This window comes from Boleophthalmus pectinirostris, unplaced genomic scaffold (assembly GCF_026225935.1).
Source record: "Boleophthalmus pectinirostris isolate CB_2022bp ecotype Guang Dong unplaced genomic scaffold, ASM2622593v1 HiC_scaffold_21, whole genome shotgun sequence".
In the NCBI taxonomy this organism is placed as follows: Eukaryota; Metazoa; Chordata; class Actinopteri; order Gobiiformes; family Gobiidae; genus Boleophthalmus; species Boleophthalmus pectinirostris.
The window spans coordinates 481,910-620,500 of NW_026571175.1; the positions used below are offsets into that span (position 1 = coordinate 481,910).

General features: G+C 41.6%; 2 protein-coding genes and 1 long non-coding RNA gene across 4 annotated transcripts; 2 read left to right on the plus strand and 1 right to left on the minus strand.

Moving 5' to 3' along the window:
* The first annotated feature begins 23,354 nt into the window (after positions 1-23,354).
* Positions 23,355-23,956, plus strand: LOC129410157 (uncharacterized). The gene is made up of 3 exons (XR_008632746.1): positions 23,355-23,469; positions 23,698-23,780; positions 23,924-23,956. It is a non-coding gene; the product is annotated as an uncharacterized LOC129410157 (long non-coding RNA).
* Positions 23,957-25,827: 1,871 nt separating this feature from the next.
* vps50 (VPS50 EARP/GARPII complex subunit) lies at positions 25,828-116,798 on the minus strand. Of its 2 annotated transcripts, none has more exons than XM_020920700.2 (28): positions 116,667-116,798; positions 114,310-114,378; positions 113,262-113,384; positions 106,847-106,918; positions 104,789-104,842; positions 103,789-103,859; positions 103,524-103,641; positions 102,144-102,179; positions 99,954-100,036; positions 98,447-98,489; positions 97,451-97,549; positions 91,263-91,403; positions 84,580-84,706; positions 82,737-82,822; positions 82,187-82,281; positions 81,655-81,753; positions 78,593-78,683; positions 75,545-75,727; positions 73,351-73,469; positions 68,010-68,116; positions 66,073-66,194; positions 62,980-63,060; positions 53,798-53,943; positions 52,626-52,722; positions 52,372-52,530; positions 27,980-28,101; positions 27,584-27,773; positions 25,828-27,227 (listed from the first exon to the last, which is right to left on the minus strand). In XM_020920700.2, the coding sequence occupies exons 1-28, from the start codon at positions 116,697-116,699 to the stop codon at positions 27,108-27,110; spliced, it is 2,886 nt and encodes a 961-aa protein (XP_020776359.1). In that variant the 5' UTR covers positions 116,700-116,798; the 3' UTR covers positions 25,828-27,107. The 2 variants fall into 2 exon arrangements, with proteins under 2 accessions (XP_020776359.1, XP_055012987.1); XM_055157012.1 differs by having other exon boundaries at positions 106,847-106,933; positions 113,259-113,384.
* A 16,812-nt stretch (positions 116,799-133,610) lies between these two features.
* LOC110156509 (uncharacterized) lies at positions 133,611-137,234 on the plus strand. Its single transcript, XM_055157563.1, has 6 exons — positions 133,611-133,841; positions 134,464-134,600; positions 134,726-134,790; positions 135,358-135,522; positions 136,974-137,075; positions 137,176-137,234. The coding sequence occupies exons 1-6, from the start codon at positions 133,704-133,706 to the stop codon at positions 137,232-137,234; spliced, it is 666 nt and encodes a 221-aa protein (XP_055013538.1). The 5' UTR covers positions 133,611-133,703.
* The last annotated feature ends 1,357 nt before the right edge of the window (positions 137,235-138,591 follow it).

Sequence of the window (138,591 nt, forward strand, 5' to 3'; positions counted from 1 at the left end):
ACTTATCTTAGCCGCAATGATGCCTGACATGAGCTTCCATGTTGTGGAGAGACAGGTTATTGGCCGATAGTTGGATGGGACTGCACCCTTTGAAGGATCCTTTAGGATCAGGATCATACGCCCTTGGGTTAACCATTCAGGGTGAGTCCCATCCCTTAGCAGCTGGTTCATTTGTGCTGCCAGGCGCTCGTGGAGGGCAGTGAGCTTCTTTTAGCCAGTACGCATGGATCATGTCAGGGCCCGGTGCGGTCCAGTTTTTCATACCTGAGACTCTTCCCTGGATGTCTGCCACTGTGATGGTGACTGGATTCTGTTCAGGGAGGTTGCTGTGGTCTTCTCTCAGATCCACCAGCCACTGTGCATCGGTGTTATGTGATGCCTCCCTTTCCCATATGCCTTTCCAGTACCTCTCAGTCTCCAGCCTTGGTGGGTCTGCTCTGCTGTTATTACCCTGCCACTGAGCGTACACTTTCGCCGGTTGTGTTGCGAACAGCCGGTTTATTCGTCTGGCCTCGTTATCTCGTGTGTACCTCCTTAGGCGGCTGGCCAAGGCTTGGAGCCTTTGTTTGGCAGTTTCGAGTGCTTCAGGTATGGGCAACTGGTTGTACCTCTTGGGCACTTGCTTTTTCATTGCACCTTTCTGGGCCTCTGACAGTTGGCTCACTTCTCTCCGCACCTCCTTGATTTTAGCCTCTAACCGTCTTTGCCATGGTGGGTATTGTATCGCATGGCTCCCATGGTTGCTCTTATAGCCCAACACATCTAGGATCACTGCTGCTGAAGTGTATATCAGCTCATTGGTTTCAGTGATTGTTGTGGTAGGGATCACTGTCAGTGCTGCATTCACATCGTCTAGGAGACTTTCAGATGGTACTTCACATAGCCTCTGTAACCGGCATCGGGGTTGCCTTGTGTTCATTCGGGCCATGATCTTATCTTTCAGGTCAGTCGCTGCCTCGCTCAGCGTGATACTTATTGGGGTTTCGTACCCAATCTCTGGTTGGGGAGTTGGTGTCAACTCCCCTCTGACCTGGCACACTGGTTCCCCCTTGCCGTGGCATTTGTGTTGTACCTCATCAATCTCTAGTTGTGATAGCAGTTGCCGTTTGTGGATGTTGGAACACTGAGCTACTAGTTGTTTGGCCGTTAGCTTGGACTGTGGGTATCGTAATAACCATTTCTCCCACATCCTGTTCATGTAACCCCTCTGCCTAGGGTTACTGTAGTAGTAGCATTCCAACAGAGCCTTGTTCTCGCATCTCGCCCATTTCCATATATATATATATATATATATATATATATATATATATATATATATATATATATATATATATATATATATATATATATATATATATATATATCTGTTGACTTGGGTCGCAAGGGTTTGTGACTTTTAAAATATGGGTCCCCAGAAAAAAATTTCAGGAAACACTGCATTACAAGGACAAGAGGGGGAGAAGTATTTTTTATTATTTGGATTTTCATGTAATGAATAACCTGGAAACAAAGAAATATTCAGTCCCCAATTTGTGTAATTTTTATTTACTTCAAAAGCATTTTTCCGTAGCATACTATTTTACTACAATACTAATTCTGCTGTTCTAATGTAAAAACTCTGAAGTCAGGCATCATAATTGCAGCTGTGCAATTTCACTTCAACAGACGGAAACACTAAAGCTCCAGAGTGTGCTCCAGAACAGAGTTCAACTTTTGGTAAAATCACAAAACTACATTTACTGTAGTATGTGGAAGAGTGTGTTTACAATCAGCACAAAGCAAAAAGTCTTCAACCAAAACTAGAAAGCCTTAGTATTTCAAAACAATGACATGGAGCAGAACCAAGTACAGATCCTCTAACATCCTCACTACCACAATGGAGGCGACTGGAGGGACAATAATGAGATTTCAATGGGAAAAACTGGGATTCAACTCTTGACAAATAAAATGTGAAAACTCAAGTTTGGTTAGGTCATTGAAAACCACTCAGATACATGTAAGTAATATCAGGGACTGGTTTAATGATATTCACAATTGTATTTTACATTATTTTCTTATTAAATAGGATATTAGAATGAATGCATATTTTTGATAATCCAAATTTTCTTTTTCAATCATGTATTACATATTTAACCAAAATTGTACAGCATTTCAACCCCAAAAATTCTAAATGGTTGCATTTAGATCTGATGTCAGGTATTTGTTGTTTTACAGTCTCCTTCTTTATTTGACTTTATTTGCCTCCATTTTGGACTTTGATTCAGATGAGAGCATTTGAAAGGGTTTATAAGAACATATGAACACTCCTCTCTGTGAAATGTTGACATTGTGACACAATGTGTGCTCGTCACATGTCCATAGGTTTTCAAAGAGGCCTGTGGCTGTAGAGCTGCTGTATGACACACCGACCCTGAGTCTCTGGAGCTCAGATGGTAGAACATTTGTCCACTGATCTGAACGATCAAGGAGCATTTTCACTCTCCTCAGGTTTTAGCAGTGCTGGTTGTATTTAAATGCATTTGCTTATTCAAAGTAACTAAATAAAATAGTATTTGTCAAAGTACCTTTCAGACACTGTGTGACACTGACAGTGTGAGTGTCACACTTGTTTGAGTAACACAGAGTACAGTGTAACAGTGTAGCTTTTGTCACTTCAGACTCTTCCCACTGTGAGTCTGAAGTGACAAAAGCTTCATGTTGACACTAGATACTTTGCAGTGACCTCATGCTGCGGCTGTTCTACATACATCTCTATGATGAAATGGTCAGCAGTTACCACGGTGAAACAATCCACATATTAGCAAACACAGCTAAAAAAGTAAAAAAAAAAAAAAAATATATATATATATATATATATATTATAATAAAATGGATAATGGAGTTTGATAATGCTAGCTTATGACTTGTTTAACAGCACAAATCAACTCACCTGCTCCAACTAAAGCAGCTCGTTCTGATTGGGTTAAATAAATACATGTCAGATTAAGGATGAACAGAGCCTCTGACAGAGCTGAGTCTTCGGTTAGTAACACACGTCCAGGGAATGTTGCTGGTGTCAGATGTAGAGGGAATGATTTGAACAGTTGTGTTTGTTGCTCCTTCAGATCTGATTTAGTTTGTCTCATTTTTGTGTCTGTCCTTTTGAACCACATTGTGTGCATTACTTATTTTTTGTACTTCCAATCACATTCAATTATTGTCAGATAATTACTCTTAGAATTACTCTTGGGTAGTACAAATACTGTTACTGTTACTTGAGTAATTCCTTTGACCATTACTTTGTGCTCCTTCTTATGACTTTGAAGGAACAGTATTCTTACTTGGGTACACATTTTGGCTACTCTCCCCTTCTCTGCTGAAGGGCACCAGCTGAGATCTGAAAATGGTTGTGTCAGAGCTGATGTTTTCCTAGTTTCTCATCATGCAGAAAGCTCCTGTCCCAAAGTCCTTCATGTCCCATGCAGACTGAGGGGATGAGAGCTTGAAAGAGGGGGGTTATGTGAAATTGATTGATTGATTATTTTGCTTTCTCAGTGGTTATAATATTGTTCCCTCATGAAGAACATGCCTGAAGAGGTTTTAGATGTCATGCATGTTTGGGTAATTTAGCGATCTTTCCCAGGCCCTATTCAACCTATCCTTACAGTTAGCTGTAAGATTCTGTCAAAGGCTCCACCCACAAGTCTTCATCACTCACGCTCCCACACCACAATTCTCCACAAATTTACAAAACATGATACAAACTTTACACAGAGACTTGACAAACCTGATGTGATATGCAGTCGTGTCATTAGTGGATGATGCTGAGTGTGTTGTTATAGTGCTCTGAAGGGGGAGTGGTTTAGCACGGGGAGCAAAGGGAGGGGTGACTCCAGACATCACAAACAAAAGTGAAGCTTGTAAAACTTGTTAATACCTTGGTTTTAGTGAAGCATTTTCCAAACAATGACAGGTGACACGGTGATCTAAATATGTTTAAATATGTTATGTGTCACAGATAATAGCCCATAAAAAATAAAGTCCCCATCTTTAAACTAGCAGCCATGTTTTTTTTGGCAGTATTTGTCCTGAACAGGTCTCAGCGTTGGAGGTATCCCTTTTAGATCCCCACCCTGCACATTCCTCTTTTACTTTCATTTGCTCTGGTTCATACACTTTGTACAGACTTTGGCACTATGTGAGGTATATTTTTATTCACTCTCTTCTCTCATCTGTGTCACATCGACGAATAAAGTTTCTGAGATTTATCTTGTCTGCTGTCTTTTCTTTACTTTCACAATTTTAGTTAAGTGTATAATTTAAACGTCCTTTACCTGAGATTTCCCCATGTGACAGACATACTGTCTTAAAAACTCTGCTGCATCTAATTATGAACGGTTTTATTGTCCAAGTATCAAAAAGTCCATTATTAGTTGCTGTTACATTACTGTGATGGAAAAACTCCTCTCTGGTCTGCAGTGAAAAGTGTTTGCAAAGTGAAAAATAACAAACTGCAAGCTGTTTCAAATGAAGCACTTCTGTTTTTCATGTACAGTAAATTTCACTTCCTGGATATAAAACAATTACTCACATTAAACAGGTACTTTTCCCTCCAAACACATTCATAATTTTTTTTGGTTAGTTTGTTTTGTATCCATTACTCACATTAGGTTAAAGAAGGCATAATAAGTAATAAACACATTTGTATATCCACACAACATTTTTGAACATTTGTGTATGTTCCAAAGTCAGAATTTTTCATAGGAATAGGACTAGGTGTTTTTTTGTTGTTGTTTTTTTCCAAGTCTTGAATGCAGTACAATACAACATTACTAAAACATATATGAATTTTTCTGTCAGAGCCCGGCCCGTGTCCGACACATCCAACACAAACCTGACAGGCATTAAGATAGTTGTGTCCGAACCCGACCGAACTCAACACAATTAAGATCACACTGTTTTCACCTAATGACCTAATGACACACGTACGATATTGTTTGTGTTCCTCTAACGGACACAGAGAGGCAAAAAACAAACTGGGATAGAGTGAAAATAATGAGAAGACTTTATTCCTCACCTGTGCAGCATCTCATCCACATTATCCATAGAATTTATCCTCCACAAATAATGACCCCAGTCCACAAAACCACGCTGTGAACCCAGTTAGAAGCATTCTTTAAAAGTAAAAAGGCAAAAGGGTCAGTCCGTATGAAATCAGCCATTTTCAAGGAATCTCCCCTATGAGCCATTTCAAATTTCTGAAATCACCAAATGAAAGAATCTCAAATTTTAGCTCAATCCCTTGAGTCGTTCCTGAGTTATGGCCCGTTGAAATTTTGGGGCCATGTTCACTTTCTCTGAAGCCTTAAATTATAATCATGTTTGAGAGACCAGAACTTCATCAAAAATAGAGCTGCTGGAAATAGGAAATAGGAAGCTGAAAATGTGTATTATTGTAGGTTCTTGGTCATAGATTCTGAATCTGTTGTCAGGTATTGAGTATCTTTATTTATTAAGGGGGGTGTTGTGGGCCCCCAAAATTTCACATTTGGTTGCCGCTCAATTTTTTATTTTTATTTTTTTGAGGTCCAAGATCTATTTACTCCAAGCGGATATTTACAAACTAACTGACTATTTGAGAGAATGACCATTTCTGACAACATTCTCACACTTTTCTGAACTTTCATGTGGATGTTGTAGAGACACAAATCTGGTCACAGACCAAATGTGATCTTTTTGGCCCCTTCTTTGGAGCCTCGGTTCCCCATGTGGCACAGTTAGATGTTGATCAAATTTTGACCAGAGAAACTTTGGCATATTCTGGTTAGTTTAAAGTAATAAAAACATTTACTATTAACTTCCCTCATTTCAAACAGAATTTTTGAAAATGAGTCTCACGGGTCATTTTTGGTGGAGTTTAGGGACTTTTCCACCTGCAGAAAGGTTCAGTTACCTTTAATATCCTTAAACACTGTTTGCTTGTTACAAGGGAAGACAGTTGGAGATTATTTGTGGTACATTACTTGTGAGCTTCCTGGTTCTATTTTTGATGAAGTTCTGGTCTCTCTAACATGTTTATAAATTAAGGCTTCTGAAAAAGTGAACATGGCCCCAAAATTTCAACGAGCCATAACTCAGGAACGACTCAGGGGATTGAGCTAAAATTTGAGATTCTTTCATTTGGTGATTTTAGATTTTTTTTTTCAACCAAATCTGAGATGGCTCATAGGGGAGGGCAGCTGATTTCATATGGACTGACCCAAAAGTAGTTCAGGTATGTCTGTTTACATCCACACAGCGCACAGATCGAGGTGAAGCTGCAGATTAGTGACAGTGACTCTACTTCCTGTGGACTTTATTGCCAATCTTTTATGTTTTAAAAATCATGTATCTGAAGTTTTGCACCACATTTCACAAATAATAATAACACAGTTTTGTTCGATGGGAAACAGCTGACGCACTGATGATGAACAGAAGTTCTAAATATTTGTCCAAATCTGTCCCGTCTGACTTCGGTCGGGTTTCCATGCTCTAATATGAAGCACTCAAAATACACCTTGAGCAAAGAAACACAATAAAAAAAAGCCTGTGTATAGGCTCTAATCACACTTACATCATAAACCAGGAAGTTGTCATCGTGCATTTGGAAACATGTGATTACAACTTCTGGTGTAGTTCCCAACTCAGGCTGGCACAACATGGATCTATTAAAACAGACAAAGCCACTGAAGTAAACGTGATCAGTGGTAAAATGAAGACTGCAGACGTATGTGCTGTTTGGAATTATCTGGAATTTGGCGCCTCATCTCTTCTAATCACATGTACCAGTGCACTCAGAGTTGTGTGTCACTGGAGAAATGATGAAAGCAGAGGGATGGTTGGAACTGTTGATTAGGTGAACATAACAGAAGGCTACAACGACATGGAGAAGAAGGAAACTGGACCTGGGAAGTTGAAATCGCATCTTTCCAAATGCCCAGGTTTGTGACATAAGAGTGACTAGAGCCTATTATTACAGTCTGGTCCCCACACACTCTGTCGTACCTTTTAATACAGAGCATGCGTGTCCCTGATTGGCTAATCCACATGTCAAGAACACCCACCTGAACTCTGGGAATCACATCTACATAAAGAATTGGACAAGTGTGTGCTCTGGATCTCAGGCAGTTGTAACCCGATTAAAGGCTGATAAAAAGTGTGTGGTTGTATGTGGTGTGTGTCCTTTAAACAGACCCGCACACACACAGCCCAGCCCCCCCACAGCACATCTGTTAAAAGGCCATTACAGAGGATGAGGTGGTGATTCCTTCTGAGCTGGTGCACTGGTGCTGAGGCATCGTCCTGCACCCGGGACAAGGGCAAAGTAAATGAAAAAGAGAGTGAGACAAATAGAAGTGGGAGTAGGACAAATGTAGTTTCATGTGTGCACCCGGATGAAGTGTGTGTAATGGGGTCATCTAAATGCATGAGGAGCACAGGACACAGCTTACACATGTAGGAAGGTGTGGGAGTGGTGGGGGTGGGGGGGATTGACTTCTTCTAACTGTAATACATCACATATTTAGATCACCATGTTCCCGTTGATTGTTTTGAAAATGCTATATTCCCTATCACAACATAATCAGAGTGTATCCCACTAATGAAACTCTTGCACATCACATCAGGTTTGTGAAGTTGTTCTGTACAGTTTTGTATCACGTTTGTGTATATTTATGTAGAATTGTGGTGTGGGAGCGTGGGTGACGTAGGCTTGTGGGCGGAGCATTGAACAGGCTCATATAGTGCTCACAATAATAATAAGAGTTCAAATAGGGCCCGAGAGAGATCAAAACATTACTCAAACAAGCATGAATGGCATCTTAAACCTCATCAGGCAATGCAGGAATTTAATTTGTCAAATCAGTGACCATGATTTGGGTTCAGGTGACAAGATCAGGTTTTTACCTGAAGTTTTGATTGCAACTTTGGAATGCAACCTGTTGTCTTTTTTGTCCCAAGCTTCTTCTAGCCTGTATGAGTGTGGTGTGTGAGTCCTGAGCTGAGCTCTTTAGTCTGGGGGAGACTTTAGGCCAGTAAAGTCAATGCACATTTCCATTCACGTTAAACACTGTTGAAGCTGTAAGGCATCATTTTTCTGGAAGAGGGTTTGCCACATTTTAGTTTTCTTGTCTTATTTCTTTGCCTGAAATGTTCCTCAGTATGGTATTAACCCTCTAATGCTCAAATTAAATTTTAGTATCAAGAAAAATCTGATATTTGGGGAAAATTATCATATGGGGTAATAATATACAATCCTGACTTTTTTTTTTGAGTGAGACCTTCACATCTAGTGTGTTCTGGGATGTTGCAGATTTGCAGTATTGGTCCGGTGTGGTAAATTAACACTGAAGACTGAAAATGATATAAACGCTAACTTTATGTGTATACCACTTTTTATAACAATGAAAACATAAAGCAGAGTGTAACAGCTTTACAGTGGCAGAACAACATCACTTTTTCGTGTCATATTCCAAGAAACATTTTTTATCCTTTGTAAACAACAAAAGTACTTTGCACTTCTGACAGGCCGTTGTGTGTAGACGTTCTTGCACAGTCTGCATTGTTCACGTTTATCAGCATGGATGGGAAAAAAGCTCCTGAGTAAAAAAGGCTCATAAAGTATGGAAATGGCGTAAGAAGGTAATTGGCATTTAGCTGTTGCAAATCTGCAACACATGCCCGGAGAGGGTTAAACATATACATCTAGCATTTAGCTGCAGTGTTGGTGTTGATGTTTCTTTTTTTTTTCTTTTTATTAATAGTTGCACACACACAGAAAAAAAAGTAGTAGAGTGAGCAGGGTCCTCTACATCGATGTCACTGGGTTGTGGCCCTTGCTGGAGATAGTTGGAGATAGTTGGAGATAGTTGGAGATAGTTGGAGATAGATGGAGATAGATGGAGATAGTTGGAGATAGATGGAGATAGTTGGAGATAGTTGGAGATAGTTGGAGATAGATGGAGATAGATGGAGATAGGTGCGCTTCATGCCATATTCTGGAATGTGTATTTTAGGCAAAGCAATAATAAATATAGTGTAATATATAATGATGAAAAGTCACACTGTGTGTTGTCCCTGTGTGTGCTCTATAGTTATAATCAGTGACATGTGTGGATCATTATGTTATAATTTGTACATTTTATATATGTATATTATTATGTATATTTATACAGAATATTGACCTAAAACAACCAGAAACAAGTGCACTAACTTCTGTGTGAGAAAACTGTGGTGCCCAGTAGGAGCTGACGTCACTGTAACCCCCAGTTTACTTCAAAGCAGTAACACAACAGCACACAAACAGCACACACTCTGACTTTCCATTTTACCCGGTCGGACAATCTACACCAAAAGTGTCATATGCACGTCCAGCGCACCATTCAAATAGGCTCCAGATCTAATTATTTTGTGTCAATGAAGGCTTTTAGCAGGAGTAAGACAGGAAATAAGCACATGGTGTCAAAATAAACTTCCAATGCCCTTTCAAAATACGTTCTCTAAAACCATTGCAGTTGCATCAGGAGCTCGGGAAATGACTCGTGATGGACTAAGAAAAGTTTACAGCTGTGGAGGATAACTATAAAACACAATATCGGACAGAAACTTTACAAGAACAACTTCTGAAGGAAAAGGCGCGTGGTGCAAACAAATGGAGTTAATATGATAAAGTGAGATTCAGGAGTCGGACCACACTTCAACCTCCTCTCCAGCCAAACACAGTTTATATCAACCACACCTGGGGTCCACCCTCAATAAGCATCTTTATCATCTTCCATTGTTGTGGCGTGATCCATGCTGGTAAACCAAAGTGAAATGGTGAGTAGCTTCATTAATGCAGCACCACAGATACGGCTCAACATTGTCTCTCTTGTCAACTTTTGTTTTGTACTTTAAAACATAGTTCATCTAATCAACAATGAATACATAAGCAATCTAAACAGTTGAGTGTTTAGTGTTGTCTGCCTACGTTACATGTGTAACTTCTGGGTAAACATCATCAGAACAAAGTGCCACCTGCTGTGAAGCCCTCCTATAGAGAGCTGCACATCACACGAGAGCAGAGCATGTTTTTACATTTGGACCAAACTGTCTACTGTCTCGACTGTGAATCACCAATGAAGAAGATAAAACTGGAGAAGAAAGTGCATAAGTCACAGTGGGCATTGACTGGTGGAGGTGAAAATTAAAGATCGCTTAGAAAATGCACGAAAAGACGCCAAATACAACTTCAAGTGAGTATCCATCTTGAACAACAGGTCTGCTTTAATGTGGGGGTGCTCAAAATCCTCAAAATGAATATCTTGTTATTTGTTTGTTATTTTTTATTATTCTGACAATAAACACATATTACCACAATCCATCATAAAAGTGCAAAAGCCTGTGAGCAACTGTAGAGCATGTGGACTGTGATGCTGCTTTCACCACTGTGAATGAAAATGGCATTTTTAACGTATTTATATATTTTCTCTCCAGATGACTCAGCAGCCCCTCTCTTTCTCTCTCTTTCTCTCTCTCTCTCTCTCTCTCTCTCTCTCTCTCTCTCTCTCTCTCACACACACACACACACACATAAACAGTACATTGCTTCTCCAACAATAAGCACTGGATCACAAGTGATGTCAAAGGGATTCTGAATGCCAAGAAAAGGGCATTTAGAGACCATGACCAGATGAAGCAGGTACAGCAGGAACTGAAGGTCAGAAGGTCAGTTTAAGAGAGGGTTGAGAATCCTACAGTACAAAGCTGCAGCAGAAATTGGAGCAAAGTAACATCAGGGAGGTGTGGGATGGTATGAAGACCATTACTGGCTGCAGCTCAAAGAGGAGGAGTGTTGCAGAGGGAGGTGTGGATCAGGCCAACCAATGAAACCACTTCTTCAATAGAATTGTGCTGTCACATCGTCCACTGGCACCACCACTTCACTGTCATCCCACAACAACAGTGACACCACTCTTCTGATCTGGTGTCCTCACATGAGCATCACAGCAGCTCAGGTGACAGGTCATGAGCCGGGGCCAGACTCTGCAGGATATATTTAATATGAGTCTGTGTCTGGGGAGGGTCCTTACTCAATGGAAAACTTCCTGTATTGTCCCTGTCCCCAAAAATCCTCATCCCAAGGAGCTGAATGACGACAGATCAGTCACCCTGACATCTGCAGTTTGCTTTTTGGAAGAAAGTGGGAGTGGACGATGCCATGCTCTTCCTGCTCCGTAAGTCTCTCATCTCTCATCAAGCTCTCATTTTGACAAAGGCAGTTGTGCTGTAAGGATGATCTTTTTTGACTTCTCCAGTGCATTTAACACCATCCAACCTCTGCTGCTCAAAAACAAACTGATCTAGATGGAAGTGGATTCTTTTTTGTTTAGCTGGATTACAGATGACCTCACTGGGAGACCTCAGTATTTCCGACTGGGGGACAGCATCTCTGAGCCTGTTGTCTGCAACAGCAGAGCTCCACAGGGGACCATACTGTCACCAACACTGTTTACCCTCTACATGTCAGACTTTAAATACAACTCAGAGCTGTGTCACATGAAGAAGTACTCCGATGACACAGCCATTGTGGGTTAAGATAAGATAAGATAATCCTTTATTGTCTCCCATGGGAGAAATTTGTCTTGGGACAGGGGGTAACATGTTTTATCAAAAAACAGGACAACACAACACAAAGCAGCACATAAACAAACACCATAAAACAAAGTAAATATGAGACCAGTATGACCACGAGTGATGCACCAACACAACCCTTAAATTATCCTTAACATGCAAACCCTTGCATTCTTCTGTTCTATTAATTATTGCACATTCCCTAAGCCTATGTGCAGTTTTAGTTATAATTATTGCACATTCCCTAAGCCTATGTGCAGATTTAATTATTGCGCATTCCTTAAGCCTATGTGTAGCTTTAATGCACATTCCCTACACCTATGTGCAGTTTTGATTGCACAATCCCTAAGCCTTTTATAATTATTTTTTAACTGCATTATCTGAGTTTAGCAGTTTAACAGCTAGTGGCACAAAGGAATGTTTGAATCTGTTCAGTTTACAGTTTGGGACCCTGAACCTTCTGCCTGATGGCATCAACTCAAACTGACTGTGAAGAACATGGGTTGGGTCATTGATCACCTTCCTGCTGAGCTTCCTAACAGTCTCCTCAAAAATTTGCTGAAGTGAGCTTGGGGCCACACCCATTATTTTACCTGCTCTTTTAGTCAAGGTAAAAATCAGTGCTTTAAGTTTGACTGAGAGGTTACCAAACCAGGTTGACATGCCATAGCGTAAGATAGATTCTATGCATGCTTTATAAAACAACAGCATTACATTGGTGTCAACTCCATGTAACCTAAGCCGTCTTAAAAAATAGAGACGCTGGCTGATTATTGAACAGACAGACTGTACCTGCTGGCTCCATTGGAGCTGAGAATCAAATAACACACCCAAGTACTTATAACATGTCACCTGCTCTATGTCCCTCCCCCTGATATTAATGGGGCTGTGGTCCCCGACAGATTTGGGATAAAAAATTATCTCCTTTGTCTTTTCCACATTTAAGACAAGGTTATGCTTCTCACACCAATGCACCACTTCATTAATTCCTGTCCTGTAGCTGATGGCATCTGTGCTTTTACTGAGTAAACTAAGAATAGCTGTGTCATCAGAAAATTTAATTATATAGTTGTTTACCTGTCTACTCCTGCACGCATTGGTGTACAAAGTGAAAAGAAGAGGTGAGCTAACACAGCCCTGTGGTGCCCCAGTGCTGACAACCTGAATATCTGACAGCGCTGAGTTAACCTTAACTTGTTGCTGTCTCCCTGTAAGAAATGCCCAATACCACTTAATAACATGACTGTTAACACCCAGATCTAACAGCTTCTTCAGCAGAATGCTCAGTAATATTGTATTAAATGCTGAGCTAAAATCCATGAACAGTATTCTGGCATATGATGCAGGATCCTCTAAGTGTTTCAGTATTAAGTGGGCAGTTGTATCAGGAACGGTGATGAAGGGGAGTACAGGCAGCTCAAAGGACTTTGTGGTGTGGTGCAGGGCTCATCGACGTCAACTGAACACTGCAAAGACCAGAGAGAGGGTGGTGGACTTCAGGAGGAGCAGGCCACAACTACAACCTGTGACCATTGAGTGGGACACTGTGGAGGCTGTAGAGTATTTGGGTCTCGACCACAGACTGGACTGGTCAGAGAATACACACCTGCTCCACAGAAAGGGACAGAGCAGGCTGTACTTTAACATCTGCCAGACACTCCTGCTGATGTTCTACCAGACAATCATGCAAGCAGTGTCCTCTTCAATGTTGTAGTCTGCTGCACAGGAAGCCTCAAAAAGAAGCACATCATGTGGTTGGATAAGCTGGTGAGAAAGGCAGTATCTGTAGTGGGTGAGAGCTTGACTCACTCGTGTGGCTGAGAAGAGGCTCTAAATGAGCTCCTGTCCATGACCTGAGCATAGTAGTCCAATGAGGATCATTTGTCACGCCCCTGCCTGTCCTGAGTCTTCTGTGTGTGGATGTGGGCGGAGTCTGCTGGGAGCACCTGCTTTCCATCTCCAATCAAGCCTGCAATAAAGGCCCAGCTCTCCTGCCAGACTCTGCCAGACTGTTTCGTCTACCTGATGGTGATTCTCCTATCGGCTCAGCTTTTGATTTTTCCTCGCTGGCTATATGCTAACCTGCATTTTTTGTACTCCTAGTTCCCGCCTTTCAAGACTCCTGCATCCCGGCATCTGGCTCCTCATCTCTCCACCACCTGACCTCCCTGGTTAATAAACCTTGTTCCTTTTGCATTTTTGTTGTAGTTTTGAGTCCTTTTTGGGTCCACTCCAGTGTTACCTAACAGAACAGTCTGGCCAGAACATGGACCCAACAGACTCAACCCTCCACTCCGAGATGGATCCAATTTCTCTGGCTCAAGCAGAACCTAACCCGTTGTTCCAAGCTGTCTCCAATCAAGGTCAATTATTGGGGAGGCACGACAATCAACTCAGAGACATTGTTGGAAACCAGCAAGCTTTTGCTGCACAAATGAACCAAATTGGGACCATGTTGGCTAACCTCACCACTGCGTTCACCCAGTTTGCTGCTGCTGCTCCGCCACCATCCGATGCCCTCTCTGGTTCTTCTCCTCCACCTCCAGCTCCACCTTCCTTGGCTCAACGGGAACCTCATATTCCCACTCCTGGGCGATACGCTGGTGATCTTGGCTCCTGTGGTCGGTTTCTCCTCCAGTGCTCCCTGGTGTTCGATCAACAGCCCCTCACCTATGCGTCAGATAAGTCTCGCATTGCTTTTGTTATTAGTTTATTAACTGATAAAGCATCTCAGTGGGCAACAGCGGCTTGGGAGAGTAACTCTGATATTTTTCGATCCTTCTCTGCCTTTTCTAATGAAATGAAAAAACTGTTTGATCATCCTGTAAAAGGAAAAGAAGCTGCTAAGAGGTTGTTAGCACTCAACCAAGGATCCTCCTCAGTTGCTCAGTACGCAATTGATTTCCGAATCTTAGCTCATGAAAGTGGTTGGGATGACATTGCCCTACAGAGTGTTTTTTTAAAAGGACTCTCAGACAATGTTAAAGACGAGCTAGCCGCCAGAGATGAGACCAGCAGTCTCGAGGAGCTAATCTCCCTGGCTATACGTCTTGATAACAGACTCCGAGAAAGACGCAGGGAGAGAGGCTCACGGCAACTTACCCTTCGTGCTCATTATGCTCCCTCACCTCCTGTTCAGTCACCTGTGCCAATTAATGTTCCTCCTATGCTTTCCAGCCACTCCAAGCCTTCTGACACAGTGGAGCCTATGCAACTGGGTCGGGCCCGATTAACTCCAGCCGAACGCCAACGTCGACAAAGGTCTGGTCTTTGCTTTTACTGTGGACAAGAAGGACATTACATCAGTGCTTGCCCCTTGTGGCCAAAAGACCAGGCTCACCTGTGAGTGGAGGGGTCCTAGTGAGCCATGTTTCCTCTCCAACGCCATTTTCTCCGGACCGGCTGCTTCTTCAGACTTCTTTGCTGCTGTTACGTGAGTCACTCTCATGCCATAGTTTTGTTGATTCTGGGGCCGACGATAATTTTATTGACTCAACCTTTGTTCTCCAAGCTAATATTCCTACTGAACCATTAGAGTTTCCTAGGGAGGTTAATGCACTGAATGGAAGCCACCTAGCCAAAATCACTCACCGCACCATGCCTGTAACCCTTGTAGTTTCTGGCAACCACAGAGAGGAGATACAATTATTGGTTATTCCATCCCCACAAGCTCCAGTGGTTTTTGGAACTACCTTGGCTTAAGCTGCACAACCCACAAATAGATTGGTCAGCCAACAAGATTAACAGCTGGAGTGTTCACTGTCATTCCCATTGCCTCAAGGCAGCCATTACTTTGAGTAAAAGTTTAAACTCCACTCCACCTTGTCCTCCTGATTTGAACTCTGTTCCCACCATTTATCATGATTTGGCTCAAGTTTTCAGCAAAGAGAAAGCATTGTCCCTTCCACCTCACCGTCCCTATGATTGTGCCATAGACCTACTCCCTGGAGCTCCTTTGCCGTCTAGTCGTTTGTATAAACTTACCCGTCCTGAAAGAGAAACTATGGAGCAATATATTAAAGACTCTCTGGCAGCTGGGTTAATCCGGCCCTCCTCGTCCCCAGTAGGGGCTGGATTCTTCTTTGTGGATAAGAAGGATAAAACTTTACGACCTTGCATTGACTATCGTGGATTAAATGACATTACCATAAAAAATAAATATCCCCTACCACTCATTGACTCGGCATTTGAGCCCCTCCATCAAGCTAACATTTTTACCAAGCTAGACCTCCGCAATGCCTATCATTTGGTCCGCATCCGCCAAGGAGATGAGTGGAAGACTGCTTTTAATACTCCTATCGGTCACTTTGAGTATTTAGTCATGCCGTTCGGACTTACAAATGCCCCTGCTGTATTCCAAGCCCTGGTTAATGATGTGCTCCGTGACATGCTCAATAAATTTGTTTTCGTTTATCTGGATGACATTTTGATTTTCTCCAAAGATCTTAAGGAACATGTGGAGCATGTGAGACTGGTTCTGCAGAGACTCTTAGAAAACAAGTTATTTGTAAAAGCTGAAAAGTGTGAATTTCATGCAACCACTGTTAATTTTCTTGGTTTTGTTATTGAGCAGGGGCAACTCAAACCTGATCCAGCTAAGGTGAAAGCTGTTGCGGAGTGGCCCAGACCTGAGACACGCAAACAACTCCAGCGTTTTTTGGGATTTGCCAATTTCTACAGGAGATTCATCAAAGATTACAGTCGTAAAGCAGCTCCACTTACCTGTTTGACCTCCACCCTTGTCCCTTTCAAGTGGTCTAATGATGCTGAAATAGCCTTTTCCTCACTCAAACAACTTTTTATAACTGCTCCTGTTTTGTCCCACCCAGATCCATCCAAACAGTTCATAGTTGAAGTTGACGCCTCGGACTGGAGTGGGTGCTGTCTTGTCCCAGCGTTGCCCTAAGGATCAGAAGATTCACCCTTGTGCTTACTTCTCTCGGCGACTAACACCAGCTGAAGCCAACTATGACATTGGCAACAGAGAACTTCTGGCGGTCGTTTTGGCCCTGCAGGAATGGCGCCACTGGCTGGAAGGAGCTGAGCACCCCTTTATCGTGTGGACTGACCATAAAAACCTTTCTTACCTTCGTTCTGCTAAGAGGTTGAACTCCCGTCAGGCTCGTTGGGCACTGTTCCTCGGAAGATTTAACTTTGTTTTAACTTATCGTCCTGGATCCCGGAATGTTAAGCCTGATGCCTTATCCCGTCAGTCCACTTCTGAAGAGGCTGAAACCCCACCTGATCCTATCTTGCCTCCAGCATGTGTCATGGACAAGCCATCTACTTCAAGTTTCCTCCTTGGAGCTGTTAGTTGGGAGATAGAGAAGGTAGTCCGGGAGGCCCAACAGACCCAACCTGACCCTGGTACTGGTCCGCCCAATTGTTTGTATGTACCTGACTCTGTGCGCTCCCAAGTCCTCCAGTGGGGGCATGCCTCCAAGTTGACGTGTCATCCTGGTTTTAATCGCACCTTAACTTTCCTCAGACAAAGATTCTGGTGGCCCTCCATGGCTCGTGACACCAGAGCTTTTGTTTCTGCTTGTCCTGTGTGCGCTCGCAGCAAATCCAGTCACCTGCCCCCTGCTGGTCTTCTCCATCCTCTGCCAATCCCCAGCCGGCCTTGGTCACATATTGCAGTAGACTTTGTTACGGGTCTCCCCACATCAGACGGTAATACCACTGTACTTGCCACTGTGGATCGTTTTTCTAAAGCCGTGCATTTTGTTCCTCTTCCCAAATTACCTTCATCCTCGGAAACGGCTAAACTCTTGGTTCAACATGTTTTTCGTCTTCACGGTATTCCCACAGACATTGTGTCTGACAGAGGCCCACAATTCTCCTCTCAAGTTTGGAAGGCTTTTTGTCTGTCTCTGGGGACTTCAGTCAGCCTTACTTCTGGTTATCATCCTCAATCCAATGGACAAACTGAGAGGGCTAACCAGGACCTGGAGTCTGCACTGCGCTGTGTCACAGCCCGTAACCCCACCACTTGGAGCTCATTTCTGCCTTGGGTCGAATACGCCCACAATTCCTTGGTGTCTTCTGCTACTGGTATGTCTCCTTTTATGGTGTCATTGGGTTTTCAACCTCCATTATTCCCTGTTCAGGAGACAGAAGTCGCAGTCCCTTCTGTCCAGGCCCATCTGAGACACTGCCGTACTGTTTGGAAGGCAGCCAGAGCAGCACTCAGACGCACTAGTGTCCGCAACCAGGAGTGTGCCAATCGCCACCGTGTACCGTGTCCCACCTACCAACCAGGGCAAAAGGTTTGGCTTTCGTCTCGTGACTTGCCTCTTCAGGTTGAGTCTCGTAAATTGGCTCCCAAGTTTGTTGGACCTTTCACTATAGAAAGAATCATTAATCCTTCTGTTGTGCGTCTCAAATTACCAAAATCAATGAACATTCATCCCTCTTTTCACGTGTCCCTATTAAAACCTGTGGTTTCCAGTCCTCTCAGCCCTCCGGCCGATCCCCCTCCTCCCACCCGGATCATCGACAATCACCCTGCTTTCACTGTGCGCCGTATCCTGGATGTCCGACGTCGTGGGAGGGGTCACCAGTACCTTGTGGACTGGGAAGGGTATGGTCCAGAGGAGCGATCTTGGGTTCCTCGGCATTACATCCTTGATGCCTCTTTGCTCCGGGATTTCTACGGGACCTTCCCTGATAAGCCTGGTAGGACGTCCGTAGACGTCCCCTAGGAGGGGGGGTACTGTCACGCCCCTGCCTGTCCTGAGTCTTCTGTGTGTGGATGTGGGCGGAGTCTGCTGGGAGCACCTGCTTTCCATCTCCAATCAAGCCTGCAACAAAGGCTCAGCTCTCCTGCCAGACTCTGCCAGACTGTTTCGTCTACCTGATGGTGATTCTCCTATCGGCTCAGCTTTTGATTTTTCCTCGCTGGCTATATGCTAACCTGCATTTTTTGTACTCCTAGTTCCCGCCTTTCTAGACTCCTGCATCCCGGCATCTGGCTCCTCATCTCTCCACCACCTGACCTCCCTGGTTAATAAACCTTGTTCCTTTTGCATTTTTGTTGTAGTTTTGAGTCCTTTTTGGGTCCACTCCAGTGTTACCTAACATCATTTAGTTTTCCGATCATTTTGTTAGTGAGCAGTCGAAACTCTCAGGTATGAAAACAAACTCGGCCTCAAAAAATAACCTAACTTAAGATAACCCAAAGCACCCCCTGCAGAGCACCACCCCTGGACTGGAGAGCATCTTTAGGGACAGGCTCTACCCTGTCCTGCGCCATGGACACACTCTGGATGTTGTTTGTCCCACACTCCATACGGCTGTACAACGCATCTCTGTAACTGAACTGATTTTATTGTTATGTGTTGTGCTGCCTCAAATAAATTTCCTTCAGGATAATAAAGCTTTATTAATCTTAAACGACAAAAGCTTAATGTTGACAATCTGAAATTATTTGAACATTTCTGCTTCTTGCAACTCTCCTTCAGATATGACTGAGTTTGTCTCATTTTTGTGTCTGTCCTGATTTTGTGCATTATTTAACGATCTGTCCATGAAATTACAATAATTTCAAATAATAAATCAAATATTTTGCTCCAACAGTTACTCTTTAAGGAGAAGTTTCCCCAAATAAAATAACTTGAGTAATTTCTTGGACCTCTGCTTTGTTCCTGAGTAATATTATTTTGAAGTAATGTTACTCTTAAGTACTTTTTTGGCTACTTCTTCTACATCTTTGCAAAGTGAAGTCTTATTAAAAGTCCTTTCAACTGGACTTTTGGGGCTGTATAATGGCAACACTTTCTGGAAAAAAAACAAAAAAAAAAACATCTGAGTTTCCTGACAGAGGAGCTATTCAACTTTGTGCCAGTGTTTGTTTCATGTGGATAGGCCATAGACTTTATAAAGAAGTGGACCAAGTGAGTGTGACGTCCCCCACAGCGTCTGGCTCCTCCCAAATGAAGCTTGAGATGCTCATGGTCACAGGAGCCAATCTGGAGCCAGACTCTGTACTAGGAATAGAACTTTTTTACATTTAATAGCTGTGCTGATGTCAGTACACTTCCCCCTCCTCTCTCTTTCTCCTCCTCCTCATCTTCCTTTTCCCACTCCTCCTCTCTTCTTCCTCCTCCTCTTACCCCCCTCCTCTCCTTTCTCACCTCCTCACTCTCTTTGTCTCCCTTCTCTCCTTCTCTCCTCCTCTTCCTCCTCTTCTCCCCTGCCTCCTTCTCCTCCTCCTCTCCATTCTCTGCAACACCTCCTCCTCTCCCACTCCTACTCCTCCTCTCCATTCTCTCCTCCTCTTCTTCCTCCTCTCCCAGCCTCTGTGTGAAGCTGATACTGGGACCAGCTCATTTCAGGCTTCATTGGGCTCCAAAGGCAAAGTGGAGACTCGGGCTGGTGATACAGTGATCTGATGAAGGTTGACGAGCACTAAGCTGCTTTGGAGGAACAGGAGCTGTGTGTGTTTCTGTGTGTGTTTATGTTTCTGATGATGGTTTCTTATGTTCTATATCACACACAACGGACTTTGTATATATATATATATATATATATATATATATATATATATATATATATATATATATATATATATATATATATATATAAAGGGTGTTACCTTCAGCATCCTTGCTACTGACTGGCTCTCTACTTGCAATGATACTTGCGAAATTCCAAATATAGAACTCGGCTCTAAATTCACCCAATAATTGCTAGCCTCGATGAGCTTAATTTGTCTGAAGCCAAGCACTGTGGGTGACGTCCCACTTCCTTGGTCCACTTCTTTATTTACTGTACATTCTTTAGTCTGCTGCTCCTCCTGCTGCTCCTCAGTCTGCTCTGTTTGATCTGAGCAACACAGGGGGTAGGGGGTTCTGGAGAGCAGGGGCCCAGGGAGGGTCTTATCCAATCTCCCATCATCTTAACACTTAACCAGAATGAAACCAGGTCTTAAACTGGGCTGTCCAGAATCTAAACCGGGTCTGAACCAGGACTAAACCAGGTCTGAACCAGGACTAAACCAGGTCTGAAGCCCCAGAGAGGGTCTTATCCTCAGTATTCTCTCTTCCCTGAAACATTTCCATTTTAAATCCACGGTGGGATTAGCGGCTCATGTCTTATGCATGTGTCTCTCTGAGGACTGTGGTATGGAGTAAGAAAGCTGTCAAAAATATTCGTGTGCATAAAATAGAAATCCGTGCGTATTTGGGAAATCCATGCATATTTGGCTGTAGTTGCGCATAAAATAAATATTTGTAAACTCTTAAATGAGCCCAGTCATACATAAAATATATTGTGTGTATTTTATCCATCAGAATATGAACTGAAAAATTACAACGTCAAGAATTACAATCACGAATTGAAAATTTATGATTACGCTTTCATCAGTACGAATACGAATTCACAGACGGAACTTTACTGTCAAAAATACGTCATCACTTCACAGACATTATCCATCGAGCAGAAGAAACATCGATCAAGATCAAGACTGTGCAGCTCAAGTTTGTAGCAGAGGGTAAAAACAGAGTAATAGCACAAGGAGCTACAACAGCGACCAACAAGTGGGTTCATTCAAATCTATTGTAAAAATGTCTTGTCTTGCCACATTGAATTCGGGAAACCGAACTCTGCTGTATAATATTGTGTAGAAACACCTCCTCTGAACGGGAAATTGCACCTATATGTTAGAAAACATAGTGGAGCCAGTTGGCAACATCAAATGTAACGTTCTCCCAGGGATCATTATCAAATATCAGGTTCTCTGTAGGTTTAGATTCAAACATTCACGGCTACAGCCACAGTGAGCATCAGTCAGTCTGAACCTTCAGCTGCATTTCAGACAATGGGTTTTTCATGAGTTATAATGGGTTATAATTAGCAAATCCATCCACGTCATGGTGACGTTAAACTTACCCGTAAATACTGTAAACATACCAAGGTGTTGCCTGTAAACACGAACATTAACTGATGCTGGAAGCTGCATTAAACTGTAATGTGTAACATTTCATTAGCTGTGACGTCTGTAACCAGGACAGTTTGGTAGTGTTTGGTGTAAACTGGGACATTTCAGCGTCCCGAGGAACTTTTGGTGGCATTTCATGCGAGAAATGCAGCTGCAGTGAAGACTGACTGATGCTCGCTGTGGCTGTAGTCGTGAATGTTTTAATCTAAACATACAGAGAACCTGATATTTGTGAATTAGCCCTGGGATAACGTTACGTCGGATGTTGCCAACTGGCTCCACTATGTTTTCTAACATATAGGTGCAATTTCCCGTTCAGAGGAGGTGTTTCTACACAATATTATACAGCAGTGTTCGGTTCCCGAATTCAAGACATTTTTACAATAGATTTGAATGAACCCACTTGTTGGTCGCTGTTGTAGCTTCTTGTGCTATTACTCTGTTTTTACCCTCTGCTACAAACTTGAGCTGCACAGTCTTGATCTTGATCAATGTTTCTTCTGCTCGATGGATAATGTCTGTGAAGTGATGACGTATTTTTGACAGTAAAGTTCCGTCTGTGAATTCGTATTCGTACTGATGAAAGCGTAATCGTAAATGTTCATTTTGTAATTGTAATTCATGACGTCGTAATTTTTCAATTCGTATTCTGATGGATAAAATACACACAATATATTTTATGTACGACTGGACTCATTTAAGAGTTTACAAATATTTATTTTATGCGCAACTACAGCCAAATATGCATGGATTTACCAAATATGCACGGATTTCTATTTTATGCGCATGAATATTTTTGACAGCTTTCTTACTCCATACAAGTGGGACTGATTTTAAAAGCTTGTTTTTAATTGTGATTTTAGTTTTTTTTTTTTTTACATAAATGTAATGCTTGTTGTCATGGCAACCCACCACCTGACCCAGCCACAACCAGATGAGTTGCAGTCAACACACCTGAGCTGAAGAGGGTGAGACCAGGAATGCAGAGGCTGCACTAGCAATTATCCATTTGTGCTGGGGTTTAAGTAGTGACCATTCAGATCAGACAGTCTGAGTCCTTTGACCCCAGATCTAGGGACAGAATTAGGTCATGTTTATGGAATTTAAAATCAAAATCTTCAAAAGTTCCTTTAATTCATATTTTTCCAGTGAGTTTTTGTTCACACTCAAAACAGAACCTTGGCTCTTTATTAACAGCCTTCCAAAACCCAAACATTTCCCAGAAGCTCCTGCTCATGTTCTACTAGACGTTAATCTCCAGTGTCTCTTCCACGCTGTAGTCTGCTGGGAGAAAGCCTCAAGAAGGAGACCGTGTGGTTGGATAAGCTGTAGTGGCTGCAGAGCTTGACTCACTCACATCTGTGACCGAGAAGAGGGCTCTAAACACGGTCCTGTCCATCATGGAAAGCCCCCAGCACCACCTGCACAGCACCATCACCAGACAGGAGAGCACCTTTGGGGACAGGCTGTTGTCTTAAATACACTGGAAGTCTTTTGTTCCATGCACCATACGGCAGGTTTACAGAGGTTTGCTTCATTGCTGCTGCTGAAAACTGAATGTCCTTCAGAATCTATAAAGTATCTATGTCTGTCTATAAAGTGCAGTTCCAAAGAAGAAAACACTCTCACACTTTCACATGTTTATTGAATCAGAATCACTTTGAATCATTTACAATAGTGCATTTACATCATGATCGCAGGTTTGCTCCAGTCCCAAGCCTGGACAAATGCAGACAGCAGCATCAGCAGGCTCCACACACAATACACACACACAAAACAGGCTGTGTAGCAGAGGGAGGGTCAGTGTGGAGGTCAGTATGGAGGTCAGTGTAGAGGGTCAGTGTGGAGGTCAGTGTGGAGGACGGTCAGTGTGGAGATCAGTGTGGAGGGTCAGTGTGGAGGTCAGTGTAGAGGGTCAGTGTAGAGGGTCAGTGTGAAGGTCAGTGTGGAGGACGGTCAGTGTGGAGGGTCAGTGTGGAGGACGGTCAGTGTGGAGGTCAGTGTGGAGGACGGTCAGTGTGGAGGTCAGTGTGGAGGGTCAGTGTGGAGGTCAGTGTGGAGGACGGTCAGTGTGGAGGTCAGTGTGGAGGGTCAGTGTGGAGGGGTCAGTGTGGAGGGTCAGTGTGCAGGTCAGTGTAGAGGGTCAGTGTGGAGGTCAGTGTAGAGGGTCAGTGTGGAGGGTCAGTGTGGAGGACGGTCAGTGTGGAGGAGGGTCAGTGTGGAAGGGTCAGTGTGGAGGGTCAGTGTGGAGGGTCAGTGTGCAGGGTCAGTGTGGAGGGTCAGTGTGGAGGGTCAGTGTGCAGGGTCAGTGTGCAGGGTCAGTGTGGAGGGTCAGTGTGCAGGGTCAGTGTGGAGGTCAGTGTGGAGGGTCAGTGTGCAGGGTCAGTGTGGAGGGTCAGTGTGCAGGGTCAGTGTGCAGGGTCAGGTGTGCAGGGTAGGTGTGGAGGGTCAGTGTGCAGGGTCAGTGTGGAGGGTCAGTGTGGAGGGTCAGTGTGCAGGGTCAGTGTGCAGGGTCAGTGTGCAGGGTCAGTGTGGAGGTCAGTGTGCAGGGTCAGTGTGCAGGGTCAGTGTGCAGGGTCAGCATGACTGAAGCCATCTAGGTCCTTTAGTCGATTAATCAGTCGATGGAGTCTTGGTCGACCAAAACTTGTATTAGTCGACTCATCATTTTATTTCAGACACAACAGACAGGAGAAGTGAGAAGGTGAGGTGAAGATTTGGTAATTTTTGGTATGTCTCTGTAAAAAGGCAGATTAAACTCATGATTCATATATTTAATCTGTCTTTATACAAATACATTGTTTCCTAGTACTTTTTTCTGTTTTTGCATGAGCTCGCCCTGCAGGTACAGACAGAGGAGCTTTGAGAGATTTTGCCACACCCCCACCCAATAAAGAATTTTGTCTGTCAGTCTTAAGTCCTGTGCTCTTTGAATGCATCATGTTGGTAGGGGTCAGTAGGGGTCGGAAGGGGTCAGCAGGGGTCAGTAGGGGTCAGCAGTGGTCAGTAGGGGTCAGCAGTGGTCAGCAGGGGTCAGTGACAGTCTGCTGTAGTGTCATGTTAGGTTTAAATGTACATTCTGCGAACAAAGTCAAAAGTACTAAAGCTCAGTTCTGTTCAAATACTGGTTTGAACAGTGCACTTTAAACAGAAATACAAACATTTAGTCTGGTCCACTGTTGAAACCACTCAGAACAAGACTCTGTGTGATTTCAGCCGATGTTAAAGCTGCACTACTGCTTGTCTTCACAAAGATGTCTTTGCTTTGTCTGGACGGTTCCATTGTATGGCAATAGTGTTGCCACAACACTAAAATCTCAAACTTGATTTCAATACTAAGGAACAGAGACTCAATACAGACTCCAAAACCACAATGGTAATAAAAGACACTATTCTGACAATAGGATGTGATTTTCAATAATAAATGGCAGTACTTTCTTTTCTTTTCCCATATTGTCTTGTATGTGTGTAACCCTCAGTGGTCCAGGGAGGTTCATAGTGTCCATGGGTGTAGACTAGTCTGTGTGCTCTTCTACTTGTTCTGATATAGCTCAATATCATTCTTAAGATGTTCAGAAAAAGTTTGCTTCTGTCCTGTGAATGGGACTGGTGTTATCACTTGCTCAAAAACACTTGCTATGCAAAACAATACGTCTCCATGGAGACAAGCAGTCAGGGCACCATCCACAAGAAGAGTTGTATAGTGCAGCATTTATTTATAAGGAGACATACAGTGCCATGGTCTGGCTTGTATAGGCTGCGCTCTCGGGAACAACTGAAAATGTTCCAAATTGAAATGAAACACAGAAGTGCAAGAAAAGAGTGTGCTGAAGCTGAGCAGACTGAGAACATGCACAAGCACTTTGCTCGAATTACAAAAGTAACTTTGAGAAGAGCATGTCAGTGAGCCAGAGCCAGACAGGGCACCCCCATTCATCACAGTCACTACTGGAATAATCACAATGAATTACAATCAAATTACAAAGGGCGGTAATTATTTAATTAAAGGAACTATGTTTGTCAGATTTAGATTTTAAATAAATCCATAAACTTGATCTATCTGTGTCCTCAGATATGAGGCAAACATGTTCAGCTCGAATATACTGTAGCTCTTACTCAAAGGGTAAAAACACAAGACATGATGGCCAAGTTGTTGAAGTTAGAATTTGGTATGTTATTAGGTTCTTTTTTTCAGACCTAGAGTGTTATTTCATACCTGACAGTTTCGACTGCTCACTAGCGTCTTCCTCAGAGAAACTGTCAGGTATGAAATAACACTCTAGGTCTGAAAAAAAGAACCTAATAACATAGAATATTGGAAGACCAAATGAATCTCATTGGACTGTTAGAATTTGGTGTTTTCAAGATGATTCTCCAATCAGAAAGCAGGATGAGCCTCACATGAGTCTCTCAATTGGGTTGCCAGGTTCAATGCTGAAATCCAGTGTGTTTAAACCTAAAAGTCCTCTCTCTGATTTGAATGGTCTCTACCTAAACCCAAGCACCTGCACCAGCCTGAGTCAGCGCTAGTGCAGCCTCTGCAGCTCAGGGAGGGCATTCTGGAGATTCTGAACTTTCACATGAAGACTGGCCAAAAACTTGTCTGTGTCCTCTATCTGCACGTTAAGGCTCTGGCAACCCAGGTGCAATTGTGATTGTAGGAAAAAAACTAAGACTTAACCCTACATACAGTTGCTTTGATAAAATGTTCCCTAATGTAAAAAGAAAAACAGCTGCTAACCCTGTAGTTGAATTTTAGACTCCTGCAAACAAGTTCTCAAATGTTGACGATTCTGGATGGGTTTAAAATGTGAATCCTGATTACAAAAACATTAACAGCAAATAAAATCACAATTAAATTACGTACTTGAGAAATCAAAGAGACTTTTTTTTTTTTTTAAATTGTGCAGCCCCAACTGCAAGTTTGTTTCTGATGAGTTCGACTCAAGCTGAATCCTTCTCCTTTGATGAGGCGACAGCTTTAGAGCTGGGGAGAAAAAACCTCAGCCTGCAGTGACTTTACTTGTCATGGAAAACAAAACTGGTTCACTTCAAATGGTTTTCAGGGGTCCAAAGTGGTCAAATAATAAGCTAATAATAATTAACAAGTAACTTTAGATCCACTCATTTATTCATTCAAAAGTATGTTGACCCTCTGGTGTAACTGTTTTACCAGCAGTGACCTTTTTACATTTATATTGTTTTATATTGTTGTGGCTAATGTATTAAATGTAATAAATCCCAAGCTCTATAGCCTTGTTCAGTATTATTATGGGATGGCTCGATTCTTCAGATCTGCTCATGTTTGGAGTGTTGCCATGGAGACCATTCAAATGTGTGGTAAATGAGTCCTCATACAGGGATGCCGGTGCTGCTCTCCAGTTAGGCTCCATGTGAGTCCACTTAATCTTTTGGACAGTCTAGAGAGGGACATCCCAGAAGGACCACGAGAAGATGAGCAGAAGACTTTGGGAGTGTGCAGGTCCAGAGAAGGTTCCTCAGTGTCCCTCCTTCTTTCCCCCCTCATCTCCTTCGATCTTTATCTCTTAGGGCGGTCGATGTCGTCGATGGCTGCGAGGAGTTTCTGCCGGGCCTTCTTGTTGATGTGTGAGCCCAGGCACACGTTCACCAGGTTAGCCAGCTGCTTCATGGAGTACTCCTGACACACAAACACACTGCGCTCAGCAACGTGGACTAGAGTCAGACACAATATGACAATAATATCATATATCACAGTATTGAAACAGCGTATTCCCTATCTTTAATACTGTCTGGAAAAATTCTCAACCCCTCCCCTCTCACTCTCTGCCCCTCCCCTCTCCCTCTCAGCCCCTCCCCTCTCCCTCTCAGCCCCTCCCCTCTCCCTCTCAGCCCCTCCCCTCTCACTCTAAAACCCTTGTATCTCACTCTCAGCCACTCCTTTCTCACTCTCTACTCTTCCACTCCTACATTCTACCCCTTCCTGTCCCAAACTCTACCCCTTCCTCTCTCACCCCCTCCCTCGCTCCTCTTTACCCTGTGGTTCTTGATGAACTGCTCCATGTCACCCTCGGTCAGGTAGTAGGCTTTGATGAAGGTCTCCACAAACTCCTTGTCAGGGACGGGCCTCAGGTCTGTGAGCTTCTCCAGCTTCATCAGAAACTGCTGGAAGTCCAACTGCATCAGCGCGCGCCCCTCATTACTGCACTTCTTCACATTGGCATAGCTACAGAGGACACAGGACGGGTCAAATACTACAGAGGACACAGAACGGGTCAAATACTACAGAGGACACAGGACGGGTTACATATAGAAGAATACATATGTCAACTTCTACAGAGGATTTATTGGGGACACATGGCACATGTACAGAGGACACGTACAGAGGACACATGTACAGAGGACAGGGGTGTGTAGACAGATAAGACGTACCCTTCGACCAGGGTGCGGTTGGCCAGCCGAATGCAGTGCTCCCACAGGACGTTGGACACAGCCAGAGGGATGCGCACATGTCTGGACACATCAGCCAGGCGCTGATGGAACTGCTCAAACTCCTGACACACAGGGACACACAGGGACAAGACTTAAGTACAAAAACTAGTATTGAAAGTAGATACTTGTTTGAGCAAGTATTCATAGGACTGAAATGTTGAGCTCAGAATCAGAACAAGTATAAGGGCACGGTCACATGTGTTGGTCCATTCAGCTGACTGGGGACTAAAGTTGAACCACTGATGCAGTTTTCATTTGGTGTGGATCACACTTTCATCACACTTAAGCTCAACCCAACTGCACCAAGAGAAAATAGAATATACCCCTCACCTGAGGGGTATAGGGGGAGGGGTTGGAACTGCATCAGATTTTAGTAATGTTTGGATTTTGTATTTGACTTATTCTGTGGACACACTGGTGGTACTGGTGACAGCATGGATCTATTAAAATAACTGGATAGAGTATTGTAAGCTTAAAGCGGTCTTGAGTTGCTTAGTGACCACTCATTGGTACTTCATCGAAAAAATCCCTCCTGCACAGAAAGGATTTTTCGCAAGAGCGCAATGTAATCACAAACTGCTTGTGTTCGGCTGACAAGGACGCACAGCTTTCAAAAAGGTTGGATTTTGTGGTGATACGAGACACATGGAAATGTTGTATTAGCCACAGCGCTTCACTTTATGAGCCTGTGTAACTGATTAGCCTCAACTCAACTGTTTTTCATGATCTGTCCCAGAAACTGATATATTTTTGTCCAATTATTTGAAACAGCAGCGATCATTAAATTTCTCTTCACTATACCTCTTGCTATGGCCTATTTCTCCCATTTTGATTGTGAGTCTGAGGTTTATTTTTGTTCATTTTCAGAGCACTGTGGAAGCTTTTTAAGATGAAAAAGTGTGAGTTGGGCTGAATAAAGGCTGGTTAATGTTCAGATGAGTGAACCATACTATAGTCCTCCAGGAGGTTGTCTCAGTATGATTCTTTAGTATGCACCAAATCAAACTGGTCGGCTTTCACAACAGAACAAACAAACAAACAAAAATAAATAAATTCACAGATGTTCCAACCCTGGGAACGCTTAAAGTGGACCAAATGGTGTAATTGTGAAAGCCCCTTCACCACATAGACTAGTATTTGCCCGTGGAGCACTGAGGGATTACATACATATAAGACCACATAGGAAAAGAAAAGAAAATACTGTGATTCAGTGCTGAAAATTACATTCTATTGTGTAAGTGTTTTTAATTGTCATTGAGCTGGAATCAGTCTTGAGTCTATTCCTTATGGCATAATCTATTCTCTGTTCAACAACTATTTAACTTCAACTCCAAATACAAAAAATGTCCGACCTTGAAGGGAAAAGTATGAATAAGTGCGTTTGACAGAGGAATAGACTGTGATCTGCTTTTACAAGAAAAGAAACTTGGACAAGTCTTCCCAAATGTGATGCAACATTTGTAATAGTGGTGCTCTGCCCTTGGCCAGAGCCTGGGAGCCTGAGCATAGCACCCTGAAGCAGCAGCAGGCTCTGGCTGCACTGTCCTCTCAACACTGGTGAGAAGTTAGCAAGACATGAATGAAATCAACTTCATACGACAGATTAGACCATCTAGTTTATCTAGTTTGACAATTGTGTTGAAGCTTGTGATTGTACTTCCTGGCTGGACATGGGCAGCAGATGTGACATACGCAGGTAATTCCATAACAGTTACCTAGCAACCTGTCAAAGCAGATCTGATGTACTCAATAGTTATTATTTCACAAATACAAACAACAGTAACTTCTTTATAATAGTAATAATAATGCTTTACCCTTGTAAGACCCAAAATCTCTTTAAAATCTTGTTCATTCACTCCACACTACTGTAGCCACAGCTGCCTTGGGTCAGACTGATGGAAGCGAAGCTACTAATCTGTGCCATCAGCCCCTCCCACCACTCGCAAACCACTTTCATATTAGGCAAAGTGGGCAAAGTGCGTTGCCATCGGGCACAATGATTTTTGACACTGGCACCCCATTTATGTTTAAACTATTACAAAAATGTGTTTCTTGTAGAGATGCACGGATGGGCTATTTTTTCATCCGCAACTGCGAAACGAAACTCATCATCCGCCCGCTGTCCATTTGCACCCAAGGTTTTGACCAATTTTCAAAACCGCACTCGCCCGCCATCCGCCCATTGATTTTAGATTTTAGAACAATCATATAGCAAACAAAGAAAGGAGCCTCGATAAAAATGCAAACTCTATAGCTCATTCATTCCAAAATTCACTCAACGTGCATGTTCACATTCTTAATTGTCTGTCACAAAACGCCGCTTGTTGCTCAGGGTTTAACTCCCTGTTCGGAACCTCATCATGAGTGCGTGGGCTCAATAAACGCGCCAGTTTGTTGTTCAAGAATCGTGGCTTTATTTGTCGTGATGCACTAAATAACAGGGCAATTGCTTCCTGACTCGCTTCGGTTGCTTTCCAACCGTTCATTTCACATACAGTAAAACAGACACCCGTACGCTCCGCGGGCCTATTCAAGAAGCGCGTGCCTCGGGGGCGCGCACGCAGTCACTCAGTCACGCTCACGCCACTCTAAACATTGCACATAGGAGTAAAGACGCATATCTCATAACACTTGACAGTATAGGCCACAGGTGTCAAACATAAGGCCCGGGGGCCAGATCTGGCCCTCCAAGACCAAGATGTGGCCCTTGGGTGATTTTCTACTAAAATATTTTAAATGTTGAATTTGAATTTTTCTTAAAGTTTCAGGTTGTTCATAATATTATAATATTATAATAAGAAAGAGTTCATCAATTAAAAAAGATTTCTGTAATAGATTTGCGTTTCTCTGCACAAATATTTTAACTTATTGTTTCTTTTGGGGTTTATATGCCATGAGTTTTCTAATCCGGCCCCTTTGGGATCAAAGTAGGTTGGATACGGCCCCCGGACCAAATGAGTTTGACACCCCTGGTATAGGCTCTATATATATATATATATATATATATATATATATATATATATATTTATTTAATAAATATATAATAAATATATATACTATATATATATTTTATATATATATTTATTTATTTATTTAATTTGAGTAGTTAAACCGCCACCCACCCGAATTTAATTAAATTATTATTTTTCGTCACGTCATCTGCCCGACCCGCGGCTATAAACGCAATCCACACATCTCTAGTTTCTTGTGCATAAATTGTTCCTGCATTCTGGACAGAATTTTGTATATTGATGACAGAGAGGAATTTTTTAGAACCTACTTCCTCTAATGTCTACATCCCTCCCCAACACACATTTCTTCATAAACAACAAATTTACTGATGCAAAATTATTATCAAAATGTACCACAGGCACACCAAACCAAGGAATGTTATAGCCACCTGCAAAGGTCCTATAGATAGACAGATACTTTATTATCCCGAACGAAATTCATATTTCAGGCAGAATACAATACATAATATAATATCAATTTATAGCAATTTATCAAATTATAGTGAAGCATTGTACAACCATATGAGTGTGTCGATGGTGCAGGACAGGGACAAGAGCCTGTCCCCAAAGATGCTCTCCGGTCCAGGGGTGGTGCTCTGGGTTATCTTAAGTTAGGTTATTTTTTGAGGCCAAGTTTGTTTTCATACCTGAGCGTTTCAACTGCTCACTAACAAAATGATCGGAAAACTAAATGATCCTCATTGGACTACTATGCTCAGGTCATGGACAGGAGCTCATTTAGAGCCTCTTCTCAGCCACACGAGTGAGTCAAGCTCTCACCCACTACAGATACTGCCTTTCTCACCAGCTTATCCAACCACATGATGTGCTTCTTTTTGAGGCTTCCTGTGCAGCAGACTACAACATTGAAGAGGACACTGCTTGCATGATTGTCTGGTAGAACATCAGCAGGAGTGTCTGGCAGATGTTAAAGTACAGCCTGCTCTCTCCCTTTCTGTGGAGCAGGTGTGTATTCTCCGACCAGTCCAGTCTGTGGTCGAGATCCAAATACTCTACAGCCTCCACAGTGTCCCACTCAATGTTGGTTGTAGTTGTGGCCTGCTCCTCCTGAAGTCCACCACCCTCTCTCTGGTCTTTGCAGTGTTCAGTTGACGCCGATGAGCCCTGCACCACACCACAAAGTCCTTTGAGCTGCCTGTACTCCCCTTCATCACCGTTCCTGATACAACCCACAATGGCTGTGTCATCGGAGTACTTCTTCATGTGACACAGCTCCGAGTTGTATTTAAAGTCTGACATGTAGAGGGTAAACAGTGTTGGTGACAGTACGGTCCCCTGTGGCTCAGAGATGCTGTCCCCCAGTCGGAAATACTGAGGTCTCCCAGTGAGGTCATCTGTAATCCAGCTAAACAAAAAAGAATCCACTTCCATCTAGATCAGTTTGTTTTTGAGCAGCAGAGGTTGGATGGTGTTAAATGCACTGGAGAAGTCAAAAAAGATCATCCTTACAGCTTTTCTTGGCATTCAGAATTCCTTTGACATCACTTGTGATCAAGTGCTTGTTGTTGGGGAAGCAATGTACTGTTTTTGTGGGTATAGCTACATCTGTGAAGAAGATATTTTCTGTAATGCAATCTGTGAGTCCCTCAATGTCCTCACCCCAGCTTTCCTGGAATTCTGCCCATTCACTGGACTGCACACAGTCTCTCAGAGCCACCTCAGTCTCAGGAGACCACTTTCTGAAATAGTGGGTGGTGGTGGTAGATTGCCTCATCACAGCCTTATAAGCATCATGCACACTGGCATACAAAAGATCAATCGTTCTGTTCCCTCTATATACTCTATATCTGCTCCCTATATTACACAAACTGACTCTTGTGAGCTTTAAGCCTGTTCCAATGTCGTTACCTTTTCAAAAACACACTTGAAGTTTTGTTTCATTCACACATTTGAGTAACCCTTTTATTATTAGTCTGTCTACATCTCTAAAGCTCAAAATGCTCTCTTATACGTTGTGATGTCATGAAGCAGTAGTTTTCAAGTCAACAGCTCCTTTTATCTTTTGTGTAGTACAGATTGACAATTCCAGGGCTGAAATCATCCAAATTAGTTTAGTGAATGTGTATGCAGTTAAAAAAAACACAATGAATTATTTCCACCATGACATCACAAGGTGGAACAGAATGTTTTCAGTTTGAGATAAAAGCTCAGCCTGAATATGCAGCATTTATAACTCCAGGTCTGTTTGTGACAGGTATGTTTAAAACATTATAACATGGATCAAAAAACAGCATAATATGGGAACTTTAAGGAGCATTACTATGGAGTCAAAATTGCAATTAGTACTGTAATTTCTACCAACAAAATCTCTTCTTATTCTGCATAAAAAATGCTAACCTTGCAGTTTAGTTCTGTACAAACATGTTCTGAAATGTGATTGTCTATTCAGATTTTAGTCTTTTAGACAAGCATTGTCAATGCCTGCCAGAAAAATCTGATATTTTCCCCAAGTTGTGCACACCTACCATCAAGTGTTCATTAGTGTAGTGGTCTTCCTTTAACATGTGCACCATAGTGTGGCAGACGTCTGGAGGGAAAACACAACAGTAATGCTATGGTCTATGGTCTAGGACTTCCACTACATGTACTCATATGACAGGCACACAGGGACTTTGGCTACATGCATTTGTGTGCTCAAATATTCATGAAAGTGTGCACCCAAGTAGTGCAGTATTTCCATAAGAATCACATAGTCACAAACACAGGGCTTATGACTGATTAAAAATGCAGGATATTAGACGCATATGGAGGAACGCAGAGGAACGGCTCTGTGGCTAACAGCCACATAACAGTTTAGGTTAGACACTTTCTCAATGGAGTCATTTGTGTCCATGTATTCCTCACCACTTTATATGCAAATGAGTGTGAGCGCGGAGTGCCAGTGATCAGCCTGTATTCAGCAGCATGTGATTGGACAGGTTGGTTAGTGCTCCTGCAGTGCACCGGCACACCACATACTATTAGCCCTGACAATAGCACTGTACGCTGGATGTACTGAGGCTATGGACCAACAACTCTGTGGGTTTGAAAACACACTGAGCTGTTGCAGTGATACAAGACATGTGTGAGAGTGAAGTGGTATTTAAAAGGCCTGTATTTTGCCATTTTCTGAGCTATGTTTAACACACAAACCCTGCATATTTAGTTTTTCTCCCAAACATTACCACATGACATGACCATGTGATGGTAATAAAGCTAAGAGCTCCACTCACTGTTTTTAAAGTCCATACAACTTCACTAGAATCATTTGGCTGATTTTAGCCCTGGAATTACCAATCTCTTCTGAACTAAAGGTAAAAGGTAGCTGGTAATTTGAAAACTACCCCTTTATGACATCATAATATGGAACAGAGTATAGTCCAAAAATCTTAATTTTGTCTTTTTATGTACATTAAATATAACCTAAGAAGTTAAAGTTAGTGGAAAGTGTAGACAAGCTAATAATGCAGAATTACTCAAACATGTGTGAATGAAACAAAACAAAAACAACACAAAACAAAACAACAACTCCAAGTCTGTTTTTGAGGAGGAAACAACATTACATCATGGTTTAAAGCTTATAGGTCAATTTTGCTTAATATAGGACCTTTAGAGAAACTGTATAAACAATTTTGATTTTAAATTCCATTAATATGACCTAACAGATACAACGTAAACATGTTCAAATTAAATAAAACTTTTACTAATGTTGATTTTTTATTATTCGAGAGTGAGAAAAACGTGGATGTGTCTTCTATCTGCAGGTTCAGGCACTGGCAACCCAGGTTCAGCTGTGATTGTAATACTTTTATTAAAACTAAGAGCGTTTACAGTTCCTTTAAAAGTGTCTGTATTGTTAGACAGAAAATGGGCTTTGAGTGGATAAATGGCACAGATGAGATTACAGCTGGGGTACCAGATTTCAAACCATGAAAGGAGGAGGGCTTTAAATCTATCCTGGTAGTTCCCAGCTCTTCCAATCCCTCTGGCTTATGGCTAGTATTCAGCAACATTATTTCTGAGGCGTGCGTTCAGATTGAGAAGAGCTTTTACAGATGGACAAGTGACACAGGGCGGAGCTGTCATTGTACAGTCAATCCACCAGCATCCCAACTGGTTAGATAACAGGCCCCTTTCTCTGGGTTTTAAATCCATCAAATGTACACTTCCACATTTTGAGCTGCACTATGTGCAGCAGTTGGAGTATGTCACAAATATAGTGGGGACCAGACAAAACATCCACATGTCATGTCACAAAGTCAGGGCCTGTATTCAGTTTTGCCTGTTTATTTGAATGTTTCTTGCCCCAGTCGAGATACTGTATAAGTAGCTCTTGAGGACAAAGTACATCCTCTTTTACGCATCTTCACAAATCTGACTCTTATTTGGCCTAGAGGAGAGCCTCCTCCTGCTTGTTGTCATGGAAATGCTTTTTTCCCCTTTGGATATATCCATTCACAGTATGACATAAAACGTCTCATGATAGACAACTGGAATACTGTTTTAAAGTTCCATTTCCATGGAGTCATATAGGTGATGTGCCACTTCCAGAAAGTGACATAAGGTACCTTTTAAGACCGCAAATAACACACACCACCGCTTTAACCGTAGTTTTTAGTAACCGTACGGTATAGTATGGTGTATTTGGTATTTGGCCAGCAGTGCAACGCTGCTGTGAGAAGTGCCCTTGTGTGCTCCTTCACACAGTAAATCAAAGTCAATTTGTGAGATGATGACAAAGCAGGAAGCAGCCTCACAACACTGGCATCAAGCATGATCCCTGTGACAGGAGCCAGAGAGAGCACCAGGGGTCACCTGCCTTCTACCTACCTACTTCCTACTGTGTCTCCCATCTCCTACTGTGTCTCCCATCTCCTACTGTGTCTCCTACCTCCTACAGTGGCTCCTGCCCTTTACCTCCCATGTCTCCTACCTCCTTAATTCCTACTGTGTCTCTTACCTCCTACTTTCTGCTGTGTCTAACACCTCCTACTGTGTCTCCTACCGTGTCTCTTTGTTTAAGGCCTGCATGATATAAACGTGAAATATTCAATGACTGTCTTGTATTGCGATAGCAATTCTGCAGTATATACACTGGTACAATAAGATCAGTTCAATTTTACAAAAATTGATTCTTGTGAGCTTGAAGACATGTTAGAGTGTTGTTATCTCATCAAAAACAAACCAGCAGTTGTGTTTTATTTCATTCACACATGTTGGCATGCAGTGGGGGTTGTTTGTCATCACTGCTGATCTAAAATGATTGACAACACGTCCAAAGACAAAATATTTTCCTGTTTCTTAGCACATGCAGTTGAATGCCTCTCCTAGTTAGCGACTAATGTAAATCAAAGGTACATGCAGCAGTGCGTCCAAGTTAGGGCTGTAGTCAACTAAAGAAATTCTAGGTGAACTAAAGACTGTCCTGTATCTGCATGTGTCTGACCCAAACTGCGCTCACAAGATTACAGAATGCAAAAATAACTAGTTAGGCAGAAAAAAGGAACTAGGAAACAATGTATTTATAGAAAGATATGAAAATCTGCCTTTTTTATATAATTAAATACCAAAATATCAAACATTCATCTAAGTTGCTCACTAATTGCTCCTTTCTACTAGCCTGATTCATCAGCCGGTTTTACTTCATTTCACTTCGTACAAACCATCTGACCTCCCAGCCTTAGATTTCGTTTGCTTGACAGTAGGCAGGTACTTTTTATCATTTAACCAATCGCTGCTATTTGGTCATGACGTATGTAATGTGCCGCTAACGGGGCTAACTTTTCCCAAATCCCGTAGGAAGAAGGACAATAACGTCTTTCCCCTTGATGAAATTCACTACACATTCTCTTTGTTCCGGCTTTAAATCCTCGATCTCGGGAATCGTTGAAAACAATGAATATATGACTCTTCACACTTCGGTTTTTGTGAACAGTCTAGTGTATTTTGATTCCTGACCTAGTTGCTGGAGAGAAATTAAATTGAGCAGAGGCACTAGGTGGTGCCAGTCCGGCTACCTTTCTACTGTTGTTCCATAGAAGTCCTTATAGTTGAGCACAGACATACATCTTTCGGAAATTAAGGTCCCAGAGTCTGGAAGAAAAAAAGACAAGCACAGAATCCACATTGCTTGAAGTCCAGTGTGAAGTTTTGACAGTCAGAGACAGGGGTCTCAGACTCGCGGCCCGGGGGCCAACTGCGGCCCTCGGAAGGATTTTTTGCGGCCCGCCACTTAATTCCAAAGAATAATGATAGTGCGGCCCGCGGTAGATGTACGCACAATCCCACCCCTCTACCGCGGGCCGCACTGACAGATGAAGCTGCAATCGGTGCCCATGCAGATTCACAACAGATTATTAGCGCAGTTTACATCCCAAAATTCAACTTACAGCAGTTGTGAAGCAACGAGTCTAAGTGGATCTGTTAATACAAGTACAAGTGCACATACTGCGTCACCGAAAAACCAAAACAAACCACACATGGTGGTACATGTGTGCGCACTTCACTTTACGCTCCCACAACCACAGTATCAGAGCACAGAGCAGAGGAGGCGCTGACAGAATTCCCCTGTTCATAAGTATGGGACCTTTATTGGAGGGGTTAATAAGAAATAAAAAACATTGACAGTCTGTTTACCTGCTCAATACTCAGTGCGTAACTTGCTGGCAACCCGATGACCAAACTCCACGTATGTGTCGCCGAAATCCACGCGCACTCAGCGGCAAACACAGCTGTCCCATCAATATGCAAGCACCACAAAACTGCACTGATCTATCCCAGAGGCTTGGCGACATGTTAGCAAAAAGTACGAGGCAAAAACAAGCGTCTTCCATCCATGTTTGACATACGAGAAGCAGATACACTCCAGTGTGGTCCGCTTTCACACCGGCAAACGAACCAAAACTGGTCCGATTAACCAGCCTCTGTATCCCGGTAGAACAGTGATATCTCCAGTAACCAATACTGATGTTCCCTGTTAATACCGCGGGCGTCCTCATCTTATCACCATGAACTCATAAAACAGCATGTAGAACTTTCTACAAACTCACCGCATCAGCCCAGAGTTCGGGTAACAGCAGAAGCCAACAGCGTTCACAGTAGCGCGCAGCTTCTCAGGACGGCGCTGGGGTCTGGTCCTTGGTCTTCTGTCGTCCTACAAGCACGTTGGTCAGATGGTCCGGAGGCTCTGTCCTCCATGTGCTGGTTCCAGACGGTGGCGAGAAAGACCAGTGCGCAATGACTGGGTCTGAGCGGGTACGTTCCGCCGTCTGCGTGCTGGTCCCATGCGGGGAAAGTGAGAATGCGCTGCTGCTCCTGTCCTCCGCGCTCAAGAACCGCGGCTGGTTCCGAGGTGGTGCAAAGCATCCGGACAGAAGCGTGAGTCCAGTTTAGTTGGTGTCCGTCCTCCGCGCATTTGGTTCTTCCCGGGGAAAGCGCTTTTCACTCCCCGCTCCACGTCATCTGAGCCCGGACAGAACCGGAGCTGCTCCTGCTGGTTCGGGACTCGGGTTTGGATCTAGTCCGACTGTATTTCTGACACTAGGCTAAAAGCAGGACATTTTTTAAAGGTGAATCAATTGAATGGGCGATTGCCTATTGCCATAAAATTATTTGGTTAATTAAAGCCGAAAATAACAAATGCTGGTTCCTACATGATCACGGGGAACACCGGGACCTCTGTGCAAGTCCTGAAAAGAAATACACACCCCCATTTTTGACTTGCTCTGATCTTCGTGTGTTACATTCTCTTTATTGGCCATTGTTGGTAAAATAATTCGAAAATGAATCGCGGCTGCGTCTGGACAACAATCTGTTACTGCGCCGGAGCCGTACAGCGCGTCATTACAGGCAAAGGAGACGCGTTTCTCCCATGATGCATTTCGAATAGTTCGTTTGGACCTGCTGTCTATGGTTTGGACTCGGGTTGGCGTTCACACCAGAGGTGCGGATTCAAGCGAAACAAGACCACCTCTTTTTTGAGGTCTCGATCCGCTTGAGTTGGTCCGGGTCAGAGTCCGATTGACGCTTTCACACCAATGCAAACGAACCGAGCTAACCACTTCTGGTTCGAATGGACCGTTTGGTGCGCACCAAATACTGTTGGTGTGAAAGCACCTAATACAGGTCAAGGCTCACTGATGAGCATCTTCAATCTATCCTGAGGATCTCATATGCTTCCGCCTGCAAGCCAAATATCTCTCAGCTGTGCAAGATGAAGCGTAGCCAGGTTTCAACCAGCAAGGAGTAGGCAAAAGAAGAAGAGTAGACGTATTAGTTTAAACTTACGATCTGAATGCATTTTCATATTCTGAACTGTTATTAAAGATTAAGAAAGTGCGTTGCATGTTGTTCTTTCTCTCTCTTTTATTCCCGTGCAACCGCTATTTATCGAATACTCAATGCGGCCCAGCCTCACTCAGACTTTCTCTAATGTGGCCCCCAGGTATTTTGAGTTTGAGACCCCTGGTCAGACATGATTTGGGCTGCCATGTCATCTGCTTATTTTGGTCCACTGTGTTTTCTGAAGTCCACAGTCAACACATCCATGTACCAGGACATTTTAGAGCACTTTATGCTTTCATCTGTTCATAAGCTTTAGGAAGATGCTGATGTTATTTTCCCGCAGGGCCTGGTACTTGCCCAATGACCAATGAGCATGATGTTTCTCTGCTTGATTGGCTTGCAAACTCGCCTGACCTGAACCCATAGAGAATCACTGGGGTTTTGTGGCCTGGGCTCCAAACAAACAAACAGATGACACCTGAGACTGATCCCTGAGCCCAAGCATCCACGATTCATTGGGAGATAGTGGTGTAATTCACCACTAATGCAATTTGATGGTGAATGTCAAATTAAATTAAATTGGTGAATGTGCATTATGAATGTGAATGTGGGTGGATAATTTAAGTTTGTTTTATATAAGGTGCACTATCGATTTTTAGAAAAAAGAAAGGATTTTAAGTGTGCCTTATATGTCCAAAAAAGGTAGAACAAGCAAGAGAGAGACTGTTGTCAAATAAGGCAATTACACGACTGTAACAATTACACAACTGTTTATGTATAAGGAAAAAATTAAATATAGAAATATAGTAATACAAATATAATGTGTATAAGGCTCATAACTGATAAAACAAACAGATTATTGACAAACCAAAGTGTTTTTGGGATTTTTGAGGTTCCTGGGTTCCCATGAAATTTGAAAAATCACAAATACTGTATGACTAGGCAAGTCATCCAGTTTTCTTGCCGTGTAGGTACACACAGTGACCGTTCCCTCTCTGTATGGTGTAGGTACACACAGTGACCGTTCCCTCTCTGTACGGTGTAGGTACACAGTGACCGTTCCCTCTCTGTACGGTGTAGGTACACACAGTGACTGTTCCCTCTCTGTATGGGTCAGATCTGGGAGAGTCTCTTTGGAGATGTTCAGACTCTTCAGGATTCACACCTCATGCCTGACCACACTGACAAAACACAGCTGCATGTCACTCACAATAAAGCCCAGTTTGTTTCCATGCCTGTAGCCTCAGTGACAGAAGTTAACTAAAGATTGACTCATGATTGACTGCTCTTACGGAAGTCTTCCTTAGAACTGCGAACCCTTTGTAGCCTCAGATAAAAGATGGATGGGCAGATAAGTGTGGAGAATGTTAAAGAGACACATTAGAGGAGACGAGAGGGAGGGCCTAAAATAGTGAGGAGCAGAGTCTTTAACCAGGCTGAACTCTGGCACAGCGCTGCAGACTGCTGTGAATTATTCACACCAAGCAGCACTAATTATTCATGCTGAATGACGGGGAATACATTTCACCTCAAAGAGATGCCACAGCAGCATACGCCCACACACACATATACATGCATGTATATATGCATGTATATATATATATATATATATATATATATATATATATATATATATATATATATATATATATATATATATATATATATATATATATATATATATATATATATATATATATACACACGTATATATATATATATATATGTATATATACATACATACATATATATACTAGTGCTGTCATGCGATTAAAAAAATTTAGAGATTAATTAATTATGATCTGTAATTAATTAATCTAATTAATCTCATTTTAATCTCACCTAAAAATTGCTGAGAAAAGCCTTCAATTTGAGGTATTTTCATTTAAATTCATTATTACATTATTGTGGCAGATCAAAAGACTGATATAAATAAAAAAAAGTGACTTTATAAAGTCATTTATTGTTTAACAAATCTCTCCAAATTGGCTGTTGAGTCCAAGTCTCCATGAAAAAGAAACTGTTTGCTGTAAAGTAGCAAAGACGAGGAAATCTGAACATAATAACTTTTGTCTACTCAAAGACAATAAAAAGTCTAGTCTTTCCTTAACCATATTAAAAATATTATTGATAGAGAAATGCTTTATATATGAGATCACTGGTTTTAGTCCTGGTTTAGACCTGCTTTAGTCCTAGTTTAGTCCTGGTTTAAACCTGGTTTTAGTTCTGGGTTTAGTCCTGGTTTAGTCCTGGTTTAGTCCTGGTTTAGTCCTGGTTTTAGTTCTGGTTTAGTCCTGGTTTAGTCCTGGACTGGATTAGTCCTGGTTTTAGTTCTGGTTTTAGTTCTGGTTTTAGTTCTGGTTTAGTCCTGGTTTAGTCCTGGACTGGATTAGTCCTGGTTTTAGTCCTGGTTTTAGTCCTGGTGTTAGTTCTGGTTTAGAGGCGCACAGGAGGAAGCGCGGTTTACGCAGCGTACGCGAGAAAACACGATCCACACGAGGCTCACGGGAGCACGTCGGTGTCCGCGCAGTGTCTACGGAAGGAAACGTGGTCCGCGTGTTCTCAGGTTAATGACGATGATGAAGGTGTGTGTTTGTTTGTGTGTGTGTGTGTTTGTGTGTGTTTGTGTGCGTGTCCCCTCATGTGGCAGGTCACTATAGGACAGTAGTGCAGACATCATGAGCCTATGCAGGTTGTTTTCACCAGTGACATTTAAGTTGTAGGTGATTTTATATTTGTTATTTTCTTTTATATTTCACGTCGGGAGAATAATTTCCAAGACACGAATGTGTTTTTACCTGTGCACTGCTGACTCTGTTCCACTGGCTCTCTGACCTCGTCCATTGTGCGACTGATGCCGCGAACGTGAACATGACGTTTACATCGCTCTTACTGCGCGCGTTTTGTGTGGGTTTCCGGCAATGAGTGGAATTACCGAAATAAAAAAGTGTATAAATGTGTTTTGTTTTTTTTTGTATGTGTTGTTGTCCCAACAACACATAAAAACAGGTTTTATAATAAAGCAACTCGCATACAGAAACAGTAAAGTTAGAGATTAAAAATGAGATTAACGCGATTAAAAAACATAACGCGCTAAATATGACTGTAATTAATTAATCGCAATTAACGTGATAATTTGACACCCCTAATATATACACGTATATATATATATATATATATATATATATATATATATATATATATATATATATATATATATATATATATGTGACGGAGCCAGTCGTTTTCACTATTATCGCCTTTTCCCCTCTTTCCTCCGTTACTAATTCTCCAAGGGTGCACACTTGAGCGCGTTAGAGTAGTTTATTTCATACTTGTCTCTTACCTGTCCGATGACGCCGTCTCTCTCCTCCGACACGGCGCCTCTGCCAAACCGAGCCACTATTTTCTGGTAGTTGAAATAGGCGCTGTTCGCGCCGTGGTGCTGACCATGTGACGCGCATTATGTAATATGATATTCTTCACATTTTTCAGCTATTATTTTTGACATTAAATGTATATTATTACTGTGTGCTCAACGTAGCATAGACAAGGTAGGTTTATTGGGAAATTGTTTGTCTTTATAATGATTTTGATGTATTGCTCAGTGGGAGGAGCCAGGGGAGTATAAAGGGGAGCCGTTCCTGGCTGTCAATTAGTCCGCTACCGGCCGCTACTCGACCCTGTTTCTTTGTTGTAAATACTTTTTGGACTGTTTTGCTCACTGTAAATATTTTTGCACACTTTGGACACAGGCACAATAAACCACCTGCACTTGGAATCTCGATCTTGCCTAAGTCTTTAATAGAGCCCCGCCACAATATATATATATATATATATATATATATATATATATATATATATATATATATATATATATATATATATATATAATACATATACACACACACACACATACACATATATATACATTATATATATACACATATATATATACACACACATTTTATATATATATATATATATATATATATATATATATATATATATATATACACACACACACACACACACACACACACACACACACATACACATATATATATATATACATATACAGAGCCCGACCGATATGGATTTTGTTGTGGCCGATATGAAACCGATATAATGGGGGTTGGAGCTGCCGATAGCCAATATAATCACCGATATACTTAGTGATGTAAAAATTCACTGTAAATGTTGAATTGTTTAAAAAACTTAGGTTTGGCTCTGGTGGATTTTAAATTGGGTTTATTTAGGCAACATTTATTGTTATTCTGTCTCTTTACATCATATTTACAGACAGTAGGTCAGCCTAATGGCATTTTGCATCACATTCTAGACACTAGTGATGTGTATTCCAGTTCTCTTTAGAGAACCGGCTCTTTTGGCTTGGCTCACTAAAAGCTGCTGGTTCTTTTGGCTCCCAAGCGGCTCTTCAGATTGTTTTGTTGCAAGCAGGTCTAAAGCATGTCTAAAGCAGGACTGAACCAGGTCTAAACCAGGACTGAAAAAGGACTAAACCAGGACTAAAACAGATCTAGACCACGTGTAAAACAGGACTAAACCAAAACTGAACCAGGACTGAGTGTCGTGACTCGGTCTCTATCTCGTGCCCAAGATTAGTCCTGGTTTATTTATTTTATGCTAAACTACAGCCAAATATGCAGGGTTTTTTTTTTTTTTTTTTATCCTATGTACACGCAAATTTCTGAAAGTTTCGTTTTCAGCCGCTCCCGCTGTCAAACTACCACGAGTCTGCACACAGCGTAAAGAGAAAAAAAGTGAGAGAAAGAGAAAACACGGCTCCTAATAAGGATCAGGCTCCCATTGTTCGCTTCAAAGAGCCGGCTCTAAGAGCCATTTCGTTTGCGACCGACCCAGTAAAGAAACTAGCGCTATTAGCCTTTAGCCGTAAATACGTGCGCGCCGCGGTAATTAATTATATGCGCAAATGTCATAATTCACACGTCTATTCACAGCTCATTTACATATCAATGCAGGTCCAGTAACAAATATACGGCCAATGTACTGAATTTACAATAGGCCAATAGAAAACAGCCTGTTTATGTGCGGGAGCTACAGCAGCTAATCCATAACAAATGACCAAAACTAGCTTCAAAGTCGACATACAACACTCACTGCTCACACAGGCTCCTCCCACATCACAAGTCTGCACTAATAAATGTCCTTTTAATCCAGACTCAAACTGATTGTCTGTAAAAAGAAAATAATCTCAATGTTTGGATCTATGTCTGCACATGTAAACAAACACACGTGAGTGTGTGTATATATATATATATATATATATATATATATATATATATATATATATATATATATAGATAGATAGATAGATAGATAGATAGATAGATAGAGATATAGATATAGATATATAGATATAGATATAGATATGAATGAACATGACCACCAACTGTAGTCATGACCAATGTTTAGAAGATTAGGGCTGGGCGATATGACAAAACAAACACATATCAGTATTTAAGTATTAAATTAAAAAGTATTAAAATTAATACATCAATATTTTATGGGTCGTATGCCTGTTGTCTGTTATTCTCAATATTCCGTTTACATTTCCCTCAGAGAAACCTGAGTTCTCATATACCTGATGAGGAATCAGAAAATCTTGCATATTAACAGTAGTAACCATGATAACCATGGCCATAACCATTATTTTGAATTTATTATTACAATTTCTATTGTTGCTCTTTGTTATTATAATATGTGAAATGTGACGTGTGAGCTACTGCTTCCAAATCATTTCCCTTATGGATCAAAAAACTGGTATTAGTTTAAAATGGCAAGAAGCTAAACATGTCATAACACTTTTTAGCATGTTTCTGACAACAAAGGAAGAAGATATACAGGACATTCAAATAAGGACATAAGACTGTGGAGCGCTGTCACAGCATCAGTACTAAATAGTACTAAAGTACTTGTACTAAACGGCAAACTGCTTTGTTTTAGTTATAGGTATAAAATAATATCCCTTAAAAAGGCCTGGTAAAAATCCTTTTGGGAAAGTTGCTGCTCCTACTGTAACTGTTGCTTCAGTTCGCACATGTTCAGGACAGCACCAGTGTTGCGAAATCCAGATATTGCATCTACCTGCTACAGGATCCTGAAACTATCAGAATATCAGTGGTTTCTCATTACAGGCTGGCTCATCCAGAGTATTGAAACCAGGGTATTGAAACCAAACTCACAAAACCTGATCATAACCAGGATTATTTACCTTAATTGGAAAAAATCCCCAAAAGACATGTTAAAAATCACATACACACAATAAAAACTGCTCAGTGTGCCAGTCAGTCAACCGCAAGTGATCTCAACCATGGCGACCGCAGCCTGACTCAGGCTCAACGGGTCTTAACTCCTGCATTCAAACACTGGTACTGTTCCATATGTGGCTCCAAACTTCATAAACTATGAACAAAACTGTTCTGTTTTGACAAGACCACTCGACCACACAGCAACACTGGAGCCTGTTAGAAAACATAAGCAAATGTTGCAGTTCACCTTAGCATGGAAGCAACAACAAAGTATAAATATTATTACTTAAACCTTATGTAGGTAGGACAACAATGCACCAGAAATAGAGCATTACAATAAAATACATTTCAAGCTCCACAAATCCTACTTAAGAAGTGAACTTTAGAAACGGGAGCTGGGGAAATAGTGACGGTTATTACCCACTGCTAATGTAACAAACAGAAACAACCACCATTTATCTGAGCAGTCTACAAAGGTCAAGAGTCATGTTTTTATTTTGCTGCTTCATTAAAATGAATGGGGTAGAATATTATTATCAGTAACAGGCTGCGTGTGCAATACTAGAATTGTGTGACACACTAGAAAAGTGTGTGTGTGTATGTATGTGTGTGTGTGTGCGTGTGTGTGTGTGTATATATATATATTAGGGGTGTTAAATTATCACGTTAATTGCGATTAATTAATTATATATCATATATATCATATTTAGCGCGTTATGTTTTTTAATCGCGTTAATCAAATTTTTAATCTCTAACTTTACTGTTTCTGTATGTGAGTTGCTTTATTATAAAATCAGTTTTTATGTGTTGTTCGGACAAAATTTTTTTATTTCGGTAATTCCACTCATTGCCGGAAACCCACACAAAATGCGCGCAGTAAGAGCGATGTAAACGTCATGTTCACGTTGGCGGCGTCAGTCGCACAATGGACGAGGTGGAAGAGCCAGTATAACAGAGTCAGCAGTGCACAGGTAAAAACACATCCGTGTCTTGGAAATTATTCTCCCGACGTAAAATATAAAAGAAAATAACAAATATAAAATCACCTACAACTTAAATGTCACTGGTGAAAACAACCTGCATAGACTCATGTCTGCACTACTGTCCTATAGTGACCTGCCACATGAGGGGACACACACACACACACACACACACACACACACACACACACACACACACACACACACACACACACACACACACACACACACACACACACACACACACACACACACACACACACACACAAACACACACAAACAAACACACACCTTCATCATCGTCATTAACCTGAGAATGCGCGGACCACGTTTCCTTCCGTAGACACTGCGCGGACACCGACGTGCTCCCGTGAGCCTCGTGTGGATTGTGTTTTCTCGCGTACGCTGCGTAAACCGCGCTTCCTCCTGTGCGCCTCTAAACCAGAACTAACACCAAGACTAAAACCAGGACTAATCCAGTCCAGGACTAAACCAGGACTAAACCAGGTCTAAACCAGAACTAAAACCAGAACTAAAACCAGGTCTAAACCAGGTCTAAACCAGGACAAAACCAGGACAAAACCAGGACTAAACCAGAACTAAAACCAGAACTAAAACCAGGTCTAAACCAGGACTAAACCAGGACCAAACCAGAACTAAAACCAGAACTAAAACCAGAACTAAAACCAGGTCTAAACCAGGACTAAACCAGAACTAACACCAGGACTAAAACCAGGACTAATCCAGTCCAGGACTAAACCAGGTGGTCTAAACCAGGTCTAAACCAGGACTAAACCAGAACTAAAACCAGGACTAAAACCAGAACTAAAACCAGGACTAAAACCAGGACTAAACCAGGACTAAACCAGAACTAAAACCAGAACTAAAACCAGGTCTAAATCAGGACAAAACCAGGACTAAACCAGAACTAAAACCAGGTCTAAACCAGGACTAAACCAGAACTAAAACCAGAACTAAAACCAGGTCTAAACCAGGTCTAAATCAGGACTAAACCAGGACCAAACCAGAACTAAAACCAGAACTAAAACCAGGTCTAAACCAGGACTAAACCAGAACTAACACCAGGACTAAAACCAGGATTAATCCATTCCAGGACTAAACTAGGACTAAAGTAGGTCTAAACCAGGACTAAAACCAGTGATCTCATATATAAAGCATTTCTCTATCAATAATATTTTTAATATGGTTAAGGAAAGACTGGACTTTTTATTGTCTTTAAGTAGACAAAAGTTATTATGTTCAGATTTCCTCGTCTTTGCTACTTTACAGCAAACAGTTTCTTATTCATGGAGACTTGGGCTCAACAGCCAATTTGGAGAGATTTGTTAAACAATAAATGACTTTATAAAGTCACTTTTTTTAATCTACATCAGTCTTTTGATCTGCTACAATAATGTAATAATGAATTTAAATGAAAATACCTCAAATTGAAGGCTTTTCTCAGCAATTTTTAGGTGAGATTAAAATGAGATTAATTAGATAAATTAATTACAGATCATAATTAATTAATCTCTAAATTTTTTAATCGCATGACAGCACGTATATATATATATATATATATATATATATATATATATATATATATATATATATATATATATATTTATATATATATATATTTATATATATTTATATATACTAGGGATGGGCATTCGATGAAATTTTCTTAATCGATCGTCGAGAGAATTAACGGTCAATTACTGATTAATCATTAAGGTTTTTATATTAAAATGATCACTCTCCTCTGCACTCCTAATCTGCATAAATAAATTCAACTTTACGACAAATAAACCGTAACGACTCTAGAGCCACATCAGCCCGTTTATTAGAATGTGTTTAATTCAGTTTTGCGCAACTCTCACAGAAACGAAACTTAAAACCGCATCGCTAATTTGCATAAATTAAGCAAAGATAAAACTGCAGCTCTTGTGTCGCTGATGTGGTCAATTTCTGTTGGATTAAAAGACACGACTCAGTGGAATACAGGTTAGTGTGACCATATTTGCGTTTGTCAAAACCAGGACACCGTACGGTGGTGGGAGGTGGGGACTCGTCATCGATATTGGGCGACTCTCACCTGGCAAAGCTTTTTCCCACTGGACACCGAAACATATGTGCTGCTTTGTGCACTGTGCACATGGACTCACACTTGTCCCGAACGCAACGGAAAGTGTGGAATTTCTTGTACAACTCATCGTTAAAATAAGCATTTGTGCTTCGGTACATTGCAGGCGGACTGATTGTTTGTGTCTGCTCGCTCCTTCTGAGTGCAGAGAGCTACTTGTACGGACCCCTGTTTGGTCATGCTACGCACAGCAACCTACATTCGGTTTGTCGATTAAAATTTACGTAATCGATGAAATTCTAATGATCAATTATCGATTAATCGACTAATCATGCTCATCCCTAATATATACATATACAGTCCCTGACAAAAGCTTATAACCTCACTTTAAATTAATCGATTGGTTTTAGAAATGTCTCATATGAAAGCTAAAACCCTCCCAAATTATGTTCAATATACTAAAATAAATTTGCTTCACTGAAGAAATATTGATCATTTAATGAACACAGAAAGGTCAGATTTTGGCAAGACAAAAGTCTTGTCGCCTACAGAAAATTGAACAAATAATTTACTTCAAATACAAAAATATGTTGCATAATGTCAGTGAATTAAGTAGTGGCGCTGTGAGATCCATATTTAATATCTTGTATGACTTGAAGGACGCATCCATGCGGTTCCACAATGATTCATACAATTTGTTGATGAAGTCATCAGGAATAGCAAAGAAAGCGTCTTACATGCCTCCCAGAGTTCATCAAGATTCTTTGGTTTTGCCTTCCATGCTTCCTCTTTCATTCTACCCCAGACATGCTCAATGATGTTCATGTCTGGTGACTGGGCTGGTCAGTCCTGGAGCACCTTGATCTTCTTCACCTTGAGAAACTTTGATGTAGAGATAGAAGTATGCGATGGAGCACCATCCTGCTGCAAAATTTGACCCCTTTTATGGTTGGGAATGTAAGAGGAGCTAATACTTCTTGATATTTTAGGCTATTGATATTGCCTTCCACCCTGCAAATGTCTCGCACACTCCCATACTGGATGTAATCCCAGACCAGGATTTTTCCGCCACCAAACTTAACTGTTTTCTGGGTGAATCTTGGATCCATGCGGGCTCCAGTAGGTCTCCTGCAATATTTGCGGCGGCTGTGATGTAATTCAACCGAGGATTCATCTGAGAAATCCACCTTCTGCCACTTTTCCAGTGTCCATCCTTTTATCAGGCTGTGGCCCTTGGCAAAAGCCACACGGTTTTTTAATTGCCTTTTGTTTAGTGCTGGTTTCTGTGCACTGATTTGACCGTGGAGGCCATTTCGAGACAGAATTCTACAAACTGTTGTGGTTGACACAGGGACTTGAGGTGACCAGGCCTGGTGGAGTCTGCTGCAGTGGAAAAGGGGCTGGCCTTGGATTTTTGAATCAACAAACGGTCCTCTCGAGCAGTTGTCTTGCAGGGTCTGCCGGACCTGGGCTTGTCAAAAACATCTCCAGTCATTTCAGATCTTTTTCTTATTCTTTGTACTTGATGCTGAGACACATTGAAGGTGTCACCACCTCAGCAGTGGATCTGGTCTTCAGCCTCTTGATAATTAATGCTTTGGTCTCAGGGTGGATCTTAGGCATGTTGTCAGAGGTCAAGTTGCAGTTGATGTGAAGGTCTGGTGTGCTGGGGTTCTTTTTATACACACCCACTAATTGATTGATCAGTAACTGATCACAGGTGAGGCTGTAATCTAGGATTGGGTGCATCATATGACAAGGCCACAAGACTTTTGTCTTGCCAAAATCTGACCTTTCTGTGTTCATTAAATGATCAATCTTTCTTCAGTGAAGCAAATTTATTATTTATTTTAGTATATTGAGCATATATATACACACACACACACACACACATATATATATATATATATATATATATATATATATATATATATATATATATAGTGCGATTAAAAAAAATTTAGAGATTAATTAATTATGATCTGTAATTAATCTAATTAATCTCATTTTAATCTCACCTAAAAATTGCTGAGAAAAGCCTTCAATTTGAGGTATTTTCATTTAAATTCATTATTACATTATTGTGGCAGATCAAAAGACTGATATAGATTAAAAAAAGTGACTTTATAAAGTCATTTATTGTTTAACAAATCTCTCCAATTTGGCTGTTGAGTCCAAGTCTCCATGAATAAGAAACTGTTTGCTGTAAAGTAGCAAAGACAAGGAAATCTGAACATAATAACTTTTGTCTACTTAAAGACAATAAAAAGTCCAGTCTTTCCTTAACCATATTAAAAATATTATTTATAGAGAAATGCTTTATATATGAAATCACTGGTTTTAGTCCTTGTTTTAGTCCTGGTTTAGACCTGGTTTAGACCTGCTTTAGTCCTATTTTAGTCCTAGTTTAGTCCTAGAATGGATTAATCCTGGTTTTAGTCCTGGTGTTAGTTCTGGTTTAGTCCTGGTTTAGTCCTGGTTTAGACCTGGTTTAGACCTGGTTTAGACCTGGTTTAGACCTGGTTTAGACCTGGTTTTAGTTCTGGTTTTAGTTCTGGTTTAGTCCTGGTTTAGACCTGGTTTTAGACCTGGTTTTAGTTCTGGTTTTAGTTCTGATTTTAGTCCTGGTTTAGTCCTGGTTTAGTCCTGGTTTAGTCCTGGTTTAATCCTGGTTTAGTTCTGGTTTAGACCTGGTTTAGTCCTGGTTTAGTCCTGGTTTAGTCCTGGTTTAGTCCTGGACTGTATTAGTCCTGGTTTTAGTCCTGGTGTTAGTTCTGGTTTAGAGGCGCACAGGAGGAAGCGCGGTTTACGCAGCGTACGCGAGAAAACACGATCCACACGCGGCTCACGGGAGCACGTCGGTGTCCGTGCAGTGTCTACGGAAGGAAACGTGGTCTGCGCGTTCTCAGGTTAATGACGATGATGAAGGTGTGTGTTTGTGTTTGTTTGTTTGTGTGTGTTTGTTTGTGTGTGTTTGTTTGTGTTTGTGTTTGTGTGTGTTTGTGTGCGTGTCCCCTCATGTGGCAGGTCACTATAGGACAGTAGTGCAGACATCATGAGTCTATGCAGGTTGTTTTCAGGCGATATTATATTTGTTATTTTCTTTTATATTTCACGTCGGGAGAATAATTTCCAAGACACGAATGCGTTTTTACCTGTGCACTGCTGCCTCTGTTCTACTGGCTCTTCGACCTCGTCCATTGTGTGACTGACGCCGCCAACGTTAACAAGACGTTTACATCGCTCTTACTGCACGCGTTTTTTGTGGGTTTCCGGCAATGAGAAGAATTACCGAAATAAAAAAAATTACAAAATGTGTTTTTTGTGTGTGTGTGTTGTTGTCTCAACAACACATAAAAACAGGTTTTATAATAAAGAAACTCACATACAGAAACACTAAAGTTAGAGATTAAAAATGAGATCAACGCGATTAAAAAACATAACGCGCTAAATATGACTGTAACTAATTAATCGCAATTAACGCGATAATTTGACACCCCTAATATATATATATATATATATATATATATATATATATATATATATATATATATACATATATACACACATATATATATATATATATACATATATATATACACACACACATACACACATACATATACACACACACACACACACACATACACACACACACATACACATACATATATGTTACCTTGAGGAGCACATCCACATAGACATTGTGCTGGGACATGATCTCCCTGATGTCCCACTTGACTCCTGCCATCAGCAGCAGCATCTGCTCATAGTCAATGGCCTTGGCTGCCACTATCCAGTATATGGGCTTCCTCAGCTCACTGGCCGTGGACACCGTCTGCACAGAGACACACAGGTCTCACATCTCAGACACTTTAGGATACATGTGTACTAACCCAGGTGGTACCTTGGCTGTGTTTGTGTGTGAAGTACCTGAGAGTAGAACTGTTGCAGGAAGGGCTTCTTGGCTGGAGGCATCATGGAGTCCAGATGAGACTGGAGCGCCTCAAACTGCTCCGCCAGAAACACTCTGCGAACAGATAGTTTTTAAAGGGACCATATTAGACTGTTTTCTGCTGTTACAATGTTGTTTTCCTCATCACAAAATTAACTGGAGTTATATTTTGTTTCATTCACACATGTTTAAACACAAACCCTGCATACTAAGGCTGAATTCTCAAACACAATATATACTCTCTTCAACCTTGTGATGTGATGAGGTTATACAGGAAAAAAGTTATTAAATGCATAAAATTGAAAAAAAAAAAAAAAAAAAGCTTAGTTTTTATTCAGTGGGTAATGCTATTAATTATGATTAATCACACTTCAAAAGTGTGCTTAATCTGCTGATTCATTTTTTTTATTGTTTGACAGTACTAATTCTAACACAACTAAAAACTCACATAAGTTCATTTAACATAATATAGGACCTTTAAGGCACCAGGCAGCTGGTACTAGCCTAGCGTGCAGCAACAGTCTCATTTCAGTCTCATCACAATCTCATTGTCATGTTTTTGATCCCCTTAATCAGATTCTTGACTGAGACAGTGACATAAATCTGTAGTATTCATCATGCACAGATAAGAGGCGGATGGGGCAAGAGGAGGAGGGAGAGGCACACACACATACATACATACATACATACTAGTGTTTAACATCAGGTATGCTCCGGCTCATCAGACAGAGCACAGACACTTGTACACGCATGTTGTGTCGTCCTCTGGCTGTGGGAGGATGTGGTGCCATGTGCACAAATCAGTGTGCTGTTGTGGCTGTACATATGTCTTTGAAATTTGTTTGCGGGAGATATTTGAGTGCTCATTTGAAGGTGCTCTTTCTGCTAGTGGGTGCTTGATCCATGTGCTGATTTTGAGATGCTAGTTTTTATGTACTTGTGTGTTTTCTTGTTCTGTGTGCTAACTCTCAGGTTTGCGATCTGTTTCTTTTAGTAGGTGCTCATTGGTACATGCGAGTTTTGGTAGTGGGTGCTCATTTGCAGGTGCTTGTTTACAGCTTCCCGTTTGCTTGTTTTGTTAATGGGTGCTCTTTTAAGGGTGCTTGTTTTGTTAGTGCGTGATCAGTGAGTGCTTATTTGGGGTGCTCACAGAGACTCTGTGGCCACCACACGCTGAGCCAGGCCGAACAGGGCGTTGCTGTTGCTGAGGTCCACCAGTTGGCTCAGGTGAGGGCTGGGCACCTTCTCCTTCCTCTCCTCTGATGGCCCATGGACCACTGCTCCCTCAGCGCTCTCCTGAAACAAAACACAGTGTAATCATGAGCACAGACGAGTCCATACTCAGTGAAGTCAGGCTCAGTGTTTCCCATAACAGGAGACTATGAGCCCCCCATTATCTAAAATAGCCAAACTGTACTAGACATTGGCATTACAAAATTAGACTTGGTTGCTCATTATATTATTATAAACACAACAGACCATCTAAAAAAAATTGAATATCATGAAAAAAAATAAATAAAATCAACTTTTTTCAACATAACTGCTTAAAGATTAAATATAGGCAATAAGTGACATTTATACTCAAAGAACTGAATGAAATGAAACTATTATTTAAAAAAACGTCCTTGTCCTTATCCAAACCTTAATCCTAACAAAAGCTATGGGAAACAGGCTTAAATACTTGTCCCTTATGTTCAGAGAAACATATCAGTTGCTATGGAAACAGATCCTGCAGGTAAGCCTGACTAAGGTCAAGTGCTGACCAAGCACTTTACCAGGTCTGCACTACGTCAATCATAAAAGGCAAACTAAAGCAGGGGAATGCCAGACTCAGTTCATTTAGATTCACACAGACTGTAACTCTCATTTAGAATCTCAAATGAACTTTGCCAAGACGTGACTTGATTGTCTTTAAGCAGAGTTTACACAATATCATCTACGAATAATAAACAACACCAGGCACACAGTTTCAAAATGCCACCATTGTTTCACCTCGCATACTGATGCATCTAAATGTATACAAGCATAATCTTTGAACAAGGAGTCATTTCTATAAATCAAATGTTTGTGGGCACAGTAATGAAACATGTCAGGAGGATTTGAGAAGGATAAATACAGATATAGGAGGAATGACAAGGACGTTAACAGGGGCTGATCTCCCGCACAGCCACACGGGAATCCCACTCCATTAGTTTACTGTGTGTTTGCTTCAGACCACAGCAGTGTGAAACCAGAGCAACAAAACCACAAGTATCTAGCGCCCAAATCAAATGCAACATGCAATTAACTTTGTAATGTGTTTCCTAATGAGGTCTGTGCAGCGGCCCCAGCGGAGCTCCAGCCTCTGTACTCAGGCACATCACATCATCTCACTCAAATATGAGAATGAGAGGCATGTCGAAACTCTGCAGACTAAAGACATCTGTGTTAGACTGCTGTGGGAGGCAAGTCAATCAGATGAGATCAAAACGCCAGTGCCGGCTCAAGGGTTCTATAGGGGATTTGACTCAGAACACAGTCAACAACAGGCAGCCCAACAATCTCCTGGTCCCAAGCCAGTCAAAGGAGCGCCCAGCCCCCATAGAGACACTGGACTTAAGTGGAGCTTCCAGCATTGAAGATAAAAGAGATGGGTTTATCTGGCTTTAAAAGTGCATCTATATTGTGTGGCATGTTTAATTAGGTGAGGGTGGGAAAATCAATCTTTTTTAATTCATATTAATCTTTCATAGGGTTGTCAAAAGTATCAAAAATCAGATACTTATCAGTACAAAAACGGGTACACTGGTATAAATATTCATTTGAGCAGGTATCAATACTGGTATCAATATCTAGAAAAGTCATGTCATCTGAACAGAAAAGAATCTTTCCTGAATAGGTTTAGAATGATCTAGAGTCTAGACTAGTATACACCCATGAACCAATACAAACCTAGTAAGGATGCAACGATATTCAATATAATATCGAATCGTTCAATACTGGTGTCACGAGTCCATACTTGATAAGAACATGTCCTCCCATACACACTGTGTTGTCATTTATTTCGGTCTGAAAGTTAAACAGTTCACGTGGCGTCCTCCCCAGGTACAGCAGGTAAACAGTTCCATAGAGGCTTACAGCTGAAATATTCTAACAAAGGAGGCTTTTCTCTCACTCACTTTTTATTTAACACTGATAGACCCAAGAATGACAAAGCTACTTTTACATACTCTTTGGATTTACATTGGCATTAATCAAATGCTCTCGTATACACACAAGCGATGAGACTCATGATATACACAATCTTTTTCTCAGACTCTATCTCATCAGTTTTACTCAGAAAAAATGGTCTTATGAGACATTTATATGTAATATGTGGCATCATTCAGTATGGGTAGCCTGTCTGGCTGTGCTGGAGTCAGCTGATGAGGCTACTGGGCCACAGTCCACACAGTTACCTGCAGCTCACATGTCGGGCTTAAAGCGATAAGTAGGTGCTGCTTCTGTGTCGGCTCCACGAAAAAAGCTCAGCAAAACTCCAGGTCAGATGACAGGATGACTTCATCTGTTTGTTCAGCAACTACCCATTTGCAGCTGGACATTCTTCAGCAAGCTGACTAAGGCCACTGGTAGTGCTTTTTTTTTTTAAGTGGCAGTGACCTGTCGCGTCACTTGCCGTACCTCCCTCAGAGTACTACACTGGGGAGTTACATGCATGCTGAGCCAATACAAAGGCATTGTCACTTTTGACATCTGAAGGTAGGGCTTTGGCGTCTGTGTAGGAGGATGCCCCCCCAATTTGGCTAGGGCCACATGCCACCTGTCGAGCCGGCTGTTACCTCACTGATTGTCAGGGTGCACTAGCACACTCTACTTTATGTGTTCCCACCAGTTCCACTGATTTTCCATTCCTTTAAGAGTTCATCAGGAGGGACTCCACCTTCAAGGCACTCAAAGCACTTTACAACAAGGAACCACTCACCCATTCACACACACTGGGGATGAGGTGGGTTAAGTGTCTTGCCCAAGGACACAACAACAGCATTCATCTGTGGGAGCTGGAATCAACTAGCTCCCACAGTGGGTCAGCGGACCCACAGGTCCAATCACGTTTCGGTATGTACCACGGTTTTGAGGTCACGGTTCGTTGGTTCGGTTCATTTTTGGTATAGTATGGGAAAAAAAATAAATAAAAATGCTTGTTGTTTATATGTGTGTTAATTAAACCAACAATTTGTTTTAACATTATACAAACAGGAAAATAAAAATAAATGCAAAGTGCTTGGTAATACTAAAAAGTTAAATATATATATTCTCAAATAAGCAACTATGTATGAAATATTATAAAAAATAAATTCCTTGTAAACAGTAAACAAAACTTTTTGAAAAGTAAAGCGCAGCACTAACAGATCCAGCATTTTACTCAATGTTCATAGTTTTGGCCCGAATATATGTACCCTTACACACCTCGTCTCTGCACCTGGTCACTGTTTTGGCTTTTGTAGACCTGAAACTACCTGTCACAGTTAACAGGCATTCTCATATTGTGCCCCTGTACCTTGGTCCGTGAAGGCTGCGTTCCCGCCCCTTCTCCCATCCCCTTTCTGCTTACCAATTGACCGCTGTCTAGCCATCTTTTTTTTTCTCAATTTATACTGGCTGTCCTTGGCTGATTGCGCCAGATTAACGGACGTCTCATTGTTGTGTCGCCTGTGGGTCCACACTTCAGGTTGACGATGGCCACGACCATTGCCCACCATGCCTCAGCCCTAACCACCTGAGGGAGGCACTGTCGGACAATCCATGCATGAACTGTAGTTACATGCCACTTGCTGTCAGTACGGCAAGGATGGCACAGCTAAAACCAACAGGTGGTAGCGATCTCCCACCATCGAGGCAGGTACCACTGCCCCCTCCTAGGCATTCAAAGTGCCATCCCGAGTCTACAATTTCGAGAGCTCTGCCCAAAAAGAAGTCTAGATCCGATCAAGGTCTTTCATCTAAAGTGGAGCAGTTATCAGCAGAATTGAAAGCGATGAAGTCATTATTGCAAGCTCCTGCATGGTCGCACCTGCTTCAGAGGCTGGGATGTTCACCCAGTCAATGCCTGTTCTGACCCCAGAGGCCCCAGAGGATGATGTGCTTTCTCTGGCAGTGTCTGCCTCCCTTTTTCAGGATGAGGAGGATGTACCCATTTTTCTGAGGATGGTTCATATTGTTCCACACAAAGCCTTGGTAGTGACTCAACCAATAGCTCCACATAGCTCTGAACCATTTGCAACTGGAACTTCCAAAGCCTAAACAATCTGGCCTTGGTAGTGCTTTCTTTAGATGCAGGCGTCCTTCTACGCCCTTTGCTGTGCCCCCCTCTGAGGAGTATCTCAGAGCGTTGCATGCCTGTTGGAGGGATCCGAGTGCTTTCTCCAGGCTCTCAAAAGATGGACGGATTTTGGCCGCTAAACACAACCGGCTGTGGCTTCTCTCATTTTCACACCTGAGGAAGCTGTGCGCCAAGATGTCAGATGTCCAAGACCCCAATGTTGTGTGTCGTTATGACTTCATCTCCAAGGCGTACAACTCTGGTGCATGGGCTGGTCATCTGGGCAATTCTTTGGCACATTTACTGTTTTGCCCTCTCTGCCTCCCTCCAGGGGGACATAGTGCTGCAAAGGCTACTGATTTTAGTGATACAGCAATACAGGTTTTTGCATTAATGACAAGGCAACTTGGACGTGTTATGTCTTTTGTGGTTCAGGCTCACCGACAGATTTGGCTCATTCAATCTCCCCTGACAGAGGAGTCCTGCAGGACTCTCCGCACTGTACTTGTGGTACCAGGGCAGTTGTTTGGTTCCACTGCTTAGAACGGAATGTCCATGCTCAATAGACGAGGCAACTGAGGCACCCTATTGCTGGCTCCAGTGCTCAGTCACCCCCTCGGGATTGGTCTACTGATTGACGGTTCCCTAGAGACAGGCTTGGCAGGGTTTTTTGTCATGAACCCCGCCAACCAATGTGGCAGACATGCAGACACAGGCCTTTGGCCCAGGGGAATCTCAAGTGGCTTTCATGTAAAACTGAAATTTTTATTAACTACTGTGTCAGCGAAACGGGTTGGTGAGTTATATGCCCGTTCTGTCTTCCCTGTTTCAGGTGGAGATCAGATAGTTCTGGTGTTACCCTGTGGCCAAATGCAGCGCTTGAACCTAAGGTGTTGTACCGTTCACACTGTAACAAACCTTTGAGTCTGGCTGACTTTGAGCCGCCGCCTGGAGAGGGCAGGGACAAGCTGCAGTTGTTATACCCGGTGCGGGCATTGGAAACCTATATTGCAGCCATGGCAGGTACGAGGTGTTCAGACTAGAGATGCGCGGATTGCGGTTACAACCGCGGTATCCACGGTTAATCCGCGGGTCGGGCGGATGACGTGACGAAAAATTATATTTTAATTAAATTCGGGCGGGTGGCGGTTTAACTACTAAAAAAAAAAAAAAAGTTATTGTTAGTATTGTTACCTACATCTGAAAAGACGAGTGTCATTGTCTATGCTTGTAGTATGAAGTGTACGTCATATCTTTAATTAGCCCATTTGACCTCGTTTTTATGTTCTGAAGGTTAAGGTTGTGTCGGGTTATTGATGCCTAAGGTTTACGAGGCACATATTATATGCAGTTTATTTTATTATTTCTAATTTATTTCAGCTGTTTGCCAACACGTAAGTGGCTATAGGGCCATATTTATTTAGTTATGCATTTTTTTGTTTGTTTCGATATCAGTTATATTTTAAAACACGCAGACATAGCATAGACTGCCACTCCGGGTATTTAAAACTTAAAGAAAGACCGATGGAGTGAGGCTATGACTTTGAAATAACATCGGGCAATGGCAGAATGTTCAGAATGTAAGAACATCCAACACGAAGGCAAGAAGGTTAAAAAATAACCTAGTTGGAAAACCAGGTAAGTCTGGGGTTGTTACGGACAATTAAGAATGCAAACATACACGCTGAGCGAATTTTGGAATGAATGAGCTATAGAGTTTGCATTTTTATCGAGGCTCCTTAGTTTGTTTGCTGTATGATTGTTCTAAAATCTAAAATCAATCGGCGGATGGCGGGCGGGTGCGGTTTTGAAAACCTTCGGTGCAAAATGGACAGCGGGCGGATGATGAGTTTTGTGTCGCAGTTGCGGATGAAAAAATAGCCCATCCGCGCATCTCTAGTTCAGACCAGCTGTTCTGTGTTACGAAGGAGCTAAGGGCTGTCCTCTTTCCAGACAGCGCCTTTCACACTGGGTTGTGACCATTCACCACGCCTACAGGGTTGCAGGCCACAAGCCTCCACCTGATGTGAGGGCCCATTCTACTCGAGGCGTCTCCACTTCATGGGCAACAATGAGAAGGGTCAATGTGGAGACAATATGTGCTGCCGCATCTTGGGCTTCACCAAGCACATTTGCCAGATTCTACAACATCAATGTGGTCTCTCATCTTCTTGGCGTGGGTCTCCAAGAATCTCTGGGTTCTCCTCAGCAAGGTATATGCTCAGGATTCTTCTTGACATAGTTGGTATTAGTTATTCAGTGCTTTCAGTACTGCCCTCTGGCAGTCAGAAGGGATGAAATAGAACAAAAGTTACATATGTAACTACGGTTCTATGAATCTTGGATGACAGCCAGAGGTACTCTGTCACTCAGGATCCTTGCGGATCTGCGAGAAGAGTCACAGATGACAGGGGACTATATTACCTCTGGGGCGTCATCCTTGGTCACAGGTGTGACTCATTTGGTACTACTACTCAAACTGCGCATGTGCGAAGGGAACATTCAGTGCTTTCAGCACATCCGGGATTCATAGAACCGTAGTTACATGTGTAACTTTCATTGTGTTTCTCCAGTATTACTGCAGTACTCACTGCAGTCTTCACTACACCGAACGGAGTAGACCACAGTGCTTTGTCTGGCTTGGGTTTGTCCCCCAGGTGAAACCGTTTCTGTGTTAATCTCTTTGAAATAGACTGGAATTTCTTTGAAAATCTGCCTGGACGAGTGAGGGAGGACACAGACTTAAAGGACAGAATATTATGCAGAAAAAATTGCAATGCTGGGGCTGTGATGTCGTGGTCTTTAAAAAAAAAAAAAGCACTGCAATGGAGGTGCTGCCCAAATGTAATTTAGATCTTTGCACTTGGTTTGTACAGTGGTGTTTTCAGAGGTCTGAAACACTCTATGTGGGTGACGCACACTTTAGATACGATCTTTGGACCAGGCCCCGGTCTAAGAATAACTGAAAAATACTTCACAATAAAGACATGGCTGTACATGTACTTGTGTTACATAGACGAGGCTTTCATTTGCAACCATGTCAGACTCTGCGAGGTCCTGGGGGAGTAGACCTGGGGGAGTAGACCTGTGGGGAGTGGACCTGAAAGTGGAGCTAGGGTAGTGGAGCTGAGAAGGTGAACCTGGGTAGAAGATGTGGGGAGTGGACCAGGGGGAGTGAATCTAGGGGAGGAGACCTGCAGAGTAGATGTGGGAAGTGGTCCCCAGGGAGTGGACCTGAAGAAGTGGGCCTGGGGAGTTGGTGCACATACAGACATTACTGAGGTGGACACTAGCACTCCAGTCTAACTAGAAGGACTGAAATTCTTGATTGACTAAAGATTAAAGAATATCCTGCCAATCATTCAATTGACTAAAAAGACAGGGTGTGGCAAAAGCTCTCAAAAATATTCTGTAGCTCTATGTATCTGACCAAACTGCCCTCACAAGGCTACATCTGCAGGGGGAGTTCAGACAAAAACTATTGTGTATGCAGAATTTTATTTATTTATTTATTTTTTTAAAGTACTAGGAACAAATGTATTTATATAGACACGTTAAATGTGTGAATAATGAGTTTAATCTGCCTTTTTTTACACATAAATGCAAAAAATACAAAACCAGGTAACTTCTTTCTGCTGCTGTCCCATATAAACCCTTATCTAAGTCAAATATTTAGTTGCCTTATACACATTTTGGCTGACTAATTTATTGACTAAACGGCCTAATCTGGAGGTCACTTTACATGCTGAGCACAGGCCCAGGCATTTACCTGTCCAACCAGAACCATATGCTTAAACAAAACTTTACAAAGACAAGTGAATCTGGAGAATGTCTCCCTGATTACAAATTAGTGGCTGTGGTTGGACCATCTCAAGTTTGGAGAGTGGTTTTTCACACTGCAATGTCCAAATCCAGACCCTTCTGGATTCTAATAGAATGTAGAAGCGACTGGCTGCTCAGGCAGGCTGGCATCAGTATCTGTGGTGTGTACATCATAATTGTGTGATTGGCTAATGGTGTGATTAAATAAATCACAGTCACATGGACTTCCTTTCCGCTGGAAAATACTCCTGTTAGATGAGAAAGCAGAGTGTGGAGATGGTTACGAGCAGAGCTTTGGGTACTCTGCCCTAAACTCACAAATGTCAACAGCGAAAACTGGGGAAACTGCCAAACATAATGCAATAAGTTTGTGTTATGGGTGTCCACTGCACTGAGGCCTACTTACTGATCATGCAACGTAGCTCAAAACATGGGTCTCACACTGACACAGGGAAAGAGAGTAAACTTTAGAAATGAGCTCTGACATAAAAAGCAGTTGATGATATTGCGTGACTTTGGTCAGAGAGTGAAGTGGAAGCAAGAAGAGCTCATCAATGACCTGGACACATTTCTCCCTTTCCTTTTAATTAGGAAACCTTTCCAAAAGCTGAAACACGGCTAGCATATGATAGTAGTTAGCTCAAACAAGTACTTATCGCAGCCATGAGTGATGGCATGGTGACAAATATGTTCTGGCTGAACCGGATTTTGTCTCATACTCTCCAGTCAATGCTGCATCTGTCATGGTCAATCACAAGATTATTATTGAAAACACAAACTGCTCCAGTCATCTTATAGAAATAGGCAATTTATTTTTGTATTTTCTTGAAATAATATATAAACAATATATAAAGCGCAATTTATTTTGGTGTCAGCTGTAACAGCAGTACAAGTGTGAATGCTCCTGAAGTCTCCTCAGAGGGTTATCAGTGGATCTCCAGCACTGAGGATGATGTCTTCTCTTTAGAGCAGAGCATTTTGTGAGGTCTGTGTGGTGTTTGCAGAGGGAGCCTGCTCCAGTGTAATTGTCCCGACAGCATTAGTGAGCAGGGTAATTGGGGGTGCTAATGGAGGGTCCGGTCCGTCCTGAGCCCACCATAATGGCCTCATAATGGGCCCGGCAGCCACAGGCCAGTGAGGGCTCACATGGACAGGGACAGGGGAAGGTAACCCCACACAAAATTACACAAAATGTAAGAGAACAGACTCACCATATCAATGAGACTCTCCTGGATCCGGTTCAATGTGCTGCGCAGTCTGCTACTGATCAGGCCAAGCCCTGACGCCTCGTACTGCACACACACACACATACACGCACACGCGCACACACGCACACACACAAATAGATATATTAGACACATGGTACAGAACATCCACACAGGTGATGAAGGGAATACAGACCCTCCACTGCTGTTTGTGTCCCTTCTGAAACACCCATATTACACTACCTTCTGATGTATCTCATCACACACAGTTGTGTTTTGTTTCATTCACACATGTTTAACACACAAACCCTGTATATTTAGAATGTGCTCTTCTTTCAAACAGAAAACATTCTATTTCATCTTGTGATGTCATGCAGTAATACAGGATGTGCTACATTGTGTATATAAACTCCACACACTTGCACTAGAATCATTTGGCTCATTTCAGCCCTGGAATTGCCGCTCTCCACTCAGCTTAAGGTAAAAATGCTGTAGCACTTAACTTTAAAACAAACACTACATGGACATCACAAATTGGAACAGAAAATTTTGATCTTTGGACATGTAGACAGACTTAAACATTTGAGAATGAAACAAAACACAACTACAGGTATATTTTTGATGAGGCAACAGCATTACAAACATGTCTTCAAGCTCGCAAGAATCAATTTTGCCTAATATATAATCTTTAAGACAGGGGCTGGGTGATATGGATTCTTGGTTCAATCACTTTCTCCAGGCAAAATGATTACCCAAAAGGAATATTTCTTTATTTTGTCAGGTGTATTCAGTGCTGATAGCTACAGAGAGTGGCAGAGAAATGGTCACTCAGACTGGTGTGGTCGTCCTAAAGCCCTCCCTCATGTGGCGGATGTGGACTTGTCCATTAGCTGTAGGAGGGGAAAGATGAGTCCTGGCTGTGCCTCACTCACACACAGCACAACAGTGAACCCATAAACCCTGCTAAACCAGCACATGTGTCACCCAGATCAGCTGCTTTCTGAGGAGAGCCCAACTAATTCAATTTGCCAGTAGGTTCTGTTTGTGTTCTAAAAGAGTGTTTCCAAATCAGGGGAACACGAGCACTTACCGGGGGTAAGAATTATTTCAGATTTAAAAGAAAGGTGGAACTTAACATATATGAATATATGTTTTGGCCTGGAAACATTTTATATTTACAATGCAAATTGGCCAGAAAAGAGATGTAGTCCCTCCTTCATGTCCTGGTGCCCGAGACCCCTCAGCTAGCTCCTCTCCTAGTCTGAGCTCTTGAACTTGTCACCCTGAGTGATAATAAAATAATGTAAATTGTAATATTATTACAATGTATTGCCGATTTCTATACAAGAATGTTGAGATGTCATCTGAATAACAAAATCTCTACACATATCTCAAATGATGTGTCTTCAGACTGTTTCCAGACACGTAGAACATGTACTTGTGAATATGTGCTTGAGTGTCTGCTCTTTGAGGGCAGCCTGGTGCCTAACTCTGCATAGCCTCAGCGCCATACACTGGCTTCTCTAAACGTGCCTCTATTTACCTTTAGAATATTAATGCAAAAGAGAAAGTCAAACTTCTCCATCTCAATGGGAAGAGGGTACAGAGAGCAGTGCCCCGAGCGACCTGCCACCATATGAACCCTTTCAAACATTCACAAGGAACATTAGCATTTTCAGAGCAGGGGAAACATTAGCATTTTCCGAGCCGGAGCTGTGAGGGAGCACGCTAATGAGACGGTGTGCATTTACCACACCAAAGAGCCATTTGTGAAAAGAGTCAACTGCAATGTATATGACAGACATTCAGATATGTGTTTTGTAGTGAATGTTTTGAATTCACTCGAGGAAAGACTGTAGTATGAACCATCAAACTGACAAACAACTTGTCTTCACAAAATGTCTAATAACTAGGTTTTATAAAGTCGTTTTATTTACCTTTTTTAACCAGGGCACAACACAGTGCAGAGAAATCACACAATTTTACATTATAAAAACAACTGTATCTCTCTCTTACCATTTTCTAAGTCACACCACAGATTCTAATTTAAACATTTTTGTAAATTATCGCAAGACCACGGTACGGTATGGAGAAGGAAAATGCTGACATAAAAAGTCACCACATGGATTTAACCAACAACATGCACTACTGGTCAAAAGCTTTCGAACACCACACTTTTTCCTTTTTTTTTTTTTTACTGTTTACTGCTTACTGTTGACCAAAACATATTCTAAACTTTTGATTGATGAAAGTGTCCGCCTTTAGCAGATAGAACAGCTGAACACACTCATGGCTTGTTCTTTTTACAATAGAAATCAAATATTGTTTAGAAAGTTCTTCCCAAGTCTGTTACAGAAGTTCCGTAATTGTGTGGCACTTGTAGGTTGCTTCACTCTTCTGTCCAGTTCATCCCAAAAACCAGCTCGATGGGGTTTAAGTCTGGACACTGTGCTGGACACTCCAGGTTTTCAAGTTTACCATCTTGTTCTTTTTTCCTGAGGCAGTTTTGGCAGAGCTTGGAATTGTTTTGTATTGTTTATCTTTTTTTTTTAAATCTCTGTCTGTTCAGTTCTTACCTTTGTACCATTTCAAACTCTTCATTGGACTTGCACACCTTGAATTGCAATAAATAACTGGAAAAATTAGGGTCTTCTAAAACCTTTGACCGGTAGTGTATGTAAGAGCTAAGCAGCTGTCTAGTCCATACGTGGAGTAGAACAAGTGCACTGTCTGAGAAAAGATATGACTCATCATGTTGTGAAGGGTCATTTATATGGTGGATCTTGTCCAACATATAAATGACCCATTATGTGACATGACAACATGCCAGGATCCTTCTAGTTTAAACTTGAATTGGTATGGTAGAATTTGCTGTTTAACTGTCCGATTTGTTGACCTGGTTTAGCACAGTAATTACTGGGCCTAGCCACATGAAACAAAAACTGGCAGAATTTTGAATGTCTTCTCTGTTAAGATGCAGATTTGTGTACAGTGAGTTCCTGGGTCTAGTCACTAATAGAAATGATCAGGTAGCATGATGTAGCATGTATTGAACCTGACAGATGACCTAGCCTCTTTTAGAACATTAGGGGGACCTACCGTGTCATTGCAGCCGAAGAAGGTGTAGACAGCATACAGATAGTAGTCAAAGAGCTGGGACACACAGTGGATGACGTCAAACGCGATGGGCTTCAGAATATTCATCATCTGCATGTACTTCCCTGTGGAGAGACACACTATATTGAGCACAGGGCCCCACGTCTGCAGGGTAAGGTGAGCTTAAGTCATGCATACAATGTGTCCTCTGCTTTTGGCCCATCCTTCAGTGTTACTGGGGCAAACTGTTAGAAGCAGAGACCCATCTCCAGATCTTGAGCTATTCTTAGTCAGGACGCCCTTTGTCTCCCAAAACTGTAGGTGGATTGGGGGAAACCAGAGTGGGCAGAGGAAGCTCACGCACATAAGGAGACTGTGGAAACAGAAGTGCTCACATGGCCCGAGTACAAACTAGGAAACTGCTGCTGCAAGGTGAGGGTGCCATTCTGTCACCCACAGTGCTGTGGTGGACACACTAGACAGATAAGTAGATAAACAAGCTACCCTCCGGTCCTCTGGTTAGGGTCTCTTGAACGTCCCAAAGATCCAATTTAAAAGCAGGGGGATGTGTGTGTTCAGGCTGTGGTCCCCAAATTATGGAGCTACACGGTCCACAGCCAGAGGAGAGTGTAGAGTTCCAAGATGCAGAACCTCATTTGGTCAATCAATATTCTCATATAGAGCCATAAGCTTCTAGAACAGCCTCCCACATGAAATTATATCATGTACTAATCATGAAATGTTTGCACGCCTGACCAAACAATGGCTTTTAACCAATCAAACCTGTACACAGTAATCTGCCCTGTATGAATACAGCAATATGAACTGTAAATATGTAAATAATGTATGGATGTGATAATTATGTGATGACTGAGACCGAATGGGACTATAGTTTTACTGATTGATTGACCTGATGAATGATTGCATCACTATACACTGTATTGTATTTTATTGACATGTACGCCATTTATGACATCAACCTGTCCAGAGACAGAAGGTGAAAATGAGCAATTGTGCTATAACCTGCACAAGCATATGACTTCTTTGTTTAGCTCAATGTTTTTATGTACATTGCCCCTGAAAAATAAACAAATAAACTAAACTAAACTAAACTAAACTAAAGCCCTATCCTAGCCTTCTGTGAGCCAGACTCTATAGACTCTTTTTGTGATTTTTTTTAATCTGTGAAAAATGCTATATAAATAAAGGCTTACTTACTTGCTTATTATTACTATTAAAAGGGCTCAGATCAGCTAGCTACCAAGCCTAACTCAAGATCATCAAGGAGATGGGTGGAGATGGCTCAGATGAAGAGAAAGTGTACCTTACCCTCATGATGCAAAACAGACCATTTTGAGCTTTTGACCATGTTATAACATTGTTTCTTCATCAAAAACATATCTGCGGTTGTATTTTTTGTATTCTGGTCGTTTTCAAAATCCTATCCCTCTGAGCGATCAAAGTACATTTGGCTTCTGATCTCCCAGAATTGGAATGTCATAGGTAATAGTGTGGAGGTCTCATGCAGTTTTTACATTAACAAATAACTGCCAGAGTATTATGCCTTAAAATAACTTTCCTTACAACTGCATGCTTGTACTATTATGTCACAAACAAGCGGCTAACACTTACTTAATAACGCTTTTTCAGTGGTGACACGTTATATTTTTAAGTTCTAATCTAAAACATGAAATGCCAAAGAAAAGTTTTCAAGAGCATATTAAGAAATACACACAGTAACATAACACATAATGTAGAATATTTGCCCTTTAAATATGATCTTGCTCCCAAACTAAATCTTCAAAAATCTAAGTAAGTAAGTAAGTAAGTTGTTTCTTGGGGTCAAAGAGCCTCCAGAAAGCATATTATAGTATATTCAAGCATATTAAAGCGTTTTAAAGTAAGATACTGTATGCTAACAGCAGAGTGTGCAGGCTCACCTAGCAGCCGGATGACATTGAGCGTGGTGTTGGTCAGGATGGGCACATTAGCTTTGTTCAGGTTGTAGTCAGACTTCTTCTTGCTCCGGATGGTTTCCCGGGAGATGCTGTGCAGAGGTCAGAGGTCACATGCGTGAGAAATGTGTAAGGTCTCTAATATGTGTTAACAAGACTAATCCTGCGCTCTGACAGCCAGCGCAGACACATGTAATTACAGAATCAGAAGCCATTTGCAGACAGTTATAGAGAGAAGAGCAGCGTCACAGCAGCGGGGCAGTGAACCGTTTGACCCACAGTAATGGAGGATTAACATTCTCACAGGGAGCATGACATGGACACGTCACTGAATATAGTGTCTTTATATATTACTATATTATATATAACAGCATGTCCGCACACCCGCAGCCCGCTCTTTAAGTTCTAATGATCTCATTGTAAAGTAGAGATTGGAGATACTAAGTCTAGAAGGTAATAGTCGTATTACCATACTAACATTTTAAAGGTGATTTTAAAGACTTACCAACAACAAAAATCAAATACTATATAGTTATTAGAGAGTAGGGCTGGGCAATATGGATCAAAAAATATATCTCGATATATTTTGCTATATCGCGATATATGATATATATCTCGATATACGTTCAAGAAAAAAATAACCCCCTAAAACTGAAAACTGCAAAAACATACCTGCCAAATTCCACAAGGTCCTTTTTTTTTATTGAAGTGTAAGAGGTCGGCAGTTCATATAGGAACATTTAAGATTACAAAAAACCCTAATTACATAAATAATCATTTAACTGTAAAATAAATGAAATAATACATATTTCTTTCTTTTCATTCATAAATAAAACAACTCAGCACAAGCTCATCTTTGCATTAACTCTGTTATCCAGACCATAATCATAATCATAACCGTGAGCTCCTTTAGTAGAGGAAGCTCAGGATGTTCCTTATTTCAATAGATCCATGTTCCTATCCAGCAGTAAGGAGCTCTGAGGTTTAATCCCACAATCCACTGTAGATCGAACCCAACGTTTCCAAAAACTATTGTACAAGTTACACTGTAGCAGATTATTAATTAAGATCTTCTGCATAAATAGACTTTACAATACTAAATTTATACTTCACAATATATAAAGCATAACGACTCTAGAGCCACATCGGCCCGTTTGAGATAATAATGTGTTTAATGCAGTTTTGCGCACGTGTGTTTACATTTTACAGAAACGAAACTTAGGCGCATGGCTAATTTGCATAAACAGAGCACTTTTCATGCAGCTCAGCTTGTTTAGCTTTTTTCAGGCTAAAGGACATGACTCAGTGGAATATGAGGATGTGCTGTTGATGGTTTTGTCTATAAATGGTGGAAGGTTCGTGGTGCTTTTCACTGGCACCAACTTTCAGTGTTCACGGCGGTAGTGAGAAGGTAAACAAGCGAAGCGGTGAAATCAAAATTGAATATAAGCATTATATCGATATATACGATATGTCAGAATTCATATTGAGTTTAAAAACTATCTCGATATATTTAAAATATCGAGATATCGCCCACCCCTATTGGAGAGTATTACTAAAATTCAAAATTTGATTTTGTTCAGAAATAAACTCTCAATACTGACTGAAGTACCATGATTTTCAGCATTAAACAATATTACTTTCTTTTCTATTCCCATGTGGTTTTATATGTGTGTAATCCTCAGTGGTCCAGATAGGTTCCATACTGGTCCATGGGTGCAGACTAGTCTATGTGCTCTTATACTTCTGATACAGCTCAACATCATCCTAAACACATTCAGGAAAAGCTCATTTCTGTCCTGTCAATAGGTCTATAGTATCGATACCTGCTTAAATACCAGCTTCTATGATCTAGTTATAGTATCTGAGCTGACCTTTGATACTTCTGACAACCCCATTAGGGTGTTATTATTTATTATTTTACTACTTTTATATTTTACTATATTTTATCAATTAGTAATGTAAAGTCAATAGTATGTATTGATGTAGATACGTATACTTAAAATGGGGAGAGGTCCGGGCAAGTATGGGCAGCCAGATGCCCATACCTGAAGCTATACCTCAAAACTGCCAAACAAAGGCTCCATGTCTTGGCCAGCTGCCTAAAGAGGTACACACAAGATACTGAAGCCAGACTAATAAACCGGCGAAAGTGTACGCTCAGTGGCAGGATAATAACACCAGAGCAGACCCACCAAGGCTGGAGACTGAGAGGTACTGGAAAGGCACATGGGAGAGGGAGGCACCACATTACACAGATGCACAGTGGCTGGTGGATCTTAGAGAAGACCACAGCAACCTCCCTGAACAGAATCCAGTCACCATCACAGTGGCAGACATCCAGAAAAGAGTCTCAGGTATGAAAAACTGGACCGCACCAGGTCCCGACATGATCCACACATACTGGTTAAAGAAGTTCACTGCTCTCCACGAGCGCCTGGCAGCACAAATGAACCAGCTGCTAAAGAATGGGACTCACACTGAATGGCTCACCCAAGGGCGTACGATCCTGATCCTGAAGGATCCCTTAAAGGGTGCAGTCCCATCCAAGTATCAGCCAATAACCTGTCTCTCCACAACATGGAAGCTCATGTCAGGCATCATTGCGGCTAAGATAAATGGGCACATAGATCAATACATGAGTGCAGCACAGTGGGCATTTGCAAAAACACCAGGGGAGTCAAACACCAACTTCTGGTTGACCGAACAGTCGCCCGTGACTGCAGAACCCGTAAGACCAACCTGTGCACTGCCTGGATTGATTACAAGAAAGCCTACGATTCAATGCCACACACATGGATCACTCAGTGCTTGGAGTTGTACAATATCAACAGGACTCTAAGGGCCTTCATTGCAAACTCAATGCGGTTGTGGAAAATCACCCTTGAAGCCAATGGGAAGCCACTTGCACGAGTGTCCATCAAATGTGGCATATACCAGGGAGACTCACTGTCCCCACTGCTGTTCTGCACAGGTCTGAACCCCCTCAGCCAAATAATCGACCGCACTGGCTACGGATACTGACTCAAAACGGGGCCACCATCAGTCACCTCCTCTACATGGATGACATCAAGCTGTACGCTAAGAGCAAGCGAGACATCGACTCACTAATCCACACCACCAGGATCTACAGCACAGACATTGGAATGTCAGTCGGGCTTGAGAAATGTAGCAGGATGGTGACAAAGAGAGGGAAGGTAGTCCACACAGAGGGGGTCGTACTCCCAGAGGGAACAATAGCAGACGTTGAGGACAGTTACAAGTAGCTTGGTATCCCACAAGCAAATGGCTCCTTGAAGAGGTAACAAGGAAAGAGGCTACAGCCAAATACCTGCAAAGAGTGAGACAAGTCCTAAGAAGCAGCTCAATGGCAAGAAGAAGGCACAAGCAATCAACAGCTACGCCCTGCCAGTGATCAGATCCCAGCAGGAATCATAAGCTGACCAAAGGAGGAGATACAGACCACAGATGTTAAGACACGAAAGCTCCTGACCATGCATGGAGGGTTCCATCCCAAATCCAGCACCTTGAGACTGTACTCAAGCTGGAAGGAAGGAGGCTGAGGACTAGTGAGTGTGGGAACCACTGTCCAGGATGAAACATCCAAGCTCCTTGAGTACATCAAGGACAAGGCCCCGGCAGATGAGGTGCTCAGAGAATGTCTCAGACAGTGGGGTCCAGAGGAAGAGGTGCTGGAGGGACCATCATGGCAGGACAAGCCCCTACATGGGGCGAACCACCGGAACATAACTGAAGTGGCTGATATCAAGAAATCCTACCAATGGCTTGAGAGAGCTGGTCCGAAAGACACACAGAGGCTCATCCTGGCTGCTCAGGAGCAGGCCCTGGGCACTCAAGAAATGGAGGCCCAGATCTACCACACCAGACAAGACCCACGGTGTAGACTGTGCAAAGAGCACAAACTGCAGGTGTAAGATGCTGCAAAGTTAAGTTGTATATAATTTAACTTGAACATATAGGTTGTGTTCAAGGGCATATCTTAAGAACGTATAGTTTTAAACTGAGGCTGGACACAAAGAATTCAGGGTAGAAATCTGCTCTTACACTCTCTGAATGCAGATGTCATCACCGAGTTTATGATGAATATATCTGTATTTACTGAAAATATTCATCATAAACTCGATAAAACGAAATGTGGTACAGAGTTTATCTGATTAGTATACAGTTACCTTAAATTAAGGCCAAACTATTTTCCACAATAGCCTTGTAAATTAGTAGTAGTAGTAGTATGTTTTAATTATACAGGTGAAAGGACAGTAAGCCACAGGATTGGCCACTGCCCATCAAAGTGATAAATGAATCCTACCAAGCTCTTTCTGATTATCATGATCGCATAGGCCAGCTCATTCTAATCACTATTATATTATTACACTATTAGAGACCCTCCCAGGACGTGTAGAACTGCTGCGCACAGCCTGGTGCTCATATTCTAGCCCATTCATTTTAATGAGGCAGCAAAATAAAAACATGAATTATTGATGTTTGTAGACAGCACAGACAAATGGTTGTTGTTTATATGTTTGGCAAGAGTAATACTAGTCAATATTTAACGACAAATGAGAGTTTCCAAACTTCACTAATCAGTTTAAGCAGTGCCTGTGAACTTCTCGAGTGTGAGCAGTGGGAGTTTAGATTTTTAGCGCTTATGGATGTAATGCAGATAACACCACAACATTCTACATTTTTAGAAAGGCTGGCAATGGTGTGCCCTGATATTTTCTTCTGTAAATCTCAAAACTCTAGAATGTGAAAGAACTACTACAGTCTAATAACAAGTATAAAACTCTATAACGCTGCTAAATATTTTTATTTTTTTTACCTGACATCTAAAACAGGAAAATCAAGTCAACAGTAGAAAACCAGTTAACAAATGAATAACAGAGACTGCAGCCTACACTTCATCATTGATACAGGTTTTGGGATCAGACACAGTTCTTTCTCTCCATAAATCACTTGTTTCTGAGTCCATGTGGTGAGCAGATTAATTGATGTGGGGCAAGTTGAAGTGTCCTTTATCACCGCCTATTGTTAGCTAATCACAACAACAACAGAGAAATTACGTTCAAGTTTCCATTTTGACATATAAAGCTAACTTGAGCAACATCTTTGAGTGTTTGGACAAAAATTAGGCCAAAAAAAGCAAAGAAACATATTTTGCCTGTAGTGCTGTTCAGTCAGAATGATGAGGAGCATTTTTCAAGTAAAATGACATCAACGCATAACCTCTATTCTGCCACTGCGCAGGTCAGGATCGAGCTCAGACATACACAGAAGCACTAGGGTTGAGGTTGGGTTCAGACTGTACCTCTTGAGTGGGGCATCTCCAGTTTTCTCGTCCACGTAGTCCTGCTTCAGCTCCTCTGGGACGTCACTGTCACTGTCATACTCCTGGTACACGCTCTTCTCCAGCTCGTCTGACTCATACTGCAGCATAAACCCAACAGGTAACAGTCAACATATGCTGTAATGTAGAGCCATAATCATAGCCAGAGCCAATACAAATAGAACATACTGAAGTCACTTTAACTGCACTTTAATCTATCCATATGCTGCACTTTTCATAACCACAGTCTGAGACACTGTACTTATTGTGTTTTGCGTCTTTACATCTTTACTCTGCTGACAGTGGTTTTATCTATTGTTAAATCTTTTAAGTTATTTATCTTTATTCTGATTGCATGTTATAATTCTCCTGTTGTTTTTGAACCTGTAATTTCCTACATTGTAGTCAAATTCACATTCGCCTGTAGGGACAAACTGGCAAATTACATTTAGACAAACTCATGCTTTAAAATAGTATAACACAATGTAAGCTTGCTGTATATTAACTGCATTCCTAACAATGAAAAAAGTACAAAGACACAGCCCCATTTTTAAATTGCTGTGCAGCAGCAGTTTCATTAGTGGCAGGCACGCTGATTATATTGTGATAGTGCTCTGAAGGGGGAGTAACTTAATGTGCAGTGCAAATGGATGGGGGGACTTACAGCGTCAAAAACAAACTGAAACGTTTATGGTAATACCCCATATAATATAAATATAGTACTCTTCCTATTTACAGACATGGACAAAACTGTTGGTACCCCTCTGGCAATGACAGAAAAATCAACAATCATCACTGAAATAACTCATAAGCAATAATACATATTTACTGAAAAATGTCCAACAAAAATCAAACACTGCTTTTTACCTGTGGTTCAACAGAATCATTAGAAAAAAACAAAATAATAAAACTGGCCTGGACAAACATGATGGTACCCTTAACTTTATATTTTATTGCACAACCTTTTGATGCAAACTCTGTAAACAAATGATTTCTGTAACTGTCAATGAGACTTCTGTTCTGGTCAACAGGTATTTTGACCCACTCCACGTGAGCAAACTGTTTTAGTTGTTTCTGGTTTGAAGAGACAGCATGTTTCAGCTCATTTCACAGACGCTCAATAGGACTGAGATCTGGGCTCACAGAAGAACACTTCAGAACAGTCCAATGTTTTGGGTCATTATCCTGTTGGAAGACCCATGACCTATGACTGAGACCAAGCTTTCTGACACTAGTCAACACTTCTTGTTCCAAAATACCTTAATAGAGATTTCGTTGTACTTTGTACAGATTCAAGACACCCTGTGCCAGATGCAGCAAAACAGCCCCAGAACAAAACCAGGTCTCCTCCATGTTTCACAGTAGGGACAGTGTTCTTTTCTTGGTCTGCTTCATTTTTGCGTCTGTGAACATAGAGCTGATGTGTCTTGCCAAAGAGCTCCAGCTTTGTCTCATCTGTCCAAAGGACATTCTCCCAGAAGTTTTGTGACTTGTCAGTATGCATAGTGGCAAATTCCAGTTTAACTTTTTTATGATTTTCTCTCAGCAGTGGTGTCCTCACATGAAGTCTACTTTGGCTCAAGATATTATTGTATTTATCTTTAACCTGCTTGTCTATCATTTTCTTTCTAGTCTCCTGACACAGTTCTCTTCTTCTCTTTCTCTGCTCCATGTTCAGTGTTGTGTCCATCATGTCTCCAAACAGCACAATGACACATGTCTCCCTTTAAACAGACAGACTGACTCAGGACAAGTTTGAAGAACCTGTGACACACTGAAGTTTAACATATTCCTATTGTCCAAGTATTTATGACCTTTTCTAGGGGAACCATCATTTTTGTCCAGGCCAGTTTCATTATTTTTTTATTTTTTTATTCTACTGAACAACAATTCAGAAACAGTGTCTGATTTCCATTGATTTTCAGTAACCATTGTTGATTTTTCTTTCATTACCAGAGGGGTCCCAGCAATTTTGTCCACGTCTGTATATCCATCCGACTAATAGAATTGCAGATGTCAGAAGACGGGTCGGAGCTGTCACGGTGACTGTGATGTCGTTGTGTCTGTGGGCAAGACACTTTGCCTAGTGTGAATGTGGTGTGAGACTGAGTGCTTGGTGGTGGTTGTTAGTCTGTCCCAGGGCAGCTGTGGCTACAACAGGCCAAGCCGAACATACCCCGTTAGAAGCTAGCACATCCTCGCTCTCCTCGTCCTTCTGCTCCATGTGCATCTCAAAGGGGTTTCCTCCCTGGAGGTAGAGCTGGAACAGGCTGAGCTCCTGGCCCGGCACAGCCCCAGACGAGGCCTGTTTGCTGGGGGACACGGAGGGAGAGCGGCACTGACCCAGGAACTTGAACTCCTGTAAGCACACACAGAACTGAGCTAGACAGTTGCAAAACAGGATGGGCAAAAATAAATACAGCATCTTGATAACCAGATGATATTTTGGTAATCCATCATAAATGTGCCGAAACATATTTTGTTATTAGAGGTGTTAGTGGTATGAAGAAACCACAGACTGTATAAAAGAAGTGGACTAAATGAGTGTGACGTCACCCACCATCATTACATTTAAACTCAGCCAAAATGACTGGAGGCCGTGACAAAGGCCCTGGTCCATTTCTGCCGGGTGTTTGATTGACAGGCAGAGTAGCCAGTCAGAAGATAGTATTTTCAAACGTGGTTGACAGCACTCCATCTACTAAGCTTAGCTGTCTTCATTGCGTTGTGCAGACCTTGTGATCAGAAATAAGGCACACACAAATGTCCCAAACTATTTCCACAGTCTTTAAGTGTTTTATGACTTGTAAATATTAGTAAATATGTTTACAGGCCATTTTCATGTTTGTTTTCCATTTGCTAAAATGCCAAGTGTCTCGAGCTAAAATGTTAACAGCCCATTAGTAATTACAGGGCTATTCTCATTTGTGTCTGCCGTTGTTTGTTAAGTTGTTTGTATAGACCATATTATAATTCATATTTTCCTTTTGTTTGTTTATGTTGCAGAACCACACACACACACACATATCGTGGCATTTAACATAGGCATTTGACACAGTGGATTTTAATCCATGCTTTTATCATTTAACCACAGACTATTGTAATGCACTTTATGTTGGGCTCAACCAAACGTCACTTGCATGGCCACAAATTGTCCAGAAAGCATCTGCTCCACTCTTGACTGGCATTAAGAGCTGAGACCACATCATACAAATTTTAATGTCCTTGCCTTGTCTCTTACCGTAAAATTCTTTTAAAACCCTTTTATTTGTTTTAAATGCCTCCATGGCCCTGCCCCATGCTGTCTCAGACCTGCTTCAGTCCTCTGCCCCTGCACACTCACTCAGGTCAGCAGATCATTCTTTGCTAGTTGTCTCAAAATCCAAGAGAAAACTTAGTGAGGACCAGGCCTTCTCTGTCATGGGTCCAATACTCCAGGCTTTTGATTTTTAAATCAGCTTTTAAAACTCACCTTTTCATTTTAATGTTTCACTGTGATTAATGTTGACTTTTTAGTGTCTGGTGTGTTTTTATGTGTCCATGTTATTTGTCATCTGTGTCTATTTTATTACCTTTAATAATTTTTGGTCAACTGTGTTGTTTTTAATGTTCATTAGAAATAAAGTTGGATTGGATATCGACAAAGAGTCAAATAATATTAGTTTGTTATTAGTATTATTAGTATTAAGCCTACAGGTATAATTATATATTGTTTAACATGTAAATCCTATTAAATGTAGTGTAAATTATTATTGGCATCCCATGTGATCTTCGCAGTGACTTTAGGAATGGCTGCTATTGATATATTCAATATTAAAATTCAAAACAACATCTCTGAAAACAAAATCATCAGATGTCAATTAAAGTTATTACAACAGAAACCTCACATATGACTTTCAGTAATGTACTGTATATAGTTTAGGATGAATTGTCTGATGGGTCAGACATCTGAGGTGGAATTTGCTGGCATTTTCAACATAAATAACATGAAATGATGTTTCGACAGTGGTTTCAAGAAGTGGTATTATCCTCAAAGACTTGAGTGTTTCAGGTGAAAGGACTTTAGGGCATAAGATGAATATGACAAGTTTATGGAGTTGATCCCAAACAAATAATGAGAAGGAGAAACATGTGTGGACATTTCTTTGAAACTCCTGTAGTTATATAGAATCTTGCCCTCCATCTGAAACTATGATCAAACTACTCATCAAACTCCAGAACATGAATGCACTCCGAACTGAGAGTGTAGGATTTTTTTTTTCTAACTGTGAATCAGGCACTAAAAGTAATGTACCATTGTGAACCTGATGTCTTGTTTATCCCAAATCCAAAATGAAACAAAAACAGGACAAGGATCTGGCAACATGCTGTCATAGCATTTTATCCAGAACAGTATTACGGTGATTTGAGCCATTTTAATGTTGTTTAACTTTGTCTGAGAGCCACACAGAATCCAATTGTTTTTATGAGAAACTGTCGCCTGCAGACAAACTGAAGCTGGCTTTGGGTCCATACTGTTGATTGGCAAATGAGTTTTTTAGTGAGCTCTATCTGAGCATGAAAGAAACAAGATGAAAAATAGATTGTGTAGAAAATTAGCCCCATTTATCATTCACAGGTCTGTGCATCTGCCTATTTGATGCACGCTGAATTTAAAGTGTTCCTCTATCGACTGCATACATTACACCAACCCCGAGTCACATGGATACAGATTAGCACAATGCATGCCTAGCATGTTTTACAGTGGGGCTTTAACCTATCGGTCTCCATGGACACAAGCAGGTGGCCAAGGTAAGAGTCTGTAGAAAGGTCAGTTACAGTACAATGAATCCATGCAGACAAGCAGGGGACCAAGTTACAGGTAAAGTGTGTGGAGAAGCAAGCCCGCTTACAGTAAAGATGCATGGTTTTAAAGGTGCAATAAACCATGCATGACATGAAAGAAATGGTATTATTTTAGTCTATCTGTTGTTTGAAATGTTCCACAGTAAAACTAGAACTTATCCATCTCCATAGGGGCAAGCAAGTGGCCAAGTTACATGGCAGGTCTGTGGAGAGGTAAACCCTCCCATCTCAGTGGACTAAATGCGTGTGACATCACCCACAGTGTTCGGCTCCAAAGGAACTGTGTTAAGGGTAGCAGCTATGGGGGTGAAAGCCATCCTCAGGTGGTGAGCAAGTTAGATTTGTCTATTTTTATATACATTCTATGGCTGTGACTCACGTGCAGTTGGGAGATGTTGAAGTTTGACTTGACAGGACACAATTCCCATGTCTCATTTTCCAGGAACATCCTCAGCTCCTCCAGACGAGCCCTGTTTTCAAACCACAATCAGCATGTGCTCTAAGGTCACTTTAAGGTCATTAAGGCATTAAGTAAAGGTGCTGTAACAGTTTTCTTTCTGTATTACATATCTTATAAGGGCCTACATAAAAGTAAAATTGACTCTTGTGAGTTTTCAGCAATGTTAGAAAGTTGTTACCTCCTCAAAAACATACCCAGAGTTGTGTTTTGTTTCATTCACACATGTTTGATTAACCCATCTGTTTACGTCTTCAAAGCTCAAAATGCTCTGTTTCACCTTGTGATGTCATGTAGTTGCAGTTTTCAAGTTAACAGCTTTTACTTTTAGTTCAGTAGAAATTGGCAATTTCACAGCTGAAATTATCCAAATTGTACTAGTGAAGGTGTGTGAAGTTTAAAACACAGTGGAGCACTTCCTGTATTACCATATGACATCACAAGGTGGGCTGTTTTCCATTTGAGAGTCTAAATATGCAGAAGTTGTATGTTAAAACATGCGAAACAAAACACAACTTTGACTATGTTTTTGATAAGGAAACATTATAAGACAGATCATAAAACAGCATATTATGGGCCATTTAAAAAGGTGAAAAACTAGTTCATCATAAACAGTTTAGCCCCAAGTTATTCCTCACTTACCTTATCTAATCTGAACATCCTAATTATTCACCACAGTGAGTTTATAAGCACTTTTCACAGCTGTCAGAGACCATGGTTTTGATGGTTTGGGTGTCATGTACAAATACAACTAGGATGCTAACCACAGACTGCCTCATCCTATAAAAAAATCACAACTAGATGCAGACATAACACCGCAAACATATTTTGACCTTAGGGGCTGCTGTACTGTATCTGTACTAGGGCAAGACAAATTTTTGCTCAAATAGTTTGAAAAAAGTCAGGTATAGACTCTTTATATTTAATGCTGCTCCAAGAAAAACACAATAGTTTGGAGTTCTATGACTCGTTTTCAGACACATTAAGTGAGTAAGTCTTCTAGTGACAAAGGATGTGTGTTGACAATATGAACTCATTTGAATATTTCCCTTCCAAAATATTCCTGCTTTGGATTTTAGGGCAGAAGAATAATGAAAATATATATATTGTTGAAAACGACTGCAACTTAGGAATCCAATTACGATTCACTTTGCAGGTTCACGGTCTATTATTACTTATTATTACTACTCAACTACTACAAGAATCCCATGCGTTTCTCAAGGCTTTGTAAAGGTTTAAACTTCAAGGTAAACCATTTTCCCTAAATATACAGGGTGTGTTGGTGTTTGTCATGGATATTCTATTACTCAGAAAATTGATAATTTGGTAATTATGCCAATTGAAATTGTGACTATATTTCATCCCTAATGACTGCCCTCTAGTGGTCATTCGGGAATCAGAGAACCAAAGTTACACTCCTGACTCTTCTGTTATAAATCTGTTATGAAGCCCTGGTGTCTGATTTCATATTTACCCAGCACACTCCACTTCAGTAGTGGTTTTCATAATATTTGCTAGAAGTAATTTTTTGCTCAAAACATGAGTATTATTATCTTAACAGTAACAGTTCTCTTACTTGACATGACAACAAACAAGACAATGATAGATAGGTTATGGTTGTTTTCAAAAGAACTCTTCAGATTTATAACAAGGACTGTCAAGTGGGCTGGAAAGTCCCATTTGCGGGTGGTTCTTCACTAGGCTGAGGCCCACAGCAGCACTGGGGTGAGCAGGCTGGGATTGCTGATTGCTCTGATCCGTTTCATCACAGGTAAAGAGAAGGCTGCTGGGTCCTGGGGAGCACTGCACAAATACACTTTCTTGGATGAGTTTGCAGAGTCAAGACAAGACAAGATGTGAGGACACAAACCACTGAGAGAGAAAGTGCAGTAAGCTAATGAGACCAAAGTACTTATTGATACGTGTAAACATTTGCCTGAAATTATATAGCAGCCCCTTAAAACAATCAAAATGGAATTGCAAAGGTTACCATCATTTCAGGAACAGAATTTCCTCTGAAAACAAAACAACATTCCGTTTGTAGACAAAAAACGTGATAACCTGCAGTTTAGACCTCTACAAACATGTTCTGAAATGCATTGGATTCTTGTATTAGAACCATGTACTTATACTGGCATGGCTACCAAACACTGACAAGCCACACTACATAAAGAGCAAAGGAAAACAATATTGTAAGCCTTGTTTCGTTGCACAGTGAACTGAGGAGACAGCAGTGCACAGAGAGAAGTTTTAAGTCTTCAGCTATAATTTAAGGGGTACTTTAAAGTGGGGGTATTACACTTCTATTGTGTAATAACTGCTAACAACATTTAGATCACATTTAGATTTATTGTTTTGGAAATGTTATGGCAAAAACAATGTATTAACATGTTTAAAATGCCCTCCCTTCCTGCACTACTGCATATTGCATCAGGTTTCTGAAGTTTTAGTGTATTTGTATGTGGGTTTGTATCATGCTTTTGTATACTTATGGGAAATTGCCATTTAGGAACATGGATGACATAGGCTGAGCTTTGGATAGGATTCTACTGCTAACCATAAGAAGGGTTCAAATAGGGCCCAGGAGAGATCACTAAATGACTGAAACATGTATGGATGACACCTAAAATAACTTCAGGCATGTTTTTGATGAGGAAACAATGTTATAACATGGGAAAAAGCTTCAAAAGGTCTATTTTGCAGAATATCCACTATTTAAAGTGTTAACCTGTGACCTGTGTAGGGATGGAAAATGACACTTTTCTCCTCAAAACACACATATCCAATTATGTTGAATAAAAGTTTAAACTTTGAGACCTTTGAGGTGAAAATCAGCCTGAAATATCAAATTAAAGGCCCAGTTATGATATCAGCTTAACCAATATCAAGTCTTGACCTGTGGTTTAAGGTGTACTTTAAAATGCAGTTTAAAGACTTCACCTGTGGTTTCAAGTGTACTTTAAAGTATAGTTTAAAGTCTTCACCTGTGATAGTGTTTGAAGTAGTTGACGCTCTGGCGTTTGATGGACTCCTGCAGCACCTCAGATTTACTGTCACAGAACTGCTCACCCACCTGCATGAGCCTGTCCACAGGAGAGCAGAAGACATGATTCACAACACGCACAAACAAATAAGATACACTAAAGATTTGACAAGATGTACGTGTAGTGTGTCAGACTAAGACAAACTTTATGGATCCACAAAGGAAATTACTTGGACACAGTAGCTCACACATCACATTATATTACAGTAACAAAGAGTAAATGGTAATAAAACTTCTAAATAAGTGTTGTTTTTTTCCCTTTGCAGTTTTAGTGCAAATTACGTTAACTTTGTGGTCTTAAACAGCCAAAACCAGTAAAAGTAAATCAATGTTGCTGGATTTTGAGGGGGGGGGGTTATATACAAACTGTAGGGGCTGTAGTAAATGTTCTCTGCAGTACAAAATTAATGTTGGACAATGCTGTGCTAAAAAAAAACAAAAAAAAACAGATGTAAAAGGAAAGCGCGGGGCACCTGCTGATGATGTCCAGGACCACTATAAAGTCATCGTATTTAAAACTGGACATGTCTGTTCCCAGGATGAAGGGCTTGACCTTCAGCTGTACATCCTGCAGAGAACAAATGCCACTGTCATGAATATGAATAACACACACACAACGACTCAAACCACACATACACGGATTCAAACCACACACACAATTACTCAAACTACACATACACACACACAAATACTCAAACCACACACACACACACACACACACACACAAAGAGTCAAACCAGTAATACAATAAAAAGTGCACACATTAATTTTGTGTAATTAAACTAGGCCAAAATAAAAGCCTTACAGAGGCTAAAAACAATAATGAATACAATCTGCCTTTTGTTATGTTTTAATTTTAAAAACAGGCCATTTCTGTCAAGAGGACTGTGAATTTATTATGATATATTTAGTCAACTGTAATATTGATAACTGCATTGTCCAATATTGCAATATCAATAATATCACAACATATTGTGCCGCTCTACACAAACACTGAGGATGAGGCATGCTTAGACACTGCACCTGCCAAATCCGCGTCAGCCCGTGCTCCAGCTTCTTCTTCACATACGAGCGGTCCACCCCCTCATCCGACTCCTCTGCCGTGCCACCTACAGGGTTTGTTTTGACAAGACATTTGGATTTAGTTTTAGTCTTCTGACTAAATGATTATTAGTTTTAGATTTAGTCAAGTCAAAAATAAAGCCTGTCCAAATAACAGATTTTGAAGTATGATTTATTGCTGCAGAAAAAAATATCCTGATAATCTATAATATTGAACCACTTTATATCAACATTAAAACATCACTTCTGTCATTTTTTTTTCAAAATGAACCCAATTGTAAAACATAATTTTCACCAAATCTGTATCGATGTTGAACAATACCAATAGAGGGACCCCGCACGCAATAGTTCTTGACCATGAATACATATTGATCTTTCTTTCATATACCAACTTATCAAGAATTACTTTTGTTGTTGTTGTTTTTCCCATATCCATGGAGAGTTTGCCAGAGGCTAGTTAAGGAGCTAGCTATGGACATTTGAGATGGTACTCTGAGGTCTTCCAGAGGGAACACTTTGAGGGGATGAACCACTGCCATCACCAACCAACACACCAGAGCGGAGTAAGAATGAGGCGTTTCCTGTTGTGTTCACCTGGTTCTCCCTGGACATTGCTTTGATGCTGCAGGACACAGAAGAGAGACACTTTTGGATCTTCCTCTCCTCAAACTGCCCTGACAGAGGATCTGCTGAACCTTCCTGTCCAGTCCTTCTGTTATGATGCACTAAGACCATTGACGAAGTGTAAATGTTGCTGCAGCAAAACTTGAATTTCCCCCGGGATCAATAAAGTTTCTCTCGCATATTGCATGATAAGTTCATAAGTTAATATGGTAATTATCATGACACGTGTAGTCATGACAAAGATACCTTGAAAAAAAAATCTGATTCTAAGAGAGCATCTTTTCAATGTACCAAAGATTGAGGAAAGTATAGAAGAACTTGTGACGTGTTGTATTGCCGTTGTCTCAGAGATAGCAGACAGGGTAAATAAGTCAGGTCATGTATTTTATGTTGGCATTAGGGATGGGTATTCGATTAAATTTTCTTAATCGATCGTCAGGAGAATTAACGATCGATTATCGATTAATCATTAACGTTTTTTTATATTAAAATTTATCATCATTATTATTACTATCTGCACTACTAATCCGCATAAATAAATTCAACTTTACAACATATAAACTGTAACCAATATAGAGTCACATCAGCCTGTTTGAGATTATAATGTGTTTAATGCAGCTTTGTACAAGTCTCACAGAAACTAAACTTAAAACCACATGGCTAATTTGCATAAATTAAGCAAAGAAAAAAACAGCTCTTGTGCGCTGATGCGACACAACTCAGTGGAATACAGGTTAGTGTGACCATATTTGCGTTTGTCAAAACCAGGACACCGTACGGGGGGTGGGAGGTGGGGATTCGTCATCGACATTGCGCTACTCTCTCTCTTTTTCTCACTGGACACCAAAACATCTGTGCTGCTTTGTACACTGTGCACATGGCCTCCCACTTGTCCTGAACGCAACGGAAAGCGTGGAATTTCTTGTACAAGTCATCGTTAAATGTGCATTTGTGCTTCGGCATGTTGCAGGCTGATCGACTGTTTGCGTCTTGCTCCTTCTGAGTGCAGAAAGCTACATGTACGGACCGCAGTTTAGGCACAGTAACCTACATTCAGTTTGTCGATTAAAATGAACGTAATCAATGAAATTCTTAATGATCAATTATCGATTAATCGACTAATCATGCCCATCCCTAGTTGGCATATTGTATGTGAGGGAGGACTGGAACAGACTATTACCTGGAGTGTTGTCCTGCTTGTCATGCTCCTCGTGCCACTGCATTGTACAGTGGTAGCTTAGCATCACTTCCCACAATGCCTTGCAGAGGTCTGTCAGACATGGAATGTAACTATCCAGTGTAATATGCTGTGAAAAAAGAAGAAATTTAAAAATCAGGTCATAAAATAATATTAAGAATTTAAAAATAACAAGCATGACAATTTTAGGAGCAAAAATAAGTACTTTCAGTTATTAAATATATACTGTAAAACCTCTGTGCTCTCTGACAAGTTCACGACGAACACTGGCTCTCCTCAAGGAAGTGTATCATCACCATTGCTGTTCATTATGTCAACTAAATGACTCTCATCCAGGAAAGCATCAGGCTACATGAGACACATGTATGAGTGAACACCATTAGAACTTTGCCATGTATTTGTGCAAAATGTATCTTTCCATTGTAGTTTACAGAAGATATTCTTGAGGTCAAAATATGTCCACCATGTGCTCTCTCCATCTAATTATAAATATTTTATTGTCCAATAATCGGGAAGTGCACATTAGCATTTTCGTTATTACTGTAATGGCAAAATCCACCGGTGGTGAATAACTAGGATGAATAATGAGAAGACATAAGGTAAGTGAGGAAGACCCGTTTAAAATTAATTAGTGCTGTTTTTCATGTTTTTAAGACAGCACAAATCTGGTAGAACACCTTTAAAGGTGGTTTTGCATAAAACACTTTCAAAGGTAGTGTCCTTTCCTGTGGCCAAAACTCTGCTGAACGTTTTCTGTGGTGCTTTTGTGGAGAGACTCTTGACCTTTTGGATTATAGGCTGGTACAGGAAGCAACTGAAGCTTAAGAGAACTCGCTCAGGGAAATAGCCCAAATTGCAGCAAACACAGAGCATGAGTCTGAAGGGTCCGAACAGTGTGAGCAGTGTGCATAACACGTGTTCATCTGGAGACACAGACGCAGCTCAAACAGTATGAGATGACCCCACACACTCACTGCAGTGAGTGTGAGCTGCTGCCCTCAGGTCAGAGCATCAGTTGCCGTGCTCAAACAAGACAAGACCACACGTCATTCAGCAACTAAAAAACTGCACAAGTCTGATCCAATTATTAATCCAATTTATTTTTAAAATGATGTCAAAGTTTTACTTCAGGTTTTTGGATTATATTTTTTCAATAGTTGTTTTTGTGTTTTTATAATGTCATTCACTTGATGTGGAAAGTCTTATAAACAAGTGTTTTTACTCAGTGCAAACCAATTTCCTCACACGGTCTCTAAATGATGTCCTACTAGGAGAGAGAGAAAATAAATACAGATGTGTCTTTCCCTCTCTATATATCTCATGGATATTTGACTCTGTATCTGAGCGCACAGACCTTCCACAATCTGAATCTACTTCAGAGCTCTGAAATGATCTGAATGATTCTAGTGAAGGTGAATGCAATAACACAAGGGCTCTTCCTGGTTTCAATATATTTCATATGCAACATGTAAATAAAACAAAAACATACAGGTATATTTGTGAGTTAAAGCAACACAACACAACTTTCTGGAGGTGGCATGCCATCTGCATGATTGGACAGAAATAGAAAGTGGAGAGAAGGTTTTATGCCAGACTCTGGAAGATTATTGTTGTTTTTCCATCACTTAAAATTGTGTTGGTTTTCAGTCCATTTTTGGGGTAAAACGTTACACAGCGTAGAATGAACTCATTAAAAGAAATCAGCACATGTCACTTTGAAATTTCTCTTAAATGAATGTCTGACTTTGTCGTCTACAGGGGCATATCCTTGAATCATGACATTATGTAAAACTAATTACTGAGCACTAATTGTTATTCAGGCAGCTCAGCACAGAGAGCAGCTCAGCAGGGCGCCTACACCTTAAGAACTGTCTTAACGAGCTACAAATGAACACTTATATAATGAGAACTATCTGCAGAGGAAAACAGGGAGGCACTCAGGAGAAGAGGAGGGGGAGGGGCTGTGTACAAGTCCACAAGGCCACAGTACAATGCAGTACAAGAAAGTACACAGAAACAAACACAACAGAGGGTAATAGAATTTTCAGCACATATCCTGGTGTTTTCCCAAGAGCATTGAATTGTGATTGTGATTCTGAGCTCTGTTAAATGCAGTTCTAAGCTCAGACTCAAGCCAACACTGTAATAAGCATTTGTTCTCACAGTTTACACTATTTTCTGATCCATATTATAATGTTGTATTCTCATCAAAAAATTTTTTGCAGTTGTGTGTTTGGTTGTAATGAGATTATAGTCAAAGCCAAATCGTCTGACATACCTGGACTTGTATTGTGTTTTGTTCACACATATTTAACACACAAACTCATGCATATTTAGGCTTGTTTTTTCTCAGACAAAAAACACTCTGTTCCACCTTGTGATGTCATGTAGTGAAACTGAACCTAAGGTAAAATGTAGGAGTTAACTTGAAAACAACAACAACAACAATGTACAAGTAACAAGTAACAATGTGGAATAGAGCATTTTGAGCTTCAGAAAAGTAGGCAGACTAATAATGCAAGATAACTCAAAGATGTGTGAATGAAACAAAACAAACTCCAGGTATGTATTTGGTGAGGTAACGACATTATAACTAACTTAATGCTCAGAAAAGTACATTTTGTGTAATATAGGACCTTTTAGTTAAAAAAGGCATAAGATGTCCCCAGATCCAAAAGTTAACATGTTCAAATCAAATGCTCCTTTCATTGACACCGTTGTCAATAGGGCTGGGTATCATTCAGAAGTTGCCGATACGATACATACCTCGATACACAGGCCACAATATGATACATGTCTCGATACAGTGCACTTTCGATTCAATATGATATATTTCAAATTGATTCGATACGGTTCAATAAAAAATAAAGGCTAAATCGTGGCTGTGATACTAAAGGTCTTTGTTAAACCACTTCACTGGCAAAATTCATCCATCCATCCATCCATTTTCGTCCGCTTATCCGGGGCCGGGTCGCGGGGGGAGCAGCCTAAGCAGGGACTCCCAGACTTCCTTCACCCCAGACACGTCCTCCAGCTCCTCCGGGGGGACCCCGAGGCGTTCCCAGGCCAGCCGAGAGACATAGTCCCTCCAGCGTGTCCTGGGTCTTCCCTGGGGCCTCCTCCCGGCGGGACATGCCCGGAACACCTCCCGAGTGAGGCGCCCAGGAGGCATCCGGAACAGATGCCCGAGCCACCTCAACTGGCTCCTCTCGACGTGGAGGAGCAGCGGCTCTACTCCGAGCTCCTCCCGTGTGACTGAGCTCCTCACCCTATCTCTAAGGGAGCGCCCAGCCACCCTGCGGAGGAAACTCATTTCGAGCGCTTGTATCCGCGATCTCGTCCTTTCAGTCACTACCCAGAGCTCATGACCATAGGTGAGAGTAGGAACGAAGACTGACCGGTAAATCGAGAGCTTCGCCTTTCGACTGAGCTCCTCTTCACCACAACGGTCCGATACAGCGACCGCATCACTGCCGAAGCTGCACCGATCCGCCTGTCAATCTCACGTTCCGTCCTTCCCTCACTCGTGAACAAGACCCCGAGATACTTGAACTCCTCCACTTGAGGCAAAGACTCCCCACCCACCCGGAGAGGGCAAGCCACCTTTTTCCGGTCGAGAACCATGGCCTCGGACTTGGAAGAGCTGATCTTCATCCCAGCCGCTTCACACTCGGCTGCAAAACCGCCCCCCAGTGCACATTGCAGGTCCTGGTTCGATGAAGCCAACAGGACAACATCGTCCGCAAACAGCAGAGATGAAATCCTGTGGTCCCCAAACCGGACCCCCTCCGGCCCCTGACTGCGCCTAGAAATTCTGTCCATAAATACAATGAACAGAACCGGTGACAAAGGGCAGCCCTGGCGGAGTCCAACATGCACCGGGAACAGGTCTGACTTACTGCCGGCAATGCGAACACAGCTCCTGCTCCGGTCATACAGGGACCGGACAGCCCTTAGCAAAGGGCCCCGGACCCCATACTCCCAGAGCACCCCCCCACAGGACACCACGAGGGACACGGTCGAATGCCTTCTCCAGATCCACAAAACACATGTGGACTGGTTGGGCAAACTCCCATGAACCCTCGAGCACCCTATGGAGAGTTTAGAGCTGGTCCAGTGTTCCACGGCCAGGACGAAAACCACACTGCTCCTCCTGAATCCGAGGTTCGACTATCGGCCGGATTCTCCTCTCCAGTACCCTGGCATAGACCTTACCGGGAAGGCTGAGAAGTGTGATCCCCCTATAGTTGGAACACACCCTCCGGTCCCCCTTCTTATACAGAGGGACCACCACCCCGGTTTGCCAGTCCAGAGGTACTGTCCCCGACCGCCACGTGATGTTGAAGAGGCGTGTCAGCCAAGACAGCCCCACAACATCCAGAGACTTCAGGTACTCAGGACGGATCTCATCCAACCCCGGAGCCTTGCCACCAAGGAGCTTGCCAACCACCTCAGTGACTTCGGCCAGGGTGATGGATGAGTCCGCCTCCGAGTCCCCAGCCTCGGCCTCCTCCTCGGAGGACGTGACGGTGGGATTGAGGAGATCCTCAAAGTATTCCTTCCACCGCCGGACAACGTCCCCAGTCGAGGTCAACAGCTCTCCCCCCGCACTGTAAACAGTGTTGGTGAAGAACTGCTTTCCCCTCCTGAGGCGCCGGACGGTTTGCCAGAATCTCTTTGAGGCCGTCCGATAGTCCTTCTCCATGGCCTCCCCGAACTCCTCCCAGCTTCGGGTTTTTGCCTCCGCGACCACACGGGCTGCAGCACGCTTGGCCCGCCGGTACCTGTCAGCTGCCTCAGGAGTCCCCCGAGCCAGCAAGGCCCGATAGGACTCCTTCTTCAGCTTGACAGCATCCCTTACTTCCGGTGTCCACCACCGGGTTCTGGGGTTGCCGCCGCGACAGGCACCACAGACCTTACGCCCACAGCTCCGAGCAGCTGCATTGACAATAGAGGCCGAGAATGAAGCCCACTCGGACTCCATATCTCCAGCCTCCCCCGGAATCCGGGAGAAGTCCTCCCGGAGGTGCGAGTTGAAGGTCCCTCTGACAGAGGGCTCCGCCAGACGTTCCCAACAGACCCTCACTACACGCTTGGGCCTGCCAGGTCTTTCCGGCTTCCTCCTCCGCCAGCGAACCCAACTCACGACCAGGTGGTGATCAGTTGACAGCTCAGCCCCTCTCTTCACCCGAGTGTCCAAGACACGCGGCCGGAGATCAGATGACACGACGACAAAGTCGATCATCGACCTCCGGCCTAGGGTGTCCTGGTGCCACGTGCACTTATGGACACCCTTGTGCTCGAACATGGTGTTCTTTATGGACAAACTGTGACTAGCACAGAAGTCCAATAACAAAACACCACTCGGGTTCAGATCGGGGAGGCCGTTCCTCCCAATCACCCCTCTCCAAGTGTCACTGTCGTTGCCCACGTGGGCGTTGAAGTCCCCCAGGAGAACAACGGAGTCCCCGGTCGGTGCACTGTCTAGTACCCCTCCCAAGGACTCCAAGAAGGCCGGGTACTCAGCACTGCTGTTCGGAACGTAGGCCGACACCACAGTGAGAGACCTGTCCCCGACCCGAAGGCGCAGGGACGCGACCCTCTCGTTCACCGGGGTGAACTCCAACACACAGCGACTGAGCTGTGGGGCAATGAGCAGGCCCACACCAGCCCGCCGCCGCTCCCCACGGCCAACGCCAGAGAAATGGAGAGTCCAGCCCCTCTCAAGGAGTTGGGTTCCAGAGCCCAAACTGTGCGTGGAGGTGAGGCCGACTATATCTAGTCGGTAACGCTCAACCTCCCGCACAAGCTCAGGCTCCTTCCCCCCCAGCGAGGTGACATTCCATGTCCCCAGAGCTAGTCTCCATGTCCGGAGATCCGGACGCCGAGGCCCCTGCCGTCGACTGCTGCCCAGATCTCTCTGCACCGGCCCCATATGGATCCTCCTGCGGGTGGTGGGCCCACGTGAGGACGGCCCCACGTCGCTCCTTCGGGCTGAGCCCGGCCGAGCCCCGTGGGGGGAGGCTCGGCCACCAGGCGCTCGCTGGCGAGCACCCACCCCAGGCCTGGCTCCAGGGTGAGGCCCCGGTGACGCCAATCCGGGCGACGTAACTGGCCTTGCTCGTACACGCAAAATTCATATGAAACACAAACATTTTAATCATCAAAACAGTAAAAATATCAAATGTGTTGCATAAATGAGCTTTCTTTCACTCCACAAGCAACAAAACTGTAGCTCTGTAACAAAATAATTTAGTAAAACACACCTAAAAATACTCTTGGTGATATCGATACAGTAGCCCACGAAATCGATACTGTATCATCAATTAAATTATACGATATATCGATATTCCGATATTTGTGCACACCCCTAGTTGTCACCAGACTTCAGGCAAACCAGTGTTGCAGAGCTGGTCATTTGCAACCTGGGTCCGACAAGGCCATTTTGGATCAACTCTCAGTTAAACACTATGAGCCATATGGTGGTTAAGTGGCTAGCACTTACGCCTCACAGCAAGAAGGTTCCAGGTTTGATTTCCATTTTTTGTTTGAGCTTTTCTATTATTATTATATTTGAATCCTGAATTGCCCTGTGTTAGAACTTGTGCTTTTCATTGACTGGATAACAGTGATAAAAAGTGGCTGTAGCCCTAACAGAGAATTACCGTGCACAGGTCCTTGTACTGCATCTTCTGGAACTTGGTGTCAGCGTTTCCAGCACACAGCTCCACGTAGCCCAGCACCACCTGGAACACTGTGTTGTGGATGGCCTGGGTGAAGTGCATGTGCAGCTGGTCCATAGCCATCTGAAGGGACAGGAGCAGAAGTTAGGGAAGGACATAAGATATCACTATGTAGAACCATAAGAACTGTTTCTTCCCCACTGCTGTTGGACTCATGAACATTCATAACATCTGTCACTGTTACTGCCTTATTTATATATATATATATATATATATATATATATATATATATATATATATATATATATATATATATATATATATATATATATATATATATATATATATATATATATATATATATATATATATATACAATAAGTATCACGCTGAGCGAGGCAGCGACTGACCTGAAAGATAAGATCATGGCCCGAATGAACACAAGGCAACCCCGATGCCGGTTACAGAGGCTAAGTGAAGTACCATCTGAAAGTCTCCTAGACGATGTGAATGCAGCACTGAGAGCGATCCCTACCACAACAATCACTGAAACCAATGAGCTGATATACACTTCAGCAGCAGTGATCCTAGATGTGTTGGGCTATAAGAGCAACCATGGGAGCCATGCGATACAATACCCACCATGGCAAAGACGGTTAGAGGCTAAAATCAAGGAGGTGCGGAGAGAAGTGAGCCAACTGTCAGAGGCCCAGAAAGGTGCAATGAAAAAGCAAGTGCCCAAGAGGTACAACCAGTTGCCCATACCTGAAGCACTTGAAACTGCCAAACAAAGGCTCCAAGCCTTGGCCAGCCGCCTAAAGAGGTACACACGAGATAACGAGGCCAGACGAATAAACCGGCTGTTCGCAACACAACCGGCGAAAGTGTACGCTCAGTGGCAGGGTAATAACAGCAGAGCATACCCACCAAGGCTGGAGACTGAGAGGTACTGGAAAGGCATATGGGAAAGGGAGGCATCACATAACACCGATGCACAGTGGCTGGTGGATCTGAGAGAAGACCACAGCAACCTCCCTGAACAGAATCCAGTCACCATCACAGTGGCAGACATCCAGGGAAGAGTCTCAGGTATGAAAAACTGGACCGCACCGGGCCCTGACATGATCCATGCGTACTGGCTAAAGAAGCTCACTGCCCTCCATGAGCGCCTGGCAGCACAAATGAACCAGCTGCTAAGGGATGGGACTCACCCTGAATGGTTAACCCAAGGGCGTACGATCCTGATCCTAAAGGATCCTTCAAAGGGTGCAGTCCCATCCAACTATCGGCCAATAACCTGTCTCTCCACAACATGGAAGCTCATGTCAGGCATCATTGCGGCTAAGATAAGTGGGCACATGAATCAATACATGAGCGCAGCACAGAAGAGTATCGGCAAAAACACCAGGGGAGCCAAACACCAACTCCTGGTTGACCGAACAGTCGCCCGCGACTGCAGAACCCGTAAGACCAACCTGTGCACTGCCTGGATTGATTACAAGAAAGCCTACGACTCAATGCCACACACATGGATCACTGAGTGCTTGAAGCTGTACAATATCAACAGGACTCTAAGGGCGTTCATTGCGAACTCGATGCGGTTGTGGAAAACCACCCTTGAAGCCAAGGGGAAGCCACTTGCACACGTGTCCATCAAATGTGGCATATACCAAGGAGACTCACTGTCCCCACTACTGTTCTGCATAGGCCTGAACCCTCTCAGCCAAATAATCGACCGCACTGGCTATGGATACCGACTCAGAAACGGGGCCACCATCAGTCACCTCCTCTACATGGATGACATCAAGCTGTACGCTAAGAGTGAGCGAGACATCGACTCACTGATCCACACCACAAGGATCTACAGTACAGACATTGGGATGTCATTCGGGCTTGAGAAATGTAGCAGGATGGTGACAAAGAGAGGGAAGGTAGTCCACACAGAGGGGGTGTCACTCCCAGAGGGAACAATAGCAGACGTTGAGGACAGTTACAAGTACCTTGGTATCCCACAAGCAAGTGGCAACCTCGAAGAGGCAACAAGGAAAGCGGCTACGGCCAAATACCTGCAAAGAGTGAGGCAAGTCCTTAGAAGCCAGCTCAATGGCAAGAACAAGGTGCAGGCAATCAACAGCTACGCCCTGCCAGTGATCAGATACCCCGCAGGGATTGTAAGCTGGCCAAAGGAGGAGATACAGACCACAGATGTTAAGACACGAAAGCTCCTGACCATGCATGGAGGGTTCCATCCCAAATCCAGCACCCTGAGACTGTACGCAGGCCGGAAGGAAGGGGGCCGAGGACTAGTGAGTGTGGGAACCACTGTCCAGGATGAAACATCCAAGCTCCTTGAGTACATCAAGGACAAGGCCCCGGCAGATGAGGTGCTCAGAGAATGTCTCAGACAGTGGGGTCCAGAGGAAGAGGTGCTGGAGGGACCATCATGGCAGGACAAACCCCTACATGGGGCGTACCACCGGAACATAACTGAAGTGGCTGATATCAAGAAATCCTACCAATGGCTTGAGAGGGCTGGTCTGAAGGACAGCACAGAGGCACTGATCCTGGCTGCTCAGGAGCAGGCCCTGGGCACTCGAGCAATAGAGGCCCAGATCTACCACACCAGACAAGACCCACGGTGTAGACTGTGCAAAGAGGCTCCTGAGACAGTCCAGCACATAACTGCGGGGTGTAAGATGCTGGCAGGGAAAGCATACATGGAGCGACATAACCAAGTGGCGGGCATAGTGTACAGAAACATCTGTGCAGAGTACGGGCTGGAGACCCCAGGATCAAGGTGGGAAACACCTCCAAAGGTTGTGGAGAATGACCGAGCCAAGATCCTGTGGGACTTCCAGATACAGACTGACAGAATGGTGATGGCGAACCAACCAGACATAGTGGTGGTGGATAAGAAACAGTGCAGAGCCGTGGTGGTTGACATCGCAATACCAAGCGATGGTAATATCAGGAAAAAGGAACACGAGAAGCTAGAGAAATACCAGGGGCTCAAGGAAGAGCTGGAGAGAGCCTGGAAAGTAAAGGCATCAGTGGTGCCTGTGGTGATCGGAGCACTCGGGGCTGTAACCCCCAAACTGGAAGAGTGGCTACAACAGATACCGGGAAAAACAACAACAACGACATCTCAGTCCAGAAAAGTGCAGTACTGGGAACAGCAAAGATACTGCGCAGAACTCTCAAGCTCCCAGGCCTCTGGTAGAGGACCCGAGCTCAATGAGGGTGAGAGAGACCTACCACCGTGGAAGGTGAGAAACACATGACACATTTTATATATATATATATATATATATATATATATATATATATATATATATATATATATATATATATATATATATATTATATATTTTTTTTTTTATTATTATTATTTGTAAAAGGACAGGACATATTAATGAACATTTAAAGGTTGTATAGAGGATTTTCCAAGGAACGAGAAATCCAGCGACTGTTTGTCCTTTTTCAAATGTTGCGCATGCGTGAAACCACCCCCCCCTCCCCTACAGCTCCCTACGTAGAAACGCCTTCTCCCGCCTCCTCTTTACGCCAGAAACAGGTTTGTTTACAGCCGGTGCTGCACATGACTTGTAAACAACTAACTACAGTGTTGGTTAGGCAAGGTGGAGAAGTGAGGAGCGGGGGGAGCGGGTGCGCGGACATTTCGTTCACGGGACGAGAAGTGAGGAGCAGGGAGAAGAGCGGAGCAGGGAGAGGAGAGGGGAGAGAGGAGAGAGGAGAGGGGAGCGGTGCGCGGAGATTCCGTGCCCGGAGAACTGAGGAGCAGGGGAAAGAGCGGATCGGGCAGCGGGGACAGGAAAGGGGTGCAGAGAAGGTTGCGCGGAGATTCCGTACGAATGAACTAGCTACAACACGCAGCAGCAAGCGGACTCTTTCTTTGCCTTGAAAATTACGTTTTCAGACATAGGATATCGCTTTCGTGTCCTGAAAAACGTTTGTCTAGCTCTTGGAAATAAAGTACGTTTTCATAATAAGCAGAAGTGACCTGTCCAGGAGTAATTTGGCGACCAATGCGTCTGCTTCAGTTGCGCCATCGCTGGAATGAATCTACAAGAATCACCTTAGTTTGGCTTCGCTGCTTTTCCCCTTGTCTTCTTCTATCAGCGACCTCAAAAACGGACTTTCTTTTGCGGCTAACTGCTCCTGGATTCTTGTCGCCATTGCAACAAACTTTGTGCTAACTGCGAGGAAGATATAGGTCAAAAAAAAGCCGCTAAGAACTGTTGCGTTGGTGGAGTAAACAGCGTCTGTGCGGCTTGCGTCTGCGTGACAGGCGTACGTAAACCACGTACCGGCGGCGCGCAGGCAAGTCAGTTACGCTAGAAACTTAGGGAGATTGATTGACAGCCTGTCAGCTAACAGATAACGAGGCAGTGTCGTTATCTATTGGCAAATGTTTAGCTGGCCCCACCACGTCCAGAGTTGATGAATTTTTATTCTCTTTTTTTTGGTCATCATAATTACAAGGCTACTGCACCTCTATAATGCTATCATTGACAACTTGAAACAAAAACAAACAAAAAAAAAATCCTCCATACAACCTTTAAAATAATTTAAAGTCACTCGGTCCCCTATATTTGCCAAAAATAACATATTAACATGTTTTATAAGTTTCCTTTTTGTTTTTGATGCTCTGAGTCTGCCATCCCTTTGTGCTCTGAGCCAGTCACTCCCCCTTCAGAGCCTATCACAGCACAATCAGCATGTATCCCACTAATGAAACTACTGCACATAGCATCAGGTTTGTCAAGTTGCTTTGTACAGTTTTGGATCATGATTTTGTATATTTATGGAGAATTGTCATGCAGTAAATTGGGTGACATAGGCTTGTGTTCTGAGCATGGCATAGAATGTTACAGTTAAACAAAATGAGGGTTTGAATAGGGCCCTGGAGAGATCACTAAAATACTCAAACATGCATGGATGACTTCCGGCATGTTTTGACAAGGGAACAATGTTATAAAATGGAAGAAATGTTAAAAATGTGAATAATACACCCTCTTTCAACAACTGCACTTAACCAACATGCACTGTTCTTCTGCACATACTGTATATTTTGTACTGTATATCAAAGTCCTTTTTTTTTGTACGAACTTATTGTTTATCTATCATGCCGTAATGCATGCATGAAAACGCACAATTGTGGCAACTGAGTAGTGCAGAGACAGTGATTCATGTCACGCCTCTTCCAGGATCCCAGGACCCAGCAGTGTCCACTTTGGGACAGGGGACAGACTTCAGGACATGGGAGACACATGTGGGAGCCAGAGCCAAAGTGTGGCAGGTAAGTACCGTAGTGAATATTTTATTATGGGGTCCTGTGTATATGTGTGTGCATGTGTGCGTGCGTGTGTGTGCGTGTGTGTGTGCCAGGGTCCTGCAGGGGTCCATTTTTGGAGACCCACACCCGTCTGTTAACCCGTGATTATATCAAAGTTAAACCCGCCCCCGCCTGGACCCGTGAACATTCCACCCGTTACCCGCCCGTGCCTGTGATAAATCACACACAAATTAAAAGCATTCTAACTGAAGCATCCATCAGAATATGAATTCAAAAGTTACAACTTCAAGAATTACAATCACGAAATTAAATGAGTTACGCTTTCTTCAGTACAAATATGAATTCAGAGACGCGACTCGACTGTCATCATTTCACAGGCATTAGCAGAAGAAACACTGATCGAGATGCAGGACTTTTGCGCCGCACAGGCCGCGGACTAAACCAGGACTAAACCAGGACTAAACCAGGACTAAACCAGGACTAAACCAGGACTGACCCTGGACTGATTCCTGGACTGTACAAGGACTAAACCAGGACTCACTGTTGGGACAGGTCCAGAGGTGTAGGTGCACCCGTGTAGTCCATCAAGTGAGCGCAGGCTACACGCCGCACGGAGGGAAGCGCTGCGCTTTGCGGACACCTGCTCCACGGGCTCAGGGTTCTCTCCCTGTCTCTTAGGTCCAAGATTAGTCCCGCTTTAGTCCTGACCCACCCGTGTCTAATCACTACCCCCTGCATACCCGCCCGTACAATTCCAGAACGTTAAAACCTGCCCCTTTCAGTACCTATTTGCCCGTACCTGTCGCGTGCCCCCGGTGCAGGACTCTGGTGTGTGCCTGCGTGCTCTACTCACCTGAGTCTTGCCCAGCAGCGAGTACGCCCTTTGCACTTTAGTGTAGTGCACCACCTCAAAGTGCTTACAAGTCTTTGACAGGGCCACGTCCAACTGCTCCTGAGGAGGGAGACAAACACAAAAGAGGGATGAGAGAGAGAAGGGGATGAGGCCGGAGGAGGGGGTTGGAGGAGACAGAGGAGAGGGAAAGGGGAAGGAGAGAAAGGAAAGGTGGAAAGGATAGTGAAAGAATAAGATAGGAGGAGAGGAGGAGAAAGAAACAAGGAGAGGAGGAGGAGAGAGGAGAGAGGAGGAGGAGGAGAAAGATGTAGGAGGAGGGAGGAAAGACAAAAAAGGATAACAGCAACAGAGGGAGGATGGGAGGGGGAGGACAGAGGAGAAGCATGGAAATGAGAAAAGAATGAAAGGAGAGAGGAGGCAAAACAGAATGAGACAGGAGAAATAGAGTGGAGGGTAGAAGAATAGTGAAAAAGTTGGATCGGGGTATCCTTAGTGCTTAAAGTGTGTCATAGTTTCACATCAGTTAAGGGGCAGTCTGTAAAAAAAAATCTCCCCCAAAAAAAAGTAAAAAAAAAAAAAATACAGCAAGTTAGTGCTGTTTCCTAGAACAGATACTTATAAACAAGGAAAACACCATCCAAAATGCAAACAATTTATGCACAAGGGAGGACATTTTTTGACTTTATTAAATAAAATAAGCAATAAACATTATCTCAATCTTTAGAAAACTCTTAAATATATTTACAATAAGTATGTTTTAGTGAAATGAGTGGTCTAACCTATGCACTTTAAAATTAAGATATTCTATGGGGCCCAAAAGAAAACAGATGTGCCCCTTGCATTTGACCCAACCACTCTGTACTGCCTCATGTCTACTGCTTGTTTGCTGTTCGGCAAGACACTTGACCAACCTCGCCCTCAGGAGGGAATGAATAATGCATAAAACGGTATGGGAGTTAGTGTGGCGTAATATCCATCCATGACACAGGAACTCACTTCTATCTGCTCCAGCGTGTCCTGTAGTTTGGAGTTCAACTCACTGTAGACACAAAACATTGACAAATACTGAAAAAAGTGCTACAACAAATTTACAAGTAAAAAAAGTGAATAATGAAAATATCATACTGCATTGGTTCTCAAACTGTGGTACGATGTTATAAGATTTTGATTTTCATAAACATGATTTGTGGCCTCAGTAAGGTCAGTATTGAAAATCTGATAGTAATCAATACAAAAACTAGTATGGAAATTAGATAATCATTTGAGCAGGCATCCATACTAAAAAAGTTCCACTGACAGGACAGAAATGAAGCTTTCCTGACTAACTTTAGAATGAGCTGTTTCAGAACAAGTATAAGAGCACACAGACTAGTATACACCCATGGACCACTATGGAACCTTCCCGGACCACTGAATATTACACAGATATGTATAAGGCCACATGGGAATACAAAAGAAAGTACTGCCCGCCCCATGAAGTTGGAGGACAAAGTGCGTACGTCACCAGTGGCGGTGAAAATGGGAGTAGATCAGAGCAATGACATCATGAATACAGGAGAATAAAGATAACTCAAACATGCACGGCTTACTCTAAATACAACTGTAGAGGGTCATTGAGGAGGAAACAGCTGTAACATTGTTAAAAGCTTTGAAAAGTTCAGCTTGCATATAGTGACTCCCTACATATGAGAGTAAATGTGATCATGATTCCATTTGAATGACACAGTAAGTAGAACTGTATTTGTATCAGAGATGTGAGTTTAGAGGAGCCTCACATCACACAGAATACATGAATAACTAATGAAAGGAAGCACTAATTAATCAGGCCCTGAGGAGTATAGGAGGAGAGAGGAGAGATAAAACGGTGAAAAACACTGAGCCAGATCCAGATAATGTGGCTTACAGCTGTGGGCTCTGGGTGGCTCCTGTCGCTGTGAGGCGGGCATGCACCACCTTACCAACTCACAGTGATCACAGCACTTGCTACAGATGTGCACTCATCTGTGTGCACAACAACACTAAAGCTTTTATCATTGCTAAAATGTAGATGGCTCAAAATATCCATTATGTTTCTGATCTGTTCTTTTTTATTTTTTCATTTTTTGTTTATAGATCACAAAAGACCTCTGATTTTAATTTAATGAGTTATTTTATTTCTATGGAGTATAAACTGCTAACACATATTTAGATCACCATGTTACCCCCCCAACTTAACTTAGTTGTGTCAAATACTTGACAGATGAGTCGCGGCAAAAACAATACCTTTATACAGAGACAAGCAAGTGTGGACCTTTCACCAGAAATGTTACCTGGTTTAGTCCTGGTTCTGTCCTGGTTCTGTCCTGGTTCTGTCCTGGTTCTGTCCTGGTTCTGTCCTGGTTCAGTCCTGGTTCAGTCCTGGTTCAGTCCTGGTTCAGTCCTGGTTCAGTCCAGGTTTACAGTTACATATTGCAACTTTAAATGACATGAGAAATCTAATACCTGACCTGACCTTTGCCCTTACCTGATGCAGCTGTAATGTTTGAAGGTGCTGGCGGCCTTCTGACACTCAAGACACAGCTGGATGGCTCCTGGATAATCCTCCTCCTGCACACACATGCACACATACGAAAGACATCTTTAATGTGAAACAAATATTCTGCCCCACTGTGATAAAGGTTTTGACTGAAGGGCTCAGGTCGGTACTCAGAACTGTCACTGGAAAATCACAGAATGAAAACCTGCATCCAAAGTCTACTGCATAAGATGGATATTTACTAGTATTTGACCGATATTTTTTCACCAATACTGATTGTTTAGAATCCTGAGTCGCTGATGACCTATAAGTTCTGCCAATATTTGTAAATAATTTTGTTAAAGGGCCTGTACCAGATTTTGATCTATTCTTGTCAATGTAAAAGCTCTTTCAGCAGCTTTTACATGATTCATACATGATGTAAAGTTTACATCATGTATTGGTTGTAAAAGCTGCTGAAAAAAAACTGACTAAAAAATATAATGTGTTATTTTTTCTCAGGTAATAACTAATAGAGAAGCTACAGACAGGGTGACCTATCAGAATCATGGGGAATCAATTGACAAAAATAGCCCTACTCGTCTTTATATTTACCAAAAACTGAAGGTGGAATTTGAGATCTGATGTTCCTCTGAGTATAGGTTTTTCACATTTATAATTGGAGTATACATAGTAGACAAGGCAGAGGCCAAAACCAGTGTCTCAGTTTCACAAAGAGACAGCCATCTGTGTGTACTCCAAAAGAGTCACACACTGATGCAGTTTGAATAGGGGAAATTTTAGGCAGTTTAGGGGGAAAACATCTAGGAGAAAAAAAAAAAAAAAAAAAAAAAGGGAATCACTTTGTTCCAATTTGTGATAATACATGTGATAATACAATAAGTGCTCCAATGTGTTTTTAAAGTTAAAATATTTTTTGCCCTGGAATTGCTAATCTCTGCTTCAGTAAAGGTAAAATGGGCTGTTAACTTGGAAACTACGCTGCTTGACATTATAAGGTGCATTTTGAGCTATGGAGACGTAAACAGACAAGAAACCATTTTGTGTAATATAGGACATTTAAAATGGCTGTAAGATTGAAAATGTGTGGATTTTGTTCTGTCTTGTGCTTTCGAAAAGGGTGAATCTCCCTACAAGACCTGCCCCCCGTCTGAATCATGACATCAAATTGTAGAATGTCATGAACCCAAATTACAGGAGTTTATGTTTATGAGTTTATGTACCCAGGCATGTGGTGGACAGTACAGCTCGTACACAGTCCAGACTGAGTGACCTTCAGAGCTGGTCCTTCTACACAGCCTCTGGGGAATGTGTGTGAACGGTGCCCAGGACAGAGTGTAGCATGGATAGGTGACGCCCACAGGCATAGGGGGATTTAAGTGGATGGAACAGAAATAAAGTAGGAGGGTTGTGAGTGAATATATTTCCAATGAGTAGAACAGCAACCAGCTCCGCTCACACCTACAGCCTCAGCCCCGCTCGCACCTACGGCCTCAGCCCCGCTCGCACCTACGGCCTCAGCCCCGCTCGCACCTACGGCCTCAGCCCCGCTCGCACCTACATCCTCAGCCCCGCTCGCACCTACAGCCCGCTCGCACCTACGGCCTCAGGCCCCGCTCGCACCTACGGCCTCAGGCCCCGCTCGGCACCTCGGCCTCACACCTACGCCTCAGCCCCTCGCACCTCGCACCTACGGCCTCAGCCCCGCTCGCACCTACATCCTCAGCCCCGCTCGCACCTACATCCTCAGCCCCGCTCGCATCTACGGCCTCAGTCCCGCTCGCACCTACATCCTCAGCCCCGCTCGCACCTACAGCCCTGCTCACCTGCCTTTGGATTGGTTTCAGTCCTGCTTTATTCCTGGCACAGTTCTGGCACACTCCTGGCACAGGAGGACACCACCCCTCCCTTAGCTCTTTGTCCTACAGCCTCTCTGTATGATCGGAGTGACTCATCATGTACAAGAGATTTCTTACACCATTATCAGGCTGCATAAGTGCCTCTCCTGCTGCACCTGTCACACAGCCAGGTGTAGTGTGTGGAGTTCACTCATAAACAAGAACATTATACAATATGAAAAGTGTGTTGCCTATGGACGAGATCTGAACTGTTAACCCTGTGCCCTCTCCCCTTCTCACATATGTGTGTTAAAGGCTTGCGATGTATGAGAGTCCTCACCTCTAGCATCTCACTGAGGCGCACGTCTGTTCTTTGCTGCAAACACAAAAGGTTAAACATGTTAAAATGTGACATGAGGTGACAATAAGAACACACATGCACAAGGCACTTTTGTGCATATGAACAGCTCAGACCAATCCAAACATGCGCTTATTCTGTCAGTATGTCTATGAGTATCTAGTGTCAAGACTGGTTTTAGTTTTTAGGTGTATTATGACAACCCTAGGTCAATGTGATATTTTCAAAATGTCATATTGTGGGGTCATTAAAAAAAAAATTTGGGAGCTCCAAAGAAGTGCAGTGCAGATCTGTTTTTTTTTTTTGTTTTTTTCACAATTTTTGTCTTTGAACCCAGCATGCAGTCGCAAAGTTTTATTGGATGTGCATGTCTCTGTCTACCAATATTACAGTCTTAAATCACTACGTGTCTGATTTTGATCATTTCAATCAATCCTAGTCTGAGCAGACTCCACTAAACCAATAGAGGATTTGTATGAAAACAGCTGAAGCATACACACATCGTACCCTGTGTGCTAAAGACAGGGCCTGATGACTCTGTCTGTTGAGCTGCACTGAGACTTTTGTTTGAGCTTTCTATTATTACTGTATTTTACTGCTCAAAGTGCTTAGGGACAAATAAAGTCATACTGATTGATTGAAGCATAATATTTAGATGATAGTGATACACTGATGGTATTTGTATAATCCATATGAAATGAGCTTCATGCTCTGTTTAAGGTGCAGCATCACACATCAAATGAAGGGACTGCAATATGATCACATTTTACACTTGTTTGAACGAGTATGCCACAAGTTAGTTTCTGTTCTTTTTCTGCTTTATCTACTGTTTGCAGCTTTGCCATATTTCCTTTTAGAAATGTTTATAAACGACACACATGAGATCGAAATGGGCTAATCTTTAAAAGAGCTATTCAAAAGAGTGGCCAACTCAAGAATTACTAAGAACTGCTCTGCTACTGCACGATAAAGTCTATTGCATTTTCTTGTACATTAACATTTATTTTCACTGCATACTTTCTCCTTCCTAGCTGTATTAGATCAGTTTCAGGTTATGTACTGGTTTAGTAGTTTAGTATTATATTAGTCCTTGCTTAGTCCTGATTAAAGGGCCTGTACCCAAATTTTCCCCATGGATTTGAGCAAAATAAACTCACTGCTGTTAATAATTAAGATGTTCAGAATGCATAAGGTAAGTGAGGAATAATTTTTGACTACTGCAAACTGTTAGTTCTGTTTTTCACATTTTAAAATCATCTTTAAACCCTGGTTTGAGTCAGATGGTATGCTGGTCTAGTATTACTTTAGGATTAGTTTAGTCTAGTCTTAGTCCTGGTTTGGGTCAGACTGTGTGTTGCTCACCAGAGTCTTGATGGTCCTGAGGGACTTGAGTAGACCGGTCAGTAGCTGTCTCCTCCTCTGATTGGCCAGCAGACCCAGGCAGGCCTCAGTGAAGCCCTCCTTAGCCCCGCCCAGTTGCCTTCACACAGAAAGAGGAAACATTTACACAAAGGTTTTAAAACACTTTAGGATACCCTTATTTTTTGAAGCAAACAAAAAGAAAATGTGAAAATTTTCAATAACAAACATAACATAGAAGAGCCCTGGCAGGAGCACAGGGCATTACCTTCGGGCGTTGGTGCAGATGACTGCTGCCAGCTGTAGGTTGGTCTGCAGAGCGGTCACCCTCTCCAGCTCCTGTCCACGCACACACACGCACGCACACGCACGCACATGTAAGATCTTTTTAAGGCTTTTTAAATGCTCTTTACTCTAAATGCAATGCAGTCATCACAGGCAAGATTAGGCAAATGTGTTTATACAACTATAAAAAGGTATTAATTCTGTAGTGATATTATATTTGATTACTTATTTATGATTATTATTTATTGGCACACCAGTCCACACTAAAAACATAAATGCACTTTTAAACATGCTTTTTGTCACCTTTATATTGCAGATGGAATTCAATTCTGTCACTGGACAAATGTTTAAGAATGAAGACATCTCGCTGCTCAGTCAACCGGCTTCTTGAGTTCTGAAGAGCACTGTCATGTGCCTGAAGGCACATGTAGTGCCCAGAGGAGCTAACTACACTGGAACTAACACTAACAAAGTCAACACCTTCACACTAAAACTTTTGTCCTGTTGACAGAATTGATTCTTTTGCTCTGAAGACTACTATCACACCTTTACTTCTTTTTTTTTTCTCAGTTTGTTTGTTGTTTTTTTTACAGCAGATAACGGATGTGTTCATTCTTTCTTTAAGTTATTTTGAGTAACCAGTAAAGCACCAACTAAACAGTAAGGATGCACCAATACCAATATTGAAAATCAGTGTAGATTCTGAAAAATTTGCTGGATCCAGAATTGGTCCCATGATATCGGTTCAGTCAATATCCAGGTTGGGCCTGGATGAAGGCCCATACAAAGTCAATGGTTAGTTGAAGGATAATAAATAACAGTTACATAACACTATTGGATCGATTTTGTAATAATGTAAACTGTCCTTAGAGAGAAAAAATGCCATTTTCAAACACTATATTGTATATCAGATATTGGCAGATACTTAAAGTTAGTTTCAGTATCGGTGTCAGAGCAGAACCAACGAGGCCTATAGTTTGTACCTTTACATAGGCCGGCTGCTTCTCCAGGATCAGGTCTGCCACCTTCTTCGAAACCTGGAAAACACAATTATTACTACTGCAGGTGGGAAGGATCCACTACACTCCTGACATTCATTCATAGTACTTAATTTCAATGTCATATTGTAGCCACTTTAAAACAAATGCAATAAAAGTTACAGATGAAAGTTAAGCTGCATGGCTAACTCTGACACATTTACATGCTGTACTAGCACATAGGCATGAGAACAATAATATTGTTTATCATCATAAAAAGGTACATCAATAATCATGGTACATTTTGTATAGGCAACAAAAAAATGCAGAAAAGGCAGAAAAATGCCACTTACCACTGACATTCTCTTCTCGATAATTTTTGTTTTCACTTATAAGAAGTTTGTTTTTATAAGAGTTTGCATATGGAACCTATTCATAATATTAAAATTTGAATTATTCATATCAATTTTTAAACTGTCAGCAACATTCATAGTTATTGTGATATAATCTTCATTAGTTAATTTTCAATATTGTCCCATGCCTACTAACACATGCTGATTAATGCGCACTGTCCCATATTTAACTAGAAAAGCACTCAGAGAGCGCAGACCTCCGCCAAGGACTACCCCCATTTTTTATATAAATTGCGATAAAATCAGTCTTCTGGATCAGATCCGGATCAGCCTTTGGAATATTAAAGAGGATCCCATTGTCCATCCCTGAGTCAAATTTCATGAGGTTTGGTCAATAATTAACCGAGATATTGAGAAACAAAATTTTTGGCCCCATTTACCACAATGTTAACTAAAATTTCAAAGTGATCCAGAATCCAGGATTTCTTCCGCATCACCCCCAAAATGAAATCAGTTCTTCCTTTTCACATTTCCAACAAATCCTGAAAATTTCATCAAAATCGGTCCATAACTTTTTGAGTTATGTTGCTAACAGACAAACAAACAAACAAACAAACAGACAAACGCCGGCAAAAACATAACCTCCTTGGCGGAGGTAATAAATAAGCATAAACATAAACTCAGATGCAGTGTCCCCCGGTAGTGTCATGTATTGTAGTTTCCAAACTCAGTGTAGTACCATATTTTTCAAACTATAATTTACTCTGGAGTTTAAGTCGCAGCAACCAAAAAATGAGTGATGAGGAAGAAAAAAAAACATATATAAGTTGCACCGGAGATGAGGAACAGACATTTCATCAAGTTATAAATTTGAGTAATAACAATAGAAGAGAGAACAACAGGCTGTTAACGTCACATATCAACAGTTCTTCAGATAACTATAACATAAACAACAGAACAGAACAAGTTTACCAAACTCTCCATCTCACTCCAAATCTCTTAATCACTTCTGGGCAACTCCGCAACCTCCGGAGAAAAAGAGAGCGCCACTTCCTCTTCTGCGTAGCTGTCGTCAGACTCAGACTCAGTTCCAGTTAGAATTAATCCGGCCTTTCTGAATGCCAACAGGATGGTTTCAGTGTCACTGAAGTCCATGCTTTGTCAATCCATCCAGTGACTTCCAGGAAAGTTGCACGGCACACCCTACCCGTTGCTGTGAAGCTGTGTTCTCCATCCCCATCTTTCTCCAGTCCCTCACAAGTGTCTTGCTCACTCCAGACTTTTTTTTTGCTGCTCATTTACCGTTTTCGGCTGCACATTTCACTTGGAGTTTGTAATCTGTCAGATATGATTTTCTTTTTGGGGGCATTTGTGTTCAGACTTCTCAGTTGTCTTTCTAAGTTTGTTTATACGCCAAGTTTGTACAGAAGTAATAGTGCGATCGACTGACCTGATACAGACAGGACAGCGGCTCTTTCTGCAGGAGAAATGCGCAGTAGAGCCAAGTGCCAGTAATAATAGCAGCAGCAGATACTGACACACAAGCTTAGAGTGCCCTCTCGCGGCTGTCAGTGTGAAAATTTTAATATACAAGTCGCACCAGAGTATAAGTTGCAGGACCATCCAAACCATGAAAAAAATTGCGACCTATGGTCCGAAAAATATGATACTCTAAAGCCCTGGTAGTGTCATGTATAGTGTCCATACTCACAGCGGCTTGTTGCCTCTTCAGCTTGTCCCTGTATTGCTCCAGCTCCTGCAGGTTGAGCTCCGGGGGCAGTTTCTTTTCAAACACACAGACCCATAAGGAAAAAACAGGAAAAAAATATATAAGAATTTACCACTGTCTTTGTAGTAAATCTTTATATAACGTTAATATGTATCATGTGTGGTTTACTCCTGAAAGTGGCCCCTTTTGCATTTTTCTCATACAACTATATTATGAAAAACTAGTAAAGATAAAGTGAACATTTTGCATGACATTTACAGGTAATGTGCATGATAAACTACATTTTCTTTGTATTATTATGTAATGTTTGTATTCTTTAATTATAAGTTGCAGTTAAAAAAACAAAACAAAATCTTAGGCAGAAGGGGGATTTGAACCCAGCTTGCCCATGTGATAGCACAGTGCCTTACCAGTGGAGCTAACCAGCTACAACCTATAGAGGGAACTATAGCAGATGTTGAGGACAACTACAAGTACCTTGGTATCACACAAGCAAACAGCAACCTCGAAAAGGCAACAAGGAAAGTGGCTACAGGATTTTGCAGAGTAAAAATCTTTTCACAGCCTGTATGTTCACTGTGACATCAGTGGAAGAGTGCTATGTCTTATGTTTTTTAAGGTCGCAATGTAATATTTGCATTACTGTATTTACACCCATGCTGCCCAACACACACACACACCCCACACACATAAACACACACGCACCCCAACACGCACACACAAACACACACACACACACACAAACACACACGCATACACACACACGCATACAAACACACACACAGACACACACTGTGATACATGCACAACACATGACCTTTGTCCAACACTTGTAAGGATATTGTATGTGGGATTAGTGTCATATTCAGCCCTTGTAGGTTACAAAGTTTGATATGTTTTATGCTGCACATATTTACTAAAGATCTTGTAACTGTTTTCACTGTCATATACAAATCTTTTAAGATTCAGATAAAACATGTTAAAATGGTGTATGATTTGTCTCTACCTTTTCCATATGGGGACACACACACTGAGGAAGGTCAGGTGGGTCATTATGTTATAATTTGGACATTTTAAATCAAAATATTAATCTAAAACCACGTAATAAAAGAGCTCAGAGCTTTACAGAGACTAATTGCTGACATGGATAGCTGCAGATCACGACAGAAAGTATGTATATGAGCACATGTGAAAAAGTACATGGGCAGTAGGGGAAAATGGGATATTTCAGAGCAATGATGTCCTCTATGCAGCAGAAAAAAAAAACTCAAACAAGCACAATTCACTCTAAATAAGTGTGTTAAATGTGAGGGGAAAAACTCTCAAATTGATTTGGCACAATATATCTCCTTTAAAAAACACTAAAATTATACGTTTGAAATGATATCCTATTATTTAAAGAGTGTGGTTTACTATCATTGAGGTAAAGAATATCAAGGCTTTTCCTGAGAGTCGAAACAGGAATTGGACTTTCTGTAATGTGACATGTGGGCAGTGCCAGGAGGAGGTGAGGTGGCGTGAGGACAGGGTGAGTGATGTTTTTTATCATAACACTAACAAATGTGAGGCAAAACTACTTATAAACCAAGAGCTCTCCCACCACAGATGTGTGGAGGGAGGAGCCCGGGTTTACTAAAGCACAACCAAGCAGCCTGAGCAGATGTTACAGACCAGTGGCCCAGAGGATGATGGGTAATGAAGTTCCTCTTGACTGGGAGCCTCATTTCAGATAGAGCTGTTCTCCCAGGATTCTAATTTAAATAAAGATTTCACAGCCGTGTTCTGCACAACCACACAATCTATCAATCTAAGAGCTGAGCAGAGCAGAGGGAGGCTGTCACTCTCACTAACAGGACAAAGTCAGGATTAAAACAAAACTAAAAACCTAAACTAGATCCAATACAGTCCTGACCTAGTCCAGAGGTGGGCCTAATCCAGTCCTAAACCAATATAGACGAGGGACAGTCCAGTACAGATTTTTTTAACAGTTATCGATATATTTGTCTTGCTGTTGCCCGATAACTTAAGATTTTATATCTATAGTACAGACCAAATTTAAAGACATGTTTACAAATGTACTTTTTGCTTTAGTAAAAATGTATTTATGTGGAAAATACATTCATATGTTCACTCATAAGTAGGGGTGTGTAAAAACATCGATACACTGTATTGTTTATGTGCTGCTGATACAGTATTAATATTGTGGGCTGCTGTATCGACATATCGCAGAGCTATTTTTGGGTATATTTTCCTAAATCATTTAGTTACAGCTAGTTTTGTTGCTTGGTTAGAGGAAGGTAAATTGTTTATGCAACACATTTGACATATTCACTATTTTGATTATTAAAATGGGTGTATTTCATATTTACTTTGCACAAGTGGTTTAACAAACACTTTTATTTTCACAGCCATGATTTAGCAAATCTTTTTTATTGAACCGTATCGAATCTATTTGAAATATATCATATTGATTCGTATCAAATCGTGGTACGATGGGGCGCCAGTGGCAAAAAAACTGTCGTTGTGTCCTTAGGCAAGACACTTCACCCACATTGCCTAGTATGAAAGTGGTGTGCGTGAGTGATGGTGGTCGCAGGGGCCGATGGTGCAGATTGGCAGCCTCGCTTCCGTCAGTCTGCCCCAGGGCAGCTGTGGCTACAGTAGTAGCTTACCACCACTGAGTGTCGAGTGAATGAATAATGATCTGTAAAGCACTTTGGGTATCTTGAAAGGTGCTATATAAATGCAATCAATCAATCAAATCCTAAGCTCACTGTATCGAGATATGTATCGTATCGTGGCCCATGCATTGAGGTATGTGTAGTAGGGGTGGGCGATATCTCGATATTTTTAATATATCGAGATTTTTTTAAAACTCGATATGAATTCTGACATATCATATATATCGATATAATGCTTATATTCAATTTTGATTTTGCCGCTTTGCTTGTTTGTTTCTCTGTCGCCGCCCGCGCGCCTCCGCCTCCCTAATTGTGTTCGCTGGTGTCTCATTCACTCCTCACTATCGCCGTGAATGCTAAAAGTTGCTGCCAGTGAAAAGCTTCTAGCGCCACGAAACTTTTCCACCATTTACAGACAAAACCATCAGCAACACATCCTCACATTCCACCAAGTCGTGTCCTTTAGTCCAAAAGAAGTTGAACCGCAAGAGTGGCACGTGGAGTGCGCTGTTTATGCAAATTAGCCATGCGCTTTTTAAGTTTCGTTTCTGTAAAACGTAAACAAGTCTGCGCAAAGCTGCAAAAAATAAAATAAAATAATTAACACTATAATCTCAAACGGGCTGATGTGGCTCTTGAGTCGTTATGCGAAATATCTTGTAAAGTTTAGTAATGTAAATTCTATTTATGCAGAAGATTTTAATTAATAATCTGTTGCAGTGTCACTTGTACAAAAGTGTTTGGAAACGTTGGGTTTGATCTGCAGTGGATTGTGGGAAACCTCATAGCTCCTTACTGCTGGATAGGAACATGGATCTGTTAAAATATGGAACATTCTGAACTTCTTCTGTTAAAAGAGTTCATGGTTATGGTTATGGTCTGGATAACAGAGTTAATGCAAAGATGAGCTTGTGCTGAGTTGTTTTATTTATGAATGAAACAAAGGAAATATGTTTTATTTCTTTTATTTGACAGTTAAATTATTATTTATGTAATTAGGGTTTTTTGTAATCTTAAATGTTCCTATATGAACTGCCTACTTCTTACACTTTAATTTTTTAAAAAAGGACCTTGTGGAATTTGGCATATTTGTTTTTGCAGTTTTCCGTTTTAGGGAGTTATTTTTTCCTGTACAGATATCGAGATATTTATCGTATATCGAGATATAGCAAAATATATCGAGATATATTTTTTGATCCATATCGCCCAGCCCTAATGTGTAGTATCAGCAACTTCGTAATGATACCTAGGCTTACTCATAAGTGTATTCAAAAACACACATCTGATGCACTGGGACTAAACTGGGAAGGACACATGGCCACACCCCTCCAATATCACACATATCACTGATAAACCCTCCCTAATATCTATTCTCGTTTACATCACAAAACTGCCCAGTTTTCTTTATCTAGATGTCATTGTATTCTTTCTTTTTTCCTTTTATAAATTGCCTATTAATGTTTGTATTATAATTTGTCTAATAAAAAAAAAAAAAAAAAAACATGTCATTGTAGTGTTCCGTTATGTTAAACAGATCAACAGTTATAACCAGCTGCCTGTAAGTGACACTGAAGACGCCATGAGTCACGTCCCCCATGGAAAGCTTTGGCAGGTTGTGAAGAATCCATGGTTTTATTATAAGTTATTTTAATAGATTTACAGTTTAATCACATGTCCAGATCATTGTCCAATGTCAGTAACTACCCCGGAAGTCGTCATCCACATATTTCCAAACGTCTTCCAGTAAGCGTGACTAAAGCATACACTGGTATCAGTCCACATCCAGTACTGACCAGTCCTAAACCAATTCTGACCCAAGCAAAATCCAGTTATGATGTGGGCCAAATCAATTTCTGAACCAGTACTAACCCAAACAAAACTCACTCCTGTGTGACACAATATTAAACCAGGCCTAGCCAGAGCCGACCTCCATCAAACCCAGTACAGACTACTGTTGTCACCATACTAAAATGTCAAACTCAATTTTGATACTATGCCACACTCAATATCAATTCCGATATCACTATAAGAAAAAAACATTTGTTTAGACAATAGGATGTGATTTTCAAGATTAAACAGTAGTGCTTTCTTTTATATTATCATCTTATATCTGTGCAAGCCCTCAGTTGTCCAAAGTGTCCATGTTTGTATACCAGACTATGTGCTCTTCTACTTGTTCTGATACAGCTCAACATCATTCTAAAGTTTTTCAGGAAAGGTTCATTTCCGTCCTGTCAATGGGGCTCTTTTTGTATCGATATATGCTCAGATGAGTATCTAGATTGAGTATTAGTTTCAGTGTTGATTAATATCTGATATTGAACCAAACCCAGTCTGGGACCTGGGCCAAACCTTGTTGGTCTTACGACAGTCCAAACCCAGTCCTGACCCAGTCCTGACCCAGTTCTATCCCAGCCCCTGTTAGACCTGGACCAGTGGAATGTGAAGGCTTAAATCCCCTTCGCTCTTAGATCACTTTAATGCCTCCTGACAGGACATCAGAATTAATTTACAACACACTGTATGCATACACACGCCAGCTATTCACGAGAGCAACATACAACATAACTATCTATAACATAACAGTAATGCTGTAGTGTCACTAACAATGACCTGTGTGCACACACACACACACGCACACACACGCATACACACACACGCACACACACACATACATGCACACACACATGCACACACACACGCATACACAGGACTTGTGTGTCCTGCTTCTACTTCCTGTGTCCGTCTTTGTGGCCAGTATTCTTGTACAGGGGTCAGTGTTTGTGCCAATTCTCTGTCAGGAAATGCACATTGAAAACAGTTCTGTCAATGCCGATGAATCAGGATTAATTATATAGTGCAAATGCACCCTGCTATGGTTGGCTTGGTGTCTTCAGTGTTCTTTAGTAGTTTGGTGAAATATTTTGTCAGATTATGTCTTCAGTTTTAGCACTCACATATGTAAATCTGATTTATTATCCTCATCCACAGTGATGGTGGTTTGTTCTACAGTGTGGAGCAGAGCCTCCACTCTCTGCTCTCACAGACCTGAGCAGCTGTGTGATCTGTGTCCATGTAACAGCTGATGACTTTCTGTGCATGTTTAAACACCTGATGTCTCCCAGTGTGCTTATGAAATAAGGTTCAGTCAGACCTTCTGATTCATTTACATTCATTCTGAATTTAATTCATGCATTGTTTGTGTGTTAATACATGTCATGTCATAATTTAAGGCCTTTTTATATATAAAAAAAAAAGTCATATTGATTGATCAATATGAGGGAACACTGTGACATTTTTGATTGTACAGCCATAATCTGAACATTTCTATTCATGACAGTACTAGTACACTTGTCAGATGTGTAGTCATGGTGGTCTCATGTGACAAACTTGAGCTTGGCAACAGTGCTGTTCAGCCTCTTACTTGGTGCAAGTGACCACAGGGAAAGCAGGCACCAACTGGTATACTATTAATGTTCATATCTTGATTTAGGGACAAAATAGTGAAATAAAATCACCAGGATCAGGATATTTTAAGACCAAAATGACGAGGCTGACAGCAGCAGTTACAGAGCGAGGGGTGACAGTTTTCCAACAGAAAGTGAATTGTAACTACAGCTTGAAGGAACCACTTCATGCCCATGCTCACTTCCTATTTGGAACGAGGTTGCTAGTGTGTTAGCTATGTACAGAGAGAGTCGACATGCGAGACTGACCTCCAGCTCGTACTGGACCATGTCGAAGGAGTCAGAGGAAAAATAGACCTCCTCGATGCTGTCGATGATCTCCTGCTCTGCGGCTGGGTCTAGAGGCTGCTCCCGGAGCTCTCGCATCTCCTCCTGATGAACACACAGTAACCATGACACACATATGTCAGCACAGAGCACCATCACACACACAGTGCACCATCACACACACAGGGCACCATCACACAAAAAGGAGCTGTTGTGATGAAGTTATAGTTTTTAAGTTATGACAAGGTGCATTTGAGCATTGGAGATGTAGCCAGACTAATAATAAAGGGTTCTCAGTGTGTGAATGAAACAAACACAACGCTGGACATCTTTTTGAACAGCATTCTAAGGAATCAATTTTGCATAGTAAAGAATCTTTAAAGATAAATCTTAAAGTTCAGGAACATGCTTTTATTTGTATGTTACACAATAGTACTACAAAATTCTGTCAAGATGCAGCAACATTTGATAGGAGAATTTGATCATATTAAAATAATGACAGCTACACTAGTACTATATATTTCAGAATATTGTAGAGGTATAAACTAGAGTCTAGGTTTTTTATCATGAAAAAGCCATTTAATTTTTGGCAGGGGTCACTATGTAAGTAATGGCAGCCTTTGCTATTTGATAGTGGTGACAGTTCAAATGGTTTATGTTTTATTGTGCCACCATATGGCAGAGTTGTGAGCACTGTGCTGAGCATGCTCACACAGGAGTCTAGGTCTCACCATAAACTTTATCAACTTATCATTTAATATATGACAAATGGAACATTTCTTTTCCAGGGTGAATATTTATCATGGGGACTTTTTTGTACTACTGGGGGAATATTTGTTGTGTTTTATACTTTTCTGAACATTTGAATTGTGGAGGGTTGAGTGTTTCATTACTGCTGGAGCTCATGTTCATCAATAGTACTGTGCATCCTCCTTTAGGGTATAATTTTATTCATTATTATTAGCATGTCTATTTTTTTCACCAATATATCACATTTGAAAATGTGTAGTGGTAACAACCTCCTCCTAACCTGACTGGGGATCCTCAGGCTCTCCACAGGGCTGAGGTCAGTCATGTTCTCCTGAGGACTCTTCAGACCCTGCCACAGAAAACATGTGAGAAAACACAGGTATCTTCACATATATCTAAACTGTCTTTTAATCAAAACACGCTTAAACAAAATACAACTAAGGTGTAAAAAAGAGTGCTAGACTCCCACAGAAAGTTTAGAAAAAATACATCACATTGACAAACTAGAGAGCGACCGATATGAGCTTTTTCATGACTGATACTGATTGTTTAGATTCCTGAGAAACCCATGGCCAATAAGCTCTGCCAATTTGATATGTGGGGATGATTTGTATTATATTCCTGAAATTATTTAAATTTACTAAAACCTCACCCACAGCCCTTTTTTGCCACAAACATAATAGAGCAGTGTAGCTATATTTTGTGCAGTGTCCTCTTTGCACTCAAGTGTTCTAATACAGCTTTGTGCATATTCTTTAGGCTTCAGGTTTGCCCAAACTAATATCGACCTGTGCTGGAGATATAAGACCGATAGTCAATGCACTAAAAAGGGCAAATACCAGTCTATCTCTACTGGTAACATGGGCATTTCTCATTTCATACTCAACATGTATCTACAAAACAAAAGCCATAACTAGGATGAGGTGTTCCCTGGTCAGCCCAGAGACATAGTCCCTCCAGAGTGTCTTGGGTCTTCCCCAGGGCCTCTTCCCGGTGGGACATGCCCAGAACACCTCCCGAGGGAGGCGCCCAGGAGGCATCCAGAACAGATGCCTGAGCCACCTCAGTTGGCTCCTCTCAACGTGGAGGAGAAGCGGCTCTACTCCAAGCTCCTCACCAAATCTCTAAAGGAGCACCCAGCCACCCTGTGGAGGAAACTCATTTCGACCACTTGTATCCGCAATCTCGTCCTTTCGGTCATTACCCAGAGCTAATGACCATTGTGAGGGTAGGAACATAGATTGACCAGTAAGCCGAGAGCTTTGCCTTTCGTGGTGAAATGCGGTTACATCTCTTGTGTCTGCACTCAGTGTTATTGTGCTATGGTTTACACAGAACTTCTGTATCTACAGGGGGTTATAGGATGGGGTTTAAACCAGTTAATTCCACTTTATAACACTGCAGCGACTGCAAGATGTTTAATGACACATCTAGAGCAGGACATGTGGAGCAGGACATGTGGAGCAGGACATGTGGAGCAGGACATGTGGAGCAGGACATGTGGAGCAGGACATGTGGAGCAGGACATGTGGAGCAGGACATGTGGAGCAGGACATGTGGAGCAGGACATGTGGAGCATAGGAGACTGTTTGTTTGCATTTGGAATTATGGGCTCAGCCCTACATTCCCACAACTCTATGCCGATCTTTTCTAAGATTTTTCAGATTTTTCTCAAAACGAAATTCTAATTCAAGTCATTTTTATTTTTATACCGCATTTAAAGGGATGTTTTCAGAGTCATTTCAATCTAGGTTCCTTTGCACCATGACCTACATTATCTGTAGGCAACTACTGCTGGATTTGGGGGACCAGACGTCCTGTTGACCCGGGACATTTCCCAGTTTTAAGACCTGTGTCTCCTGTTCCAGCAGATTCATACAAATTCACTGATTTGTTCCAGTTTTATAAAAGAATTATCTCAAGTGTCCCTATTTTGGACTAATTTGATCCTGTAGCAGTAAGGAGAGACATGCATTGTAATTTGTTTAGACAAAATACAGAAAAGCTGCTTAAAAATGATCAAAACACAAAGAAAATGTGTCTACACAGGAACTAGACCGGGAATAAACCAGGACTAAAGCAGGTACTAGATACATTAGCGCCAAGTGCACAAGTTTTCCTTAATTATACATTCATTTCAGTCACAAGTCAGGTTACTCTATGCTAGAGAATAGGTTAGGTGTAATTGACGACCAAATTGGGAGAAATAGGGATAAAATCCCTCAGAAATGAGGGAACATAGGCAGGTTCCCGGAGTTATGAGCAATGGCACAGCGCTGCACGTCCATGTCTCATCTCTGTTCCAAGGAACAGTTGAAGCAAAAAGCAGCTAGAGAAATGTCCTCCTTCATGTCGCCTGCTTTAATATTTCTCTCACACACACACACACACACACACACACACACACACACACACACACACACACACACACACACACACACACACACACACACACACACACACACACACACACACACAGCTGTCATCTGAGCACCTGCCCCTGCAGCTGAGGCTAGTGCTAATGCTAATGCTATCGCTATCCTCCGGACTGCTCTCCGGGCTGCTCTCCATGGCTCCCCGCTGATCTGCGTCTCTCCGCGGCTCCTGGACATTCACCAGGCCGCGTTGTGCGCTCACCTGTCGGGCCATGAGAGACTTGATCTTCTGCATGCTGGATGTGCGCTGTGTCCGGGGGGAACGGTCAGATATACGGGCTCAAAGGAGAGATCAGACCTCCGCCCCGCAGAAGGCAGCCATGACAGAGCGGTCATGTGACTCTCCCGGCCCCGGTCCCGGCTTCGGTCCTAGTGTGAGCAGGGGCGGTCCGGCTGGTGCTGCCTGCTGGACTCTGAAGAACACTGCGGCTGATAGAAAATACTGCAGACAACGAGCAAAGGTGCAGGGTCTTATTTCTCCTGGACTGAGACAACTTCGCATTGAAGGCGTTGACTTACTACATAATTACCAAATAATTTCTTCCCAAAGTCAAAAAAGTAAAAAAAAAAAAAAAAAACATATAAAGAATTATGTGACCCTTATGTAAAATAAATAAACTGGAGATTGTCAGATGCCCTTCCACATGCCTGTATCTCTGTGTCAGATGTGTATTTATTTTATTTTATATGTCTTTGTTCTCTCTTGAAGTATACTCTCTTTTATGTGTGCTCCTTTTTGCTGTTATGTAGAAAATAAAATACAAATAGATCAAATGGAGGTGTATTGTTGTTGTTATTTTATTTTTATTAAAATTTAAAAATTCCACTCGTTCTGATGTCATGTCTGTATGCAGAGAGTTGGCGTTCCCCGTGTCGGTCACTGGGTGGTGCTCTACACTCACACACAAGGCCTAATGGTGTTTCCACGGTGTGTCGTGGTTTGTCTGGTTTAACTCAGGTTCAGTCGTGTCAAGAACTGCAATGCCATCAGTTTCATCTATTTTTATGTGTATATTTCATTTATTTACTATTTTTCTAAGTAAGTCAATTGAGAACATCTTCTCATTTACAATGACCACCAGGCCAAGAGGCAATATCAAACAGAAGCACAAGCTGAACACACACACACACCAACCAGAACATGAGACAGTGAATAGAGACATAAAACAGTGAAATATTTGCAGATTAAATATATGACATGTTACAAAGTTGTGCAATTATCCTGTAAAATACTCTGAATGGAGCAAAAGTCGATAGAGGTAAAAACTCACTTCACTGCGTCACTTGTTGCAGAGAACTGAAATGAGGAGCGGCCCAAAGTTTCACCTCATCCCCTTCCCCGTGGGTCTACAAGCCAACTACCATCAATCTCTACTGAATTATTACCAAATCCACAGAATCCTAGAGTTCCAGAACTGAGCGCTATACCTAAAAGAACAATTAAACCATTTGGGCAGACGTATTCATTTTAAAGAGAAGGAACTTGAATCAGCTCAGCTTGTGTCGAGTTTTATCAAGCAGAATTTGTCCACGAAGGATCAGTTAGGGGAAGGTTCTGCACAGTGTTGGGAAGTTTACTTTTAAATGTATTCCCCTACAGATTACAGATTACATACCCCAAAATGTAGTTTGTAACGTAACATAATGTAAGTGAGTAATGTAATCTGAATACTTTGGATTACTTGATTACTTGAGAAGCAAAGACTAGGATGGTTTAGTCCTGGTTTAGTTCTGGTTTCATCCTGGTTTAGTCCTGGTTTAGTCCTGGTTTAGACCTGGTTTTAGACCTGGTTTAATCTGGTTTAGACCTGGTTTAGATCTAATTTAGACCTGGTTTTAGACATGGTTTAGTCCTGGTTTAGTCCTAGTTTAGACCTGATTTTAGTCCTAGTTTAGACCTGATTTTAGTCCTGGTTTAGACCTGGTTTAGATCTAGTTTAGACCTGGTTTAGACCTGATTTTAATCCTGGTTTAGACCTGGTTTAGACCTAGTTTAGACCTGGTTTTAAACCTGGTTTAGACCTGGTTTTAGACCTGGTTTTAGACCTGGTTTTAGACCTGGTTTTAGACCTGTTTTAGACCTGCTTTAGATCTAGTTTAGAACTAGTTTAGACCTGGTTTAGACCTGGTTTAGATCTAGTTTAGATCTAGTTTAGTTTCCTGCAATGAGTGGAATTACTGGGAAAAATAAATAAATAAATAAAAAGGGGGATATAGCCCAAAATGTGAAAACGGGAAAACAGGAAAATACCACCATCTAATCCATTTATTTCAACAAAGTAACTGTAATCCAATTACCACTCACTGAAACAGTAACTGTAACTGAATACAGTTACTCATCATTTGTACTCTGATTACATAATTCCAATACATGTAATCTGTTACTCCCCAACACTGGTTCTGCAAATGTGGCTACCTCCTTCTTCTGTGAGTTGCTTGTGTCCAAAATGTACACTCCAGCTCCCTCAAAAATAGAACATCCTGATTCTAGCACTCAGTTAATTGCAGTTCAGTTTGCCAAGACAAGGCTTCCTCAAACTCCTAAAATACCCCAAATGTAGCGGCCTGTAGCATCTGCCCCAAGTTTACACACTACCTGCCTCCCAGGCTCCTTCACCAGCTACACTATCTTTCAGTCACCACTTACCTGCCCAGGTAATCTGTGCCTGCTAATGTGATACACAGCCAGGCTACATCCCCTGTTCAGCCTCAGTCTATGTTCTTACAATCACAGAACGCAAATATGACAGATTTGTTAATAGCCTCTGCTTATGGTGTTCCTCACCCAACACGCCCTGGATTTTGCACAATTAAAAATGGCTTTAGACAATCTACACTGGAAAAAAACAATATCTAAGTAAGTTAAAATTACTTAAATTAAGAACATTTTGCTTTATTTGAGTAGATTCAACTTGACAAGTCAAATTATCTACCAATGGAATGAGTTTTTCTTAATTTAAGCAACACTGGGTTTTGTTTATTTTAAGTGCAAAGTGTTGTTGTTTTTCTTCTTCTTCTTTTAAGTGTTGCAAGATGTAGTTTCATATTAAAAAGTTTGATTCCACTGGCAGGTCATTTTACTTGTTAAGTGAAATTTATTCAAGTCATGATGAAACTTTTTAAATTCAAATCATCTTAACATGACTAGATTTAGTTTTTTGTGTACTTAACAGCCATTCTCATCTGACAGAACACCAGACACACCAGAGCACCTCAAACATCCTGGACCATAAAAACTTGCTAAATCTAGTATGCATAGTGCACAGTCATACTCTACAGGCCTTAAGGCACTACAAGAGAGATCTGGCCAACCAAGGCTGCTAGTACAGAGTGAAATTGACACTTTGCTAAATACACTACTGGTTAAAAGTTTTAGAAGACCCTAATTTTTCCAGTTATTTATTGCAATTCAAGTTTTGCAAGTGCAATGAAGAGTTTGAAATGGTACAAAGGTAAGAACTGAACAGACACAGGTTTAAAAAAAAAAAAAAAAAAAAAAAAAGATAAAAACACAAGTCCAAGTTCTGCCAAAACGACCTCAGGAAAAAAAAGAACAAGACGGTGAAGCTTGAAAACCAGCGTCCAGCAGCACAGTGTCCAGACTTAAGAGTGAAGCAGCCTACAAGTGCTGCACATTTATGGAACTTCTGCAACAGACTTGGGAAGAACTTTCTGAACAATATTTGATTTCTATTGTAAAAATTGTGTTCAGCTGTTCTATCTGCCAAAGGTGGACACTTCCATGAATCAAAGGTTTTGAATACATTTTGGTCAACAATAAACAGTAAAAAAAAAACTGGAAAAAAGTGTGGGGTTCTAAAACTTTTGACTGGTAGTGTACCTCTGTTTAGGGATGTAACAATAACTGAAATATTGTGATATTGTATCGTCAAAAGTCTCACAATAATATCGTGGGCCATCACAATATATCAAATTACAAGTTTCTTTGCTTAAATTCATTGTTATGGTGCAACAACAGCGTAAAAACAGACAGAACTACATAGACGATGATTCTTTGCTCTCTTTTAGTCCAATCTACACATTAAAACAACTTTTATTAAGCACTTTTAAATCTTAATTATTTGGATTATGACAGAATAGTAGTATATTCACAATTTTGTTAGCGTCGGCAAACTATTGCAATAAATATTGTATCAAGAGATGCATATCGTGAAAATATCGCATCAAGAGATTTGGATATCGTTACATCCCTACCTCTGTTTTTGGATTGGTGATGTAGAAACATTTGAGTATTTTTACTGTGTGTCCATTTGCTTGTAGGAATGCTGCTCTCCATAGAAGGTCCAGATGGTCCCAGAAATCAAATGTGGTTCTCATGTTGACCAGCTCCAATTGTATCCAAACCCCCTACTATATTCATGCAGTCAGTGTGATAATAATACAGTCAGTGAGTGCAGGCATGATCTATGGTCTATAGGCTGACAAACAGTTCAGTTAGTGTTTTTGTCATGATATTGTCTCTTGCATTACCTTTTTGGTCAAGTAATTTCTGCTCTTAATTTTCCCGTTTGGGAAATGTGTCCTTTATTTAACTCATCGTTTAATACTATCCATTAGAGTTGTCACAATACTACTATTTCATTAATATTTTATACAATTCCAATCTCTATTTTGATGCTAAGGAAAGGACGTGTTACTCAATACTGATTTTGACACAATATTGATTTGATAATTAAAGACAGTCTGACTGTAGACTATATTTTTCAGTTTCTAATTTCATATTTCTGATCGTATATGCCAATTGCTTGTTTAAATGAGTATCTATAATAGTTTTGGTACTTAATTAGTGTCTCGGTTGTAACAGTGATGGAGTTAGCAATTTGAGGGCCCTTAGCGAACTTGAGTTTGGGGCCCTCACTATAATGCACTGTTTTTGTTTTGTTGTGTTTTTAATATTATTGTCTGTTTTTCCCCATTTTTCATGAGACAAGCACATCTCTATTCATTTGAACTATGGTGGATTGGAAACTTGTCTTGTTAGTAGATTGATTACTAGATAACCAGAGCTGAAAGTACTTTTTTTTTTTCTTTTTTTTTTTTTTTTTTGCGAGTACAATTACATTTTTGTTTACATCCATTACATATGATTATTCATGGAATGGAATCGGCCACATCCATAAAGTTCCTTTCCGCACTGTCCAGACAGTGAAGGAAGGTTTGAAGAGTATGACAGGTAATTCTCTGAGTACTAGACTCTCACGTGTCCTGTTTAACTACTGCCTCACATCACAGACCGCTACTGCACGTACACCAGCAGAGTTGTTGATGGGATGTCTAGGCTGGATCTGCTTTGCCCTGACCTGAAAGCAAAGGTAGTGAGAAAACAAGAAAAGCAGAAGGAGGGTCATGATCTTCATGCACGAGAGAGGCTGCTGAAACCACGTGACAGTGTCTATGTGAAGAATTTCAGCAGTAACTCAAATCAGCAATGGCTTCCTGGGCTTATCCTGACACAGAGTGGTCCTGTGTCCTACGTCATCAAACTGAATGATGGACGAGTGCTCCATAGACATCAGGATCATGTGTGTATGCATCATGATAATGGCCCTGAGATTGTCAGCACTGCAGAGTTGCCACTGGTGACTACTGGAGGAGCATCTCTGCCAGAGGAATTGCCAGGGGAGGTGCGTGTACCACCGAGGGACAATCACACACTAACACACAGACCCCTTTGGTGATCCAGCACAGGATCCTCCCAAAGCAACGACACCTGTGATGACGACTGATTCACAGGAGATAGTGCACAGATCACAGTGTGCTCGAAAGCCTCCTGATAGACTGTATGTTTAATGAGGCTACTGTTTTCCATGAGAATGCAAATACCATGTTCTCTTATGTGAATGCTATGTGTTAATTTGTGTTTGAGGTTAAGGTTGTGTTGTGTTAAGGTCAGTATAGGTGTATAGGAGACCAGATTCATTTTCATTTTTTTAAAGTTACATTTACTTAATGGAGGAATTTTAAAACTTAGTGGGGGAGGAATGTTGTAATCAAATAAATAGGACCGCTAGAGGGAGCTATGTGATAGTGAGACCAAAAAATGTGCACTACTTTTTGTGCACATTTTGTCAGTTGTTGAAGTATAGCTGTTCAGGATGACATGTATGTTTGTGAAATATTTGAGAAAAAGGTAAAGAACTTGGCATCCTTGTTTGTGGTCTCTTTTCTTGCCAAGTTACCACAATGGGCCATTATCACGCTTCCGGGTTTAGTGGGTGGGATTTGTCTAACTTGTGCACTTCCACTTCCGGCGCAACAACGTCAATGGCTCAAATGACGGCTAGATGTCACTGCTCTTTTCAAATTATGAATTAATCAACATGATCAATGCATATTCTTTGTAAATACTTTGTAATAGCTTTATAATGGGCAAAAGAAGTTACTGGGACCAGTTAAATCTCCACAGCGGGAGCAGTACAATTGTAACATAGACACAAAAAGGAGCAAAAAAGTCCACTTCAAACACGTGTTCTCGCTCTATCTTTTTTATTTTCTCATAGCATCGTAAAGTCCATTGAAGTCCGAAACGTCTCGGTGCTTTGAGAAAACAATGCACCGAGAAAGACTGGTTAAAGCGGACTTTTTTCTCCTTTACGTGCTAGCAAAAGAGACACTCGTATGCCGACGTTAGCTGACTGAAACTGAGAGGCAAACGTTCTTCCTCTTAGAATACAAATGACATGGGGGAATTTACTTAGCCTCATTTAAAAATGAATACTCTTGCTTTTGTTGGGTATGTTGGGTAAACGCCTTATATCCATACACCAAACTGACGTTAGCATAAGATAACCCTCCTGTTCTAAAGCATAGGCAACCCCTGTCCCGACATACAGTCACTCCAATAGACCCGCACTCTGTCATACCGTCATTTCGACAACCCTCCACCCCGTCATGCCCCCATTCCGACACCAATGAACCAGGACTAAACCAGGACTAATCTTGAACGAGAGTGAAAGAGAGAGAGAACCGCCATCCCGTATTGGAGGGTATTTGGTGTAAAGCTCTGTGCCATTAGAGCGCGCAGAGCTTTACGCACGCTGCTCTGTTGGCACGAGAGGAGCCACATACGCCTGACCTCCTGCAGGTGAGAGCGCGTGGAGGTGTCAAGTTAACGAGTGCGTAAAAGTCTGCAACTTAAAGTGCGCGCACAAGGAGAATGAGCGCTGCAGCCGCCTCTTTATAAACTTTCATGAATTTATAAGGGACCGATGCATTTCTGGGTCCCTGTGTAAGCCGCTCTGTCCTCATGAAAATATCCAGATTCCTAAATCATTGATTTTTTTAGTGTCTCTATCTGACTGCGAGCCCGGCACCACTTCATTCTCACCACACGCTGAGCTTCACAGCGTGTTCTCGTGCACCCTGGTCTTTGGCGACAGGTGATGAATGTCTACTGCTCCTGTCCATTCAGTCACATAATTAAGTTTTTTGTAGTTTCTCTGCTTGGCCGTATCATTGCGCCTTGAGCCAAATGCGCTTCACTGCGCGTTTCCACCTGCAGTGTCCGGTAACGCCCCGTAACCTCTTCATTCATAAAAGTTCCAGATTCTTTCACATCTGTCCCTTGTAGCCGCTGCTCGGCTGCACTCGCAGTACCAGGACCTTTACGCACAGTGATGCCTTCAACAGGATTCTGCCACTTCGACCAAAGGATAAAGAAATGTCAGAGTGCAGGGGCGTTTGATAAAAAATGGAAATGCCGCTTCTCTGACAATAACACGTCAATATCGGAGTGATGGTTTGTCGGAACGGCAACTGTAAAGCTATGTTAGGCGTAGGTGAAATTTTCAAAAAAATAAACTGTGTCCGTTTTCCACTTTGGAGCGGGCTGTGATTGAATGTTGATCAATGAGACGATGTACGTCGGAAAAGGATATTTTCAGTAAATTTATAAGGGATGTAGTCTATGTAAACAACTTCGATTCGTCCATCATGAGTGACAATTCACCGGAAGTAGGCGGGCACAAAGGTCACTGAATGCGGAAGTACTACGTATCTGCGTGATAATAGTCTATGGCTGTGTAAATTATCTTAAAGTAAAAAAAAAACTGTGATGAGATATGCATTACTAAATATCATTATTAAGGATTTTTATATTGACCAGGGATTACATTTATACAGTCAGTTTGTAAAGAAAGAAAGACATCTCTCCTGAGAAAAGATGGTTTATTAAACAATCCAAGGAACTTCTGGAAATACTTTATCATAATATGAATAGTCAAATATTAAACCCATTACACACACTCTGCATTAACAAGTTAGTACAAACAGCTGTATGTCAGTAAATCTCATTGTGTTCCCTCTTTGCTGAAGCAAGTAACAATCAAAAATGAACAAATTATCTTTGCCAAATATCTGCAGTACAATAGTACATTCTTATAGTACATATAATTACAGCCAACAACAAGTGTTGTATTTGATGGCTCATTTGAATATAATGGACAAAACCTCAACAAATATCTCCTCCCTGGTCCAACTATAGAACCCTCTCTTGTTCTCCTCAGGTTCCACCAAAGCAGTGTAGCCAAATGTGAAGACATTAAAGGCATGTTTCATCAAAGACAGCTGTTGGATAATGTTTTGTGTTTTATAGCTGTTTTATGTTTTATTTTGAGGGGCATGCAGCTAGACCAAAGCCATCTATGACTGGCAAGTCCTACCATTTGAGACATGTAGTCCCTGCTGTGCCATTTATGCAGTATACAGACATATACAAGACAAATGTGATTGAAATGAGGAGTTAGTTCAGTCAGCGCACCAGTATTTTTATGTTGATAACAGTCTTCAGAGTCTTCCTTCCCCTAACAGCAGATGGTGGGTTTGAGACAGACAGTAGGATCTATTCAAGCTTATGTCACAAACCAGGAAGACCTTTGGAAAGATACGATTACAACTTCTGGTGTAGTTACTGACAATGGGCTCGCCCGCTCACATGCCCCCTTCTTCTCTTCTAATCACATGTACCGGTGCTCTTGGAGTGAGCTATGGTTGGAACTGTTGATTAACTGAATAGAACAGAACGCTACAATGAAATGGAAATGAAGAAAGTGGCCTGGCCTGGGAAGTGGTAATCGCATCTTTCCAAACATCTTCCTTGTTTGTGACATAAGTGTGAATAGAGCCAATGATCTCATAGTGATACAACTCTTCCTACCAGAAGCTAGGCCAGTCAACCAGTGAACTGTGGCTCTCAGATAAGGAAGACCCATACTCTGAGTTATAAAATGAGATCAGCTATGAACCCACAATGCGAAACGTTTACAAGGTTGTTGCCTTTACTACACATGCAAAGGTTTTGGTGCAGGTCCTGTAGAAACATGAAAGAGAATTGGATAATATCATTAAATCAGACAAGTTACTGGAAAAATGGTGATCATGGAAGGGAATAAAAACATCTCCCTGTCATCAACTTTCCTTGCTGTTTCTTACCCAAATATTCTAGTACAGTTCCTTAAGTTTATCATGTGCATGTTTTTGTGATGCCTCAGAATGTGTGTATGGTGCTGTGTCTATATTCAGAAAAGAAATGAACTAACACATGTCAACTTTGTTATAGCCACATTTCACATAGCCCCAAAATACCAACTGTCTATTTTCTGGTGCCCAGCTTGCTCACCTTCTGAGTAATGAACTGGCCATCCTGGTCCAATCAGTGACCGTGACAGGACGAGTGGAGCGGCTGGGTTGCAGTGAGTTTACATGAACAATGAAAACTGATCCACTTCCTTTTATATTTTTTCAATTTTCCCAAAATAAAATGCCCAGTGTAAAAAAAAAGTGCATTGCAGTAAGGTGCAAAGAGGATTTGAGCAGCAGAACCATGAATGGTAAAACACAAGTGCTTTATATACTGCAGGATAACCATTAAAACTCCAAGGGATGTAAAATTAACATTAGCTCTTTAAAACTAAGTTAAAATCCTCCAATAAAATAACCATAACCAAATTGTAAACCATGTAAACTCAAATATGAAAGATAAAGCCCTAAAACCAAACACCTAATAAAATACAACGTGAATAAACCCAATTTAAAACTAGTGCTAGATATCCAACCCGATATCCAACATCTTGAGCTGGAATTCTTATACTGTGCCTGGTCCTCCGGGGAATCTTTTGGCCAGAAACGTGGACACAAGACACAGGTAAGTAAAAGCAAAAGACTAATTCAACACATACACAATCATACCACTTTCACACTTTAAAAATATCCACATACACACACGCAAACACACATGAGGCGCAACTAGTTTAAAACACTGCATATATTTTACACATTTCCAGTTGTAATTGTTACAATGGCTGCGAATCATTTCTCTTTCCTCGCTTCCTTCTCCTTGATTCCTCTCCTCGATTCTGCAGGAAATGGGTGAGGAAGAGACACAGGGAGGGGAGAGGATCTACACTTCTCACTAAGATGAATAAAGTTTGAATATTAATGACAAGTCAATTTTATTGGATGTAAAATTTAAGTTACAAACAAGTACAAACTAATTTCTGTTTCAAAATTACTCTACAGCATCTACATCTCAAAAAACATAATGGCATTGAGAGAATGAAATTTGGTACAGCCCATGTCAAGACAAATAAAAAATAATATTATGGGTCTTCATAATTTTACCACCAGCCTTTGGACCAGTTTGATCTCTTCATATTGAACAATACACTTTTCACGCCGGTGGTCTGTTGTGTGCTGTAGGAGCAGCACTGATGCTGTGGGTGCGTGTTGTGACTGTAGCCTCTTATTGTAGTTTTGCTGATGTTGTTGGGGCTGGGTGTGAGCGATGTGTTACATTGTGTTGTTGGGGCTGGGTGTGAGTTGTGTGTTACGTTGTGTTGTTGGGGCTCGGTGTGAGTTGTGTGTTACGTTGTGTTGTTGGGGCTGGGTGTGAGTGGTGTGTTATGTTATGTTGTTGGGGCTCGGTGTGAGTTGTGTGTTACGTTGTGTTGTTGGGGCTGGGTGTGAGTGGTGTGTTACATTGTGTTGTTGGGGCTGGGTGTGAGTGGTGTGTTACATTGTGTTGTTGGGGCTGGGTGTGAGTTGTGTGTTACGTTGTGTTGTTGGGGTACGTATGTTTATAATATATATTGATAACTTTGGTCCTGCCAAAAGATTATGCCACCAGCTGCCACTGATAGGAGTCCAAACTTTATTAAACATCTAAAAATGAAACTTTGCATAAAAATGGCCCACACAAGCCCCTGTGTCTAAACATTAATGTCAATGGGCCAAGCGCGTATCTCCAGATCACAGATCTATCAAAAGAAATGGAGAAGATATTGCTGTCTTAAAGTTGTCTTCATTTGGCTTAGAGACCACTCCAAAAGATTTTAAAAAGATAAACATCGTCTGTATGTATTTCTTATTCTGTAAAGCACTTCGAATGTGTACGAATTGTGCTATACAAATAAACTTGCCTTCCCTTGCCTTGCCTTGTCTGCAGACATCTTGTTAGGGAGATATTCAAGGTTCAGCACAGGACAAGTCCAAGTAAGCTGCACAAATCATGTTTCTCCAGACTGTACCACCTCTCATATAAAGTATCACGTGCCAGTAAAGTAGATGTATCATATGCAGTACACACAGCAGTAAGATCAGGTCAAGTCATCTGTCTAAATCTAGCATGTAAAGAGGCAGATGGAAAATCAGAAGAGTCGTAAGATGGCGATCTGAGAAGTTTAACCTCATCCTGAAGCTGTAATTTTCTCATCTCTGACTTTTAGGTTTTAAGTGTCAGATGAATTCATTAGTTGGCTGTCTCCAAGGCAGTGTGGCCAACCCTTGATTCAACTGGTACATTGAATAAGGATCTCAGTTGTTTTCCATTTGGAGTAATGAGATGGGTTACACCAACAAATGATGTAGTCCTGTAGAAATGGCAGAGCATGCAACCAGAATTACATTTACATTTTGACATCAGTTACTATCCAGGGTGAAAATTAAATGTCATAATTTAATGTTTGAGCAATATTGAGAACAGACCCAGAATATGAACCATACTGTTGGAATACTTCCATTAGCAGAGGTAAGCTAAGGCCACGTTCTGTTATTCTTATCAAAACATCAGTGGCATACAGGCACGCTTTCTATTCCTCCTATCAGAAAACTCTTTAACCTACTCTCTTGGCATATTAAGGGATCAATCCTTATCTACAGCCATGTTATAGCTGTATTGGATTGGAGATGTGTTCATTTCTCTGTATTCTAGCAGTAGGGGGTAGAGAGCCCAAATACATTTATAATATAATCTATACAGAACCCACACCTTTTCATGACTAAATAAAAAAAAAAAAAAAACACTGGACTGAATCAAAAGCATTTTCAGCATCAAGACTGAGAATAAGTGCATTTAATTTCCTACTGCTGACCTGTTCAGTAATATGTAAAGCTCTGCTTATGTTGTCCCAGATTTGTCTATTTTTCAGAAATCCAGCTTGATCTTCATCAATCAGCGATGGGATCACTGCATCCACTGGCTTAACTAAACTAGTCCTGTATGTTTTAGAGTCTGTGTTTACGACACTCATTGTTCTGTATGATTTACAGTGCATCTTTAGGGATAACAGATATAAAGGGATGATACCTCCTTTCAGAATAAAGTTCAAACTGAGGTATCAAATCTTCTCTCATTTTCTTGTACCATTCAGGTGGAAACCCCTCGGTACCTAGTGATTCATCAGAAGTCAGGCTGGACATGGCCTTGTCTATTTCCAACCAAGTTATAGGAGGAATTTAGAAAAAATAAGTTATTCCTGAGACACATATGCTGCACTGAATATTCAAAATATCTGTTTATTCTATATTATGTTGTTCTGTTCCAACACTGAAAATTCCACAAGTAGGACAAATTATGTAAAGATAAGAGCATTCAGAAAATCTGACATCAGTTGATATTTTTGATACTTAAACTAGTATCAAAACTAGATATTCATTTGAGCAGGCATTAATACTAAAAAGGTCCATTTGACAGGAAAGAAAAAAAACTTTCATGAAGCTTTAGAATGATCTGGACCTGTATCAGAACAAGCAGAAGAGCACATAGACTAGTCTACGCTCATGGACACTATGAACCTACCTGGACCACTGAAGGATTACACACATATAAGACACATGGGAAAATAAAAGAAAGTAACATTTAATAAACAAAATCAAAATCATTCTATTGTCTAAAGAAAGAGTGTTTTTATTATCATTGTGGTATCACAATCAGTATTAAGTTCTGAGTCTTAGCCTTAGTTCTTATTATCAAAAGCTTGAAATGTCAGTATCATGACACTAGTACAGTGGTGGCTGACAAGCATTCACCATCCAAACAGCTGCCACAAATCCAGGTGGATTAGGCACTTCACCCACATTGCATGGTAATGGGACTGTTTGTGTAAGGAAGGGCATCTTGCTTAAATCACCCTGTACAGGTTCACTGCAGTGATAAACTCATAACATATTATGACTATTGATGGTCTGATACTCTGCAGCAGATGTCATCAACATTCTCATGCGGTGTGATGCTGAAGGTAGGTACTACTATTACACTTGAATCTGAGCCTCATTTGAACATAGTCTGAACCAGAAAGAACTGACTTAGCTGGAACTATAACAGATGATCTGATCTGAGATATGTGTACATTGTGTCTCCATGGTAACTGATGAACATTCCTCCATAGACATGAATGCAGAACAACCCCATTGTAATATCTCACAGGGATCATTTACTGATTTTACATTACCATATGTCTGCATCATGTCTGCCCCCTGTTCAGAGACCCTGACAAAGACTCTAAACCTGATGCCTTGTTTAATGGTCCACACTTGGATTTTGGTCCACGTTTAGTCCAGGGCACCAGGGATCAACAGATATCAAGAAATCCTCTCAATAGCTTGAGAGGGCTGGTCTGAAGAACACACAGAGGTTCATCCTGGCAGCAGGACCTGGGCACTGAGCAATAGAGGCCCAGATCTACCACACCAGACACCAGCACCACAATGCTGCAGGGAAAGCAAACATGGAGCGACATAACCAAGTGGCGGGCATAGTGTACAGGAACATCTGTGCAGAGTACAGGCTGGAGACCCCAGGATCAAGGTGGGAAACACCTCCAAAGGCTGTGTAGAATGACTGAGCCAAGATCTTGTGGGACTTCCAGATACAGACTGACAGGATGGTGATGGACCAACCAGACATAGTGGTGGTGGATAAGAAACAGAACAAATATGTGGTGGTGGACATCACAATACCAAGAGATGGTAATATCAGGAAAAAGGAACACGAGAAACTAGAGAAATACCAGGGACTCAAGGAGGAGCTGGATAAGGCCTGGAAGGTGAAGGCATCAGTTTTGCCCTTGATGATCGTAGCACTCGGGGCTGTAACCCTAAACTGGAAGAGCAGCTACAGCAGATATCAGGAAAAATAACAGACATCTCAGTCCAGAAAAGTGCAGTACTGGGAACAGCAAACATACTGCAGAACTCTCAGGCTCCCAGGCCTCTGAGGACCCGAGCTGGATGAAGGAAGGTATATACAGTATACAGTATATGTTATATTACATAAAAATGTTTCAGCAATGTTTTCTGAGTAAAACTTATGAGATTGTGTATATCGTGAGTCTCGTCGCTTGTGTGTACATGAGCACATTTGATAATTGCTGCTGTAAAGTCAAAAGCGGTGCTAGAGTATGGAAAAGTTGATAGCTTTTTCATTGTGGGAAAAAAAGTACAAAAATACAGGAAGTAGTGCTGAGTTATAAAAAAAGAATTCAGGGCACCTGTCTCTGACTGTCCCTGTCTTTGTCAGGACACCTGTCTCTGAATCAAGAACATTAAAGACTGAGCTAAACCCCGAACTGTGTTTGTGCTTGTGTTTGTTTGTCTTTGTGCTTGTGTTTGTGTTTGTGTTTGTGTTTGTGTTTGTGTTTGTGTTTGTGTTTGTGTTTGTGTTTGTGTTTGTGTTTGTGCTTGTGTTTGTGTTTGTGTTTGTGTTTGTTTGTGTTTGTGTTTGTGTTTGTGTTTGTGTTTGTGTTTGTGTTTGTGTTTGTGCTTGTGTTTGTGTTTGTGCTTGTGTTTGTGTTTGTGCTTGTGTTTGTGTTTGTGTTTGTGCTTGTGTTTGTGTTTGTGTTTGTGTTTGTGTTTGTGTTTGTGTTTGTGTTTGTGCTTGTGTTTGTGTTTGTGTTTGTGTTTGTGTGAGTGCAGCACATGGACAAAACCTGTGTGAGGCTCAGGCTCCTGTGCACTTCACCTGTTACTTTAAAACTACTACTTAGAACACAGGACTTTTTAAAGACTAGTTTACATGAGTTTGATAGAACATGAGTTTGACAGAACATGAGTTTGACAGAACATGAGTTTGGTAGAACATGAGTTTGGTAGAACATGAGTTTGGTAGAACATGAGTTTGGTAGAACATGGGCATTAGATGAAGTACAAATAGAAATAGCTCAATGATAATGATGAAGTGCTAAAGGGAACATTACACAGTTCTTGAGTAGAATTCTACACTCACACGTCTGTTTTTGCTGATGACCGCAGATGATCTCTCCAGTGCCTTTTTAAAATTTCATAGTTTTAACCTTCATTTAACAAAATAGAAGTTTTGTCATTTATTTGTATTGTCTAAGTGGATGGAAGAAGTACTTCAGTACAAGTATATACCGAAGCAAAAAAAAAAAAAGTAAAAGTATCACATGAAAAAATCTCTCGCAGAGTTTGAAAGCTAATAAAGCTTTAAGACTTTCTGCTGCCCATGTCCAACCATGAAGTAAAATGATCAACTTAAACTGACAAACGATGTCAAAATGTGCAGGATTTGTAGTTCTGTCTGCAGTAAAATGATGACTTGTGTGGTGTACTGTATCTGAGTTCATCTGACACTTCTGTCCTCCAGGAGAGTTTTTTCTTTCAAGAGTTGAACCTTAAACCAGGCCACTGCACTGGCTGTCAGTGTGAGTGGGTGAAGTGTCTTGCCAAAGGACACACGTAACAGCAGGAGTTGTACCATCAACCTTTAGATCCGTGGGCGGCGTGATGTGCAGCTCTGTTGTTTTAACCCTGAACCTGCTCTGGGTCAGTCTAGGACTCGGCAATGTGGGTGAAGTGACTTGTCTAAGGACACAACAACAGTTTTTGTCACTGTCACTTAGTTTTCCGACCGTTCTCCAAACCAATCAACAGATCAATACTATGATTTAAAATGTCCAGATGATAAGATAATGATCCTCAGGTGCCATCGATTATAAAGCTCGAGCACACACAAGCACAATAGGTCTCTTTTAAATAATTCATGAGACACATACGCTGCACTGAATATTCACAATATCTACTTCTGTTCATGTACTTTATTGTTGCAACACTGAAAATTCCACAAGTAGAACAAAGCTTCATACTAAAAAAGTCCACTGGACAGGACAGAAAAGAACCTTTCATGAAGCTTTAGAATGATCTGGAGCTGTATCAGAACAAGCAGAAGAGCACATAGACTAGTCTACGCTCATGGACACTATGAACCTCCCTGGACCACTGAAGATCACACACATATAAGACACATGAGAAAAGAAAAGAAAGTAACATTTAATGTGGAAAATCACATTCTATTGTCTAAAGAAAGAGTGATTTTTTTTAAATCATTGTGGTATCACAATAATATTAAGAACTGAGTCTATTGTTTAATGTCGAAATTAAGAAATTTCAGTATCATGACACTAGTACAGTGGCACAGTTGATAAGCGTTCACCCTCCAACCAGATGATGGCTGCTTCAAATCCAGGTGGTTTAGACACTTCACCCACATTGCACAGTAATGACACTGTTTGTGTAAGGAAGGGCATCTTGCTTAAATCACCCCGTACAGGTTCATTACAGCGATAAAAGACATCTATGACAAAAGTACTGATACTTGATCAAGTAACAAATAAATGATCACAGGATCACTCTGAACCTGATGCCCTGTTTAATGGACCACGCTTGGACTTTGGTCCAGGTTCAGTCCAGGTCTAGTTTCTGTTTGAGGTCTGGATTCAGGCTTAAAACCACAGAGAGTTCTGAGAAAAAGCAGGACCCAGAAGGCCAGGGGTCAGACCAGGACTAGATAAGGACTAGACCAGAGATTACACCAGGACTCACCCAGGACTAAATCAGGACTGAACCAGGACTAAACCAGAGCAAAACCCAGATTGAACCAGGACTAAACAAGGCCTAAACCAGGCCCAAGAGGAGCAGTGACCCAGAGATGAGGTTGTTTGTGAGACTGGTTTTAGTCCTGGCTCTGACATGGACCAGAGCAAGTGCGAATTCTGGACCCGGACATGAATCTGGATCTGAGTGCCACAGATTAAAACACACAATGTCTCTGAAGGACAAGACGCCGGTAAGCTCTAAACCAGTACTATTATAGTAATCATATTTTTATAGCTGAAGTAATAAGAATAATGAGTCGGGCATAAAGCAGATGTTATAATTAAACATGAAAAATTGGTGTTTCATCTTTTATTTAGTGACAGATGATGTCTGGAGAGCTAAATGAAAGAGGGTGTAGATGTTAGGCTCACTGCAGTCGGAGGGATAACTACTACAAATATCAGCACAAGGGAACTGCAAACCATCAGGTTCCACAAAGTGTCTGTCATGTACCTTCAGTGGTTTGGTGGGAAAGGACCAGAAACAAAGGACAAACAAAGAATCCAAATAGTCAGAGGCCACAAACCCAAAGTGAACTAAGATGAAACAAGGACAGCAGGTGGTCATAACCCTCACTGCAAACACAAAGCAACAAAATGAACTCTTAAACATGCAGGATGCATTTGAATCTCTTAAAAACTCTTTAAAAACATAAGGTACCTGTCAATAGTCCCTCTTTTTTAAGAACCTCTGGGGACTCTTTGGGACCCAAATTTGGTAGTTTAGAGGGTTTAGAGTCTGTGCTTTTCTCTCAACTGGATGAAACTAAAGTTTGATTTTTCATCTGGTCTTATCTCTGGTCTCTGGTTCAGATCTTGGGTCAGTTCCATTACATTCAGGGCTTCAGTGACAGCCCGTTCTATAAATCCTTCTTGAAGATGACCTCCAGCTTCTGGTACAACATCACAGAGACCTCCTCAGGCTTCTATATGCAGCAGTTTGTCAAGTGGTGAGTATAGACCAGGACCAGACCAAACTAGACCAGGACCAGACCAGGACCAAACCAGTACTCAACCAGAACTAGACCAGCATTAGACTAGGACTGGACCAGGATTAATCTGTTGTGTGTTTCAGGAATGGAACCTGTGTAGTCTTGGCGTCCAACGCCACAATCAAAGGACACACAGCTGTAGTCCACCGTAAGTCCTGTCTCTGGTTCAGTCCTGGTTTCACAAGACAGAACAGAACCTTTCCTAGATATCTTTAGAATGATCTGGAGCTGCATCAGAACAAGTATAAGAGCACATAGACTAGTATACATTATAGATATAATATAGATATTAGGACAAGATCTGGCGAGACAAAATTGCAAAGATTTGTGCACACATGAGGATTTTTTCCAAGTGTTTACATTTGGATTAGACAAAAACAGAGTTACATGTTGGTGAGTTTGATCTTTTATAGTAAAAGCAGAACTAGAACGGAAACAAAAAGTATGAAATCAAATTAATAAAAAAATTGAGGCCAAAACTAAAAAAATTATTGATAAATTTATATATAAGAAAATATGTTTAAATTTCATCTCGTTTTGTTCTTGTGGACCCAATCTCGCTTCTCATCTAATCTTGTGTAAATTGTGTCTCATCTCATCCAAATATACAGACATGTGAGAATATAAAAGAAAGTAATATTATTTAATGTTGAAAATCACATTCTATTGTCTAAAGAAAAGGTGTTTGTTCTTCTGGTTCCTTTTTCTGTTGTAGTTCACAACATGACCAGCTGGGTGCAGGTGTTTAATGTGAGCCAGAACTCAGTTTTGGTTCGTGCCAGGACCAAAGCCCAGAACATCCATAATTTCCTGCACCACCTCCGCATAGACCCGACCGAGCACAAACCAGACCTGGACTCTGTCAGTCTCTACCTCGCCAGTAAGAAAACTATTTATATCTCTGGACAGAGCTAACCCGCTAGCTACCGCATTTCAAGTAGAAGATGAGCATGGGTGCGATTCAGTTTTATCAACTCTGGCTCCAAATCACTTTATATGTCAGAAGTATGGCCCCTCTCTTCTGTAACTGCAGCTGTCAGGTTCCTCATTCTGACCATAAAATATTGGTTTGAACCTCTACAGGCTAGAAAACAGCAGTTTGACTTCCATTATTTATCAGGATGAAATCCATGAACACACTGTCAGACCCTGCACTGGTGCAGTAGGTCCTGGGTTCCTAATGATGCACGACAATGTCCAGCCTCATGTGGCAAGAGTCTGCAGGCAGAACCTGGACGATGAATAGATTGATACAACTGAATGGCCCTCACGATCACCTGACCTAAACCCAACAGAACACCTCTGGGACATTATGTTTGGGTCCATCAGACACTGTCAGGTTACTCCTCAGACTCTACAGGAGCTCAGTGATGCCCTCACACAGATCTGAGAGAACATCCTACATGACACCATCCATCATCTCATTAGGATGTTGTCAAACCTGCATAGAAGCATGAGGGGGCCATACAAGAGAAGCATTTTGAGTTGCAGGAATAAAATGTTGGCAACATGAACCAGCCTGCCACGTCATTATTTCACTTTGATTTTCAGGGAGTCTATAAAACTAACTCATGGTGGCATCATTTTGTTCCTAAGGCACTGCTCTGTCCATATACTGTATATATTAAGATCTGATGTGTTTACAAAGCATTCCTTTAATTTTTTGAACAGTATATGTTATATTACATAAAAATGTCTCAACATCGTTTTCTGAGTAAAACTTATGAGATTGTGTATATCGTGAGTCTCGTCGCTTGTGTGTACATGAGCACATTTGATTAATGCTGCTGTAAAGTCAAAAGCGGTGCTAGAGTATGTAAAAGTTTATAGCTTTGTCTTTCTTGGGTTTACCAACATAAAATAAAAAGTGAGTGAGATAAAAGCCTCCTCTTTTAGAATATTTCAGCTGTAAGCCTCTATGGAACTGTTTACCTGCTGCATCTGGGGAGGATGCCACGTTAACTGTTTGCCTACCGGAACAAATTAAATGACACAGTGTGCATGGAAGGACAGGTGTGTATTGAGCAAGCACATGTAGGGAATTGTTACACCAGTATCGAAAGATTCAATATTATATTGAATATCCCTGCATCCCTATTCTCGATACAGTCTATATTAATAAAACTAGACTTTCTGTAAAGCCGGTGTGATCCCTCCATCTGTCTCCACTGATAATAATGCTTTTGTGACGGAAGTGCTGCTGCCAATCTGCACCATCGACCCCTCCCACCACCAGCACTCGCACCACATACTAATGTGGAAGAAGTGTCTTGCCCAAGGACACATCCTTGTAGACCCCCTCAGTTTAGATCCGTGTGGTCCTCGTTGCAGGCAGACGAACTGACGTGAGTGACAGAGACCTGCAGCTGTTCAGAGACCATGCCCAGTGTACAGGATTCACAGGAGAGCCGGATTACAGCTACCAGAACCAAGGTCTGGACCGGGACTGGACCAGGACTAAACCAGGACTGAAACAGGACTGACCCAGGATTGTCACTGTTGTTGTCTTAACTTGATTCTTGTCTGTCTGCAGAGTTCTGTTCTGAGCCTGAGTCTGTCTCTCTGGACCAAAGATTCTTCCATAAAAATTAAAAGTTTCTAAAATCTCTGGTGCTTTATTAATTTGATTTAATTTAACCAAAACAGGAAAGTCCAAATGTTTCCCGTGTCACTTTTGAAGTTGCAGTGAAAAACATTTCAAGTGCATGTGACAGGTTTTCATGTTTGTCTAATCCTGACTGGGTTTGGTGGAATGAACCTGAGCTTAATATGGATCTTAGTTTGACATCAGTTAACTGGCAGCTTGTGGAAAAAAGTACAAAAATACAGGAAGTAGTGCTGAGTTATAAAAAATAATTCAGGGCACCTGTCTCTGACTGTCCCTGTCTTTGTCAGAACACCTGTCTCTGAATCAAGAACATTAAAGACTGAGCTAAACCCCGAACTGTGCTTGTGTTTGTGCTTGTGTTTGTGTTTGTGCTTGTGTTTGTGCTTGTGCTTGTGTTTGTGTTTGTGCTTGTGTTTGTGTTTGTGTTTGTGTTTGTGCTTGTGCTTGTGTTGTGTTGTGTTTGTGTTTGTTTGTGTTGTGCTTGTGTTTGTGTTGTGTTGTTTTGTTTGTGTTTGTGCTTTGTGTTTGTTTTGTGTTTGTGTTTGTGCTTGTGCTTGTGTTTGTGTTTGTGTTTGTGTGAGTGCAGCACATGGACAAAACCTGTGTGAGGCTCAGGCTCCTGTGCACTTCACCTGTTACTTTAAAACTACTACTTAGAACACAGGACTTTTTAAAGACTAGTTTACATGAGTTTGGTAGAACATGAGTTTGGTAGAACATGAGTTTGGTAGAACATAAGTTTGGTAGAACATGAGTTTGGTAGAACATGAGTTTGGTAGAACATGAGTTTGGTAGAACATGGGCATTAGATGAAGTACAAATAGAAATAGCTCAGTGATAATGATGAAGTGCTAAAGGGAACATTACACAGTTCTTGAGTAGAATTCTACACTCACACGTCTGTTTTTGCTGATGACCGCAGATGATCTCTCCAGTGCCTTTTTGTCATTTATTTGTATTGTCTAAGTGGATGGAAGAAGTACTTCAGTACAAGTATATACCGAAGCAAAAAAAAAAAAAAAGTAAAAGTATCACATGAAAAAATCTCTTGCAGAGTTTGAAAGCTAATAAAGCTTTAAGACTTTCTGCTGCCCATGTCCAACCATGAAGTAAAATGATCAACTTAAACTGACAAATGATGTCAAAATGTGCAGGATTTGTAGTTCTGTCTGCAGTAAAATGATGACTTGTGTGGTGTACTGTATCTGAGTTCATCTGACACTTCTGTCCTCCAGGAGAGTTTTTTCTTTCAAGAGTTGAACCTTAAACCAGGCCACTGCACTGGCTGTCAGTGTGAGTGGGTGAAGTGTCTTGCCAAAGGACACACGTAACAGCAGGAGT

Coding starts and splice junctions, on each gene's coding strand:
- vps50 (XM_055157012.1), bottom strand. CDS start 116,699: ATGCAGAAGATCAAGTCTCTCATGGCCCGACAG. Junction 52,531..52,625: donor TGCAACAGTTCTACTCTCAG/GTACTTCACACA, acceptor GTCTCTGTGCAG/ACGGTGTCCACGGCCAGTGA. Junction 27,774..27,979: donor AACCGCACCCTGGTCGAAGG/GTACGTCTTATC, acceptor TGTCCTCTGTAG/CTATGCCAATGTGAAGAAGT.
- LOC110156509 (XM_055157563.1), top strand. CDS start 133,704: ATGAGGTTGTTTGTGAGACTGGTTTTAGTCCTGGCTCTGACATGGACC. Junction 133,842..134,463: donor CTCTGAAGGACAAGACGCCG/GTAAGCTCTAAA, acceptor TCTCTGGTTCAG/ATCTTGGGTCAGTTCCATTA. Junction 134,601..134,725: donor ATGCAGCAGTTTGTCAAGTG/GTGAGTATAGAC, acceptor TGTGTGTTTCAG/GAATGGAACCTGTGTAGTCT.